This window comes from Cryptomeria japonica, chromosome 4 (genome assembly GCF_030272615.1).
Source record: "Cryptomeria japonica chromosome 4, Sugi_1.0, whole genome shotgun sequence".
Taxonomy (NCBI): Eukaryota; Viridiplantae; Streptophyta; class Pinopsida; order Cupressales; family Cupressaceae; genus Cryptomeria; species Cryptomeria japonica.
In genome coordinates this window covers 303,879,056-304,023,234 of record NC_081408.1, presented here as the reverse complement: position 1 = coordinate 304,023,234, position 144,179 = coordinate 303,879,056, and positions in this window count along the sequence as shown.

Sequence of the window (144,179 nt, the reverse complement as noted above, 5' to 3'; positions counted from 1 at the left end):
TTCTGGAGCGCTTGCACCCGTTTGCCAGCCTCGTCATCGCTGCTGCTTTCCTGTGAAGAGTCATCATCCTCGGATGAGGATTTATTACTTTTCTTCTTCTTTGATGTTTTGTGTTCACTCTCCAGGTCCATCGCCCTATTATAAGCGTCGTCATATGACGTCGGGGGTACAATTTTCATCTTCCTCCGTAGGGAGGATTTCAACCCTTCAACGAACCATCGTTTCTTCATTCCATCTGCGGGTTGGCTTTCCATTTTACCCAAGAGTTCTTTCAGCCTCTGACTGTATGCCCGTACTGTCTCCCTGGTACCTTGTTTGGTACTATATATCTCCATTACAATTTCATTGTCATCACGGAGAAACCGAAACTCCCTCGTGAATTCCTTCTGTAGATTGGCCCACGTGGCCACTTTTTGCTTGTCCACATCGGAGTACAAATCTATGGCAACTCCTCGTAATGTGGCTGGGAACTGCTGTACCCAGTCATCCTGGTCTGTTACTCTATTGGTGGACCAAATGGTTTCACATGTACGAAAGTGCCGTAAGGGGTCTTCCTTGCCCTCCCCTATGAACTTTGGCAATTTTTGTTTACTCGCCATCCCACTGCTGGGTCTTGCTCCTCTAATTCCTTGTGTTCTTGTACCTGGCGATCCTTCACCTCCTGCAACTGAACCTCCACTTGTGGGTCCTCCGAAAAAATTTGCTGACACCGAACCAAACAAATTGCCTCCCGTATGGTACCCTTGTGCTCCCTCGGCACCTTCGGTCGTACCGTCGCCTTCCAGTGTCTCCCTCCGGTTGTCCTCTGAAATGGACAAATTCTTTAGCAAGTCTCTGGTAGCATCGATCAGGTTTAGACTTCGCCTTGTTTGTTCCACCAACTCTTCGCGGTTGCTTACCGTACGGTGGTATTCTGGCAAACTGTAGAGTTCTCCTTCAGCACCCTCCGTGACTCCTTCTGGTAGCCCTACAACAGTGTAGACAATGTAGTTCTCTCCATCTTTCTCTGCCTCCGCAACCTCTGTGACACCTCCTAGGTTCCCTTCGGCCAACCCCTCAGTCGGTCGTCCCTCGGCAAGCTGCCTTAGCCTACACCTTTGTTCTATCTGTTGTCTGAGATTCAATGCGATTTGTGCCACTTCCCATTTGTCACCCTGTATCTTTTTATTTTTGTCCTTATTTAGTCTATTGGGCATAAGTCACTTCCATACACAGCAAACATACGCCATGTACACAAAAAAACTTTTATTATTTTTATTTTTATTTTGCCTTTCGGCCACAATTTATATCAGCAATGTGTCGGGATTATTACAAGGTTCAATTTCCTCCTAGCCTGGCGCCATCTCGTTCTATTTTCTGTCGGTTGTTCTCTTCATAGCGTTGCATGATTTTTTGTCGTCGCTCTTCCTGGGCAATCTCCTCCAGGCGGGCTTGTTGTGCCAGTGATGCCTGTGCAAGCAACCGGGGGAGGTGGTTCATCAACCGGTTTACTACCGGGCTAACCTCCAGCGCTGTCCACATGGCCCTTGGTGGGATTTCTGCCTCCGCCGCCTCTCGTCAAACGTATGTCTGAATGGTTACCTAGAGCAAAATAAAAAATTCTCGCGTTGCAGTGTCTTCTCCTGTGTACAGTTCTGTCCGCGCGTCGTCGGCCTCTGGGTTTACCTCACCAACGGGTAGGCCCATTGTGTCTGTGCGCCATCCGTGTCTTCCCTTCCTGAGTTCGTCTAGGCAACGGCGCCAAATGTTTGCCCTCTTGGGTAAACAGTTAAATGCAGAAAGTAAATGCACAGAACATAATGGAAATATATTAAATAACCAGCCTTTGTATTAATTCTATAGTCCATGTACAATAAGTGCTTATAACATTACATTTGACATGACTAACATGATTCTCCTTCGAAGAAAAGGTACACAATATATAATACCCGAAGGGGTGCGACACAACCGTCGTGACTCCAACTACCTACCCGTCAACTAACTAACTGACCATCGTAACTCATTATTACCGACGACAACATAAACATAATATAACAACATAACATAATGATTATTCCCGGCAACATCATTAATCAGTGAAATAAATTATTTAATAGGTTTATAGATAGTGTAAATGAAAGATGAGATTTTCATTACTCAATCCAAGTATATAAAGGAAATCTTGAAGAAATTTGGAATGGAGGCTTCTAAACCTGTAAGTACTCCTATGACAACCAATTGTAAACTATCTAAGAATGATGAATCTACATATGTTGATGAGACACTTTACCGATCTATGATTGGAAAGTTACAATATGTAGTTCACAGCAAGCCTGATATAGCACATGCAGTAGGTATAGTTGCAATATTTTCTATAGATCCCAAAGAAACCCATATGACAACAATCAAGAGAATTTTCAGATACCTGAGAGGCACTAAAGATTATGGTTTAGTATATAAAAAGAGGAATGATTTTGATTTAAAAGTCTATACTGATGCTGATTGGGTAGGAAACATTGATGATAGAAAAAGCACAAGTGGTGGAGCTTTCTTCTTAGGTGAAAGACTAGTAAGTTGGCTTAGCAGGAAACAAGGATGCATTTTACAGCCAATAACTAAAGCTGAATATGTCGCTGCAGCATTGAATTGCACCAATATAGCATGGATCAAACAACTATTGGAAGGTATGAATGAGAAAGTTACCAAGCCAGTAACTATATTCTGTGATAATACTAGTGCTATTAATATTTCAAAGAATTCGGTAATGCACTCTAAGACAAAGCATATATCTATAAAGTATCATTATCTCAGAGAAGAAGTTCAAGAAAACAAAATGGTGTTGGAATATATTAGTTCAAAGGAACAAATAGCAGACATCTTCACAAAGCCACTGCCTGTTAGGCCCAATATGGAAAGCTAATGTACTAAGAGGGGACGGGTGAATCAGTACTCCAAAACTTTTCTTCAACAATAAATTTACTGTTATGCATAAACTGAATAGTGCAGTAACATAATATAAAGCTAAAACAAATAGATAACAATCATACATGATTCACTCCATAACACATATATTTTGGTTATGCAGAAACTCTTGGTTAGAGAGAAAAACTATGGTGGGGATGGCACCCACAACTTCACTACTACAATAATAAAGGGTGCTCAGTTAGAGCTACATGTTTAGCTATTTTTGATAGCTTACCATGTTAGGAGTAATAAGATCTATTAGATCTACCTTGCTAAAGGATTTTACAACACTTAAACTAAATGCTGCACCTGGTTAGAGGCTTTACAGTTTATAGACTTGATTAGAGTCTTTTACCTTGTTAAAGGTTTCTCTTACAACTTCAAAATATTACAATAAAATCATTACAAATATCTGCAACTTTACATCTGGAATGTTATAGCAGATTCAATGTGCTTAGAATATAATTACCTTGCTTACAGCATACCTCGGTAACCCATATAGTAACTCAGTAAACCCTTCTATTTACTCTATTCTTAAACTATTCTCTGAAATCCTTCTCGGTGACCTCTGTGTCTTATAATAGTCTTCTTACACTCGTGCACACACTTGGTTAATTCTTAACTCATGCTGTATAAATAGATCTCTTATGTCGGTGATCCATTCATTGCTTCGATCTTACAAATATTATTTATCAAATGAATAACCATGCAAGATATTTCATTGGTTAGATGACCTCAAAATCATATACAATCTTTAAGTGCAATTTCTAATGTGATAACGGTTAGATGTTCCTTGATCTTGTAACACATTTTCATATGTATGTCCAGGTTCAATGAATCTGGTAAGACGTTTAACTCGATGTATATCAACTCGGTGTGTCATCTTTGCTACTCGGTAGACATGGAATGATACTTGGTAGATAGCTTGGTGTAAACTATGCTCTGAGACTACATTCTTCTATAACCGACTAGACTGTGCATATCGACTGAATATTTTGGTAGTAGTAATCGACTAGAGTATATAGTATAACTTTGACATGAAACTAATGGCAACTTGATAAGTAGTAACAATCTCCCCTTTTGACATTAGTTGAGATGTTTGACAAAAAAAAAACTACTTTCAAAGTTATAACTCAAAAATCTATATACTTACAAAATTTGACTGTACAGATAGTACGTGCAATAGTCAATAATATGATATATCTAGATATACTCCCCTTATCGATATACTGTACAAAACTCTGATTTTGCATGCTCACTGATTAATGTTCTGTGTACTGCTCTTGAACTTTGCTTACTGTCTTGTTCACTGCTCGGTTCACTGCTCTTGGATACTCTGCTTGCTTTGCTTGATATACTCCCCTTGTATACTACACTCCTTTTGTTTGATACTTTGAATACTATATCACTCCCCCAATACTGCATTACTCCCCCTTTTTGACAAACATCAAAACTTAATTACCATTTGGGGGTGATAATTGATCAAAAAGGGATTTGTACTTGGTCTAGGCTTCGGTGAGAGTGATAGAGAGTGCATTCTTTACATTGTCCATTAAGGAATTATGTGCTTGAATATCAACCAATAATGATATTAAGCCATCTAGAGTGCTCCCCTCTTGTGTAGTAGATAAGGAGGTGGCTCGGTTGATCTGTTCTTGGATGGATGAAAGATGAGGAAGGAATAATGTCTGTAGTGTCATTATATCCTTCCCGATCTTGTGTTCTTCATTTCTTAAGTCCAATTGTTGAGCCATGAGCTGTAGTAGCTTGGTATAAAAATTTTGAACTGAATTTGGCTTTGTGGTCAACTTATTTGAGAGATTGGTGATCTTTTTCTCAATTTCCTCTATTTTATTTTTAATGTCTTTAATGAATAAAGAAAATGTGCAGAGTTTCTGAAATAAATAAAGAATGTGCTTGAGTTGAGGAGTCAACTTAGCAATAAATTTGACAAGCTTAACTTTGCCAATAGCTATAGCTTTCTGTACCTCTTCTATCATTTTTGTAGTGAGCTCTTTGTCTTTTAGTTTTCTCAAATACTCTGATGCATCTACTCCAGATGTCTCTATTTTTGTTAGGAGTTCATCCAGTTGAATGTGGATGGCTGAATCAGTGGATACTATAGCTTCAGGTAGCATATCTATTAAGAGTGCTTTCCCCTTTTGAAGTACTTTATTTTCTTTTCAATCACCATTTGTTTCTCTTGCTTGGCCTTTGCTTTGCATAGTTCACCAAAATCAATGAGTGCTTGCCCCTTTAATTTTGATATATCAACATTGGGCAACACTATAGGTTTTGACAAATCAACTTTAAAACTATGCTTTTTCATCTTCTTTTCTTTACCTTTCACCGATAGAACTAAGACAATGGCTTGTGAGGCTTGATAACCCTCGGTAGGTTGCTCAGTAGAGGCAATATTTTGATCAGTTTCTTTAGCCTCTGTAGTGTCCTTCGGTGTCTCGGTACTCAGTGTCTCAGTTGCAACATTCTCAGTGCTATAAGGTGCTTGAGATATTTGTTCTTCAATAGTACCTTCTCCTGTTGTAGATTTGAGACCTTTGGTGCCTTGATCCATGTCATGAGAGGTTTTGGTTGAGACAGGTTGCTTGACCAATGGATAAGGCTAAACTTGTTCCAGGACTAATTCACTAGATACAAGTTTTGCATATGCATTGCCTTCTATCATTTCTTGTTTCGGTGCCTTTATATCCATCACATCTTCATCTATTTGTATGGTGTCAATAGGGTCTTGCTTGGTAACATTAGGATCTTGCTCGGTGACATCAATAATTTCAACTGTAGCTTGCTCACCGGCATCCTTGATTTTAAACATTTCCTGCCACTTTGCTTTTTTCTCATTTTCAACTTCAATGTACAACCCATTCATCAGTTTTAAGGCTCTCTGTTCGACAAGAAACTTTGAGTTGTAGGTTGTCAGATGTTCTTTAATTTTAGCTACTGACATGTCAGGAAATAGGTGAACCAGACTTCTCTCTCTGATCTTTTTCTCCGAGTCCATTGCATACTTCCACATATTATCAATATGCAAGTAAAGTTCATTTGGAAGTGACTTTGCTAGTTCCAATGGAGCTAACCAGAATTTTAGAAGTGTGCAGATGACAGCTTCTTGAATTTGTCTCTTCTCATAATTATTTCTGGTTTCATACTTTACATATCTTAAGGAACCAAATCCTCCATATTCTTTCAGATTAGCACATAAGTTTTCAACACTATGTACATTTACCTTCTTGCTTTTGACAATCTGAAATTTGCTTGCATCCTCTGATTTGGTATCACTAGACTCTTTTGCCAAAATGAGTCTCCAAGTAGATTTCTTTTAGGTCTTTGTTACCTTGGGAGCAGTAACACTTTTTGTTTTCTTACTTAGTGAGGCTGCAGATGCTCTTGTGTTAGGTCTCTTTGGAGGTGGAGTCTATGAGGCCTTTGATGTGCCTTGTTTCTTTCTCTTCAATACTTTACCCTTAGGCAATTCAGTGCTTAGTGTTATTGCTACCTCTTGGGCTTTAGATTCCTCTTCGATAATGGCAATGGTGCCTTTAATAGGTGTAGAGGAAGAGTCTTCTCCAAATTTCTCTAACAATGCCTTTATCATTTTTGTTGCCTTTCTTGTAGGTTTGGGTACTACAATGCTCATCTTTACCTTTTCCTTTACTTCCTCATAGGTTCCATACCTTAGCTCAGTAGCATGCCTTGGTAATGTGAGAAATGCATCAATTTTCTGTTGTGTGATGTCAAAATCAATCTCGCATCCCATAGGTGACAAAGATTGAGTTCTCAGTTCCACAACATTCACATAACAGTAATCAGTGTGAACTTCAAAACATATATCATTTTTGTATTTCTCTACTAGTTGGGGTGAAATCCGATATCTGTTATGCATTTTCTCTTGAAATTTGCTAAAGTAGTCATCCATAATATCATTGAAATTATCACCTAACTTCTTGATGAAGTCATTTATCTGATGGGTGATTGGTCGGTGTAGTTCCCAAACAAGTTTACCGACTGATAGAAAGAATTTTTCAAAATAGAAATACATGCATACAAGTAATGATCCAAACTTTCGTGTATTAGCCGAGTTGTTTTTCTTCGGCTTCCTAATGCTGTTCAAATTTTTGAACAGGTTCTTTAGCAACACCTCACATAGATCAATTTTCATTCTCTTTTTCACAATTTTGTATGCCAAGTCTACTGCTACACAGGGTACACTGTTTTCCCTTGCTGATTGGAAGAATCAGTAACCCATTATTCGTATGGAAAATTTTAGTTCTTCATCGGTGACATTATTTAGTTTCAATCCTCTACAATCTGATTCCACTCCAGTCAAACTAATCAATTCCTTCTGTGATATCATCTTTTGAGCTTGGGCATGATCATAAATGGGGTAACCGGTAATCAGATGAATGATCTCCTTGGTAATCTTAAATGGTTGTTCTTCCAGCCACATGAAATCATCGTGAACTCTACTTAGAACAAACTTAACCCACTGTGGTTTGAACACACAGGGATAGGTTAGGGCTTCAATTAATCGCTTAATCTTGATGTGTTCATACTTGCTATTCAATTTACCATCTGTGCACAGTTCATCATAGGTGTCTTTAATTTCAACATGACCGAGTTCTTCAACACGACATTTGGTGAAGAATCTCACATCTTAGACTAACAACACTCTATCCGGGATGATTGAAAAGGTGGTTTTGTCATCCGGTTCAGATGTAACTTTGGGATTCAAAGAGTATTTTAGTGAGGGCTTCTCTACATTCTTGACAACAATGGGATCTTGGATCTTAGGTGCCATTGTAGATTTCAGATAAAAGCTAACAAGGAATCCTTAGGGTTCTAGGAGTTTCAAACGATAGACATTTTATACTTAGCAGATAATGGCAACTAGATAAGATCGATAAAGCAACTTAACAATTCGTTGAGATTGATGTAAATATCTTGAATTTGCTTTGTAGGAGGTTTTGATCACCTTGGATTCGCTTTGCTCTGCACTCTCAAAAACTTGTTAAGTCAAAATGGCCACAAAAATGCTTTTAAGTACACATTATACCTTATCAAGCTCCGTGCGGGTTAGGTCAAAAACATTAAATGTTCTCGATTCACTTTAACTTTCTTTCCTTTTTTCGCTTTAACCAAGTAACCAAACTTCCTTCATTCACCGACTAGACAGGTTTCCTTTATTCACCGACTTGATAGTTTTCCTATATAGTGCTTTAAAGGACTTTGATAGAATTTCAAACTTTACTATTACATCTTAATTATGCAGATTTTGAATTAAATACATCATAAAATAGGAATTGTTAAGATTTAGCCTTGAGATAATGCAGTCCCTTCATACCTTTACCGATTAATTTGAAATAGGTGCACCTAACTCGGTAGGTAAAGTGCTTCCTTCATTTGACACAATTTCCTTCTTTCTTGAAATCATCTTAATTTTTCTTTTATTTCTTCAGTGTCTTTTCTAGGTTGATCTCTGCAATCTCCAGCTAAATGTCCAACTTTGTGATAATGAAAACATGCCATACCAGGATTTCTCCATGATCTTCGGTTGTTCATACCAAACCTTATAAAGTAGTTGGCACTTATATGTCCATATCTTCCACAACATTCACACAATATCCTTGTACTTTAATCCCATGGTACTGCAAAGTATTGTTGGTAAGGATTTGTGTGAGTTTGGTAACCTCTAGCATTTGCTCGGTGTGCATACCACATATAGTTCTTTTGCTTAAACCAATACTTCTTAGTACTATGTCCATATCTATTGCAGTTTTTACAAAACCCTTTGAATTTTGCCTTCTGATAATTGTTAACAGACTTTGTCCTACATTGATTAGATGCGTGACCATATTTATTGCAATTGTAACAATAACCATTGGACTTAGTGACATTCGGTTGCTTACCTTTTCTAATTTGGCAGATGTTGGTAGTGTGACCTTCATTTCCACAGTAGTTGCAAATAGGCTTCTTTCTTTTGATGTTATTCTTGTTTCCATCTTGCTTTGATGATTCTCTTCTCTTGGTAGTATGAATTCCCTTCTCGATAGAGTCTTTTCCTTTGTAACTGAGTCCTGCATCTTTGTTGGGTCTTCTTGTATTCAGTTTCTCATCCAACATCTTTGATGCTTCATAACTCTTCTTTAGTGTTTCTTTGGATTTCTTCTTTGATTCAAGTTCATCAGTCAACCTTGATAATTCAAGTTTCAATGCTTGATTCTCATCATTTTTCAGAATTGCTTCATGATGTGCATAACCTAGTTGATCTGATAGATTTTGTTGAATTCCAATCAACCTTGTGATTTCATCGTTCTTATCAGATACTAAGACTTCAAGTTGTTGTTTCTCTCTTTCTAGATCTCTTACTTTATCCTCTATTGTCCTCAATGCATCAATATTTTCAGTCATCTGTGTGCTGAAATGTTCATGTTCTCTTTTCATTGCTTTCAGTTGATCAGCTAGTGCTTTGTTCTTTTCTTTCAATACTCCAATCATTTCTTCAATTTCTTCAGATATACTATTCTCAGATGATGTCTCAATTTGCTCCACTAACTCTTGAGAGTCCTACAAATCATCAGATAATCTTCTTCTCACTTTCAGAGATTTTTGCATTTGCCTTTGCATGTCTGCAATCACTTGATTAGCATGATCCAATTCTTCTTGTAGATACACAGTCCTCCTAAATTGTTTATAGCCTTCCATTCATAAGATCTTTCTCTTTAGGCAGTTAAACCCTTTTCCAAGATTGATGCTCTGATACCAATTGTTAGGCCCAATATGGAAAGCTAATGTACTAAGAGGGGAGGGGTGAATCAGTACTCCAAAACTTTTCTTCAACAATAAATTTACTGTTATGCATAAACCGAATAGTGCAGTAACATAATATAAAGCTAAAACAAATAGATAACAATCATACATGATTCACTCCATAACACATATATTTTGGTTATGCATAAACTCTTGGTTAGAGAGAAAAACTGCGGTGGGGATGGCACCCACAACTTCACTACTGCAATAATAAAGGGTGCTCGGTTAGAGCTACATGTTTAGCTATTTCTGATAGCTTACCTTGTTAGGAGTAATAAGATCTTTTAGATCTACCTTGCTAAAGGATTTTACAACACTTAAACTAAATGTTGCACCTGGTTAGAGGCTTTACAATTTATAGACTTGATTAGAGTCTTTTACCCTATTAAAGGTTTCTCTTACAACTTCAAAATATTACAATAAAATCATTAGAAATATCTACAACTTTACATTTGGAATGTTATAGCAGATTCTATGTGCTCATAATATAATTACCTTGCTTACAGCATACCTCAGTAACCCATATAGTAACTCGATAAACCATTCTGATTACTTTGTTCTTAAACTGTTCTTTGAAATCCTTCTCAATGACCTCTGTGTCTCTATAACAGTCTCCTTACACTCGTGCACACACCTGGTTAATTCTCAACTCATGCTGTATAAATAGATCTCTTATGTCAGTGATCCATTCATTGCTTTGATCTTACAAATATGATTTATCAAATGAATAACAATGCAAGATATTTCATTGGTTAGATGACCTCAAAATCATACACAATCTTTAAGTGCAATTTCCAATGTGATAACGGTTAGATGTTCCTTGATCTTGTAACATGTTTTCATATGTATGTCCAGGTTCAATGAATCTGGTAAGATGTTTAACTCGGTGTATATCAACTCAGTGTGTCATCTTTGCTGCTCGGTAGACATGGAATGATACTCGGTAGATAGCTCGGTGTAAACTACGCTCTAAGACTACTTTCTTCTGTAACCGACTAGACTGTGCATAGTGACTGAATATTTTGGTAGTAGTAACCGACTAGATTATATAGTATAACTTTGACATGAAACTAATGGCAACTTGATAAGTAGTAACAATCTCCCCTTTTGACATTAGTTGAGCTGTTTCACAAAAAAAAAACTACTTTCAAAGTTATAACTCAAAAATCTATATACTTGCAAAATTTGACTATACTGACAGTACGTGCAATAATCAATAATATAATATATCTAGATATACTCCCCTTATCGATATACTATACAAAACTTTGATTTTGTATGCTCAGTGATTAATGTTCCGCGTGCTGCTCTTGATCTTTGCTTACTTTCATGTTCACTGCTCTTGGATACTCTGCTTGCTCTGCTCAGTATACTCCCCCTGTATACTATACTCCTTTTATTTGATACTTTGAATACTATATCACTCCCCCGATACTGTATTAGTCCCCCCTTTTGACAAACATCAAAACTTAATTACCATTCAGGGGTGGTAATTGATCAAAAATGGATTTTTACTTGGTTCGGGCTTCGGTGAGAGCGATAGAGAGTGCATTCTTTACACTATCCATTAAAGAATTATGTGCTTGAATATCAGCCAATAATGATATTAAGCCATCTAGAGTGCTTTCCTCTTGTGTAGTAGATAAGGAGGTGGCTCGGTTGATCTGTTCTTGGATGGATGAAAGATGAGGAAGGAATAATGTCTGTAGTGTCATTATATCCATCTTGATCTTGTGTTCTTCATTTCTTAAGTCCAATTGTTGAGCCATGAGCTGTTGTAGCTTGGTATAAAAATTTTGAACTGAATTTGGCTCTGTGGTCAATTTATTTGAGAGATTGGTGATCTCTTTCTCAATTTCCTCTATTTTATTTTAATGTCATTAATGAATAAAGAAAATGTGTAGAGTTTTTGAAATAAATAAAGAATGTGCTTGAGTTGAGGAGTCAACTCAGCAATAAATTTGACAAGTTTAACTTTGCCAATAGCTATAGCTTTCTATACCTCTTCTATCATTTTTGTAGTGAGCTCTTTGTCTTTTAGTTTTCTCAAATACTCTGATGCATCTACTCCAGATGTCTCTATTTTTGTTAGGAGTTCATCCAGTTAAATGTGGATGGCTGCATCAGTGGATACTGTAGCTTTAGGTAGCATATCTATTAAGAGTGCTTTCACCTTCTGAAGTACTTTATTTTTCTTTTGAATCGCCATTTGCTTCTCTTGTTTGGCCTTTGCTTTGCATAGTTCACCGAAATCAATGAGTGCTTGCCCCTTTAATTTTGATATATCAACATTGGGAAACACTATTGGTTTTGACAAATCAACTTTAAAACTATGCTTTTTCATCTTCTTTTCTTTACCTTTCACCGATGGAACTAAGACAATGGCTTATGAGTCTTGATGACCCTCGGTAGGTTGCTCGGTAGAGGCAACATTTTGATTAGTTTCTTTAGCGTCTATAGTGTCCTTCGGTGTCTCGGTACTTGGTGTCTCAGTTGCAACATTCTCAGTGCTAGAAGGTGCTTGAGATATCTGTTCTTCAATAGTACCTTCTCCTGTTTTAGACTTGAGACCTTCAGCGCCTTGATCCATGTCATGAGAGGTTTTGGTTGAGACAGGTTCCTTGACCAGTGGATAAGGCTGAACTTGTTCCAGGACTGATTCACTAGATACAAGTTTTGCATATGCATTGCCTTCTATCATTTCTTGTTTCGGTGCCTTTATATCCATCACATCTTCATCTATTTGTATGGTGTCAATAGGGTCTTGCTTGGTAACATCAGGATCTTGCTCGGTGACATCAATAATTTCAACTGTAGCTTGCTCACCGGCATCCTTGATTTTAAACATTTCCTGCCACTTTGCTTTTTTCTCATTTTCAACTTCAATGTACAACCCATTCATCAGTTTTAAGGCTCTCTGTTTGACAAGAAACTTTGAGTTGTAGGTTGTCAGATGTTCTTTAATTTTAGCTACTGACATGTCAGGAAATAGATGAACCAGACTTCTCTCTCTAATCTGTTTCTCCGAGTCCATTGCATACTTCCACCTATTATCAATATGCAAGTAAAGTTCATTTGGAAGTGAATTTGCTATTTCCAATGGAGCTAATTGGAATTTTAGAAGTGTGTAGATGACAACTTCTTCAATTTTTCTCTTCTCATCATTATTTTTGGTTTCATACTTTACATATCTGAATCAACTAAATCCTCCATATTCTTTCAGATTAGCACAGAAGTTTTCAACACTATGTACATTTACCTTCTTGCTTTTGGCAATCTAAAATTTGCTTGCATCCTCTGATTCGGTATCACTAGACTCTTTTGCCAAAATGAGTCTCCAAGTAGATTTCTTTTAGGTCTTTGTTACCTTGGGAGCAATAAGACTTTTGTTTTTCTGACTCGGTGAGGCTGCAGATGCTCTTGTGTTAGGTCTCTTTGGAGGTGGAGTCTATGAGGCCTTTGATGTGCCTTGTTTCTTTCTCTTCAATACTTTACCCTTAGGCAATTCAGTGCTTAGTGTTATTGCTGCCTCTTGGGCTTCAGATTCCTCTTTGGTAATGGTAATGGTGCCTTTAATAGGTGTAGAGGAAGAGTCTTCTCCAAATTTCTCTGACAATGCCTTTGTCATTTTTGTTGCCTTTCTTGTAGGTTTGGGTGCTACACTGCTCATCTTTACCTTTTCCTTTACTTCCTCATAGGTTCCATACCTTAGCTTAGTAGCATGCCTCGGTAATGTTAGAAATGCATCAATTTGCTGTTGTGTGATGTCAAAATCATTCTCGTATCCCATAGGTAACAAAGATTAAGTTCTCGGTTCCACAACATTCACATAACAGTAATCAGTGTCAACTTCAAAACATATATCATTTTTGTATTTCTCGACTAGTTGGGTTGGAATCCGGTATCTGTTATGCATTTTCTCTTGAAATTTGCTAAAGTAGTCATCCATAATATCATTGAAATTATCACCTAACTTCTTGATGAAGTCATTTATCTGATGGGTGATTGGTCAGTGTAGTTCCCAAACAACTTTACCGACTGATGGAAAGAATGTTTCAAAATAGAAAAACATGCATACTAGTAATGATCCAAACTTTAGTGTATTAGCCGAGTTGTTTTTCTTCGGCTTCCTGATGCTGTTTAGATTCTCAAACAGGTTCTTTAGCAACACCTGACATAGATCAATTTTCGTTCTCTTTTTCACAATTTTGTATGCCAAGTCTACTGCTACACAGGGTACACTGTTTTCCCTTGCTGATTGGAAGAAACAGTAACCCATTACTCGTATGGAAAATTTTAGTTCTTCATTGGTGACATTATTCAGTTTCAATCCTCTACAATCTGATTCCACTCCGGTCAAACTAATCAATTCCTTCTGTGATATCATCTTTTGAGCTCGGGCATGATCATAAATGGGGTAACCGGTAATTAGATAAATGATCTCCTTGGTAATCTTAAATGGTTGTTCTTCTAGCCACATGAAATCATCATGAACTCTACTCATAAAAAACTTAACCCACTGGGGTTTGAACACACAGGGATAGGTTAGGGCTTCAGTTAATCCCTTGATCTTGATGTGTTCATACTTGCTATTCAATTTACCATCTGTGCACAGTTCATCATAGGTATCTTTAATTTCAACATGACCGAGTTCTTCAACACGACATTTGGTGAAGAATCTCACATCTTAGACTAACAACACTCTATCTGGGATGAGTGAAAAGGCGGTTTTGTCATCTGGTTCAGATGCAACTTTTGGAGTCAAAGAGTATTTTAGTGAGGGCTTCTCTACATTCTTGACAGCAATGGGATCTTGGATCTTAGGTGCCATTGTAGATTTCAGATAAAAGCTAACAAAGAATCCTTAGGGTTTTAGGATTTTCAAATGACAGATGCTTTATACTTAGCAAATAATGGCAACTAGATAAGATCAATAAACTAGCTTAACAATGTGTTGAGATTGGTGTAAATACGTTGAATATGCTTTGTAGGAGGTTTTGATCGCCTTGGATTCGCTTTGCTCTGCTCTCTTGAAAACTTGGTAAGTGAAAATGGATGCGAAAATACTTTTAAGTACACATTATACCTTATCAGGCTCCATGCGGGTTAGGTCAAAAACATTAAATGCTCTCAATTCACTTTAACTTTCTTTCCTTTTTCCACTTTAACCGAGCAACCAAACTTCCTTCATTCACCGTCTTGACAGTTTTCCTGTATAGTGCTTTAAAGGACTTTGATATAATTTCAAACTTTACTATTACATCTTAATTATGCAGATTTTGAATTAAATACATAATAAAATAGGAACTGTTAAGATTTAACCTTGAGATAATGTAGTCCCTTCATACCTTTACCGATTAATTTGGAATAGGTGCACCTAACTCGGTAGGTAAGGTGCTTACTTTATTTGACACAATTTCCTTCTTTTTCAAAATCATCTTTAATTTGTCTTTTATTTCTTCAGTGTCTTTTCTAGGTTGATGTCTACAATCTCCAGCTAAATGTCCAACTTTGTGACAATGAAAACATGCCATACCAGGATTTCTCGGTGATCTTCGGTTGTTCAATCCAAACCTTATAAAGCAGTTGGCACATATATGTCCATATCTTCCACAACATTCACACCATATCCTTGTACTGTAATCCCATGGTATTGCAGAGTATTGTCGGTAAGGATTTGTGTGAGTTTGGCAACCTCTAGCATTTGCACGTTGTGCATAGCACATATAGTTCTTTTTCTTAAACCAATACTTCTCGGTACTATGTCCATATCTATTGTAGTTTTTACAAAACCCTTTGAATTTTGCCTTTTGATAATTGTTAATAGACTTTGTCCTACATTGATTAGATCCGTGACCATATTTATTGCAATTGTAACAATAACCATTGGACTTAGTGACTTTTGGTTGCTTACCTTTTTCTGATTTGGCACATGTTGGCAGTGTGACCTTGAGTCCTGCATCCTTGTTGGGTCTTCTTGTATTCAGTTGCTCATCCAACATCTTTGATGCTTCATAACTCTTCTTTAGTGTTTCTTTGGATTTCTTCTCTGATTCAAGTTCATCGGTCAACCTTGATAATTCAAGTTTCAATGCTTGATTCTCATCATTTTTCAGAATTGCTTCATGATGTGCATAACCTAGTTGATCTTATAGATTTTGTTGAATTCTAGTCAACCTTGTGATTTCATCATTCTTATTAGATACTAAGACTTCAAGTTGTTGTTTCTCTCTTTCTAGATCTCTTACTTTATCCTTGGTTGTCCTCAATGCATCAATATTTTCAGTCATCTATGTGCTGAAATGTTCATGTTCTCTTTTCATTGCTTTCAGTTGATCAGCCAGTCCTTTGTCCTTTTCTTTCAATACTCCAATCATTTCTTCAGTTTCTTCAGATATACTATTCTTAGATGATGTCTCAATTTGTTCCACTAACTCTTAAGAGTCCTGCAAATCATCAGATAATCTTCTTCTCACTTTCAGAGATTTTTGCATTTGCCTTTGCATGTCTGCAATCACTTGATTAGCATGATCCAGTTCTTCTTGCAGATACACAATCCTCCTAAATTGTTTATAGCCTTCCATTCATAAGATCTTTCTCTTTAGGCAGTTAAACCCTTTTCCAAGATTGACGCTCTGATACCAATTGTTAGGCCCAATATGGAAAGCTAATGTACTAAGAGGGGAGGGGTGAATCAGTACTCCAAAACTTTTCTTCAACAATAAATTTACTGTTATGCATAAACCGAATAGTGCAATAACATAATATAAAGCTAAAACAAATAGATAAAAATCATACATGATTCACTCCATAACACATATATTCTGGTTACGTAGAAACTCTTGGTTAGAGAGAAAAACTGTTGTGGGGATGACACCCACAACTTCACTACTGCAATAGTAAAGGGTGCTTAGTTAGAACTACATGTTTAGCTATTTCTGATAGCTTACCCTGTTAGGAGTAATAAGATCTGTTAGATCTACCTTGCTAATGGATTTTACAACACTTAACTAAATGTTGCACCTGGTTAGAGGCTTTACAATTTATAGACTTGATTAGAGTCTTTTACCCTGTTAAAGGTTTCTCTTACAACTTCAAAATATTACAATAAAATCATTACAAATATCTACAACTTTACATCTGGAATGTTATAGCAGATTCTATGTGCCCAGAATACAATTACCTTGCTTACAACATACCTTGGTAACCCATATAGTAACTTGATAAACCCTTCTATTTACTCTATTCTTAAACTGTTCTCTGAAATCCTTCTCGGTGACCTCTATGTCTCTGTAACAGTCTCCTTACACTCATGCACATACTTGGTTAATTCTTAACTCATGCTATATAAATAGATCTCTTATGTTGGTGATCCATTCATTGCTTCGATCTTACAAATATAATTTATCAAATGAATAACCATGCAAGATATTTCATTGGTTAGATGACCTCAAAATCATACACAATCTTTAAGTGCAATTTCCAATGTGATAACGGTTAGATGTTCCTCAATCTTGTAACATGTTTTCATATGTATGTCCAGGTTCAGTGAATCTAGTAACACATTTAACTTGGTGTATATCAACTCAGTGTGTCATCTTTGCTGCTTGGTAGACATGGAATGATACTCGGTAGGCAACTTGATGTAAACTATGCTCTGAGACTACTTTCTTCTATAGTCGACTGAATATTTCAGTAGTAGTAACTGACCAGAGTATATAGTATAACTTTGACATGAAACTAATGGTAACTTGATAAGTAGTAACACTACCTAGGGACACTTTTGAGTATCTTAGAAGCAAGTTAGGGGTCCTAGCCCTATCTTCTACTCACTGACTGTGTTCGGTGAGAGCATCAATTCTATGACTCTACATAATACTATTTATGAGTTGATGCTGATTTATACACTTTAGGAGGTCGCCTAAAGTTGTACAGGAAGTAGTGATTGAAGACAAGAAGCTCTGACCTAGACTGAGGTGATACATTTGTATATGTTTTAATTGCAAGGAAATTACTTCACAGGGGAAGGAATCATGAATTAGTTTTACTTTTTGGCATTGTTGTCAAAGGGGGAGAAGACTAATAGGAGAAGATAGGAGAAGACTAATGACTGGGAGAGAGAATTTCAGGAGAAATCAAGGATAACAACATACAGTTTTACAACAATTTGAATCCGAATCAATTGAAATGAATTAAAGTTGGTATTGCCATCAATGCCAAAGGGGGAGATTGTTGGAATTTCAATAAGTTTGTTGGTATAAGGATATTGAGAAGGTTGTTGCAGATTATTGATATAACTAATAAAGGATATTTATTGTCTTAATAATATTATTTTGTCATTGATGTCAAGATATTGATTTTCTGATTTAGTATGATGTTGCCATATCTTAAGAAGTATGTTTTGATGAGTATAAAGATGTCGGTAAGTGATACAGAATGAATGTGAAAATGAAGGGGAATAATAAGTTATTCAAATGGGAAACTATTACTGAGTTAGACAGTGATGAGATTTTGTTTTGATCGTTTTGATATCCTATATATGTGTATTCAAAGACTGATCAAGAAGGAGAAAAGATTTCATGCAATAAAATGAATATATGTTTAATACTTTTCTAAGTTACTGAGCAAGGAGCTAGTCAGTAAACACTAAGGTTATCGATATTGGTTAAAGAAGGTAGAATGTCTACCGAGTGAAGTTCAGTATTAACCGAGTATCAACCAAGCAGTAACAAAATGCTTTGGATGAATAAAAGCATTATTAAATGAAGGATGCCAATGAGCTGGAGATGTATAGATGATTGGTATGACATGCAAGAAGTTTGTTGAGGATCTACGACAATGAAAATACAAGAATTAGATCTATAGCACAGATTGAACGGTCATAACCTAGCACAAGTACCAAGGAAGGAATACAAGTTTCAAGGTGAGGTAAAACATTTTTTTAGATCAAAAGATTCAATGAACCTAGTCAAGTATGATGATCTGATGGCTAAGATTGATCATGGGAAATGTGATCAAGGAGATTAAGCGGTTAGGAATTGTTGATGAACAATGAAGGTTGGCAAATAGAAGAAAAGTGATGTTGCTATAGTGATCACTGAGCACAAAATATTGAAGATCTGATTGATGAACAAATTGAGAAGCCCAGCAAGGAGAAAGATAAGTCATATGAAAAGATTATCTTGAGTATATTGAGCACATAGAATCTATTTTAGCATTTCAGATGTGAAGTTGCAGATATATTCTATTGCTGTTATTTATTCTGTAAGTGACAGGAAATCTCTTAACCGAGTGGACCTAACAGTCTTATTTGTAAATCCTCTAGCAAGGTAACATTCTAAATGAGTGTTTGAAATCCTTTGACAAGTTCGCTTCTAACAAAGTGAAAGATTCTAACAGATCTGAGGGAAATCCCTTAACCGGGTTACATCTAGCAATGTGTTTACGTAATTTGTAATAGGATTGGCTTTTAACCAAGCATACTCTAGGAGGGTATATTTCTTAGTGGGTTCGAAATCCCATAGTGGTTTTTCCCTATTTGGGTTTCCACATTAAATTTGGTCTCAAATGTGTTGTGATGTTTTAATTTTGTCAATTTATGAGTTTGAATGATTTACAATCTAGGTTGCATATTTAAGTAAAGGCTACCAAGGTTGAATCTGATGAATGTATTGAATAGTGAGTTTATATGATTCACCCCCCATCTCATCTTACTAACAGAGTGACTAATTATTGCACTAAGTCATCAAATGTCCTGATCTTGTTGGGCAAGCATGAAAACCATTGCATAGATGAGCCTCCTAAACTTTGGGGGAAGAGGTGCATTAAGGAAGTTTAGCCATATGGAACCTCTAAGAAACTAGAGTATAATTCTTACACATGGTCCCTTGGATCTCCCTTTCCTTTGTATTTGTCAAATTTTGGAGTCTCAAAATTGCATGGGAAAGGGACCGTGACCATGTTCCTATCAAATGGATATGGACATATATCTTCAAGAGAATATCTCTTTTATGCCTTCCTTGAATTTATTGGTGGGCTAGGTCTTGTACTTGTTGTCTCAACATATCCATTTTTGTGGGAGGAGGTAGGATGTTCCCTTGTTGATAGTTGTCATCATAATTGTGGGTATTTCTCGCTCTCCTGCCATCTTGATTTCTTTCTTTTTGATGAATGTGTTGGGCTTGTTCTAGTGTTTCCCCAAGTTGTGATATTTAAAAGTCTAGAGGGAGTATTTCTCCCTCTTGAGAAAGTCATAGGAAATGGGTGTCAGAGCTCCGTTTAAGAATCTAATCAAAGAGTTTGTTGAACCTAGGATTACTAGTTGCCTCCTCTATTTCTACTTGTGTAGGAGTTTGTGAATCTTCTTCTCGTGCAAAGGGGTTGATATTTTCTTCCTCTTCCCATATTTGATTTTTTAGGTGTCTCTGACTTTGAGACCTAATCCTAACCATGTTTGAGTTTTTTATTTGAGATTAGTGAAAAGTGGGTGGTTGATCCCTTTTTAGAGTTCCATGATTTGATGATGGTGAAAATGAGTTTGAATTTTTTTATGGATGAGTGATCTCTTTTACTAAGGGTTTGATGTTAACAAAGTCCTCTTTAAAAATTACTTGGTTGGTTTTCAAAAATTGTGAGATGAGGGCAAGGTTTGTGTTTATAAATCACAAGCTACCTAACCATGAAAAGATGCACTCAAGAGCTAGTTTTAACCTATTTATGATCCCTATTAATGTCCCTTAGGATGATTGATCCTAGATGTAGACACATAATGAGAGAATATTTGTTGTTTGTGATTAAAAATATCTAAAATAACTATGGACAAAACCTCTCTATTTTTTAGATTTGAATGAAATTTTGGTGTTTGGGAATGAGTGTAAAATTGATTTGGAATGATTTTTGAGAAAATGATAAGGTGGAATGTATAAGATGTGTTTTGATTGAATAATGAAGAAGATGAAATGTAAAAGATGCTTTTGTAGAATGATGATGAAGAAGAGGAAATGTGAAACCTTGGAATTTCTTCTAAGTGATTGTGAGTTGTAGAATGTAAGATAGTGGATGATATTTTGAAAGAAGATGAGTTGATGAAATACTATCCTAGATGGAAGATAACTCAATAGGTGATTTCTTGTTTAGGTAGATATGACGATGATATTTTACCACTTTTATTGAGAGATTGGGACAAGGAAGATCTTTGTTGAAAGTCACGTGTATTTAAAGATTCCTCATCAAACTCATGCCCATGACCATGTAGATATTTGTGAAAATAGTGAAGGAATGTTCAATGTTTGAACAAGAGTTTGTGGTTTATGTAGAGAAATTTTCTCTTCTTTAAGATCTCTTTTTGGCTCGGTTTCTTCTTCTCAAGATGACGATATATGGATTTCTTGATATGCTTGATGATATGATGCATTTGTAAGTCTTGTGGTGATTTGTTTTTTTATACTATTGGTGTATTTTTGTTGGGGTGTAACTTTGTTTCAAATGTTTGATCCCTTTGACAAGAAGACACGTCAAGCACACAAGCACATATACACTTCTTTTCTTCAATCTTTGATTTGACTTTGATGAAATGTGTATGTTTAGGATTTTTTCAAATCCTCTTTTGTTTTTCACAAGTTTTTGAACAATTGAAATACAAATAAGTTAGACTCTCCTAAGGTCAAAAAGATCATTCCTAAGATTGTAGCCCACATCATGATACTCCTTCATCTCAAACAACCCTGTCACACCTGAGGGTGAGCCTATTTTTTTTCCTTTTGCCAGAAGTTGAACTAAAGAGAATTGCTCCTCAATTGGATCATTTTCTTGGGAGATGTATGGTGAGTGTCTTGCCAGTGCATTCTTCCCCACCCTTGCACTATGATATTATCAAAGTTTGGATAACTAACTCTATTTGGCTTCTACTCTTAAATCTTTTTAGTCGAGCTTTTGTTTGGTCTTAAATGATAAACTCCCTTAGGAGGATTCCCATGTTGAAATTTGATCAGATTGTATAAGTAGGTAGTTTTAAATTTTATTTAAACTTGATTTCAGTTTGATATCAATTAAACTATGTAAGGTACAAATCCAATTAGCAAAATGTCTGTTGAATTCATTGTGTGTGAAGATCAAAAATTTATGTGTGTATTTATCATAATTTAGATGAGATCCAATCTATCACAATATATATGATATACAAGGTTTATATGTATAGTCACGATCTCTAATGATAATAGATTGTTGTATAATATCGACCTCCTTTAGGTTGATGGTAATTATGAATTGCAGTGTTCACGTATTGTTGTATATAATTCAATGTATGTATATTATCAATATGTTAATATTGATTTCCCATGAATTGCTTGCTTATTATATCATTCACCTTATTGCCATTCAAAAGAAATGTATCATATTAATATATGATACCTTAAAGATAACTTAATAATTTGTGACTCTATATGAAGAGTCATGATGGCAATTGGATGCAAAACCAATTCATAATTGTAATCGTGTTTACATTCAACCAATTCAATTAGGACCGGTTATGCATAATAAAATTAACCAATACATAACAAGTCCGATATGATAAATCGATTACAAGTCAATGCAATAATAAATATGATTAAACTGATCATAGTCAACCCTCAATTATATAATGTAAGTAGATAATCGGATATATGTGACTATAGTAAATATGACATGGCAAACGGTAATCATAATTGATTTGAAGTTAAAATACAAATCATGTTTAACCGAACAAGTAAATTGAATAACCAAATGTCTAGGGCCGATAGGACAATTAGACATTTGGATAGCTAGGTTGGTCAGGGGAGTCCTACCATAGCTATAATATCTTCAACATCCCAACCTTTAGAACAAAGGCTTTTTATATCTCAAGGATATTGGGGGAAGGCTAATCAATGAGAAAAACCATTGGATGTGATTTTCATCACAATCCACATTTGATTATAGTGGGTTGGAATACTTAGCGTTAGTAGTTCCCCACTTAGGTTACTCCCCTCTCAACGACCTGCTAAAGGATTTATCCTAATTTGTAAAAATTGAAAGGGAGTTTGGCATTTTGATCACCCAATCAAGGGGAGAGAATAAGCCTATCACTTTACAAGCATGGTAGACAATTGTTCAATTAATCCTTTGTTGCAAAATGCGAGTTCATTTTAAAACCAGATTGCAAAATGTGAGTTTGTAGTTGTCAATCATGCATGAGGATTCTTTTTATGCCAACACCATAAAATGAGTTGTTCTTTTTACCATTTGTAAGAAAGGATAAAATCGATAACATCATTTTCTTGAAATGAAAAGTGTTGTGTTATTTTCACCACTTGCAAGATAAAAATGTGAGTTCAATCCCAAAATGACAAGTTGATTGTTCTTTTTAAACCAAGATCGCAAAACAATTGTTCATTTTAAACCAAATTGTTGCGCCAAATAAGACAATGTGAATGTTCACTTTTAATCGATATCGCAAAATGTATGTTCATTTTAAGCCAAGATTGTAGCAAAATGACAATGTGATTGTTCATTTTAACCAAGATAGAAAATTATGATTATTCGTTTTAGACCATTTGTTGCTCAAAATTTAAAAAAATAAAAAATTGCCTATCCTAGGATTGGTCAATTTTGCACCATTAAAACGAGTTAAAAATAAACAAGATTGCAAATTTGAAAGTCTTCCAAAACTTGCAAGTGATGTGTTAGAATGATGCTCCTTGATGTCTTGCAAGCACAAGAAATGGATTTAGAGGGTATACATGAAAGAGCGAATTTAAAAATAACAATGCCCAATTCTTTTGCATAAATCAACCTTTGGTCATTTATAAAAATCCAACTTTATAGATCAAAATTTATCAATAAAATTTTAAAATTTATAAAATAAAATTTTATAAATCAAAATTTATTAATAAAAATTTAAAATATAAAATATCAAGTTTTATAAATAAAAATTTATTAATAAAATTTTAAAGTATAAGATATCAAATTTTATAAATTAAAATTTATTAATGAACTTTTAAAATATAAAATTATATTTTATAAATTAAAATTTATTAATGAAAATTTAAAACTAAAATTAAAAAAAAATTGGGGGCCCCGCGATACTATGCACAGCCATGTGTTGTGCTCACAGTCCATGGACTATGTTAAGAACAACCATGGGTTGTGAACACAGTCTGTGGACTGTGTTAAGAACAACCACTGTGTATACACAGTTGCTATATATTACATAGTTAGTTGTGTATGCACAGTTTGCCAAAAAAAATAATATTTATTTTATTTTGAACCAGCAAAAAAAAAAAAACTGCAATATACACTATATAAGTTCTACAAATATAATGAGAGTAAAAACAAGGCTATTCATAAAATTCAACCTCCAAGATCTCCTTAAAGAAGATTTTTAACCTACAAGCACAAGACTCCCAAAACTCAAAAACACACATGCTTAGTAGTATCAGATTCACGTCAAGTTCACCAAAATGATGCACATGAAAGGGGACATTTAAGCCAAAAAGAAACCTCAAATGTTAATATGTTAGTCTTCAACCAAAAACCAAAACAAATGACTAAAATTTGTCCACACTACATATCAAATAAGAATAAAGCATATAATATAAATAAATAACTAGCCAAATAAGAGAGAAAAGACTCCCTAAGAAGCTCCCATTGTTCACTTGATGTGTCTCCCTTGTTCTTCTCCTCTCCAAGATCCCAATGTGTGAGTGTAGGTCTCCATTTAGCATGAAGCCATGGATGCCGAATGCAGTATTGAAATGGTTGAAAATGATGAACTCCTATTGCTATGCTAATGCAAAAGATTAATGTTGCTATGAGAAAGCTTGAGTTTTAATGCCTATGTAGGTATAATAACAATGCTAAAATGCTTCCTTCTTTTATTGAGGATGCGAGTTCTATTTATAGGAAAAATAGTTGAATGAATTGTCAAGATTGATCTGGCTTCTAGAGGGCTAGGATTGCATGATCCTCAATCCATGTGATAGTTTTCAAACCAATCTCATGTTGACAAGTGTCAATATGAGAGGGCTTGAGAGGAGAGGGCTTGAGAGGAGGGGGGAGAAGCATTTAATTCTTGAGAAGACATGAGGGTTATCATGGATGGTTGTGGTTATGGGAGAAATCTTTTATCCAATGGTAATGTTATTTTCCAATGGGTAAACTTTGACCAAAGGGATAAAACCCATGTGGGTTAACTTGTTGAAGAAGGGAAGCCATTAAGACTTTGTAAGAGTCTTAAATGGTTAATTTGGGGCTAGGATTGTGCAAGTGATTAGAAGGGGAATTAGGCTAATTTAGAAGGGGTTAGAAGAATCTAGAAGAAGGTTAGTGAGTGTTGGTTAACACATTTTCCTTTTCTTTGAATTTTATATGCTTTTAAAATAATGACTCGTTCATACCCTTCATGAAAAAGAAAATAAACCAACAGTTGGATGAACCGAGTTAAGGTTTACCCTCTACATAAGATTGTAGCTCCTCGTATGATGTTCAATAAATTTTTATGCAGATTACTAAAAAATAAACACACTTTTCACCAGAAAGTGAGAAAGCCTTTCACATTCATTTGTCAATACAAAAGAACGCTACAAGATATTTATTAATAAGTGTAAAGCTCACAGACTTTACTCCTGCACATATCCATTCAATATAAAACTTATTCCACCCACAATACTCAAAGTAGTGTAAATGTTGATCGATTCTCACTCATACCTCACAAGACAAGGGGGATCAGAGCCATTTAAACAATAATGAAGCACCTTTTAAACAAAAGAAAATCAATGAATTCATAGACTAAGAAATAATTGGTAATGAAATAACATATTCCACACATAATTATACATCCCAATAGAGATTGCTAATCTTTCAAACACACATATTTGAAGATCACATCAAAATATCATTTCATTAAAGTACCAGAAATATCTACACTGAAAAATCCAGAGAAAACTAAGTTTGTTCCTTCAATCAAAAAATTTTGGACCTTTAAAAAAACTTTTAGAACCATATAAATAGCCACTAGGCAATGATAGTTTGTTACAAATAAAACCAAAGTCAAATGATTAACTCTATCCCATAGTTAAAGAAGTTTAGTTTCTTAAAACTAAAAAAACAATAACTAAACTAGAAAAGCGGCATAAGTTGCAAGCAACAGAGGCACGATCAGACTCCTGTAGATGACGTGGATTCAACCTGTTTGTCTTGTGATGTGGGAGTGCTTCAAATGTTCCACCATTCTAGGAGAGCTGAAGAGAAGCTCAAAATGAGTTGGTAATGTGGGAGGCCTATATGTAGGATTAGATGCTTCCATACCTCTTTCTTTTTGCTTACCTGTAGGACCTTACCCTTATGCATTTCCAGATGATCGAAGCAGGCAACCAACATAAATTCAATTCTTGCAACCTTTGAGAAATCTTCAATTGTCAAGGACTTTGCTTCCTGAATTTTTTGTACTCGATCTTTGAAAACTTGGATCATGTCTAATGAATCCTCAAGTGTTTTCTTATCCTCTTTTAGAAGCTGAAGATCTGTGCACTTCATGTCTTTTTGCATAGTGTTAGTCAATTCTTTCAATTCTTTTAGAAGCTTGAGGAATTCCTCGTGTCCTTGCTGAATGATTGAGTTTCTCCACTCATTATTCTCTTTGCAAACAAAGAGTACATTATCATCAAGGTCGTGCACTAGTATTTCAGTGAGGAAGTTCATCACTCCATATCTTTGAGTATCTCTCATCTACCTCAGCATAGCCAGCCATTTACTTTTCTCTTTCTCCCAAGAAACTATTTCTGTTTCGAACTCTTTCCCCATAGACTCTGCGTTCTTGAACACTTTGACCAAACCGGAAATATAACTAGTTCCCTATTGTGCGATCAATTCAAGCCATTCACAAAATACATCTGCAATCATCTGACTCCTTTGAAACTGATCAAGTAACTCCTGGTTCATGGGTGATTTTGGGTTAAATGACAGAGAAACTTGGGAAAGTGGTTGAGGATTTGGATTCAGGATAACATTGATATATTGAGCCATTTGCATTATAATCTGCTTCATCTCATCTTTGTCTTTTTCATCCTTCCAAGTCCTAGTGAGGATCCTTTTGGTTGAAGTCTCCAAATGTTTTGCATCAGAATCCTGGGAAGTTTCCCCTAGATCAATCTTTTTAATGATGAAATTTTTCTCAATGATATTCTTGACCTCCTTATCTGTTGGGGGTCTAGCCGCTTCTACAAACCAGTGTCCTGTTTGCTTATCCACATTGATCATGGTTTCTATTTTAAGTCTTTTAGACTTTGAAGTTATTCCTAGACACTTGTTGACCATATCTTCCATTGGGATTGAAATATGAATTACATTCCTCTTCTTAGCAAGTGAAGCACTCACCCACTTAGGATCGGTGGATGTTCCCCTTGGCAATGGTGATAACAACCATAGTATTCACAGAATCCTCAGGTTGTTGAATTTCCTTTCCTTTATCTGTAGCATCTGTGATGGGTTGATCCTGCATCTAAGTATCCATTACTTCTTGTATTTCTTCCTCAAGATCCAAGTCTACTACCAATGAACTTGCAAGGGTTTTATGATAGCTTTTTCTACTAAGTGATCTGGTAATACAGGTAGAGGTGGAACCCAAAGAAGACTCTCCTAAATTTGCAATCTTGGCCTTCTTTGTCCTCTATTTTTCATCACCTACAATATCAACAGTAATGTTAGAAGAAGGAAGATATGTTTGGGAAGTCACACGAGTTCAACCAACTCTCTTATCTTTAGGTGTAGGTATAGGCCTTTGTCTAAAATGACAATCTTTCAACCATTTTTCTATTCTTTTTATCACATTAAAAGTTTTGGCCTGAATGCTATCATCCCCTTTCCTATTCAATCAATTTTTTGGATAGGTTGTCCCCGTATCCTTTCATCAAACTTGGGATCAACTACTTCCTCATCTCCATCTTATTGCATCCCAGAAACATTCATGGATAAGCCCATTGTTACAATTTGTTGAACTGTGAACCTTGACCACAACCTTCTTCTAACTTCAAACTCATCAACACAGTTCTCCCAATAATCCTCCAACTGAGGTTCATGTTGAAAACCACTATCAACATCTAAATTCTCCATAAAAAATCCCTAACTGTCAAATTTGTATTTGGCAACATACAACTACAATTTGAACTTCTTGAGTTCCAGTTCAAGGTTGAATGCGTCTGAAATAGATGCACACCTATAGTGTCCAAGTTCTACAAAAAATACCACCCTGGACTTCCATCCACTCTTCTTGTCAATTTATGCTAGCTGACGATAAACTTTGATTAAAACATAACTATCCAAAACAAACCTGGGTAACCTGAAAGGTTCACCCTAAAAACTGCCAACTCTGATATAAGTGAACTGAGAGAATTGGATGAAGTAACTACCATAAATGTCGATAAATTCCATGGCCTCCATTATCAACCTCTTATTTGTGTTTCCTTGTAATTCATAAACCAATCTCCCTGCAAAAATGTCATTCCATCTCATAAAATTCTCTGCATATCTTTGTTCCTGTAGGTGAGGGTAATATTCATATACCCTTATTCCATCAGTCCAGGGTTCATGATATAGGCCATTCTAATGCCAGGTACAAGCAAGCATATAAAAAAAATATGAAGACATAAAGAAATCACTCATTCCTGCAAACCTGTTCAGACTCTCATGCAATCTTTCTACAATTATCTACCCCCAATCCAGGTAGGTGCTTCCATTCAGCATGACTTGGATGTATAAGTACATCTAGCCTTCCCAATAGAAGGCATGAGCATTTCCTTTTAACCTATTCAACAGAATGACAATGTCTCACACCTCTGTTATGAAGTGTTCTCTAGTAAGTGACCTTGGTAACCTGGACCCCCCCTTTTGAATCTTCAACAACCAATTCCTACCAATCACACTTTTATAAGTACTTTTCTTCTCAGAAAAGAAGGAGTACAAAGTGACAATAGTCCAGTCATCAAATGGCTCCTTATGAGGTATGCCCATAGCTTCCATTATGGTCTCCCTGTCTATTTTTAATAGCACTTCACCATAATGTTCCTGATACACCTATGCTCTGCATCATACCTATTCATACATTCCAATACTAACTCCGGGCATGGTGCAGCAATGGGAAATGTGGCAGACTCAATCAAACCACTCTTCACTATTCTCTCCATCATTGAATTCTGAATTGGGTTTTTGGTTCTCTCAAGAGAATCAGAGAGATCCGTCGGGGCTAATGAAGTATCTCCCATCTCTGGGAGTGAACTAACTAGGCAAGAGGTGCGGCCTAATTTTTGTAGAGTAGGCCTCATAATGGACCCTCTCATTTTAATCAAACAATCACAAGACTATAATGAATTTTTATACACAACAAAGGGGAACGAACAACGGCTAGATTTCAAAATAAGTAAATACAACAAAAGAGAGAATGACTAAAACTAACCCGATCTCAACAACAAATTCTTGAAAAACTTCTGCGTGTAGATACACTACCTCCATTTTTCCTTGGTTGCATTGCTACTGAAATTTTTTTAGAAATAATTGCTAGTTTTTGCAACAAAGATAGACAAAATCACACTCAAGACTTAGCCGATTGTACTAATTAAGTAAGTTCATGTGAGCTATCACCTAATTTGACGTATAGCCGACATGCATTTAATTTTGGATCACTCCATCAAATGACTCATAGATTATCATGATTGCTTGTCATAATTTTAGAAACTAACATTTTGAATTCCCCAGAATATTCTCTTTTCCCGCCGCCACATTCACTTTATGATGCTTGTATCAATTCTACATAGAACTTCGATATTTAAGAATTCAAACTTTGAACCAAGAACCAAGAACCAAGAACCAAGAGGTTCAAAGGTTCAAGTTCAATATTGAGAAATAACACAAAGCAACACAAAACACCGACTACGCAACAAAACTAATAATAGTTAACGAGCAAAGATAGAACTGACACATGACCAACTTTGAACCTTGAACCTTGAACTTTTAAAGGTTCAATGACTCGAGTTCAAAGAGAGGAAATATATGACCGAAAGAGAAAATAAACACCGAAGGTGACCTTCGAGTTTGAAATGTTTAATGAAAGTAGGGAGGGCTAACAATGAGCAAGTGGGCTTGGCAAGTGGAAGGATAAATAGGCTTTTAATTAAATGATTTATTTAATTAAAATAGTGGGGCAACTTGCATTTGTAGGAGAATGCAAGTGGATGGGGATTTTAAATAAATATTTATTTATTTAAAATAGGGATTTGATTGGGGGTGTTTAAATAAATGTTTAATTTATTTAAATGAGGGGAAAGGGGGAATTAAATAAAATGTATTAATTTATTTAATGTTTGGACTATAGTTAGTAATAAAATAAATTTATTAAATTTATTAAATTAGCTTAGAAGAATAGGTTGAAATGAATGAATTAAATTATTATTTAATTAATAGAAGAATATTAGTGTATTAAACAAATATTAAATATTGATTTAATTTAGTGGACAGATTTATGTGTCTACAATCAATATAGTCAAAATGTACCATATAGATATCAAATAGAAGTTGTGAATACAACGGTCTACATCCTTAATAGAATTTTATGTAAATCCTTGTAAAATATCACTCTTAAGGAAGTATAGTTAGATAATAAAAACATTGTAGGTGATTTTTAAGTTTTTGGTTGTATTTCTTTTGTAAGTGATTATACATATAACAAGTAGTGAATTTAAAATAATGACTACTCTTGTTTATGAAACAAGTTTTTATTTTCAAATGAAACAAGAACCACTAAAAATATCTAATTTGAATGAAGGAACAATTGGAGAAGAGAGTGGTATTCCATTTGCATAAGACAATCAAGAGGGCCAACAAAAAATTTGATGAAAGGTTGATCAACATGTTCAAGGAAACATCTTGTGCAATCTAGTGAGTAGGTATTTTTTTCTCTAACACCATTTCCTAGATATTTGATCCTAGAACATTTATAGAGGTTAAAAGAAAATTTGAATGAGAAACAACCATGAAGATGTCAATATAATGCCTTAGATAAAAATAATAAGATTTGGATGTTGTCAACATTACCCCTAGAAAAGAAATCCATTGGTTGGAAATAATTTATAAAGTAAAATATAAATTAGATGGTTCCTGAGAAAAGTATATAGCTTGTATTGTTGCTAAAAGATATAAAGAGGAAGGAGTAGGCTTATGAAACTATAAAAATGGTAACTTTTCAGTTGGCTATTTTTATTTCTACTCAAACTGGATGGAAAGTATATTAGATGGATTCCAAAAGGTCATTCTTGAATGGAGAATCAAAAGAAAACATCTACATGACTTGTCATAGAGGTTCTAGGTTCTAGTCTCTATGGGAATATATTTAGTTTTTAGTTTGATAAAGTCCTTTATTGATTTAAGTAGGCTCCCCAAGCTAGTTATTTTTAAATTGATCAACATTCTAGAGATTCTTTTTTTAGAAAAAGTTATTTTAAACCCTCTCTCTATATCAAAATTAATAGCAGTGACTTAGTGATCCGAATAAATTTCTATATTGATAATCTTTGCATCACTCGAAGTAGTGTTATTTTAATAGGTGAAACATGATATATATTCTAATTTGGAAACTACAGATATAGGTTTTCTTAATATTATTTATGTGTAAAATTTTGACAAATTGATCATAATATATTTGTATTGAAAACTATGGCGAATCTCTTTTAACAAAATTTTAAATAATTGAAATATAATCCTACATCCATAACTACATAATTTGGGATCAAACTCTCAACCAACATCATTTCATTATTGGTCAATGAAACAATGTATCGACAATTGGTTTATATTTTGATTTACCTCACAACTACTAGACCAAATATGTGTTTTATAGTACTTGTCTCTCTCATTTCTTGTCAAAATATTAAGAGGAACGGTGGAAAGATACAAATTGAGTCTTTCAATATGTTAAAGATTGACTTTGACATTCTATTTCAAAAATTTGATGACTTCATGCTAAAAAATATATGGTTCTCATTGAATTGGTTCAATTGATATAAGACAACCTACAATATGTTATATTTTCATTCTTGGGATACGATTCATTTCTTGGCAAAGAAAGATACAAAAAAGTTGCATTGTTTGAATTGCTAAAATATAATATAATGCAATAATCAAAATGGGTTATTCAAGGCATTGTGGTTAAGAAGACTATGGGTTGATATTAAATTGAATCAAATTGCAATGACCTTAACTTTTTGATTACCAAAGTGTTCGAGCAAGATGGGGAGAAGCCCAATCTATCATGCTAAGAACAAACATATTGAAGTTTGTCATCATTACAACTAGTATTTGATTATAGGCATTGACCTTTTGCTTGAAAAAAACAAAAAAAACAAAAAAACAAACTAGCATTTGATTGATAAGAAAGACACATGTATTATTATTGTCCTACAAAGGACCAAATTATTAACATAACTGCTAAACCACTTGGTAAGGATAATTGTGTCAAGCTTAGAGATAAACTTGGAATTGAATATAGTTTAGTCATCAAGGGGGTATTACATTAATGTATATTAATTAAGATCTAGTTAGCATATTAATAAAATCATTAGGGAATTAGTTTTATATTTCTTAGTATTTGTGCTATCATTAGCATATTATTATTAAAAATATTTACATAGGTTCTAGTTGTTGGGAATTTTTTTCCTAAGAAAGGACAGGTTGTTTCATTCTTCTAATGTGATCTATCATGAGGATAGATTGTTAATTATGAAAATTGATGTTTCGTATAAAAATTATTAGAATTTCTTATAATTTTAAATTTTAGTGAAAAGTATGATAATATTTAGTTGAAATTGGTTGGGCTATGTGAATATAATACAACTAAGCATATTTTGACCTTGTTTCCTAGAAATTAAGGTGATGATCATTGGAGCAAAACTCCCAAGCCAGGATTGAAAATGCAAGCACTTCCATAGGAAGAGAGATAAGATAGAATCACCAATATATGATGTTTTGATGAGATGATAAACTATGTACAATATCCTTCCTTATATAGAAAAGAGGGAGAAAAAATGGAGAGTACAGAAAAGAACATGTGTCCCAATCAAATGAGAGAGTAGGTAGGGTAGGTAAAAGCCAACTACCCAACAATTCAGCTATGAAATGCAATACACTTAGGAAATAATAAATGACAACTAATATCTACCTAAGTGGAACATGAGCAATAGTAAGTAAATAAATAAAATTTACTCCAAAAATGATAACGTTCAATATATGCATTGTCTACTTCTTTGCATCCTCTTCATCTTACATTTGTTCTAATTCATTATGAAACTTTGTTATGCTATTGATTGAACAATAATTTGAGTTTCAAGCACAACTTTAGATCCTATTGCAACATGGTTCCCATATGGATGCAATACGATAGCCTTAATGACACATCAGGGCTATTTGTACATGAAAAATAATTATCACTCTATATGTTTTAATCAGATTTAAAATACATTAAATTCACTTAACAACTAAAAAATCATTGTAACTAAATATGAAAAAGATTTCCAAAATAGAAGAAAAGATTAAAAAGACTAATAAAGAAACATGCATCAAGTAGGGATGTTGAAAAATACTTGTAGTCTAGAAATGAAAGAAAAATAAAACTATTTTTCTACAAATGTCAAAATGAGACTTACCTAAGCCTAAAATGTAGGAGAATCTAGGCTCATGAGAAATCATGTATCAAGCAAAAATATTTCAATATTTATTTTCAAATTTTATTTAGTTGGTTTTTTGTAGTTTCTTGAGGAGAATTTTCAAATTCAAAATGGTCAAGTTAATGATATCACCTTATAGAAGGGCTTAATGCATATTTGTAGTTTCAGTTTGGTGAAGAATAGATAAAACTTGACTGTTATGAGAATGTGGGTTTTTATTTTATAGTTAAAAAAAATTATGTAGAACTTGATATCTTTATAATTGATTCCAATTTATTTCCTCAAAACCAATTTTGATTCAATTTTTAATATTTAGCTACTTCGTGGGAAGTTCAAGTCTAATTGGATTTTGAGAAAGATCAAGTGAATTGTTTGCTCTTTAGTTTTGATAACCAGTTTGAACAATTTTTTGTTGGCATTTTTTATGTTTATGTTGTGATTGTCATTGATGGACACACACTTGCTTTGAGATCACTTTTTGTATGTATGAGTTATGCTCAACCGGTATTGTGTTATAGTCTTTAGGCTATCAGTGTTTTGCAGAAAGTGCTTAGATCTCAAGCGGTATGGAGACCTCAAGTAGTTCGAGGATCTCAAGTGGAGCAAAGAAACTTAAGCCGTGGTTATCATTTTTCCAGTCTTCATTTTTGACAATCGATAATCGATAAAGTTGTATGAACCGATATTACTCTATGATGAGTTACCAACTGGTAATCGATAAAGTTGTATGAATTGGTAATACTCCGTGATGAGTTACCAACCAATATTTTTGTGATGAGTTACCATCCATCGACACTTTAACAATGATTTTGTGTCGTGTTACCAAATGTCTCTAGATGCAATGAACCTAGGACCTTGCAATGTAATTGAACCGACATGAAATGAGATTCCTTTTTTAGGACATCATGTGTAGGGTTTTATTATTAGATGTTGGATAGTTGTTAGGGTTTGTGGTGGTTGATGAGTTTTTGTATGTGTGATCTTAGAAGGGAAGATCAAGTTTGTGTGCTATAACAGAGTGTGGATTTACTAAAGACTGAAGTAATGCTGGAATGCATTAACAATGAGCAATCAAGGATCTAACCAAGCATATTGTGCTAACTTTTAGATCATTCACTTGTTGATTACTTACATCTTCGACAAGTCTAAAACCCTTAACCAGGTAGGCTTGGCAAAGCCTTTGTAAAATCCTCTAATAAGGTGGTTCACAACTATGGATCTAAAATCCTCTTACAAGGTAGTCTTTAATCAGACTTATCTCCTAACAGAGATTGAGATTCCTAACAGGATCTGTTTTGGTGAAGAACATTGTATGACCTTAACTGGCCTGGTTACTATTCTGCATATAGTTACTTGTGAGTTTCATCTCAGCATGGTTTTTCCCATTTGGGTTTCCACATCAAAATCTCATGTTATGGTGATTGTGCTTCTGTGGGTGAATGCCTTATTTGCTATTTGGTTTGCATTTGTGTTAACTAGTTTGTTAGTCAAATTGTTTCATCGGTTTACTACTAAATTGTTAAAGTGTTTAAGTTCAGTATTTTCTGGTATACTAATTCACCCCCCCTCTTAGTATTCATCAATTGGTATCGGAGCCAACCTTTCTATAAGTTTAACCACTTAGAAAGAGATATGGGGGAATACACTATGAGGGAACTTACTCATCGGCTCACTCAGACTGAGAAAGCCTATGATGAACTCATGGTCAAATATAAGACCTCTTTGGCAAAAAGGAGAGAGCATGCTGAGAAACTAATGGAGCTAACTGAAAATAGTTCCTTTGATGAAGCAGACATGGTTGCCCTAGTTGAATAAGTTTAAAAACTAAATAAGTCTAATGCCTACCTAAGAAGGGAATTGGAAGGACTAACTATCAGGATGTGTCAAGAGCTTGAGAAGCGGAGGAAAGTTGAAGATCTGGTAAAAGACAAAGATCATGAGATCTCTAAGCTAAAGCAAGAAATCAGTGCCCTTACTGCTCATCTCCAAGAAAGAAAAGTGGAAAAAGAAGAAATGCAAGGTAAAATAAACTTGGCTATTTCTGAGAATGCAACCTTAAAGGAGTCCAATGTTGCTATTACCAAAGAACTCACTGAGTCAAAGGAAATACTTGCCAAATTCAATAAGAGCACTGTTAAGTTAGAACAAAAGCTTGAATCAGCAAAATCGGTAAAGAATACCACTGGACTTGGTTTCTCTAAGTATGAAGAAGGTGAGACCTCTAGAGAAAAAGATGCAACATCAAAGATACAATCGACATCAAAGGAAAAAGGTAAGAAAAATTTCAAACCTCTTTGCTTTAATTGTCTCAAGGAAGGACACACTGCCAATGTATGTAGAAGCAAGGCTTACAATAATTTTCCTTACTTTTTAAACAATAAGCCTAGATACAATAGATTCAATGGAAATTGTTATGCATGCAACAAGTTTGGGCATAGAGAATTTGAATGCAAGACTGTCATGCACAAAACCGGTAGGTATCCTCAAAGGAGTCAAGGAGTTTTTCCTGAACCCTCTGGGAACCGGAATCCTAACTGGTTTAATACCTACAATCATCAGTTAGGAAGTGGTGGCTATCAAGCAACAACTGGAAGGAGAGCAACCTGTTTGATTAGTCATGGTAGTGGTCACACTGTTGCAACATACAGAAGGAAGAATGGAAACATGAATAATGGACCGTGGAGAGAACCTAGAATGGTTTGCTATCATTGCAACAAACCGGGTCATATAGAAAAATTTTGTATGATGAGAAAGAATATATCAGATGATATACCAGTCACTCCAAAAGGAAAGTTTGATGTTGAAACTGTTCAAGTGGATATGAAGAAAACTTGGAAGAAGAAGCTAGAAGAAGTGTCTCAAGAAGAACCGGTTTCTGCACCTAGTGTGGAAGTCATTGAACCGAAAAACTAAGCAATAGAAAAGCTTAGCAGGAACAATTGGTGAAATATTTCGAACCCCTGATCTACACCAGTAAAAGACCTTAACTAGTATGTGATACCTATCAATTGGTAGAAGATCGAAAATGGTAAAAGGCAAATTAGGGTTTACGCCCTAACAGTGGAGCATTTATTATGGTAGGTGAAGAATTCACTTAAAAGGGATTTTCAAGTCATTTTTACTTATCAGTTTTCAAGCAAAGAAGTCATCAAGTATAGAGCGACAAAAGGCGATTTGTCTTGCAATTTAGAGAGATTTCAAAACCGTGAAGAAGAATATGAAGATATCATCAATCAGTCAAGTATAGAACTCAAAGCGGTAATCCAGCAATTGAAGTAGTGAGTAATGAAGTGGAATCTGCAAGCCCTAAATCTTGACTTTCAAAGGTATTTCTCAAGTTTCTCTGTTTATCATGGCTTCAACATCGCATTCTAGTTCTAGTGCACCCGTTGATTCAGTTGATTTCATACAACGGAAGGCAAAATATAATGCACTATCCCAAATTTCCACTGGTGTTATAGTAGTGGAAGGTATTTTAGATTACATTGATTGTAAAATTAAAGACCTAGGATCTCTAGTGATCCATTCTCAGTTGAGTTTGTTCTGCGGGAAGGACAAGAAGATCAAACTGGAATTTAACATATTGGAAAAGAAGAATCTTCACAATGCGGTCTATTTCCTTGAAGAATTCATTGATGATCACATCTGCATCATTCTAAGAAGAGTGCACAGTGACAAAATGTATTTAGAAGGGATGCATGACATCACCCTGGAAGTGATTCATGCCATCACCGGTTTTTGTAACATTGGGGAAGTGTCAACCCTAAGGAAGATCAGGAAGACTGAAATGACCAGGCTCACCGATTCTATGAGTGACCAACGGGGAATGACCATCAATACCATTAAGGATGATCTGGTGAAGTATGCTTGTATGGTGATAGGTTACCGAACATTCTATGCTAGCAGGATCAACTCTGTCTCTACTGCAATGGTAAATGCTGGGTACAGAATGATTATGGAAGATGCCTCATTTGATTTATGCACTTGTATGCAAAGGCAACTCTTGGTGAACCTAAAGTCAATAAAATAGGACAATGCCTTGAGATTCAAATTCGGACAACTATTGGTCAGATTGTTCTTCTACTTTCAAGGCTACTTTCCAGGAGTGGGTGATATTCAGTGGTCTACTGACCAAATGGTTACAAATAAAATTAGGGAAAGTCTACAAGCAGTTGGAACCAGTTACCTTGAAGTCCTAAACAAATACTTTGATGAGTTCAGATGCAAAATGAGCCAAAGGGTGAGAATATCTAGCGATATTGTCAAGAAATAGGAAGAGGACATCTACTTTATCAGCAAAGTAGATGAGTGCATAATGGAGGTTGTTGAGCCCAGAAAGGAAGAAGTGGAGCCTATGGGTTATGAGGTAATGTACAACATGCTAGATGGGTATGCTTCGAACCTACTTGCCTCACCGCTTGATCCCAAGAAGAAGAGAACCAACACCTATCTGGAAAGGGTTACACCATTTGATGATCCCTCAGTGAAGAAAGGGAAGGTAGTGCCATCCGTATTGGCACCAGTTACTTCAGTGAGCCCTAAAGTGACCAAGCGGTCACCAACAAAGAAGAAACTGGAAGTTGCACTTGACAAAGTCTTTGAGAGAAAGCGAAAGACAAAAGGCAACACACCGGACTCTAAAGATACTGTATCTGAAGAACCACCTAAGAAGACTAGCCAAACGAGGAAGAAGTCACAAGCAACTGGCAGTGAACCAGCATCATCAACACTGGTAAATATTGATATCTCCTCTTACAAACCTTTGACACATTGTCAAAGAACCATTAAGAATATAAAGAGGAAAGTGCTGAGTGACTTAGTAGATTATTTTGATGATTTTAATGATAGTGAGAAAGAGGAAGTAGAACAAGGAATTATTAAATATTTATGTATTAATGACCGATCGCCATCAAAAATCAAATTTGTGACACTGGATTCTTTATATAATTCTTTAGACAACAAATGGCGCGTTGCCATAGAAAAGGAATAGGAAATAAGAGAGGAAATATTTGTTCAATATTTTCCTGATGTGTCCAATTTTGAACTCTATGAAGTTATGGAAAAATAGAAAGGCCTCTTCTTCATGAGAAGAAGGAGACTCCTATTGTTAGAAGCAAAAGCTGCTAAAGTGGTAACTCATACCCACACTCATGCCAAATCAGCTTTGAGACTACACCAAGTGTTAGAAGCTAACATGAAGGCTGAACAAGAACCAGAAATTGCTAAACTGGATGAGGTATTTAATAGTGAGGGAGAACAGGTCACTGAGAAAATGGACCCCATTTATGTTGATGCCCTGAACGGTGAAGATGTTACCCCTGATACACCATCAGAAATGATAGAATGAGAGAAATAGGAAGATGAGAAGAAGAGAAAGGAGGAAGACGAGAAAATAGGAAGAAGATGAAAAGAAGCAAAAGGAGGAAGAGAAGAGAAAATAGGAAGAAGATGAAAAGAAGCAAAAGGAAGAGGATAAGAAGAAAAAGGAAGAGGAGAAGAGGAAGGAAGAAGAGAAGAAATAGGAAGCAGAAAAGAAGAAGGAAGAAGAGAAAAGAAAGAAAGAGGTTGAAGAGCAGAAGAAGGTAGAGCAAGCCAAGGAAAAGGAGGAAGCGGCAAAGAGTGTTCATGTAGAGACTCCAAAGGCAACTAGTGATAAAGCCAAACTACCTGACATCACTAGTCCCATGGACCTCTAGTCTGCAAATGAAATGGAGCTACTGCAAAGCATCAAGTTTGCTCAAGAGCGATTGGAAGCACTAAGGAGGAAAAAGGAGGAAGATGTGATTCAAACTGCAGTGGAAACACTCACCAGTTTGATTCCCGGTACCAATCTCCCAAGTATTGATTCCTCTCTAGCTCAATTGAAGCTCTTATGCATAGTTCTAGAAGATGTTGCCAAAGCCAATGCCAAAAAGAAGCATCAAAAGGCTTTGGACACTGCCTTGGTGAAAAAGTTAAATGAGCTCTAGTCCGATCTGCAGAAGGAACATAAGGATATTAAAGATGTTCTGGATGAGGGGAATCTACTACTCAACAAGATATGTCAACCCCATCTATTCTATGATGATGTGCTTACTCAGAAAGGCAAACTGCAAACTGATTTGCATAAATTCATCAGCACCTTCAAGACGCCATATGACTCCTTCATCGCTTATGGGAAAACCGTTCACCGGTTTCAACTTCAGGCTGCAAGAATTGATTTGGAGATCAGCACCTAGACCAAGAATTTGTAGGAACTACAACTAGTTATACTACCCAGACTGCAAATACTTCAGAAATGCTATCTCAATCTGGATGCCTTAACGGTTACTCAAGAGATGAGTACCTTGGATGCCATGGAGGAACAAGTATCCCATATGCAAATGAAGAGTGAGGTTTCTACCTCATTGCTTGAGTCATGGTCTCTATCCATGAAGTCATTTATGCAAGATTTTAAATTAGTTTTTGAAAAGTTTCACTCTTTATTGTCATAAACACTTATTATTTTAATGCTAATGGAAACAGGGGTTATTCAGCTATACTTTGTCATTGTTGTAACAGGGGGAGTAGTATTTTGTATTCTAAAATTTTGATGCATGCTTTCATGTTTATCTCTGTAAGGGAGTAGTATACAATCTTTTTTCAACAAAAGGGATAGTGTATATGCTTAGGGGGAGTAATTTTGATTATGGCATATTTTTGTTGTAAAACACTTAGATGTCAAAATTTTCCTAAGTGTTGCCATCAATGCCAAAGGGGGAGATTGTTGGCATTTTTTATGTTTATGTTGTGATTGTCATTGATGGAAACACACTTGCTTTGAGATCACTTTTTGTATGTATGAGTTATGCTCAACCAGTATTTGTTCCAAACCGCTATTGTGTTATAGTCTTTAGGCTATCAGTGTTTTGCAGAAAGTGTTTACTGATCTCAAGCAGTATGGAGACCTCAAGCGGTTCGAGGATCTCAAGCGGAGTGAAGAAACTTAGCGGCAGTTATCATTTTCCCAGTCTTCATTTTTGACAACCGATAATCAGTAAATTTGTATGAACCGGTATTACTCTATGATGAGTTACCAACCGGTAATCGGTAAAGTTGTATGAACCGGTAATACTCTTTGATGAGTTACCAACCGGTATTTTTGTGATGCGTTACCATCCACCGACACTTAGACAGTGATTTTGTGTCATGTTACCAAATGTGTCTAGATGCAATGAACCTAGGAACTTGCAATGTAATTGGACCGACATGAAATCAGATTCCTTTTTTAGGACATCATGTCTAGGGTTTTATTATTAGATGTTGGATAGCTGTCAGGGTTTGTGGTTGTTGATAATTTTTTGCATGTGCGATCTTAGAAGGGAAGATCAAGTCTGTGTGCTATAACAGAGTGTGGATTTACTGAAGACTGAAGTAATGCTAGAATGCATTAACAATGAGCTATCAAGGATCTAACCAAGCATACTATGCTAACTTTTAGATCATTCACTTGTTGATTACTTACATCTTCGACAAGTCTGAAACCTTTAACCAGGTAGGCTTGGCAAAGCCTTTGTAAAATCCTCTAACAAGGTGGTTCACAACTGTGGATATGAAATCCTCTTACAAGGTAGTCTTTAATCGGACTTATCTCCTAACAAAGATTGAGATTCGTAACAGGATTTGTTCTGGTGAAGAACATTGTATGACCTTAACCGGTCTGACCTTAACCGGTCTGGTTACTATTCTGCAGATAGTTACTTGTGAGTTTCATCTCACCATGGTTTTTCCCATTTAGGTTTCCATGTCAAAATCTCTTATGTTATGGTGATTGTGCTTCTGTGGGTGAATGTTTTATTTTCTATTTGGTTTGCATTTGTGTTAACTAGTTTGTTAGTCAAACTGTTTCACCAGTTTACTACTAAATTGTTAAAGTGTTTAAGTTCAGTATTTTCTGGTATACTAATTCACCCCCCCTCTTAGTATTCATCATTTTTATGGTGATTTTGTTAGATCCAATGATAGTCCCAAAGACACTGAGAGGGGGGGGGGGGGTGAATTAGTGTCTAACCGGTTAGAAGAATATTTAAACTTATTGATAACTTTGCAACCTAAAATAGTGTACCGGTAAATAAGAATTAGTGCATTAAACACAAATAACCAAGACAACATAGAAACACACCATAACAAAATATATTTAACGAGGAAATCTGGTGTGGGAAAAAACTCAGTGGGATTTGTGACCCACAATATTTACTCACTGGCCAATGAATAAATACTACTTACAATAAGGGGTCTGCACATGCAGGGATGCCAACAACCTAGAGCTCACTGCTCAATGAAGAGTCACACTGACTACAAAATGGATAATTAAATTCAATACAATGTACTACTCAAAAAAACATCTCTAATGCCAAGTTCAATGGCAGCTTAAGCTCAGATAGATACCTTAACCAAAAACCTTCGTTGTCACTAAACAATTATTTTCTACCATACATATTGTTGGCATATGCACACTCCAATGAGACATTGTAGGTGATTGAAGGTTTTGTCATTGATGGCAACCTTACAATCCTATAGCACCGACAAGGCATTACACTGGCAAGATAGTTCACTGACATCAATAGATCACACTCTACACTAGCACTCAGACCACTGGCACCAACACAGAGAAAGGAATCATACTGGCACAGAGGCTGACAGGATTTTTGATATATTATATTTTGTTTATTATTGTAAAAACTTTGTAAGCTGACTTGGCAAGTTGTAAAATGACTCTTATATATAAGAGAGATCATTGTAGACATTTTGTAAGAGAAAAAGAAGAAGAAATTAGGCAGACCTATTATGCGAAATATAGGTTAAAGGTTTTATGTAAAGAACAGAGTAGAAACCGGTACTGGATCTGGCATTATAGATGCTATTGTAAACCAGTACAAGATATTGGATTTGTATAATCCACATTGTTAGTCAGTGAGACTTCCCATTTTGTGTTTAAGCAGTGAGCTCTAGGCAGTTAGCCTTCCTGCATGTGCAGGCCCCTCTTGTAAGTAATATTCTCTTATTGGCCAATAAGTGAATATTGTGGGTCACAAATCCCACCGAGGTTTTTCCCACACTAGGTTTCCTCATTAAATCCTTGTGTCATGGTATTCTTTTCATGTGGATGCTTTTAATTCTATTTATTGCATTATTTCTTGCATATCGGTATATTGTTATAATATGTTCTACATGTTTTAAGTTAAGAAATTCAATCCACCGGTTAGATACTGATTCACCCCCCCCTCTCAGTATCTGTGGGAATCCTAACACATATCATATGTCTTTTTCATCTCACACCACTCTTGCATATCAAAATGACCTATAAGATCTCATACATATATTAGACTTTTACATTATACCATGTCAGCTTACAAAAGATAATTATATTACAATAAACAAAAGTTCATCTCATGTCAGCTAGAGTGTCAATATGCTTTGTTGTATATGTAATCTAAATCCTGATGTAAGTGTCTACCAGTGTTGGTGCCTACCGGTGTATGAAGTTTGTGATGTTGGGCATGTAGAAACCTATTGTTGGTTGGTTGCCAGTTGGTTATCAGTTGGTTGCCATCAATGACAACATCAACTATTCTCATAAGAGTTTAGAATGCCAATAATCTCCCCCTTTGGCATTGATGGCAACACTCATGAGAAAAATCAAAATTGTTCTCTCAAAACTGAAATAAAAAAGATGTGCTCCCCCTGAGCAAGTGATCTCCTCTATACATGCATTTTTCTCTCCACTACTCCCCCTTTGACATCAATGAAAAAGGATGTCATAAATAATCAAGAGTACAAAAATGCTACCTCAAAGTCTGTAACCGGTTGGTTACTATCTGAAAGATGTCCACCAAAACTAGATTCAAACTCTGTATAAACTTCTTGTTGTCAGTTAGATTTGCCTCAGTCTGTTGGATCATACGGGTGAGATAGTGTATTTGCTGCTATGATGATCATTCTCCTTGAACTATTTCCTTAGATAATTCAACTCTCTGAGTAATCAGATTATCCAACCTTGGACCAAGTTTACTTGTGCTTTCCTAGGCATTGGACGTTATTGTTGCCTTTTCTTTCTCAAGCTTTTCCATCTTCTCCTCAAAAACTATCATTTCTTGCTCAAAAACTGATATAAGTCCAGATGAACCTATTATATTATCTGCAATGTCATCAATTTCTTTTTGTGTCTTTTTAATATTTTCTTCAATGTCCTTTGTCAAACAGTGAGGTTTACATGCTTCTGTATATAACTCCTTATACTCCAAAATTGTAGAATTGAGTATCGGTAAAAGTGTGTCCAAGTGATTGATACATTTGTTTAAGATGTTCTCAAAGAATGTATTTTTCTCTTTCTCAAATCTCTCCTTAATGGTATCCTCATTCACCTTATCTATTTAACATGATGCAAGAAAATGATGACATCAATATGATGGAAGAATGATGTCAATATGAGGTGAAGGTCACTTGGTAAATTATAACATTAGTATAACATAAACAAATGATAACATTAGTGTTGTATGATATGTAGATAAATCTAACTAAACCAAATGTGTGAAACAATTGAATCTTTTGTTTAATAAGAAAAGGAACTTCCATAAAAAAAAACAATGATGATGTAATGATGATGGCAAAAAGGTATAGAATGCAAAGTTTTTCAAGTGAACTAGACTTATGAACAATTCATAATAATTTTGTTCATATTAGTGACAAGATTCTGCAAAAAGGACTTATTTAATTAGTTGATAGGATTTATGTGGGAGACTTTTAAGTCAAAAATTGTCAGATTCTCGAAAAATTGTGAGCCTTCTATTGACAAAAAATTAAACCTGCAATCACACAAAAATGACTAACTTTATGTTTTTTGTGCATCTTTTTGTAATTTATAATGTATCTCATTTTAGAGAATTTATATTTCATAGATTATCTTTAAATTTTTTTAATATCAATTTAGGAATTTATGATTATATTGAATATTATAACTGATTTTGTCTTTTTAGCATATTTTGAAGATTACCTTGAATATTTTTTAATATCAATTTGGTATTTTAAGATTTTTTGTTTTAAATGTAAATCTTGAATATTATATTTCTAAGATTAAAATTTATTTATTTGTAAAATATTTTGAAGATTATCATAAATGTTTTTTAATATCCATTTAAAAATTAAAAATTTATGTTTTGTGTGTAACTTTTTGATAATGCGTCTCATTTTAGAGAAATCAATTATACTAATTTATATTATTTAAGCATAAGATATTAATAGTTTTTCTTATTAAAATTGAGTTGTATATTTTGAATTCTTCCATTTCATCTATTCCTACAAATTGTTCTTGATTTGAGGGAGATTAAGCTCATGAATGTCTACATTACACTTGTATCCCACTTTTTTTAGTATAAATTTTCTTCATTGTTTGCATTTAAAATGTTGGATCTCATTATGGAAATAGCTCTGCCTTTCAATCCTATTATATTGTTAGTTAAGAGTTTTATAATGTTGTGAGGGTGTTGTGATTCATATGCTTGTTGAAAATGCATGATTTAAAACTTTATTCGAAAGGGAAAACATATTTCTATTTGTGATATTGGTATTAAATGTTTCAATTATAGAAATGTACTATTGAATACAACTAGACATTTGATTTACCTTGATAATACATTGATCAAATTCCATATGTTCTTATTCTGGAAATAAATTTTACTTTAAGTTCTCTATATTCAAGAAACTTTGTTTTATTCCTATGCTAAAAAACTTCTTCTATGTGTATAACATTTGCATCATTTCTTTCTTTGTAACATCTTTGTTTTATTATTTATCTAGTCTTTGTTTTGTTTCTTGTAGCTTCAAATATAATCAGTTTTGTGCCCTTCTTTCTACATCCCTATCATATTATTGTTATATTTTCTACATCCATATAATATTATTGTTGCATTTTTATTTTTATTTAACTTTTCACATTATTACATATTTCTTAAAATTTAAGTCAAAATATTTTAATTAATTTTACTTTATAATTTCATTCATTCTTATCTTTTGGTTTTATTTTTTAAATAAAGTTTTTTAACCATTGATATATTATGATTTAATAATTAAAGATTTTTTTAAAACCTTTAAAGTTTTTTTTTTTTTTAAATTTTTAAATCTTTAAAAACTTTTATTTAAACTTTTTAAAAGTTAGATTTTTTCTACATTTTAATTTAAGTAGCAAATTTTGGAAGAGGTTTCGTTTATAACTTTTTCATTAAATCTTAGTTTTTCTGCTTTATTGAGTCATAAGTTTTTTTATATAAAACTTTAAATTTAGCTTGTCAATCCCCCATGTGTTTTCTTTCCTTCCCTTCTAATTTACTTAAATTCTTTTTTAGTTAAAAGTTTTTTTTTTAAGCTTTGTTTAACATTTTTAATATTAAATTTCCACTTTAAACTTTTTAAATATTAATTGAGTTAAGTTTGTTTTAAGAAATTAAAATATTTTTTTATGAAAGTTTTTTAAAACAAATATGATTTAAATTTTTAATATTATTTTTGTTATTAAGTGTAAAAGGAAATATCATTACAAAGCATCTATAGTCATTGTATCATGTTATGGTCATTTAAGGGGCCAACACAAAAATATGAAAGGAGAGTTCAATCGACTATACAAAATTATATTACATACTATTTGACATTTTTAAATACAAAAAGTGCGAAGCCTATTGCATACTTCTTCACATAAAGTTCATGGGTCCACCCAGGTTGTCCACCCTAGGGGAACTTCCATCCAAATAGCAGTCTTATTGTTCTGCACAGGTCCAGTTGTTGCAAGCTAGCTCAGATAGTCCCTTGTGTCTTCCTCCCTTCACTAATCTTGTGCATAAACACGACCAAGGCATTCACAAAAGGGGTCCTCTCCATATTGAATATGCTCCATGTGTATCCATGGGAAATATCGGATGTGAAGACCCTTGTTGTCCCATCCTCAATGAATCTTTCAAACTTCTTCTTCATCATTCTCATAACTATAGGGACCTGCACATTGACATGGTAAAAAATGAGTCTCCTCAGAGACTCAAAAAGTGTCCTAGCCTTACCTTGATATTTATCATCATTCTTAAGTTTCCAAGTATACCATAGAATCTCATAGGATAGCAAAAACCAAAATAAATTACAATCCTTCTTTAACCCATTAATATATCCAGTAACAACATCTAGAAGATTAATACTATCCATGAAACAAATTCCAAATAAAAACTAGTTTTCTTTTGCAATAATGAAGTCAAAGAATATATGATTATTAGTTTTAGCCACCCTACATATATTGCAAATATCCATCTCATTAAGATTATTACTAAAAGAAAGCCTATTTGAAACAAAAAGCCATTTAAAGCATTTCAATTTAGAAGCAATATCATTGTTGCATAACCTACAAAAAATCTTCCCCCAATCATTATTAGAAAGGCCATTATGAAAAATAGAATTAACATGGGTAATAATATCATTAGTGTAGCAAATAACATTATAAACCATCTTAGCTTTGGTCTTCATTAGAGGGGTGTCTTCCATCCAGGTGTAGGAAAGAAACCTGTTAGTGTCCTCCATGCATGGCTTGGGGAATTGAAGAGATGCATGGGATTCCTTAGAATAGGATAAGTTCTCGAATTAGAAGCAAGAATCTAAAAATTCTAAGATAAATCAGTCCATGAAATTAATTGATTATTAACAATAATATCTTTAAAGAAACATATGCCTTTACAAGCCCAATTTTTCATAGAGCACCCTTGAATAAGAGAAAGAGGTATACCTTTGTGAAATAAATTCCACCAAATAGACCTCTCCCCACACACAATACCATTAATATTGTTGATCCCACTATTAGAGATCCAACATGTAACAATGAGCTCATAGACTTTCCAAATTACTTTAAACACATTAGAGCTAGCTATAAAAATAGGGAAACTTCTCACAATAAGGTCATTAAAGGGGAGTGGTTTCCAAGCCTTGGCTTGCTTTGGGACTTCAAATTTGATACTATTTCTGACAAGAACCTTCCACGGCTCATCTCCCTCCAGGTAGTAGAAAATCCATTTAGCAGCTAGAGCAATTCCTTGGAGCTCAAGATCCTTCAATCCTAGTCCTCCTATCTTCTTATCTATGCAACACCAACTCCACTTAATAGAATGCTTCTTCTTCTTCCCCTTCCCATCCAACCACAAAAAAAATCCTAATGACTTTTTGAATCTCAATAATTTGATAGTTATTGAACATCCAAACAAAGACATAGTAAAGGTTGTAGGATGATGGAATCTTCTGAGAAACCTAAACCCAACCAGTCAATGATAGGTATTGCTTATCCCATTTCCTAATCTTGGCCTCCAAATTTCCCCTAATCTAGAGCCACTTCTCTTTCAGAAAATGACAAACAACGAAGGGGATTCCCAAGTAGTAGACTTGCTTGGGGGGCCCTCCCCATCGGTAATCAAATTTACTCAACTGACTTGGAGGGTAATCCAACCAAACCAATAGAATAGATTTAACATAAGAGATCTTTGCACTAGAGGCCTTATAGGATAATTTGAGCTTAAAGATAATAGACTCCATATTCCCCTCCCTTAATTCAAGAAATAAGGTCATATCATCAACAAATTGTAAATTAATTATATCCTCTCTATTAGGGAGAGTAATACCCTTGATTCTTGAGGAGAGAGAAGAAATCCTCAATATATAGAAATTGTTTTAGATGCAATAACAAATAGAGAAGGTGCTAGAGGGTAGCCCTTCCTTATATACCTTTCCAAACTAAAATCTTGAGTTCAATATATATTGACCTCCACTTGCATTGAGGCATCATTATGTAAAACTTTGACAACCTAACAAAATTGCTTAGGAAACCTGAAAGCTTCAAGCATCATAATAAGAAAGCCCCATTCCACATGATCATATGATTTCTCAAAGTTAAGAAGAAACATGTCCACCAACTAATTTATAGATTTTGCCCAACTCATGGCTTGCCATCTACTAGTGAGGTTCTCCAATATGTATTTGCCTTTAATAAAGCCAGCCTGAGTGGAATTAATAATGTTAGGTAGATTTTCCACAAGTTTGAGGGTCATAATCTTGGTAATAATATTTTAGGAGACATTTAATAGAGTAATTTCTCTCCAATTCATAATCAAGGATTTATCCCCTTCTTTGGGGAGAAGTTTAATCACCCCTCTTAATCTCAGGGCCAAGGGAGACTCTAGTAACTGCTTCCTCATACACTTGAAATAGATCACTACTAATCCAGTGCTTATTGGCTTTGTAAAATTCTATAGCTAGACCATCAAAGCTTGGGGCCTTGTCATTATTCAAGGTGCTTATCGCCTGAATCATGAGATGCTCTTCAAACCAATCTTTTACTTTATTGAGATAGGTAAACTCAAATTCCCCCTCTGAAAACTGTATATGAAAATTTCCTTTCATACAACTTAAACAAGAACAACCAAATACTTTTTTGAAGAAAGTACATGGTTTTTAAAATACAAAATTTCATTTCCACATATATTTTATTCAGAATTAATCTTTTACAAACATTCCTGACTAAACTATAAGAATTTGACCTATCTTCTGAAGAAAAAAGCTTCTAATAATATAGCATATAGGTATATTTAATGTCATCCCTATCAACAAGGTCCTTACCATCGTCACACACTCTATCAATATTTTTATTATATTCCTTTTGCTTCAATATGTTAAAGGAAAATTTGAAGCCTTTATCCCCTAGCTGCAACCAATTAATCCTAGACCCGACCTTGGCTCTCTGAGCCTTGTTCTGTTGAATCCTTCTTAACATATCCCTAGTGTGAACTTTAGATAATGAGAAACTTAGGTTGTAAGGGCTCTTTTGTGTTTGGGCTTCCAACTCTTGCAAGTTATCAACTATTTCTCTTTCAAGCCTCCTATTATCCTTTGATTTCTTCTCCCCTACTATCTTAAGAAACACCTTCCAACTATCAACATATTGATTCCATTTATCAATGACACAATTAGTATGAGAGTTCCATTTATTGAACTTCCTAATCATATATATAGAGGTTACCACATCATTATCCTCAATCAACTTAGTGTTTAACATAAATTTATCCTCATTAATAGATTTATTCCTAGCACTATTTCTTAGGTTTATATGAGTAACCACTAGGTGATGGTATGAAAGTGTAAAAGGACACATTTTGACTGAAATTCCCATATCATCAAGCAAGAAGGAAAAACATCATTTTCAGCATAGAAACTATCAAGCCTACAATATATCCTATTTGAGCCTTGATGGAAATTACACCATGTGAACCATATTCCCTTATAATAATTGTTAAAGCCATCTAGGGGGTCAAAAAGTCTCAACTTGCTTTTCATTCTTTCCTAGTGTAATTCCTCCCCACCCTTTGAATCCATCCTGATGCCTCTAATCTTATCTCCAAAGTGTTCTACCATATTGAAGTCTCCTCCAAGAATCCTGATGTAGAGGGTTCAAGAGTGACAAAAATAAACTCACAACAATCACCAAAAGGGCTCACAAAACCCCAAAGGGAGATCTTTCTCCCAACTCACCTATCCACTCACCACCTTCCTATTCATTGACAATTTTTGGCTCAAACTTAGTTACTAACTCAAATTGGCTATTACCCTAGGGGAAGCTTCCTAAATGGGTTATGGAATAATAATAACACCCTTCAAACATTAGCATGGACCCTTTGACTCTGTCCATTAGTAGCTCCTTCATAACCATAGCATTTTCATAGTAGGTTTCCATTTTGAGTTTCAAGAACATAACTTTCTTCACAGTGAGTATGGCCACAAAATAAAAGAATATTTAGACACCCATTAAGGGGTTACATAAAATATATAAAAAATATCTTTAGTTTATTTCAAACCATATGAACTAAATAAGGACTGTCACTATTTTTAGGGGCTTAATTACCCCTATTTTCCAAAGTAACCCTTCTAAATTTGCACTCAACTTTCAAGATAACGCTTCTAGAAGTTGGCATTAAACTTGAAACCAAAATTTAAATGGTTTTTGGGTACCCAAAGTTTCCAATCTAACATAGGCTCATTAATTTGCAGTCCATCGTCCAAAACTAGGCCTATCACATAGGGGATGTCAAGCCTAAATCCTCAAATTGCTCCCACCAACCATGATATCCTTGCCCGCAAATAAAAAAATCTTAAAGTGGAAATATAACCCCAACATTCCAACTATTTGAGTATCTAGCCATTGTGGAATGTGGAAGAAATTCATTTTTTTGTGTACAAACCCTTGGTAGTAAGGGTTTATAGACCATTTCTACAAAAACACTTGTATCTCCCTCGATATAGGATGTAAATGGACCAAATCACCACAAAATGAAACTAGAATCTCTCTACTTTCCACCCATGTGAGTCTTCAACCTAGAAAGCTGTAATGCCCCGTCAGGAACCCTAAAGGAAAACATCATAATCGATGCAACTAAGGGTGAAATAATTTTTTTTAAAAAAATTAAGTGCATGAATTTAAACCCTAACACACCTAATAACATAGCGGAAGTCTAACACCTGAAATTCCTAAGGGTTACCAACGAATATTACTTCGTAAATTAAATATTTAAGATAAAATTTCCCACAATGAAAGAATCTAAAATACTTTAAGAAATCATATATTATATACAAAAGAATTAAGTAATTGAAATAGCATACATTACAATATTTCTTTGCTTCCAATTTTTGAAAATACATGTTTTCAAAAAGAAATTACATCATGAGCTAAAATGTTACAAAATGAAAGTTACATAAAGTTTCTTTTCAAAACCTCTAGTTTTCAACTGAATAAAGGATATGAACAAGAGTTGGTACATGATTCACAATCCAAGAACATCAGCGAAGTCCTTCCTTGCCTGAAGATACGTACTAGAACATCCGATGGGAAGTGACACTACCACCCGACCATGTGATTCCGAAAGGGAACCACCCCACCGTGCTAGAGATAGTAGATAACCCTCAAGCAAGGAAAATGAAACAAGAACGAAAGGACTACAAGACTCCACTTAAAATCATGTGACCTAACTCACAAAACACTAGTGACTCTAAGGAGAAAGTGTCATCGCATGTCTTACGGTGGATACCATGGTACAGCCTCCATAGATCCCGGCCCCCATCCTGGGTTATCCTGGTAACCTCTCCTGAACCTCCGATTCCAACTAAGACTCATGCGGACCTTACCAATCCTCTCATGAAGACAAGGTGGTAAGTTTGCCATTCCAGGCCTTCTCGCTACATTATGAGTCCTGTACTAGCACTCACCTATGTGTGAGGCACATTGTTTTATTTAACTTTTATTCTACCCTTCCCTAGTCATTTATTAGATTTTCACTTTCTTAACCAACTTCCAACGGGTTATCCTGTCACCACTTTGGGCATGACCCCCACTCGAAAGACACTCTCTCTCTTAGGACACTATGGGTTAGTTCTATCTATAGAACTCTATGGCGACACAGACAACCATTCCCAATCTTGACCTACCTAGAATGAAAGATACATAATTACTAACTGTAAAGCGGAAAATCGCGATCGAACCCTAGTTGCTCTCCCCTCTTCCAACTCCGAGGAGAGAGAAGGGAGGTTCGCTAGGATTCGATGGTTTTTCACTTAGGGGAGAGACTTTACATTCAAAAGAGGGGTTGAAACTCATAAGATCCAATCCCACGCAATGCAAGATTGGATGCTAAATGAATTTCAAGGATTAGGAAAGCAAGGCTACCCTCTTTTGTAAAGAATGTTGTTAAGGAAATTAAGCTAAGCATGCATAGAAAGTCATAAAGATTCGCTTATAAACTAAGTTCGGGTTATAGGATGAAGCTGCGGACCTGGAATTAGTAGTAAAATGTCGATACGGTGCTGTCCTGCAAATTTGAGCAAAAGTTGTCGGGACGATGGTGCCCGGCGCCACGGTCCTCCGAAAAATCCGCGAAATGAAGGGGGATCTGTTCGTCTCTACACAAGGATTCTAGATCTTCAATTTCAGCCGTGTACCTGCAACCTACACACAGAAAAGCGAAGACGATTGGGGGGTTAGGGATTAGGGGTTTGCCTTTAGGTCAAACCCCGGTTTTGGAATTAACCAAGAAATGAGCAAGAGCTGTAAATGTAAATGACTGTAAAACAAGTACTAATACCTTGTTCTAAGGATGTTTGTATCCTTATGTGCGAAGGTTTAGATGTTGTATGTTGTATGTGGTATGTAGCATGTAATATGTGATCTCCTCTTCAATGGTTGAATCCTTGACTTGAATGCAACACTTAGCCTTGAATGGAGACTTAGAAGGAATGCTTGAATGCTTGAATGCTTGAATGCTTGAGTATAGTTTCCACGCCTTTTCCATCATATCGAATGAAAGAGGAAAATGTCATTTATATACTTGTCATTTAGGGCTGATAGACTGATTTTCCCGACCTTAGGCCGACCAGGGAAAGTTAATTTCCAAATTGCAAACAAAAAGACCCGAGACCCCTTAGGAGACCGGGCCCAAAATAGGACCCAGGGACCAGGGCGCTGGGTGCCCTGGTCCTGAGGGACCAGGGCGCTGGGCGCTCTGGTCCCACCTCCCGGGACATCAGGGTGCAAGGAGGTTCAGGCCAGGGTGCTTGAAAAATGCAGTTTTTAGTGTCGTGAGCAAGTTTCAGGGTCTCCATTCAGGTTGCATGTTGCGTCGCCATCGTGAAGACCGAAATGCAGTCGAAATTGCAAGTGTCGCAATTTTAGGACGCTACACTAACCTAAGGTTGACCATTATGAACAATTCACAGTGGCTCATTTCCTTAAGGTTATACATCTAAATAACTGGCCAAGACACAACACACAAGACATACTGATAACATGACTTAATGTACTTAGTTGCGACCACCATATAAAACAAGGTTTAATCTTTTGTACCAACACCTATCACAAAATTTACTTGCAATACAAATATACGTTGTCAAGGCACGAAGAACAATATGGTCGGTATAACACAGAATTTTACACTTATTGACAAGTTTAAGAGTTCAATTACTCTTTTTATCTACTATAGGTACGCCACCTTGATAATTTCCATTTATACAATAGATGAAGATTAAAATAAATATATTTATTTCATCAAGGAAGTCTTACAATAAGACATAATACATTTCTTCCATATAATAACAAGTGTGAAATTTGAACTTAAACACTATTCCACTTCTATAGTCATAACGTAATCATAACTTCTATTATATGATTTTATTTAACAATCCCTAACGATAAATAAAACATAACCATAACTATTTCATAAGCAAGACAATAGCATGACATATAACAGAGATTGTAAATATTAAGGATCGTAAACTAAGAAATTCCTGACCTATTTGAAGTGTTGATCAATATGCAAGACCTTAACGCCCTCTCGCCGATAAATGTGCCTTGCTTGCAATCCTTTTCACCAATACTTTCCAACTCTATCAAAGAAATAGACAAACAACTCTCTTGATACTATCAAACACTATCCTTTCTAAACAACTCTCTTGATACTATAAAAACACTATCCTCTCTAACTCTATTCTTCTTTCTACAATCCAACATCCTTCCTTGGATGCCACAAAAATAACTTCTCCAATCCTTCGTTGCATCTCACCTCTCCTTCTCTTCCAACTCAATGGTCTATATATATAAGGTTGTCATCTACCCTCTTTCCTACTTTCAGGCTACCTCTACTAGAGGTGGATTGACTCTAAGTGACACCACTCAAGATCTAATTGCATCATAATAGTCCTAATCGTATATGAACACCTATGTGTTCACCATGTAGAGTTATGCATTAAGCATTTCATGACACCACACCGCTTAAGTGGTTAATTCCATATTAATAATTTATCCATGAGGCTTTTAACTCCAAGACTAAGTCGACTTTACTAAAAATAACTTCCTAAAAATGAGAAAATTAAATAACTATCTAATACACATTGATAATGGTGGATATGGATGGGTTTGCATGGGTTGGTAAACCACATTATTCTCCAAGTTACTCCCTACATTACCTCTTAACCCTTCATTAATTCCTTCCATGACATACCTGAATGGATATGGTTGCATATAAATTGGTGTCACTTTCTACTTAGGCGGTGAGTGAATCAACGTGGAGAAGTGGTAGATTATCGCTCTAAACAGTGAGAGGTGTCTTTACCTGCTAACTGCAATGATAAATGAAGGAAACATCACATTGCTCGCTGGCTACAGTGTTAGAGGGAGTATGTGGTATAAGAAGGAGGAGGGTAGTCGGTGGAGTCTACTACGCCTACCTTAATTCAAACAACTTACCTTTAAACTTGCCCACTACTGTATTGGATCTGCTACATGGTGATTGGGACAACATTAACCATGAAAGTTCCAGCTTGCAACGTGGAGTATGTTTCATAAAAAGGGAGGAGGGGTGTCGTTGTCCGCTGCACATGGAGAAGCCTTTATTAAAAATGAGAGGAGATGTGTATAATGAAAGGGAGGAGGGTAGTCGGTGGTAATACCGACCCCTCCCTATATTAAGGGGGGTGGTCGATATTACTATCGACCACCACAATTATTAGTTTACTTAAACTTAAAACCCGCCATTACCTTTTTTAAAATTTGTTTTATTTTAATTTCATTATTATATTTTTAATAATTAATTAATGACTTTAATTAATATAAATATTTAAATATTAATCCTTCTTAGCAAATTATATTTGTAAATGTATATTTTGGTTTCCAATATTTATAATGAGTGGCTTTTGATATATATATATTCAAACAATTGAACTATATATATTACACGTTTGAAAAGTTTATTAAATATGATATATTTATAATTCTAATTATATACATGCATATACAAAAACACAATAACCCGATGGGTGATATCAATTATTGATAATACGATCACCTTATCTTAACTCCAATAACTACTTATAAGTGACTATTGCCTTCTGAGTATATTATGTTCTTACATATATTCAAACGATCGAATTGCAACTATCGAGCTAACAAGTTGATAAAATTCATATCAACTCATACCAAGATATTAACTCGTCCTTTATAAACAATATTAAGTCACTAGATCACTTGATTCTTTTTCCTCCAATTACCAAAACTACTCTTTACTCTTATGGATGTAATAAATGTAACATTTACCAATGACATACAAAAATTGGGAAAACTGGACACGTAAACTGAGCAAGCATCATGCGACTTTTATAAAGATCAAACAATAAAATATGAAGACCAAACCAATTGACAGAATGACTAACTGAAGGCACTCACCCAAGTGTAACTGACTAAAAATAGGGTCAACTACTATCTCCTTCACTTCCATTGGAAAATATAAGGCACACTCAGACCTGTGTAGCCAAGTGGAGACGTTACCTCGTACCTACCCGGTACTTGTACCTGCAACATCCTGCATCACCAACCACACATGCATATATACATATATAGAAATTTCAACATACACACTGATGAAGGAGATTCGCGATGTTCCCTGTCTCACCAAGATGAGTGAAGGAAAATCATCCCCATGCATCCCATACACTCGTAGATACACAACACACAGTGCATAAATGAAATAAAGCATCAGTACATAGCAATGAACCATATAATGCCATAAAATGTAAGTACATAAATACTGCAAATAAATCATATGTCTCATAATCAGATAAAACATGGAACAATGTTATATAATTCTAAATAACCAATGATAATGTATCCACTGAGAATAATAAGAACAAAATATCAGTTCAAATGAGTAAGGGTACTACAAAAGCACTGTACAAATGAGTACAAATTGTTGCTACACGAAGGAACAAGAAAATTGAAGGAAAATCGAATTGTTTGTATTGAATCACTTCAAAAAAAATTATCTACCCCTTGCCTCGACCCAAAGGGAGGAATTTAAACATGTCTAAGTAAGTTACCAGTGCTTCCCAACTAATTTTCAAAGTGGATGACCGTTGGGTTTCCTTTTAAAATTTTTGCAACATTAACGTGCAAAGTTGCAATGCAACTTTTGCAAGATTTTTACAAATTTTGTTATACTTGGTCAAATGACCCCAAATAACATCAAATCATCCTAGATTCTCCTAAATAGTCCCAAATAATCCCTTTTTACATCATTAGTCTATTGGTATTTTGGTATGGTTTTGTCATTGATGTCAACACCTACTAAAACACTAGCGCTTTGGAGATCCAACAACATTCATCGGCAATCAAGTAACTATTGCACAGTTATTGGTATATGGTTCACCGGTAGGATATAATGATCACCAACACTTGAAATGATATGGAAGACACTTGGTAATATCAAAGACATCATGTGGACATCTTATCTTAATGAATTAATCATTGGTATATTCATATTTGCATATTTGCTTTTACCGGCAAATAGGTCAAGGGTTACCTAGGGTTACACTGACAGGTTTATCTTTTCCAGAGCAGCATGGCATGCTATGGAAATGATTAATTATTGTTGTAAATGCATTAAGCCGACATGTTCAATCAGTTATTGCATCGGATATTATATTATTTGTAAAATTATTTTATTGTAATATCTTGTAGAGTCAACCTACTAAAATTGGTCTTAGGTTATGGTATAAAGGTAAGATCATATTTGTAAGATCAAGTGTGGAATGCGAAAAAGAATTGTGTGAAGGTATATGCAAGATTAAGCAGTGCAATAGATGAAGACATCATTTGAAGGTGAAGCTAGGTTTTTGTGAAATCATATCAGCATTATACCAGTACTGAATCTAGCATATGAAGATGCTATTTTGTGCAGTAAATTCTTATTGGATTTAACCATCCAACTGTAGTCAGTGTGACTCCCTTTTGTGATTGAGCAGTGAGCTCTAGGTTGTTGGCCTTTCTGCATGTGTAGACCCTATTTATGTACACTTACTATCTACAGTAGTATCATCTGATTGTGGGTAAGGTTTCCCACCATGGTTTTTCCCCTTACAGGGTTTCCACGTACAAATACTGGTGTCATGTGTTGTGAATGACTTTGTGTTTATGTTTCATGCATTAATCTTTACCGGTATAGCAATTAACTGTTAAAACTGTCTACCGACATACTTAACTGGTTTACCAGTATTAAGCATTAAGTTGGTTAAGTTGTTTTTGGTTTGAATTTATTTGACAACTGATTCACCCTCCCTCTCAGTTGTCTCAAGGACCTAACAATTGGTATCAGAGCCTAGTCCTCTTTTACAAAAGTTTAACAACTTGAGGAGATCCAATGTCTATTAATTATTTCAGGAAGGATAGTCCTAAACTTGATGGAACCAACTATGGTATATGGAAGATCAGAATGGAGACACATTTAAATTGCAATGGTAAAGACATCTGGGAAGTTACAAAGAAAGGTTACACTGCTACTGTACCTAGTCAGCCCAGTCCAACTACCTTGGCTAAAGATGAGGAAAATGATTGCAAAGCAAGAGAAGCACTTTTGAGTGCATTATCAGATCAACAAATCATGGGATTATTAGATAGGTCTACTGCTAAAGCTATTTGGAATCATTTGGAAACACTGAATGAAGGATATTCCATAGTTAAAATTGCAAAACTTGAAAGCTTTCGGGTTAGGTATGAACATCTAAAAATGGAAGAACATGAAAGGATTTCTGCTTTTATGGAAAGAGTAAATGAAATTGTTTTGGGTATTAAATGTTGTGGATGAACCTTAAGTGAGGATGAAATTGTTTCAAAAGTTTTAAGAGGATTACCACCAACATATAAAATGAAGGTTACTACTATAAATGAGTTGAGAACAATGCCTAATACATCAGTAACTAGGGATACATTGATTGGGAAACTTTCAACTTTTGAAATTGAAGAATTTGGTCTTGTTGCTACTATTAAGACAGATTTAGCCCTTAAAGCATCAACATCATCTGCTCCATCATTTCACAAATCTGATTGGAAAGCCTTTTATGCAAGAGAACTTGAAGAAAGCAGGAAAGAAAATGAAGAACTTGAAGGACTTGAAGCACTATTTGCAAGGAAAATGCCTAAAGGTCCAATAGGAAGTAAATTTGAAGGTAAAGCACCCTTTAAATGTTTTAACTGCAATAAGATTGGTCATATGGCTTTGAGATGCCCTGATAGACATGCTAGACTAAGAGAAGAAGCTAGAAGACATACAAGCCTAATCTTGAATATCAGAGATATAGATTTAAGAAGAAAAAAGACAAATCTTGTTACATTGTTGATGAAGGTGTGACTGATGATTTTGATGAGGATCCAACAGACAATGGATGGGTTTTATTGCTATAACAGAAGATCAACCGACACCTACTTCTCAACTGGTAGAACAAGCCCTAGTAGCTAAAGTTGAAATAAAGGATGAATGGATCATTGACACAGGATGCTCACATCATATGACAGGAGATAAAGGTAAGTTCTTGAACTTTCAAGAATACAATGGAGGTTTAGTAAGATTTGGAGATGACAAAGCCTGTTCAATCAAAGGTAAGGGTACAATATCTCTTGATGGTAAGCATAACACTGACAATGTTTACTATGTTGAAGGATTAAAGTATAATCTTTTAAGTGTTGGTCAATTAGTTGAGAAAGGATTTCAGTTACAATTTAAAAATGGAAAATGCAAAATCATGAATAGAACTGGTTTGGAAATTGTGACTGGTAATTAGACTAGAGGTAATATCTTTCATTTGAATAACAGTGAAAAGACATGCTTGATTGCACATATAGATGAAAGTTGGTTATGGCATAAGAGACTCTGTCATGTAAACTTTGATTGTATGGTAAAGATCAGTACTACTAAGGCAATTAGATATCTACCTAAATTTGTCAAACCTCAGAATACAATATGTAAGGAATGTCAATTTGGAAAACAAGTTAGAGCTAGTTTCAAATGTATTCCAGAAAAATCCAATAATGATCTTGAATTGATTCACACTGATTTATGTGGTCCAGCTAGAACTAAAAGCTTATAAGGTGATATATATTTCATGCTAATCATTGATGACTATTCTAGAGTGTGTTGGGTTACTTTTCTCAAAGAAAAATCAGAAGCACTTGGAAAGTTCAAACTATTCAATGCAATGGTTGAAAATGAAACTGGTAAGAAAATCAAATGCTTAAGATCAGATCAAGGAGGAGAATTCACATCTAAGGACTTTAATACATTCTATGAAGTGAATGGAATCAGAAGACAACTATTAGCACCTCAGACACTACAACAGAATGGAGTTGTTGAAAGGAAAAACAAAACTATCTTGGATGTAGCAAGAAGTATGTTATCAGAAGCAAATTTACCACGTGTATTGGAGAGAAGCAGTTAGCACATTGGTCTATACATTCAACAAAGTTCACATAAAAAATGAAACTGGTAAGACCCCTCATGAACTATGGTTTGGTAATACTCCTACACTTAAATATTTCATAATTTTTGGAAGTAAATGTTATATTAGAAGAGATGAGTATATTGGCAAATTTGATCGTAGAAGTGATGAAGGAATATTTCTTGGTTACTCATCTAAGAGCAAGGCATATAGATGTTTTTGTTGGTATTTTGGTATGGTTTTGTCATTGATGTCAACACCTACTAAAAACAAGCACTTTGGAGATCCAGCAACATTCACTGACAAGCAAGTAACTATTACATAGTTACTGGTATATGGTTCACCGGTAGGATATAATGTTCACCAGTACCTGGAATGATATGGAAGACACTTGATAATGTTGAAGACATTGTGTGGACACTTTGTTTTGAATAATTGATCATTGGTATATTAATATTTGCATATTTACTTTTACCGGCAAATAGGTCCAGGGTTATCTAGGGTTACACCGGTAGGTTTATCTTTACCAGATCAACATGGCACGATATGGAGATGATTTATTATTGATGAAAATGCATTAAGCTGACATATTTAATCAGTTATTGCATCAGATATTATATTGTATGTTAAATTTTTTTATTGTAATATCTTGTAGAGCCGACCTACTAAATTTGGTCTTAGGGTATGGTATAAATTTAAGATCTTATTTGTAAGATCAAGTGTGGAATGCGAAAAAGAATTGAGTGAAGGTATATGGAAGATTAAGTAGAGGTATACATGAAGACATCATTTGAAGGTGAAGCTAGGTTTTTGTATAAGCATATCAGCATTACACCAGTACTGAATCCAGCATATGAAGATGCTATTTTGTGTAGTACATTCTTATTGGATTTAACCATCCAACTGTAATCAGTGTGACTCCCATTTTGTGATTGAGTAGTGAGCTCTAGGCTGTTGGCCTTTCTACATGTGCAGACCCCATTTATGTACACTTACTATCTACAATAGTATCATCTAATTGTGGGTAAGGTTTCCCACTGTGGTTTTTCCCCTTACAGGGTTTCCACATACAAATATTGGTGTTATGTGTTGTGGATGACTTTATTTTTATGTTTCATGCATTAATCCTTATCAATATAATAATTTACTCTTAACACTGTCTACCGACATACTTAACTGGTTTACCGGTATTAAGTATCAAGTTGGTTAATTAGTTTTTGGTTTGAATCTATTTGACAACTGATTCACCCCCCCCTCTTAGTTGTCTCCGGGACGTAACAATTGGTATCAGAACTTAGTCCTCTTTTGCAGAAGTTTAACAACTTGAGGAGATCCAATATCTACAAATTATTTCAGGAAGGACAGTCCTAAACTTGATGGAACCAACTATGGGATATGGAAGATCAGGATGGAGACACATCTAAATTGCATCGGTAAAGACATCTAGGAAGTTACAAAGAATGGTTATACTACTGTTGTAGCTGGTCATACTGCTCCAACTACCTTAGCTAAAGATGAAGAGAATGATTGCAAAGCAAGAGAAGCACTTTTGAGTGCATTATCCGATCAACAAATCATGGGATTATCAGATAGGTCTACTGCTGAAGCTATTTGGGATCATTTGGAAACAGTAAATGAAGGAGATTCCACATTTAAGATTGCAAAACTTGAAATCTTTTGAGTCAAGTATGAACATCTGAAAATGGAAGAAGATGAAAGGATTTTTGCTTTTATGGAAAGAGTAAATGAAATTGTTTTGGGTATTAAATGTTGTGGAGGAACTTTGAGTGAGGATGAAATTGTTTCAAAAATCTTAAGAGGATTTCCACTGGCATATAAAATGAAGGTTACTACTATAAATGAGTTGAGAACAATGCCTAATACATCAGTAACTAGGGATACATTGATTGGAAAACTTTCAGCCTTTGAAATTGAAGAATTTGGTCCTGTTGCTACTATAAAAACTAATTTGGCCTTTAAAGCATCAACATCATCTACTCCATCATTTTACAAATCAGACTAGAAAGCCTTTAATGCAAGAGAACTTGAAGAAACTAGGAAGGAGAATGAAGAACTTGAAGAACTTGAGGCACTATTTGCAAGGAAAATGTCTAAAGGTCCAGTTGGAAGTAAGTATGAAGGTAAAGCACCCTTTAAATGTTTTAACTGCAATAAGAATGGTCAGATGGCTTCAAGATGCCCTGATAGACATGCTAGACTAAGAGAAGAAGCAAGAAGACCATACAAGCCTAATCCTGAATATTAGAGATACAGATTTAAGAAGAAAAAAGACAAATCTTGTTACATTGCTGATGAAGGTGTGACTGATGATTTTGATGAGGATCCAGCAGACAATGGATAGGTTTTTGTTGCTATAATAGAGGATCAACCGACACCTACTACTCAACCGGTAGAACAAGCCCTAGCAGCTAAAGTTGAAGCAAAGGATGAACGAATCATTGACTCAGAATGCTCACATCATATGATAGGAGACAAAGTTAAATTCTCAAACTTTCAAGAATACAATGGAGGTTTAGTAAGATTTGGAGATGACAAAGCCCATTCAATCAAAGGTAAGGGTACAATATCTCTTGATGGTAAGCATAACATTGACAATGTCTGCTATGTTGAAGGTTTAAAGCATAATCTTTTAAGTGTTGGTCAATTAGTTGAGAAGGGATTTCAGTTATGATTTAAAAATGGAAAATGCAAAATCATGAATAGAACTGGTTTGGAAATTGCAACCGGTAATCAGACTAGAGGTAATATCTTTCATTTGAATAACAGTGAAAAGGCATGCTTAATTGCACATATAGATGAAAGTTAGTTATGGCATAACACACTATGTCATGTAAACTTTGATTGCATGGAAAAAATTAGTACTTCTAAGGCAGTAAGAGATCTACCTAAAATTGTGAAACCTCAGAATACAATTTGTAAGGAATGTCAATTTGGAAAACAAGTTAGAGCTAGTTTCAAAAGTATTCCTTAAAAATCCAATAATGCTCTTGATTTAATTCACATTGATTTATGTGGTCCAACTAGAACAAAAAGCTTACAAGGTGATAGATATTTCATGCTAATTATTGATGGTTATTCTAGAATGTGTTAGGTTACTTTTCTCAGAGAGAAATCAGAAGCACTTGGAAAGTTCAAACTATTCAATGCAATGGTTGAAAATGAAATCGGTAAGAAAATCAAATGTTTAAGATCAGATCAAGGAGTAGAATTCACATCTAAGGACTTTAATACATTTTGTGAAGTGAATGGAATCAGAAGATAGTTATCAGCACCTCGGACAACACAACAAAATGGAGTTGTTGAAAGGAAAAATAGAACTATCTTGGATGCAGCTAGAAGTATGTTATCAGAAGCAAATCTACCACATGTATATTGGAGAGAGGCAGTTAGCACTGCTATCTATACATTCAACAAAGTTCACATCAAAGGTGAAACTAGTAAGACCCCTCATGAACTATGGTCTGGTAATACTCCTACTCTTAAGCATTTCAGAATTTTTGGAAGTAAATGTTATATTAGAAGAGATGAGTTTATTGGCAAATTTGATCCTAGAACTGATGAAGGAATATTTCTTGGTTATTCATCTAAGAGCAAGGCATATAGATGTTTTAATAAGAGATTGCAGAAAATTGTTGAGAGTACAAATGTAAAGATTGATGAACAATTCAGAGGAACTTCAAGGTATATAGACTCTGAACTAGCAACAGAAATTGTGACAAATGAACCTACACTAAATCCACCGGTACAGAATGAAGATCTAGTTACCCTGGTATCATCAAAGGATTCCATAGTAATTGAAGAACAACAACAAACTAAGACACCCCGGTATGTAAGATAGAATCATTCTGAAGATCAGATAATTGGAAACAAATTTAAAGGAGTTATGACAAGAGGAAGATTGGAAAATGAAGATGTATGTCTTATTTCTCAAATTGAACCATCATCTATCAATGAGGCATGTGAAGATAAATTTTGGATTAAAGCTATGGAAGAAGAATTAGGACAAATTGAGAAAAATAATACTTGGACATTAGTTCCCCAACCTAAAGATAAAAATGTTATTGGAACCAAATGGGTATTCAGAAACAAACTTAATGAAGATGGTAAGGTTGTCAGAAATAAAGCAAGACTAGTGTGTAAGGGATATTCTCAGAAAGAAGGAGTTGATTACAATGAAACCTTTGCACCGATAGCCAAAATTGAGGTAGTCAGATTATTCTTGGCTTTTACAGCTCACAAGGACTACAAAGTTTATCAAATGGATATTAAATGTGCATTTTTGAACGGAGATCTTGAAGAAGTATATATTGAACAACTTGATGGATTTTCCTTGATAGATGACAATGATATGGTTTGCAGGTTAAGAAAAGCTCTGTATGGATTAAAACAAGCCCCAAGAGCTTGGTATGCAAGGTTGGATAAGTATCTTTTAAAGATTGGTTTTACTAAAGGAAATGCAGATAGCAATTTATATTACAAAATAACTAATGATGACATCTTGATTATTGAAGTATTTGTTGATGATATAATCTTTGGAGGAGAAGATGGATTATGTAAGGAATTTTCTATTAAAATGCAACAAGAATTTGAAATGTCTATGATTGGAGAAATAAAATTCTTTTTAGGATTGCAGATTTCACAGACTGATAAAGGTATATTTTTGAGTCAATCTAATTACTTGAAAGAATTACTAAAGAAATTTGGGATGGAGAAGTCTAAACCAGTAAGCACACCTATGACTACAAATGACAAATTATCTCAAAGGGATGAATCTACACCTATTAATCCAACTAGATACAAATCTATGATAGGAGGTTTACTGTATTTGACACAAACTAGACCTGATATTATGAATGCAGTATGTATTGTTTCTAGATTTCAAAGTAATCCTAGAGAAAATCATGAATCAGCAGTAAAAAGGATTTTTTGGTACTTACAAGGCACAACAAATCTTGGATTATGGTATCCTAGAGATGAAAACTTTGATCTATGTGCATGCACAAATGCAAATTGGGCAGGAGATGTGGATGATAGAAAATGCACCACTGGAGGAGCATTCTTTCTTGGAAAAAGATTAGTCTCTTGGTTGAGTAAGAAACAGAGTTGTACATCTTTATCAACAGCAGAATCAGAATATGTTGCAGCAGCAACTAACTGTACACAGGTACTATGGCTTAAACAAATGTTGAAAGACATAAAGGTAAAATGTAAAGAGCCCATTACTATATATTATGATAACACTGCAACAATTGATATATCTAAGAATCTGGTATTACATTCTAAAAGAAAACATGTTTCTATCAAACTTAATTTTCTAGGGGAAAAAGTTGAAGAAAAGGAGATAAAATTGGTTTATGTGAATACTAAAGAACAACTTGCAGATATTTTCACAAAACCTTTGCCTAAGGAGACCTTTCAATATCTCAGAGATCAGCTTGGAGTTATACCACCACTAGTAGAAACTTAGACAGTTGATGATTGTCATCAACCGACATAATTAAAAGACAAATATTTTACTCCGGTCTTTGATGAGGAAGCTACTTCTCAGGGGGAGTAGTGGGTATTTTGTATAAACTTGATTTTTTGTAAATTTGGCATTTGATGTCTAAGGGGGAGAGATATCTATGGAAAAACACATTATCTTTTCGAGGAGAGATTTGTATTGAAAATAAATCTTCGGATAAACACATGTTGCTCCCAAGGGGAGAAATTGTTGTCTAAGGCAGATTGTTGGTTTTTGGTATTTGGCATTTCTGTTTTTGCACTTTGATGGTTTTTCCATCTTGTGTTGCCATCAATACCAAAGGGGGAGATTGTTGGTATTTTGGTATGGTTTTGTCATTGATGTCAACACCTACTGAAAACAAGCACATTGGAGATCCAGCAACATTCACCAGCAAGCAAGTAACTATTGCACAGTTACTGGTATATGGTTCACCGACAGGATATAATGTTCACCGGTACCTGGAATGATATGGAAGACACTTGATAATGTCAAAGACATTGTGTGGACACTTTGTTTTGAAGAATTGATCATTGGTATATTCATATTTGCATATTTACTTTTACCAGCAAATAGGTCCAGGGTTATCTAGGGTTACACCGGCAGGTTTATCTTTTCCAAATCAGTATGGCATGATATGGAGATGATTTATTATTGATGAAAATGAATTAAGCCGACATATTTAATTGGTTATTGCATCAGATATTATATTGTATGTAAAATGTTTTTATTGTAATATCTTGTAGAGCCGACCTACTAAAATTGGTCTTAGGGCATGGTATAAATGTAAGATCTTATTTGTAATATCAAGTGTGGAATGTGAAAAAGAATTGAGTGAAGGTATATGTGAGATTAAGCAGAGGTATACATGAAGACATCATTTGAAGGTGAAGCTAGGTTTTTGTATAAGCATATCAGCATTACACCGGTACTAAATCCAGCATATGAAGATGTTATTTTGTGAAGTACATTCTTATTGGATTTAACCATCCAACTGTAGTTAGTGTGACTCCCATTTTGTGATTGAGCAGTGAGCTCTAGGCTATTGGCCTTTCTGCATGTGTAGACACCATTTATGTACACTTACTATCTGCAGTAGTATCATCTAATTGTGGGTAAGGTTTCCCACCATGGTTTTTCCCCTTACAGGGTTTCCACATACAAATATTGGTGTTATGTGTTGTGGATGACTTTATGTTTATGTTTGATGCATTAATCCTTACCAGTATAATAATTTACTCTTAACACTGTCTATCGGCATATTTAACTGGTTTATCGGTATTAAGTATCAAGTTGGTTAATTAGTTTTTGGTTTGAATCTATTTGACAACTGATTCACCCCCCCCTCTCAGTTGTCTTTGTGACCTAATAGTTTTAACAAGAGATTGCAGAAAATTGTTGAGAGTACAAATGTAAAAATTGATGAACAATTCAGAGGAACTTCAAGGTATATAGACTCTGAACCGGCAACAAAAATTGTGATAAATGAACCTACACCAAATTCACTGGTATAGAATGAAGATCCATTTACCCCGGTACCATCTGAGGATTCCACAATAATTGAAGGACAACAACAAACAAAGACACCCCTGTATGTAAGATTGAATCATTCCGAAGATCAGATAATTGGAAATAAATTTAGAGTTATGACAAGAGGAAGATTGGCAAATGAAGAGGTATGTCTTATTTCTCAAATTGAACCATCATTTGTTAATGAGGCATGTGAAGATAAATTTTGTATTAAAGCTATGGAAGAAGAATTAGAACAAATTGAGAAAAATAACACTTGGACATTAGTTCCCCAGCCTAAAGATAAAAATGTAATTGGAACCAAATGGGTATTCAGAAACAAACTTAATGAAGATGGTAAGGTTGTCAAAAATAAAGCAAGACTAGTGTGTAAGGGATATTCTTAGAAAGGAGTTGATTACAATGAAACCTTTGCACTGGTAGCTAAAAGATTATTCTTGGCTTTTGCAGCACACAAGAACTACAAATTTTATCAAATGGATATTAAATATGCATTTTTGAATGGAGATCTTGAAGAGGAAGTATACATTGAACAACCTGATAGATTTTCTTTGACAGATGACAATGATATGGTTTGCAGGTTAAGGAAAGCTCTGTATGGATTAAAACAAGCTCCAAGAGCTTGATATGGAAGATTAGATAAGTATCTTTTAAAGATTGGTTTTACTAAAGGAAATGCAGACAACAATTTATATTACAAATAACTAATGATGACATCTTGATTATAGAAGTATTTGTTGATGATATAATCTTTGGAGGAGAAGATGGTTTATGTAAGGAATTTTCTACTAAAATGTAGCAAGAATTTGAAATGTCTATGATTGGAGAAATAAAATTCTTTTTAGGATTACAGATTTCACAAATTGATAAAGGTATATTCTTGAGTCAATCCAAATACTTGAAAGAGTTACTAAAGAAATTTGGGATGGAGAACTCTAAACCGGTAAGCACACCTATGACTACAAATGACAAATTATCTCAAAGGGATGAATCTACACCTATTAATCCAACTAGATACAAATCTATGATAGGAGGTTTACTGTATTTGACACAAACCATACCTGATATTATGAATGCAGTATGTATTGTTTCTAGATTTCAAAGTAATCCTAGAGAAAATCATGAATCAACAGTAAAAAGGATTTTTCAGTACTTACAAGGAACTATAAATCTTGGATTATGGTATCCTAGAGATGAAAACTTTGAATTATGTGCATACATAGATGCAAATTGGGTAGGAGATGTGGATGATAGAAAAATCACCATCGACGGAGCATTCTTTCTTGGAAATAGACTAGTTTCTTAGTTGAGTAAGAAACAGAGTTGTACATCTTTATCAATAGCAGAATCAAAATATGTTGCAGCAACAACTAACTGTACACAGGTACTATGGCTTAAGCAAATGTTGAAAGACATAAAGGTAAAATGCAAGGAACCTATTGCCATATATTGTGTTAATACTACAATAATTGATATATCTAAGAATCCATTACTACATTCTAAAACAAAACATGTTTCTATCAAACTAAATTTTCTAAGGGAAAAAGTTGAAGAAAAGGAGATAAAACTGGTTTATGTGAATACTAAAGAACAACTTGTAGATATCTTTACAAAACCTTTGCCTAAGGAGACTTTTGAATATCTCAGAGATCAACTTGGAGTCATACCACCACCAGTAGATACTTAGACAGTTGATGATTGTCATCAGCCGACAGAATTAAAAGACAAATATTTTACTCCGGTCTTTGATGAGGAAGCTACTTCTCAAGGGGAGTAGTTGGTATATTAAATTGATTGGTATTTTGTGTATGAACTTGGTTTTATTATAACTTTAGAATTTGATGTCAAAGGGGGAGAGATATATATGAAAAACACATTATCTTTTGGAGAGATTGGTATGGAAACTTTGGAAACACATGTTTCTCCCAGGGGGAGAGATTGTTGTTTGGGAAAGACTATTGCTCTATGTATTTTGGTTGTGATCCTTTTGGAGATTGTTGGTTTTTGGCATTCTTGTTTTGGCACTTTGATGGTTTTTCCATCTTGTGTTTCCATCAATGCCAAAGGGGGAGATTGTTGGTATTTTGGTATGGTTTTGTCATTGATGTCAACACCTACTAAAACATTAGCACTTTGGAGATCTAGCAGCATTTGGCGGCAAGCAAGTAACTGTAGCACAGTTACTAGTATATGGTTCACCGGTAGGATATAATGATCACCAACACTTGAAATGATATGGAAGACACTTGGTAATATTGAAGACATCATGTGGACATCTTATCTTAATGAATTAATCATTGGTATATTCATATTTGCATATTTGTTTTTACCAGCAAATAGGTCTAGGGTTACCTAGGGTTACACCGACAACTTTATCTTTTCTAGATCAGCATGGCACGCTATGGAAATGATTAACTATTGTTGTAAATGCATTAAACTGACATGTTCAATTAGTATATGTGAGATTAAGAAGTTCAATACATGAAGACATCATTTGAAGGTTAAGCTAGGTTTTCTTGAAAGCATATCAGCATTACACCGGTACTGAATCCAGCATATGAAGATGCTATTTTGTGCAATACATTCTTATTGGATTTAACCATCCAACTATAGTCAATGTGACTCCCTTTTGTGATTGAGTAGTGAGATTTAGGCTGTTGGCCTTTCCACATGTGCAGACCCCATTTATGTACACTTACTATCTGTAGTAGTATCATCTGATTGTGGGTAAGGTTTCCCACCGTGGTTTTTCCCCTTACAGGGTTTCCATGTACAAATATTGGTGTCATGTGTTGTGAATGACTTTGTGTTTATGTTTCATGCATTAATCTTTATTGGTATAGCAATTAACTGTTAAAACTATCTATGGACATACTTAACTGGTTTACCAGTATTAAGCATTAAGTTGGTTAAGTTGTTTTTGGTTTGAATTTATTTGACAACTGATTCACCCCCCCTCTCAGTTGTCTTCAGGACCTAACATAGTCACCCTAGGTGACACCTTGACCACATTAAGCAACAATATGACAACATTTTCTCAAATAGAGCCAATGACCAATACATCTCACCCATTGGGTTCCAAACTTATTACAAATGGTCCATAGGACCTTATTGACTCAAAAAATGACAAAAAACATGAAAATTACATCAGCAATCCTCGTCGAGGCATAATCTCATTAGGTGCTCCTACACCATACACCCAGACTTGAAAAAAATTCTAAGTCTCTTGGAAACTTGAATGCAACTTGTCCACCTCTGACCTTCTTTGGTGTCACCGTTGCTTGAATAGTTGCACACAAACACTTACCAATTATACTATGAATTTTATCCTTCATCAGGTTTGCTTCATGGTTGTATTTGTCCTCTAGCTCTTTCCAAACACTCTTGGCTCCTTATCCCAAATAGAGCCAATGACCAATACAAATCACCCATTGGGTTCCAAACTTATTACAAATGGTCCATAGGACCTTATTAACTCAAAACATGATTAAAAAAAACATGAAAATTACATCAACAAGCCTCATGGAGGCATAATCCCATTAGCTTCTCCTACACCATACACCCAAACTTGAAAAATTTTCTAAGTCTCTTGGAAAATTGAGTGCAACTTGTCCACCTCTAACCTTCTTTGGTGTCACCCTTGCTTGAATACTTGCACACAAACACTTACCAATGATACCGTGAATTTTATCCTTTATCAAATTTGCTTCATGCTTGTAGTTGTCCTTTGGCTCTTTCCAAACACTCTTGGCTCCTTGTCCACTCACTTGCCCCTCATGTTTCATGTTCTTTGGCATTAGAACCCCTATCCCATCATGCTTATCAGGTCTAAATTTTTTTGTGATTGTAGAACATAACTTCCTATAAACTCCTTTTGCAACTACAGGACAAATCACAGTCCCAACTAGGATTGTGTCATCCTTTTGTTAGGAATTGCATGTATAAAATATTAATTATATGCCCCTTGACCCCACCTTGGGGGCACTGCCCCCAAATCATCGTCAAAAAATATGGGGGACGTTGGTGTAAATAATTATTCATCTTGGATATTATTACACCTTACTTAAGTTTACTAAGCAAATGCATTTCGTAGTAGTTTGGGTATGAGACACTTGGGTGTTTGTGCCACATTGGGATTATGTGTGTAGGATAATTTCCACCTTTTATGGTGTTGATCTTGTTGTTACACTCCACATTCAGTGGGTGATCCACCTTATGTGGAATATTATATTGTTTCTCCTACCTACCCTCACCTATTTCCTACCTACCCTTGTTTCTTATTGAGCCACATGTCATGTCTATGTGCTCACATATCCATATAGCCTTGCCTATATAAGCAAGCTCATATTCATTGTATGTAATTGAATGATTGATGATCCAATTGATCAATATTTTCATCTTAATAGAGTACAGTTTATTCCTATCATCTATTTTGTCTCCCTTATTTGTGCTTTCCATTGCCTGTTGATCTTGGCAAAATCTCATATGGTATCAGAGCCATTACAGTGTCATTGGTTTGCCAATTGAGAGAAATTTAGGGTTTGCATTTTGGAGCTTTCTAGTGCAGGTTATTATTGGAGCTTGTTAGGTCAAAATTAGGTCACCATTGGATTGAGGAGGTTCAAGAAAGTCATTTTTGCATTTTTTTTCATCCAAATCGGACTTCGGAGGCCAAATCTAGAAGCATTTGAAGTTTGAAGCTGTGATGGAAATTTTCTAGAAATTATAATTTTGTAGACAATTTTCAAATAGCGATATCTCACTCATCCGGACTCATTTTTTCGAGCAATATTTTTTGTTTTGGGGTAGATTTCATGATCTGTATAGTGTTGTAGGATTTTTCTGATTTTTGAATACAAGGTTTTCGGAAATCATGAAATCCGATTTTTACAACTTTGGAGGCTTCATTTGGGCTCATATGGACTCCTTTTCTGGTGCCGTTTTTTTTGAAAGTGCATTTTTTTTCATCTACTTTCATAATCTACTATTTGCTTGCAATAATTTTAAGTAGAAATTGTACTTTCAGTATTTGGCCATTTTTGGCATATTTGTTACTTGCATTTTGCTTGGATCTCAGTTTAGATCACTAGAAGTATTTATTGAAGTCTCTTATATCTCATTTTGAGAAATTGTAAATTGAAATCAAAATTCCACTTTTCCTTGTTTTGCAAGTGGCTCATTGTATACGCACTAAGTTTAAAGTGCCAAATCACCATTTTGGGGGGTTTCTTGATTAAGTATTTTGGGGGGGTTTCTTGTGTGATTGTGCCTCTCTCTATCTTGTATTTTTTCATTTTGGTACTATGGGTTCTCCTAAATTTCCACTTTTAACTCCTCATAATTATGCATCATGGAAGATTAAGGCATGGAGTAAACTAATGGAAAAATGACTCATTCATTATGTAAATGAAACTATAACAACACCACCTAATCCTAAGGCTGATCCTAATGCTCAACTTGAATGACTTACTAAGAATGCTATGGCATTTGGAACTCTTAGAAAGTACTCATTTTTCACATTGATAAGTGTACAATAATTAAAGAGGCTTGGGATATTTTTTCAGAAATTACATGGCCAAGTTGATGACATTAAGAGCTACAAGCTTGATAGTGAACTCACAACTTTGGATCCCAAGTATTTTGATACAATCCAAGATTATGTCACAAAATCAACTGAGCTAAGAGCAAAGCTAAAGGATTGTGGAATTGTCAAAAAGGATGCTCAATTGGTTTACAACTTGTTGGACAAGCTTCCTTTAGAGTATGCAGCCTTTGTATCTAGCTTTCACACCAATAGGTTAGCTCAAGGTTCCTCATACACTTCTCCCTCATTTGATTCATTCATAGAGATGTTGATACTTGAGCAATATAAGTTGACCACGATGGGGATTCTCAAATATTCAAAGTCACAAGCTTTGGTGGCTAACAAAGGGAATCAAAGTAATCAAGGAAAAGGCAAGAATAAAAAACAAACTAAGTCAAAACCACAACAAGATGGAGCACAATCTTCCTCTCCAATATAAGGTGATTCACCATTCTCACCTAAGAGGAAATCATATAAGGACAATCTTTTTTGTGGATATTGCAAGAAGTCAAGACATGATGAACATCATTGTTATAAGAAGGATATTGATGAGTTGAAGAATCTTCTTGTGAATAATAGAATCAACCTACCTTCTAGAATTTCTACTTCAGCTTCCAAAGAAAATTATAAAGGAAAGGAACACTCTTTTGGGATAGATAAAGGAAAGGGAGAAGCTCTTTGTGCTACTACAAGTCATTATTCAGGGAGATGGCTTCTAGATCCAGGGCCTTCTCATCATATGACATCTTCTTAGTTTATGTTTTCTACATTTGAGCCTTGCCACATGGTACAAATTTTGATGGGAAATCATACATACATTGATGTGATTGGGAATGGATCTATTGCCATTGGGGATAACTCCTTAAATGATGTGTTGTGTGTACCCCACCTCACAAATAATCTTCTTTCCATCTATCAAATCACACATGGGGCAACTAGGAAAACTGTGGAGTTCACACCTGATTTGGTTATCATTAGATACTTTCAGATTGGAGCTATCATTGCGATTGGGGTGGTTGATCATTCATCTCGGTTGTACTCTTTTTCAGATTTTGGTCCTATTGATGAGGTTGATTCTTCCTATGTTGATGATTCAGATTTTGAGGAGAACTTTGGGCATTTGAACTTGGGGATTCTCACATGTGACCCCATTCTTGAGCCTTCCATTTCATCTCCTCCTATTGATATCACATCACCTATTGCACCTGATGATGTAGCTAGTGTGATAGTTTTTCCTTCTTATGATTCAGTGCAGCATGATATTTCATGTCTTCCAGCTTTAGTTGATTGGGATGCCTACTTGATAGACATTGCATGTTTGTTTGTGGAGTCCTACATTACAGATTTGGGAGACACCATTGATGACATTAATCTTCTCTTTGATGAAGATGATCCTTCTTTGATTGTTGTGAGGGATCACTCTAACCCTCTTGTGCATTCTCTACATGATCAATCTTTAGAGGTTGAAATGATTGTGGATACTTTTATACAACACTTAGAGGAGGTCTCTTTATCTTTTGAGGAGACATATGAGTCTTTAGACATTGTTCTACATTCATTTCCACTAGATCTCAAAGTGCCTTTTTCATCAGTGTGGTGCAGTTTACCACCTTTGGAGGGGGTAACTTTCAGCATCGACATGGGGACACTTGAGTAGTTTTCAGAGATTCCTTTCATCATGAGTATTTTTTCTTTATCTTCCTTTCATGGTTGGGGAGATTTTTTAGATCCACCTTTGGTTTTGTTTCTTAATAAGGGGAGGAATGTGGTTCAACGTTCATGGAGCAGTTTCTCCATTCATCTTCAAGCTTATATCATTGGTGCAAATTCCACATTGGGGGGGGCTTCCTAGTCTCTCTTCTTATTCTTCTTCTCTCATATGGGGGGGCTTTTTCCTCACATGGGGTTTTTTCCTTCACATACTTCTATGAGAGTTCTTTGTATCTAGTTTTCATCTCTCTTTTGGGGGAGGGTTTTTTCCCATTGGTTTTTGTCTCTTTCCCCTCTTTGTGAGAGATTTCATTGCATTGGTTTGCATGCATTTGTATTTGTACATGGGTACCTAACATGGCCTTGTAGTCGGGACCCATCTTGCATTGCTTATTTGCATTGTAGACTTTAGTGCATTCCCCTAAGTTGCACTTAAGGGGGGGTGTTTGTGTAAATAATTATTCATCTTGGATATTATTACACCTTACTTAAGTTTACTTAGGAAATGCATTTCATAGTACTTTGGGTATGAGACACTTGGGTGTTTGTGTCACATTGGGATACTTTGTGTAGGATAATTTCCACCTTTTATGGTGTTGATCTTGTTGTTACACTCCACATTCAGTGGGTGATCCACCTCATGTGGAATATTATATTGTTTCTCTTACCTACCCACACCTATTTCCTACCTACCCTTGTTTCTTATTGAGCCACATGTCATGTTTGTGTGCTCACATATCCATATAGCCTTGCCTATATAAGCAAGCTCATATTCATTGTATGTAATTGAACGATTGATGATCCAGTTAATCAGTATTTTCATCTTGATAGAATATAGTTTATTCCTATTATCTATTTTGTCTCTCTTATTTGTGCTTTCCATTGCCTCTTGATCTTGGCAAAATCTCATAGGGGGAAACCATGTCGATAGAAGTAGGGAGAATTTAACCTCCAAATCTGATTAGGATCCATATAACAACAATCTCCCACTTGGAGACTAATGGGACTCCATAACATATCATCTCCTGCTTGGACACTAATCATAACATCGCTGACCCTGTAGCTTCCACTAAAGAGAAACACCTTAGACTCTACTATTTTTCTTTATTGTTTTCATTCTTGAAGACCAAGCGAAGCTGAAGAGTATCTCAACTTCTTCCTTGTCACTACCTTTGTAAACATATCCCCTAGATTTTCATCTGTATGTATCTTTTCTAGCTATAATTGTCCATCATCCAACACTGACTAAATTAAGTGATACCTCAACTATATGTGTTTTGTCTTTGAATGCAAGGTATAATTGTTTGCAAGATGGATGGCACTCTAGCTATCTGTAAACAAATAATACCAATATTTGTACATGGAAAACCTGGTAAAGGGAAAAACCATGATGGGAAGCCTACCCAAAGTCAGAGGATAGTTCTGTTGTAAGTATGTGATTATAATAAGAGGGGTTTGCACATGCAAGAAGGCACACTGCCTAGAGTGTACAACTCATCACAAAGGAGCCTCACTGACTACAAAATAAATCTAGACTACAATCTGGAAATAAGAATGAACTACAAGAATAACATCTCCTATGCCTGAGTACAATTCCAGTTAAGCTCGATAACAAAGGTCTAAAACCTCTTACACAAACCCAATTCCATCACCTATGATCAACCAAAACCTCTGCATATGATTACAACTTTATTCGCACACAGATAATCTCATAACCCATGCCATATTATCTACAAAGAGATCTTACATCATATATATACCAACCCGGGACCTAAACAATTAGGTCGGCAACCTAAAAGATAATACAATAATTTCATAACGTGAACCCACAAACCAATGATAAACCAAGTTGGCCTAAGACCGAAATAACATAAACCAATCAATAAATCCAACTGGTAACACATTGGGAGCATCCACCTACATGTTACATAAACCGATCCATAACCTAGCATAATAACATCAGACCTAAAATAAGTCACCATTAGCCAAATGAAACACCATTGTTCAATTGGAACATGAACATGATAACCATTAGCATCCCGATAACCTTCTAGAAGCCGCACCAACACCACTTATTAGAATCAACTAAATGAGATATGCATTAGGAACACATGAATAACTAATCCAAACCATAACCAACAACTAGAATATACTGGAGATAAATCTCCAGATCAACATCAAAGTCCAACCACTGTACTGGAATCTAATAGACAACCAAGAAGCTAGTGTTGACATCAATGATAAACATCAATGTATCACATAATCAATTCCTCCATAATGCCAACAATCTCCCCCTTTGGCAATGATGGCAACACTAGATGTGAAAAACATCCAAGTGCCAAGAAATGCCAAACAAGTCTCCCCCAACAGAAGACAACCAACAATCTCCTCAAAATGATATAACAATGAAGTATTGAACTAATAGAACAAACTTCCCTTGTGAATGATATCTTTGTTAAGCTCTATTTTCCCCCTTTGATTGATATTTCTGATTTTCTATTTTTCACATGAATATCTCTCCCCCTTTGACATCAATGCTAAAAATCTAACATAAAGATCAAATAAAAAGCAAAGAACATCTGAACCACACAACTGACTACTCCTCCTGAGTAGTAGCATCAACACATCAATCCAAAATGAATAATTCTGAAAAAATGCATGTCGGACTAATGCCAGTCAACATCACTCAAGTCTCTACCAAAGGGGCTGAGACCCCCAATCTATCTCTAAAATACTCAAATGATTCCTTGGGAAAAGGTTTAGTGAAGATATCTACAATCTTCTCTTTAGTGTTCACATAAACCAATTTGACTTCATTTTCTTCCACCTTCTCCTTCAGAAAATTATACTTGATTGATATGTGCTTTGTCTTAGAATGAAACCAGATTCTTTGATATGTCAATAGTAGCAAATAACTCTACCAGTTCATTATAATCTACCCTTATATCCTTCAACATTTTCTTCATCCATAGAACTTGTGTACAGTTAGTAGCAACAACAACATACTCAGCTTCAATAGTATATAAAGAAGTACATGAATGTTTCTTGCTGATCCATGAAACAAGTTTCTTCCCAAGAAAGAAAGCTCCACCAGATGTGCTTTTTCGGTCATCAATATTTCCAGCCCAATTTGCATCTATATATGCATATAGTGTAAAGTCATCATCTTTAGGATACCATAAACCATACTCAGTTATTCCTTGCAAATATCTAAAAATCCTTTTCACCGCACTCTCATAATTCTCTCTAGGATCACTCTGATATCTTGATACAATACAAATGGCATTCATTATATCTGGTCTAGTTTGAGTCAAATATTAAAAACCTCCAATCATAGATTTATACCTTGTAGGATTTACCGGAGCTGATATATCTTTCTTTATTAATTTCTCACTTGTAACCATAGGTGTACCAATCGATTTAGAATTTTCCATACCAAACTTCTTCAACAACTCTCAAGCATACTTAGTTTGGGAGATGAAAATACCTTTATCAGTCTGACTAGTCTGCAAACCTAAGAAAAATATCATCTCTCTAATCATAGACATTTCAAATTCATTCTTCATATTATCAAAAAATTCCACACATAACTTATCCTCACCTCCAAAAATGATATCATCAACAAAGACTTCAACAATCAATATGTCACCCTTAGTAATCTTATCATCATCAATTCCTTCCTTCTGAGAATATCCTTTGCAAACCAATCTAGCCTTGTTCCTCACAGCTTGTCCATCTTCATTCAATTTATTCCTAAAAAGCCATTCAATTCCAATAACATCCTTATTTTTAGGCTGGGGAACTAAAGTCCATGTGTTATTCTTTTCTATCTGATCTAATTCCTCTTCCATAGCTTTCATCCAACATTCATCCTTACATGCTTCAATAATTGATGTCAGTTCAACTTGAGAAATTAAACATACCTCTTCAGCTGTCAACCTTCTTGTCATTACTCCTTTGCTCTTGTCTCCAATGATTTGATCTTTGGAATGATTCAACCTTACATACCTGGGAGTCTTCTAACTTTCTATTTCTTTGCTCTGATATTCAGTTATCGTTGATTTTTTTTATTTTGTTGGGGTAATTGGTTCAATATTATGTTTTGGTACAGGTGCTACCATTTCAGTTATGATCATTTCCACTTTTGGTTCTCTCTCATAAGTTCTTATTTGACCTCTCTACTGCTCATCCACATTGACATTGGCACTCTCCATAATTTTTTGCAATCTTTTAATATAACATCTATATGATTTTCTTTCATTAGAATAACCAATAAATATCCCTTCATCACATCTAGGATCAATCTTTCCAATGGAATCATCTCTTTTGATATAGCATTTACTACCAAATATTCTGAAGTACTTAGCTATAGGTGTATGACCAAACCATAACTCATAAGGTGTCTTATCGATGTCTTCTTTGATATGAACTCTGTTGAATGTGTATACCACTATTCTCATAGCTACTCTCCAATAGATATGAGGCAAATTAACTTCCATCATCATAGTTCTAGTTGCATCCAAGATAGTTTTGTTCTTCCTTTCCACAACACCATTATGTTGAGGTGTTTGGGGTGCAGAGAACTATCTCCTTATACCATGCTTCTCATAATAACTGTTAAATTTACCAGATGTGAATTCACCACCCTGATCTGACCTTAAGCACTTAATCTTCAACCTTGTCTCTTTCTCAACTTTAGCTTTAAAGATCTTAAACTTTTCAAAGGCTTCAAATTTCTCCCTTAGAAAAGTAAACCACATCATTCTAGAGTAATCATCAATGATTAGCATGAAATATCTATCACCTTGGAAACTTCTTATTCTAGCAAGGCCACACAAATTAGTATGAATAAGATCAAGAATATCATTAGATTTTTCTTGTATACTCTTAAAAGATGTTTTGACTTTCTTACCCATTTGACATTCCTTACATACTAGATTATAAGGCTTCACAATCTTAGGTATATCTCTAACTCCCTTTGTTGAACTGACCTTTACAATGCAATCAAAATTCATATGACACAACCTCTTATGCCATAGACAACTCTCATCAATTTGTGCAATCAAACATGTCTTCTCACCGGAGTCGAAATGAAATATGTTACCTTTAGTCTGAGTGCCGGTTCCAATCTCCAATCTAGATTTGTTAATGATTTTGCATTTTCCATCCTTTTATTGTAATTGAAATCCCTTATCCACCAACTATCCCACACTCAAAAGGTTATGCATTAAACCTTTAATACTAAACATTGATTGATATTCTTACCACCCAATGATATAGTTCCTCTTCCTTTGATCATGCATTCTTTGTTATCTCCAAATCTAACCAGACCACCATCCAATTCTTGCAAAGATAAAAACTTCCTTTTGTCTCCAGTCATATGATGTGAACATCCATTATGTATCACCAATTCATCCTTGTCTTCAAATTTAGCAGCAAGGGCCTTCTTCTCATTTTGAATGATAGGTTCCAAAGCATCTTCCTTGATAGCTAAAAATACCCATTCCTTTCCTTTGCTAGATCCACTAGCATAATCTTTTATCGGTTCATCATCATAATCATCAATAACACCTTCCTCATCCGCATAGTAACATGATTTATCTTTGTTTCTCCTATATTTATGCTTATTCTGATATTCATGGTTAGTCCTAAAAGATGATCTATCTTTCTCCTCAAATCTTGAATTCCTCTCAGGACACCCAGATGTAAAATGACCTATCTTATTACATGCAAAACATATAAAAGGTGATTTTCCTTCATAGTTACTTCTTGTCTGACCTTTAGGTACTCTTCTAGCAAATAGGGCTTCAAATTTCTCAAACTCTTTATCTTCTCTGTTCATATCCTCCAGTTCCTTCAGATATAGTAATTTCCAATCATTCTTTATGGTTGATGATGTAGATGCATGAAAAACAGATTCAGTCTTTGTAGCTCCAGGAGGACCAATTTCTTCAAGCTTAAAAGAAGATAACTTTCAAACCAAATTATCCCTATTAACAGAAGTGTTAGACATTGTTCTCAACTCATTAATTGTAGTATCCTTCATCTTGTAAGCTGGTGGTAAAGCTCTCAATACTATAGAAACAATCTCATATTCACTCAGAAATCCACCACAACATTGAATTCCCATGACAATTTCATTGACCCTTTCCATAAAGGCAATAATTATTTCATCTTCCTCCATTTTCAGGTTCTCATATCTCACTCGGTAACCATCAAGTTTAGCTATTTTAACAGTAGGATCACCTTCATTTAGGGTCTCCAACTTACCCCATATAGATTTTACATATGATTTGTCTGCTAATCCCATAACTTGTTGATCAGAAAGGGTGCTCAAAAAGGATTCTCTAGCTCTACAATCATTTTCAATGTTCTTATCCAATTATGTTGGAGGAGGATTGCAAGATGTCAAATAATAAGGAGTATAGCCTTTCTTAGTGATCTCCCAAATATCCTTGTTAAGACATCTCAGATGAGTTTCCATCTGAAGCTTCCATACCCTATAATTTGTTCCTTCAAGCCTAGGGATATCCTTTTGATAAGAAATAGAATTTAAATGATTACTCACCATAGGATCTTCCTCAAGCGGTTAAGCTTCTGCTAAGAGGACCAAGCTCTGATACCAAGTGTTAGGATAACCGGTGGACAACTGATGAGGGAGGTGAATCAATTATCAATAGATTATAAAACTTTAAGCACACAAAAACTTTTACCGGAATGTATAAACCAAATACCGAAATAGTAGATATAACAATTAAGCATGAACATAAACCATAAACCTGATGACAAGCATCCACAACACATAACACCAAGATTTGTACATGGAAAACCCAATAAAGGGAAAACCCACGGTGGGAAGCCTACCCACAATCAAATGATACTTTTGTAGTATGTGATTACAATAAGAGGGGCTTGCACATGCAGGAAGGCACACTGCCTAGAGCGCACATCTAATCACAAAGGAGCCTCACTGACTACAAAATAAATCTAGACTACAATCCTAAAATAAGAATGAACTGCAAGAATAGTATCTCCTATGCCTGAGTACAGTTTCGATTAAGCTCAATACCAAAGGTCTAAAATCTCTTACACAAACCCAATTTGATCACCTATGATTGACCAAAACCTCTGCATATGATTACAACTTTATTCGCACATAGATAATCCCATAACCCATGCCATATTATCTACAAAGAGATCTTATATCATATTTATACCAACTTAGGACCTAAACAATTAGGTCGTCCACCTAAAAGATAATACAATAAATCCATAACATGAACCCGCAAACCAATGATAAACTAAGTCGGTTTGAGACCGAAATAACATAAAATAATCAATAAATCCAACAAGTAATGCATCGGAAGCATCCACCAACATGTTACATAAACCAGTCTATAACCTAGAAGAATAACACTAGACCTAAAATAAGTCGCCATTAGCCAAATAAAACACCACCGATCAACTGGAACATGAACATGATAACTATTAGCATCCTGATAATGTTCTAGAAGCCACACCAACACCACTTATCAGATTCATCAAAAGATCTTCAATAAAGCTTTGTTGGTAAAACCCTTACTGGTAACCAAAAGGCTTACTAGAACAAATGATAGCATCCAAATCATCAAATCCTGAACCAACTGAATGAGATACACATTAGGAACACATGAATAACCAATCCAAACCATAACCAAAAACTGGAATATACTGGACACAAATCTCTAGATCAACATCAAAGTCCAACCACTCTACCAGAACCCAATAAACAACCAAGAAGCTATTGTTGACATCAATTACAAACATCAATGCAACACATAATCAATTACTCCATAATGCCAACACTTGATATTTTTGTTGAATTTCATAAGTTTGTTGAAAGGCAGTTTGGATTTAAGTTTAAAATTCTTAGACCTAGTAATGGTAAGTAACATGTGAATAATGCATTTTCTAGTTATTTAAAAACTTTTGGTATTAAACATGAGCTTACTATTCCCTATACACCTCAACAAAATGGTGTAGTAGAAAGGAAATATAGTACCATTGTTGAAATGGCTAGATGTTTGTTCCATGCTAAAAATATGCATTATAAATTTTGGGTTGAAGCTATGCTTGTGTACTTATCTCAATAATAGGACTACTACCAAGCTTTAAAGGATATAACTCTGGAAGAGGCTTCGTCTAGTAGAAAGCCCAATCTTAAGCATTTAAGGATTGTTCATTCAATTTCTTGTGTTCATAAGCCTAAACAAAAAAGACAAAAATTGGAATCTAAATATTCTCCTTATATTTTGTTGGCTATGATGAGCATTCTAAAGCATATAGAGTTTATAATCCTATTTGTAACAAAGTTAAAGTTTCTAGAGATGTATGCATTGTTGAAAATGATATTCATGGCTGCTCTAATGTGAATGATAATAAATTTTCTCCAAGTAAAGTAGTGGTTGTGGAGGACAATCCTCCTTCTCTAACCCCTCCTAATGCATCTCTTACTCAAATTGATAGTGATAGTGAGGATGATCATGATAATTCTACTTCTAATGATTCTTCTTCTAGTGGTGATTCTATTAATTCTAAAAGAAAGCCTATATGGTTTAAGACATTGCTTCAAGAAAGTGATGGTTATTTAGCTAGAATGGATAGACTTAAGGCTAGGAAAGCCAATTATTGCAATTATAATTTGATGTTTTCTATTATGAATGCAAATGATCCTAAATCCTTTGATAAATCTAAAAATCAACCTCATTGAGAAAATTCTATGCAAGAGGAATATGATACTTTGATTGCTAGTCAAACTTGGGATTTAATTCCTGTACCTCAAGGTAAAAATCTTGTTTCTTGTAAATGGTTATATAAAACTAGGTTCAATGGTAATGATGAAGTTAGTAAGTTTAAAGCTAGATTGTTTGCTAGAGTTTTTTCTCAAATAGAAACCTTTGCTCATGTTTCTAAAATGCCTACTATTAAACTTGTTCTTGCTTTAGCTTCTCATATGCATTGGCCTATTCATCAAAAGGATATTAAAATTGCTATTATAAATGGTGATTTGTATGAAGAAATTTATATGTCTCAACATCCTAGTTTTGTTTAGCAAGACAATGAACATTTAATTTATAGTTAAATAAATCTATTTATGGATTAAAACAACCTCTTAGAGAGAAGTATTCCAAAATCAATTCTTTCTTTCTTTCTCAATTTTTTATTAGAAGCAAAAATTATCCTAACTTATATATTAAGCATAGTGTTGATGATATTGTGACTATTATTTTTTATGTACATAATTTAATTCTAACCTTAAGTTCTAATAATTTGATTTCTAAACTTAAGTCTCAACTTAATCAAAAATTTGAAATAACTGATTTAGGACTCTTACATTAGTTTTTGGGTTTGCAAATTTGGCAAACAACTAAAGGTGTCTTTCTATCTCAAAGGAAATATACTTAAGATTTTTTAGATAAATTTAAAATGAATGACGCTAATCCTATTTCTACTCCTTGTGAATTAGGCACTAAACTTGTGATTGATATGCAAACTCATTTTGTTGATGCTACTTTATATAGACAACTAGTTGGATTCAATTATTTAACTCTTACTTGGCCCTATAGGTGTTTCCAACTGATGTCTCCAAATATTCTCTATGAGAAGCCAACCTCAATGTTAAAGGGTTTGGATCAATGATGAATTGATAGGATAATAACTAGGGATAAGGAGCAAGTTATATCCCCTACACTATAGGCTCTGTTAGACCTAGGTGGGTATCCCTTTTAATGGTACTTTTATACTCCTAAGTCTCTTCTTCTAGTATTGTATCAGATATTCTCTCAATACATTAATTAAATTAGATAAATGCTTTAATTTACTAGATAGGGCTTCTATCACTGACTTATGTACTCCTTGTGAATTAGGCACTAAACTTATGATTGATACGCAAACTCATTTTTTTATGCTACTTTATATAGACAACTAGTTGGAATTAAAAATTATTTAACTCTTACTTGGCTCTATTGGTGTTTCCAACTGATGTCTTCAAATATCCTCTATGATAACCCAACCTCAATGTTAAAGGGTTTGGATTAGTGGCAAATTGACATGATAATAACTAGGGATAAGGAGCTAGTTATATCCCCTACACTATAGGCTCGGTCAGACCTAGGTGGGTATCCCTTTTAATGACACTTTTATGCTACTAAGTCTCTTCTTTTAGTATTGTATCAGATATTCTCTCAATACATTAAGTAAATCAAAGAAATACTTTACTTTATTGGATAGGGCTTCCATCACTTATGTACTCCGAGTCACTGTGAGAGTCAATTTATCTTACTACTAAAAACTTAAACTCAAAATAAAAATTGAATGCAAATAATGATATATTTTACTTTAATTAAAGTTCCAAGGTTATCAATACATAACATATAACCAATGCCCATCCATTAGGTTGGATGATCCATTATTACAATACAAAATATGTGTGTACTAAAACATGTTTTGCCCTATATAACTAACACCTAGTATTAGTCATAGCATAAAATGAATTATCCAGTTGCAGTCTAACCAAGTATGATCTCTACAAAATCTTTGTGAATGAATAAAGAAATTTAATCTCCTACTTTAGATGAAGCTCAAATTAATACACAATCGACAACACAATGCTGAGGTAAAATAAAAAACCCTTGATTTATTGATAGAACAAGATTTTGGAGCACAAATTATGAGAACATATTGAAAAATATTAAATTTAGTTCCAAGTTGTTTTTGTCACTGCAAAGTACTTCACATATCCATTACAAAAGGATTACAAATAGGACATGAAACTAGAAAATAGTATTGTATTGCAGAACATATGGACTTTCTATATGCCAATTTACTCCTAGTGAAAAATATTTTACAAGGCTTAAATAATACTTCGAATCTGAACCTAGAGAGTTGACACAAGGCCTTGAATATCCTTTTATAGAAAATTAAGGATGCAACAAGCTTTGAGCCTTTCACAATCTCAAAAAGTAGTAGGTGACCGCTTGACAGAATAAGACAAACAACTTTTTTGGATATTCTGATAGGGGCATACATTCTCCTTCTCTTCTCCACGGGTGGTAAATGTTATAGATGATCTAGATTTCTTCTTTTCTTCACACAAGCTCTCTTATCAAGATGGAGGATCAGATAACCTTGCAAAACTATTGAATGCACATGGACAGAGAGCAACTTACCATATCTTTACTAAATATATACATTAAATAGAGAAGATATAAGTGAAAATTATTTGAAAATGTCATAAACAAGAAACCTAATCAAAACTAGTATCCCTTTACCTCTATTTATGCCAAGAAAATAAGAAAGGCAAAAAATTTAAAAAGGCAAGAAACAATAGCTAACTACTAAATTCAAAGGTTCAAAATTATAGAAACAAACAGAGAAGAATTAGACATCTCCCAATCCATTTTGTTTGTGTTGTTGAAGTCTCCCAATATGTTGTTGGTAATCTTCATTATCTATTGAAGTCCTAGCTACCTAAATTTTGGTCATTCCACTCTCAAACTTTGATTTTATGCATCAAAGTAGGTTCCTAACTTCTTCAATATATGTGCATCATCAGCAAAAAAATCAATCAAAATGGGATCCAAGGTAGTCTTGATCTCTTCCTTCCAATCTAATTTCAATCTTAAAATCCTTCTCCCTTCAAGATCCTCCTATCCTTTTCAAATAGGACAACCATATGAGAAGTGACAAGACAATGGAATCCTGATAATTTTGACTTGATCCTTTGAGTATACATCCTATGAGTGATGAATTTTTTTTTCATCATAGCCTCATGTAGATGGGGAGGGAGAGGTCTAACTAGAGAAATCTCTACACCGTGATTATCTTGCTCAAATTAGATAGAGAGCAAGAAATAAACCTCTGCCATCTTAAGTGCTCTTGGAAAAACCCTAAGAGCTCCTTGTGTTCATCCCATGTTGTATTGACATATCAAGAATTCATCAAAATTAGATTCTAACAAGACCTCTATTATCTCTACAACTGCCTTCTTCTCCATTCTTGAAGCATCCAATCTCAATCAGTCAATTTCATTATTCATGCTTTAGATGTCCAATCTAGCCTAAGCTAGATCTCTTGTTAATCCCATACCTTCTGTTAAGGTTTCAAGCAGATCCGAAGCAAATATGAACTAACAATTATATGCAGATTTAAATACAAAATATAAAGAAATAAAACAGGACACGAATAACACAGAGATTTAATGTGGTTCACCCAGAATGGATTACGTCCACCATACACAGTCATCCAATCTTTCTTATTATCCAGCAAAAATAGTACATCAACCTTTTAATGCCTCAAGCATCCCAACCACTTATAACATGTGTTTTTAGGGAAACAAACAAAGTCAGCCTTTTTAGGGTTTTATTACAATGTCGGTTTTCATCAATGAAAAACAACAGAAAAAAATATCTCGGGGGCTGCCGCCCTCGAACCCCTACACAGCTCCGGACCTCGACGAGGATACGTGCTGAGTGTACAGTACTTTGCGGATCAATCACCACATTTCAACAATCTCCCACTTGGAGACTGATCAGGCTCCACACCAAACAATCTCCCACTTGGAGACTGATACTACACGACACCACTATACATGCAACATCCGCTGGATAAAACACTAGGACTCGACTGGTATAAATTCCACAATTATCAATCAAGAAGACCAACAGAAGCTAATGAAGAAATCAGCTTCTCTTGTGGAATTGCCTTCATGAACATATCAGCAGGATTCTCACTTGTGTGAATCTTCTCAAGCCGTAACTGACCCTTTTCCAAAATAGTCCGGATGAAGTGGTACCTGAACTGAATGTGCTTTGTCCTTGAATGAAAAGCAAAGTTCTTCGCAAGATGAATGGCACTCTGGCTATCAGTATACAATGGAAAATCCTCCTGTGTCTGACCCAATTCCTCCAGAAAACATTGTAACCAAATCATCTCCTTGCTGGCTTCTGTAGCAGCAACATACTTAGCTTCAGTGGTTGAAAGTGCAACAACCTTTTGCAGCCTAGAAATCCAACTGACTGCAGTTCCCCCTATAGTAAAAACATACCCTATAGTACTCCTCCATGAATCAATATCACATTCCAGATCAGAGTCAACAAATCCACTCAAAGCAGCATTAGATCCTTTGAAACATAATGACTTCATAGTGGTTCCTTTCAAATACCAAAGGATCCATTTCATAGCATTCCAATGTTCCATACCTAGATTACTTATAAACCTGCTCACAACTCCCACTGCATGTGCAATATCTAGCCTTGTGCATATCATTGCATACATCAGACTACCAATAGCTGATGAATATGGGATGTTAGACATTTTATTAACCTCTTCCTGTGCCTTTGGGAACATCTCCTTAGTCAATTTGAAATGACTAGCCAAAGGTGTACTAACTGCTTTTGCATCCTGCATGTTAAATCTTTTCAACACCTTCTTTATATACTCACTTTGGGACAAATTCAAGGTTCTATTTTTCCTGTCCCATGTAATCCTCATACCAAGAATTTTCTTAGCTGCACCCAAATCCTTCATAGCAAATGACCTGGCTAATTTTTGTTTAAGATCATTTATATGTTGCATGTTAGACCTAGCAACAAGCATGTCATCAACATAAAGCAACAGGATAATATAACTGCCATTATCCAATCTCTTAAAATATACATGTAGACATCCAAAAATGGTCAATGCTTATGGAGTCATACTTTAACATTTGCGCATTGCCTTATTTTAGGGTTCTTGCATTGCATTAACATTTCTTCTATGTTGTGCACTTGGTCTTTATCATTTGCGAGCATCAAGTCCTTCTTCTGCATTCCTCATTTTTATCACTTTCGAATTAGGTCTTGTCGATAGCAATCTTCAGTCATGATTTTGGTCGATCATATCATGTCACATCATGGTGCGTGCTCATTTATCATCATTTTGGACATCATCAGTCCTAATAGATGATAGAATTAAGGTTTTGTCCTCTTGTCAATCTTTCAATCATCTTTAGCTTGTTAGTAATCATTTGTGATTATCAACTTGTCAATCTCATCATTTTGCAATTGATTCGTCATCGATCCTTGTCCTTGTCAATCTTGTCATTTTGCGATCAATTCATCATCAATCCTTGTCCTTTTCAATCATGTCAATTTGGATCGATTAGTCATTTTTCCTCGTCAATTGGCGCCTATCAATTTGATCTCCTTGTCAATCTTGGTTAATTTGTCATTGATTTTTGTCAACCAATCTCAATCATTTATCAACATTGGTCCTTTGTCAATCAGAGTCATGATCAAACATACATTAATTTCTTGTTGTCTTGACCTAATTCCCTATCCTCTTATTTCTAGGGTTTTATGATTTGTTCATTTAATCCTTTTCTTCTTCTTTGTGGGTTAAATAAATCTATTTATTTAGTCCTAGGTCTCTTTCATGAATTAATTAATGGATGAAAACCTATTAATTAATTCACCTAATTTCTATTACATCTTTTTCCTCAATTTTCTAATTTGCTAATTTCTCCTAATTACTAATTTCTATTTCTCCTATTTTCTTTAATTTTTCTAATATTTCCCCGAATTTCATTCCCTCATTTTCTCCTATGTTTATGCTTCCATTTGTTGCAATCATGGAGGCCATTTTCTCTCTTCCCTTTTGTCATGGGAATGGCATTTCAATCTTGTCATAATTTGTCATACACCTTGCATAGAAATTGTCATACATTTGTCATAATTTTGCCATTCTTGATTTGAATTTCCTTTCAAATCTCTTCATGCTAATCTTGTCCTCTCTCCAATTTGTCTATAAATTGGATGATTTTCTTCGATGAAAGGAGAATCAATCACATTTTTGAGTAACCTTATACTGCGAATTTCATCTCTCAACAACTTGCTTTCCACTTACATTTTGTACTTGTAGGTGAGATCCACATAAAATTTGAAGGTGAAAGAAGAACAATGGAGCCACATGAAGGAGATATCTATGTCGAGTTGTTTCGATTTCATTTGATTTGAATATCTTTTCTTTATGTCTTCATTGATTGGATTGGGATTGCTTTCATAGCAGCTTTAGGTTTTGTGGTTGTCCTAATTGCTATTTTTTTGATTATTTTCAATTTCCTGATCTACATTTTTGGTGAACCTGACGTGAACTAACCCCTTAACCATGTTTTGAGTGCTTTTGAGCTGTTTGCAGGTGAAAAACTCAAGAAACAGGGCAACTCGAAGCTCTCTGGACACTTCTGCACCTATGTTGAAGTTTTCTACGCTTGTGTTGGCATTTTCTGTGCCTGTGTTTGAGTTTTCTATGCCTGTGTTGAAGTTTTATGCACCTGTGTTGAGGCATTTTGCGCCTGTGCAAAGCCAGAAAGAGAGGTGAAATCAATTGTTTTTATTTGCAAATTTGTTTGTTTTCATTCCGTTTCTTGCATTTTGGTTTTTCTTTGGTACTAATTCTTTGTGCAGCATCTTGGTGTTACGTGTGACGAAGACTAAAAATGCAACTACTAACGAATCTTATGCAGGATGCGGTCAAAGACTCTCATTAAAACATATTGCTTGTGATTTTTAAAGTAGTTGCACATTTCATTTCTTTAAGGTTAATGAACACCATGCATGCTTTGTCTGTTTTTAATTTGATTGCATGTTTTAACCCTTAGAACTGGGCCTGCCTCCTGATTGGCCTAGCACTTCGCATAGGCATTGGTGAGAGGGAATGACCCAAAGTGGTGACGGGCTAAAGCTAAGCTCTTCCGAACCACTCTAAATAACTGTGGATGCAACGAAAGTTGTAGACAACGGGTGCTAGAATGGTATTGTGATGATTTATTCATCGGATCAATACCCACCCGAATGGATGCCCTTAGTAGAATCTCTTGTTTTTAGATGCCAAAATCCTTCTATCTGTTGGCTCAGGCATTGTGATACGTGCATGCCAAAGACACCTCTCATGTACTCCTCAGTTAGAGATAGCAAGTTCTTGGGAAGTGATGCGCGTTGAACTCAAAGCTTGGTATGCCCGAGAAGTGAGTGCACTGCAAGGGGGAGCCAGTGCTACCAAGCATCTAGCTATCCGGCTGAGTGTTGTATTTTATGGTTAGAGGATTCAACATATATTGCCCTTGCCAGCCATAGGATTTGTTGTGAATGTTCTTGATTGTCTTGAGTCAAAGTCAAACAAACATTTTGTCTTTCATGATTGTCAAAGGTTAAATCAAAACAAACTTTCAAAAGTGCTCATAATCAACTTGGGTTTTCAAAATCAACAACCTTCAATTCAAAACAAAATCCAAACAAAACCCAAATTTGTCCAAGTATTCATCCAACATTTGAACATGGCTTGTCAAGACATTGAATATCTTTGTTTCAAAATTCATGTCACTTTAGGCTAGGTTTTGCATAGTCCAACTTAGGTCCTAGGACATATTGTCATCTCCCTTCATTTTAGTCCTTTTCATTGAAAGCATCCTCATTTTACACTTAGGTTCAAAATAATTTCCCTAAGTTTGCATTTCATTGTCATATCCAAGCTAGATTTTCATTTAGATGACATTTGTGCATTATCCTTGTCATGCTAAAATTAGGTCTTGCCTAGGTTGTATTTTGCATATTCCAAGTCATTGGTCTTCGCATATCCTTATCATTGTATTGTCATCTTGTCTTGGCTTCATCTTGTCATATCATATCCTTAGATCATTTTCATGTCATATCCTAAGTCATTTTCATAATCATTGCCTTCTTGCATTTAGTCTCAAAAATTTGGTTTGTCAAACTTAAAAAATCAAAACTTTGGATGATACCCTAAGTTGTTGTTATGGAATCTTGACCTTGTCTAAAATTTGTCCTTTCATTAATATCATTTTTGTCAAACCTAGCTTAGTATCCAAGCATATAGGTGAGACATTGTCAATTTGTCCTATTGTCATTTGGTCCTTTGTCCTTTAAGGTCTTGGCTTCATTTCAAATTCCCAAGGTTGAGTCTTTAGGTTTGCATTCCAAAAAGTTTGTCCAAACCTCGAAAAACAACAAAAAAAATAGGTTGCATTACCATTGCTTAAGATTGCATATCATTTCCAAAAATTCTTGAAATAATAACAAAAAAATAGGTTGCATTTAGTTGCATAACATTATCAAACCATAGAAACTCAAAGGTCCAAAGCAAGGTCACATTTTCATTGCATTTAGTTGCATCTAGTTGTCATTCCAAAAATTCAAAAAAAGTCCAAAAACATTTAGTTGCATTGTCATTCTTTTAGGTTGCATTTGTTAATCCCATTAGTTGCATTGCATAGTGACATGTTTGTTGAAATGAGATGTCAACCTTCTTACGAAGCCATGTCATCACAATTGAGAAATCAATCATGTCAATCCAATCTCTACATGTCTCATAACTTGGATCAAACCTATCATGATGATTTAAATGTCCAAATACAAAAACTAGAGGAGAAACTAGCTCAAGAAAAGGAGATATTGGAATGAAAAGTGAAAAATGGTGAGAAGATTAGATCCCAAATGTCCAAAACATTTAAAAAATTTCAAGGTCCAAACCCTAACTTTGAGCCAATTGATGTAAGATCTCTTATTGAACAATCAAACATAACAACTCTCCTCTCACAAATAGAGATGATGAAACAATTTCAAGAAAAGAGACAACAGCATTATGTGCCTCCACAACAAGAACAAGAAGGTGTTTACTATCAATCACATTTTCAACCATCACAACCAATTGTTCAACAGTTCCAACATTTCCAACAGACACAACCAATGGTCCAGCATATACAACCAACACAACCAATGGTCCAACATATACAACCAATGGTCCAATTTCAACAATATGTCCAACCAACTATACAATGTCAACAAATGGTGGAATATCAATGTCAACAACTACAACCAAACATTCAAAAACAAAGGTTGCAACACACACCAACCCAAGTTTCAAACATGTCAGAACAATTGAACCAAGTCCAATATCAAAACATGACATCAAACCAAGACCAAATTCTTGCCAAGAAAGTTAAAAATATAAATCCAATCATGTCAAAACCTCGCAAGGATTCAAATGCGTCTCCAAAGAAAGGTGGCCTTATTAGACAAATATTAAAGAGAGTCCTAAGTGATTTTCCTGAGGATGATCAAAATCATACACCAGTGTCTAGCAATGGCTCATCCATCCATCAAGAATTTGACCCTCAATTTGCCTCCACTTCCCCTCCCATTCCATCATATTTTGAAGTTTCACAAGAGCAATTTACACCATCGCCTCCAAATGATGTATCAAATAATGCATCCTCCCAAGGATTGTTTGCCACAGAAATATATGATAATCAATTCATTTATACAAATCCCTTGTACTATTTGGAAATGCAAGATTTAATGCCATCAAATGCTTCTCTTTTAGAGATTCCCATTCAAATTCCATCCCCTTCGTGCCAAAGCATTAATCCCTTGCCAAAATCCCCCATGCATATCCAAAGTCCAACCCCATGTGAAGAGGATAATTTAGAGCATGAAGAAACACGTCTTGAAATAGATGAATATAAAGATCTTGAAACCTTATCATCCCATCCAATTGTTGACCAAGATCCCGTTTCCCCAAACACTCGCAATGATTCACTTATTCCTATCAATTCTATCCAAGAACACAATGTCCTTTCAAATCCCATTGACATTCCACTTCCTAAGAAAGATCAAGATATCCCTTCCATCATTTCTGATGATCCCATTAAAAGTCAAGAGCAAAGCACCTTTAAAGAGGATTCCAATGATCTTCCTCCTTCTTAAGATCAAATTATTCCTTTAAATCCTCCACAAGATCCTTTTGTTCCTCCATCTCCTTGTCTTAATGCTCCATATACACCCCAAGATCTCATTTCTTTTGATGATCCCATTATTTCTCCCATTCCATCTCTTGAAGACCCTGTCATTGAACCATGTCCACTACACAATCCTAGTCCCCCTCATGATCCTAATCCCCCTCATGATTCTAACATGTCAGTGCAAGATGTTCATAAACCCTTGACATGCATAATGGGTTCTTCCACTTTGGTGCAATCCGATCCACTTCAAGATTTAATTATTTCTCTCATATCATATCCACCTCATAATGGACTCATGTCTTCTTCCCAAAGAAAAGAGTATCCTACAAGTCAAGATATTCATAAAGGCAAAGGAGTAGATCTCTATAAGCAAGAATCCCTTCATGTTAAAGAAAATATTAAGGGTCATGGCCTCAGTAAAATTCCTTAAGATGTGGGTACCCCTACTAAATCCAACATCCCTTCAAAATCCAAACATATCCCTTCCCCTTTATTCCTTCCATCCATCTTAGGTCCTTATATCCCTTCATCCTCTATGCAAGGTCAGCAAATGCACACATCATTGAGTAAATTTCATCAATCCAAAATAACTCTATTTCATTCATATCCATCCATGCATTCCTTTCCCCCTCCAAGCAATTTGGATGCCAAGTATAAAAGTCATAAGTCTAGAAATCCACATGTATTCAAGGATCAACACGTCCAATATAATCAACATGTCAAAACAAAGAAAAATTTGATCTATAAAGCAAAGGAAAAATCCAAAAGGTCACAAAGGCCCATTGCTCAAAAACAAAAGTTAAAATCTATATGGGTTCCTAAATCCCTTCTATTGGCAATGCACTCCAAGGAACCACAAAAGCATGAAAAATCAAAAACCATGTGGATCCCTAAGAGGCTCTTTGAAGCACAAAATCCTAAAGAAACATCCAAATTGGCATCCAAAGTTGCTATTCCTCCATCCACCCCTCTCAAATTTTTTCCTCCATCACCTTCTTCATCCATTTTGGGCCCTTATGTCCCAAAATCCCAAGCTATTCCTCCATCTAAATCTCACAATCTGAGATCCATTTTTCCTCCATCAATCCACCACCCGTCAAGGTGTGTTCCAATGTTGATCTTGCCTTCATTTCCATCTAGTGAAGCCCAATTCTTCCAATACCCTATCCATTATCCAATGCATATTTTCCATCCTTTGATCCCTTTGATCCCATCCTTTGCATAAATCCTTGCCTTAATTTCATCTTTTTTTCCATGTCCTTATCCTACCAACATCTTTGAGCATACTTTTAAAGGTCATGGTCCATTTTTTTCAAGGCTACTATCCAAAAAAAAAGACGCTTGAGTCCTTCTTCCATCCCCTATTATGTGTCCATCTTCTATTGAAAAAGTCAAAATACAAAAAAAAGTGAGAAAAAAAAAAAGAAAAAAAAAAGTAAAGCACAAATAATTCATCCACTAGTGAAAACCTGGCAAATAGGTGCCTTGGACAAGTATCGTGATGAAAACCTAGCAAATAGGCATCATGCGTAATCTATGAACTTCTTGCATACTGTACTTGGGGACAAGTTTTATCCTATCATATCCTTTTGTCCTTCATTGTTCCATTATCCTATCGAACCCCTATCATTACCCTCCATTATCCTATTCTCCCTCCTATCCATTTCCTCTTTCCACCTTTGATCTTGACAAGGCTGAGGATCATCATGAGCATCATACATCTTGTTTGCAACTTTTAGTCTATCATAGCTTTTGGTATTTATCCATTTGATTATTACAACCTTTCATCCATATTCCCTGTCTTATTGCAATTTTTTGCCACTATCCCTTAGCCAATCCTGACCTTCAGTCTATGTCCCTTATCCATTCTTGGTCTTGCTTATCCTATCCATATCTTATCACTATCCATACACTCTTTTTCATTCCTTTATCTTGATCTCACATAAGGACACAAAATTTAAACATGGATTCAAAAACCTCTTGACATGTCCCTCATGCCATGTTCCTGCTTTACATTGTCATATCTAGTCTCTTGTCCCATCATGCAATAGCCCTTGAAAATTGCATTCGTATTGTCTCCATGATAAAAGGCCTTTGTCTTCCCTCTATCCACCAACATTTGAGAAAGCCTATTAGTTCACCTGTCATATTCCTTGCCTTGCTAGACACTGGGGACAAAATCAGAAAAATCATATAATGTCGTGAAAAAATCCCTAAAAATCATATAATGTCCTGAAAAAATCCCTAAAAAGTCAAATAAAGTCCTAAAAAACAAACAAAAAAATTGTAAAAAACTCGAAATTCCTACAAAGTGAAAAACATCAAAATCCAAAAACAATTTCTTTGGCATTTTGCATTTTGTCAATAAATGGTCCCCTTTGTTCATAGATAGATTGCTGAGCATACATCCAATGACAATCAATCAAACATTGTGCTTTAATGAAATCACGCATTAACTGATGAACTGTTTGACCAAGCAAGCATTCAACCTGATTAGAGTTGTCACATTAATCCAAATAGCATCAACGTTACCATTGGTCCTTGTCAACATTATCATGGGTCTTATACAGGGTGTGGTATTCTCGAAACTAGACTGTGTCCTATCTTTGATGGGGTACTGCATTCCTTGAAACCAGACAGCATGATCATTCTTGTTTTCCACTTTTGACAATGATGATAAGACTGTTTGATTGACTTGGTTGAATTTTTGTTTCTTATCTTTTTACTGATTTATCTTTGGCTTCGATCATGTTCCTATGTTGCTCGATGATGTCACTAAGTGATTTAGAGTGACCGGGATGGTTCATGGTCCCTTTCCTTTTATTTTTTTTAATTGTGTTTGCTATTTGTGGAATGTTTGTCACAAACTGGGGCAACTATATCATTGGGTGTTTGTGATAAGTACATTCGCTTTGTGAACCCCACACAAACCTCGACCCTTGATGTATGTACCCTAGGATGCTTAACTCATTCCTTATGTGTGATGTGTTTGTCTTTTGCAAAAGGGGTTGCGTTCCAGCTCTGGTCTTCAATGCCATGATGCTCTGCATCCGCTTTGCTACAATAAATAAAGGTTCTCACCTACTTATGTGCATTTGTGAAAGCAAGTTTTCCTTCATCTCTAATTGTCCTCTATCTAATTTCTTCTTACTAACATTTCTTCCATCAGTCTTGGCAGTCCATTCAGTCTAGTTCTCTGATCTCTAAAAAATAAAAAATAAAAATAAGCTGCATCCTACATTCATTGGTTAGTACATTTGCATTATATCAAGCCCATACAAAGAATTTTATCCATTTCATCTTATAAATGCATCAAAAACATAAACAATATTCATACATGTTACAAAGATAGTACATAGATGGTGCATAGGACATCCATACATGGAAAGTAAACATAAGCCATAACACATTTCATCCCATCATATAGCTACATATCATATCATATATCAAAAAACAAAAACAAAAAAACAAAAACAAAGAGAAAAATATCGGAGTACAAAATTGGGCTATCTATCCTACGTATGGCCCGCAGGCTGGGTACATAATATCAAACTATATATGTCTTCATCATAAGAAGCATGTGCCTCTATCACTGGGTGCTCCCTCTGTCCTCCTCATCCCTGCCATGTCTCGAGGATGAAGCCCCTCCTGTCCCTGGTCCTGGCTGTGGTGGTCTCATAGGTCCACTCACCCCCATGCTGCTCACTGACCTTCGAAAGTGTGGCTTGCTCTCTATCCTTGATCATGATTGATATGACGCTGCTCTCTGCTCTGGTGGAACTACACTCTCATATATAATCCTCAAATGGCATATCTCATCGCCTGCCTCTAATAACATATGTGCCATCTCACATTCACTAGCATCCCTAATCAACCCAACATACTCAGTCACTCTCTGCTCTGCTTGCTGTGCCTGGGCTATCACTGTATCTCAAGCCACTGTTAGCCTGGTTATCTCTACTTTGAATGTATCACTCTTAGTTGACCATTGATCCTACTCTGTCCTCAAGATAGCATTCTGTCTCTCCAATGTAGAAATGTAATCATGTTGACTCGCTATGGTGGCCCTACATATATGCATCTCCTTTATGATAGCTGTCTCCTACCCTATGGGTATATCCTACAATGACTCATGATCTGCTAGATCTGGCTCATCTCTGTACGTGCACCTAGGACTCTCCTCTCCCTCATCGTCCTCCTCAGCCTCCTCATCCCCCTCATCCTCGTCCCCCTCATCCCATCCCCCTCATCCTCGTCCCCCTCGTCCCATCCCCCTCATCCCATCCCCCTCATCCTCATCATCTCCCTCCTCATCATCTTCCTCCTCCTCATCTCCCTCCTCCTCTCCCTCATCATCATCCTCCTCCTCTCTAGCAAGTGGGAAGTCCTCCTGTCTCCTAGGTACCGGAATATCAAGATCCATCAATGGCACTGGCCGCTATCGTGCAAACCATGGCTCATACCCATCTATCATCCTGGCATCTACAACATCTAATCTCCAATCCTACTGTCTCTGTTGTAGCTGTATGAAGTCAGCATATGCTATGTGTGGCTGAATCATCCTCCCCCACTGACTCATCTCTCTTTGGGATCGGGCAAAGTGTGTAGTCCCTATCAGTACATCCTACCTCTCTCCAAACTATTGTCTGACTCTCTCTAGCAGATACATCTTAAACACTCTCTAGAATTCACTGGTCTCCCAATCAGGTATCTCTCCTATCTGTAATATGGTAGCTCATCGCCATCATCTGACCATCCAGGGCAATCATGATATGGCCTCCATGTGAAATCTCTCAACCTTTCTAGCTCATGTCACCAATACAATATGTATCTGAATGGACCCTGTCTCAGCACTCCCCCATAGTAGTACACATATGGTCGATGTGGTACTACCTATCTCTCTACAATTGGCCGACATATGGCTATGTGCTCAAATGCCCATACTTGTAAAAATGTGACCCCATAGCTCAAAGTCTGTACCCTCTGATATGCTATCTGATGCAACTAAAAATATAGCATGGCAAGCACACATGGTCCCCATGCGTATATAGTCCCCTCTTTCACCATCCACTCTAGCACTCTTCCCCATCCAATAGGGAATCCATGTCCTCATTTGTCACTTTCTAATAGGCATGCCATAACCACTGCTATCACCACATATCACTGATCATACTCTGCTACCATGGTCTCCCAGCGGATCTCCCTCTCTATGATATCAAGGTCATCTACGTCGCACTTGAATAATCTACACAAAGAGTCTCTCCCTATCACTGGTTCGTACACCACCATCTCCCCATGAATCAAAATGTGGAGGATATGCCACACATCCTCTAGTGTCACAGTCGCCTCTCCAGTTGGAAGATGGAAAGAGGAAGTCTCTGAATGCCATCGCTCAGCCAATGCGGTGAGAAGTCCTATGTTTTCCCTAATCTTGGGCATGTATGTAATGTAGTATAATCCAAGTCCTGCTAATGTGTCTTTGTCAGTACTCCTAAATCTGTATCACAACATGAAGCAGTTGGGTTTGTTCTCCTGCATAATCAATGGATACTATCGACTCTACATCACAATTGGGGCACAATTTGTTAGTTTTATAGTTTTCTCCTAAGGCCTACATTTCCTAGTTTCATGCACCAATTAGGGTTTTCTTATCTATTTTTGGCCTATCCTACCCTTATCCCTCTTTTCAAGATCATCTGCGCACTGCTTTTGGTCAAACTAGAGTCATAAGTGCACAATTATGCTTGTGCACACTGTCTTGCACTTGTGCAGTATCAAGCTGTGCCTGTGTACCTTACACAGGCATAGAACATCTCTACATAGGTGTAGATTGCACCCACACAGGTGCAGATCTGTATTTTTCCCTCCCCTACGGGCCCCACAATGTCCCGCAATCAAGAAAAATTCATGAAATTGAACATATGGGTTTTTGAGCTACATACCACTGCTCCCATGTCATCCAGTCATTTGTACGTGCATACACGTTCCCCAAGGTGATCTGTCATTGGAATGTTCACCATCTCTCTACAAGGGTCCTTTTTCCCGCGCAACAACTCCTCCACTTTGGCCAGTGCAAATGAACTCTTTTCCTTCTCCTTGTCTCCTTTATAGATCTTTGTTAGTACCTAGATGGACGTGCATGCTCTCCATCTTATGATGGTCGCAGTCTTTTGCACCTTCCACTGCTTGTCCTTTGTGCATCTGACCTTCGATTTTTGATCTATTCGAACCTATCATCTTCTGTCATTCTTGTCGATCACTTGGCCTCTTTTCTAGATTTTTCCGGCCAATTCCTCTAGGGGGCATTCATATGTTATTGTTATTGTCTGGGGCATTTTCATTATTGTTCTTTGAAACAACGCTTAGAATTGCATTGTCTCAAAGAGGGGCAAAATGTAGACATCTAAAAATGGTCAATGCTTGTGGAGTCATACTTTAACATTTGTGCATTGCCTTATTTTAGGGTTCTTGCATTGCATTAACATTTCTTCTATGTTGCGCACTTGGTCTTTATCATTTGCAAGCATTGATTCCTTCTTCTGCATTCCTCATTTTTATCACTTTCAAATTAGATCTTGTCGATAGCAATCTTCAGTCATGATTTTGGTCGATCTTATCCTGTCGCATCATGGTGCGTGCTCATTTATCATCATTTTGGACATCATCAATCCTAATCGATGAGAGAATTAGGGTTTTGTCCTCTTGTCAATCTTCAAATCATATTTAGCTTGTTAGTAATCATTTGCGATTATCAACTTGTCAATCTCATCATTTTGTGATCGATTCATCATCGATCCTTGTCCTTGTCAATCTTGTCATTTTGTGATCGATTCGTCATCGATCCTTGTCCTTTTCAATCATGTCAATTTGGATCAATTAGTCATTGTTCCTCATCAATTGGCACCTATCAATTTGATCTCCTTGTCAATCTTGGTTAATTTTTCATTGATTTTTGTCAACCAATCTCAATCATTTATCAACATTGGTCCTTTGTCAATCAAAGTCATGATCGAACCTACATTAATTTCTTGTTGTCTTGACCTAATTCCCTATCCTCTTATTTCTAGGGTTTTATGATTCATTCATTTAATCCTTTTCTTCTTCTTTGTGGGTTAAATAAATCTATTTATTTAGTCCTAGGTCTCTTTCATGAATTAATTAATGGATGAAAACCTATTAATTAATTCACCTAATTTCTATTTTGTCTTTTTCCTGAATTTTCTAATTTGCTAATTTCTCCTAATTACTAATTTCTATTTCTCCTATTTTCTTTAATTTTTCTAATATTTCCCCTAATTTCATTCCCTTATTTTCTCCTATGTTTATGCTTCCATTTGTTGCAATCATGGAGGCCATTTTCTCTCTTCCCTTTTGTCATGGGAATGACATTTCAATCTTGTCATAATTTGTCGTACACCTTGCATAGAAATTATCATACATTTGTCATAATTTTTCCATTCTTGATTTGAATTTCCTTTCAAATCTCTTCATGCTAATCTTGTCCTCTCTCCAATTTTTCTATAAATTGGATGATTTTCTTCAATGAAAGGAGAATCAATCACATTTTCGAGTAACCTTATACTGCGAATTTCATCTTTCAACAACTTGCTTTCCACTTGCATTTTGTACTTGTAGGTGAGATCCACATCAAATTTGAAGGTGAAAGAAGAACAATGGAGCCACATGAAGGAGATATCTGTGTTAGTTTGTTTCAATTTCATTTGATTTGAATATCTTGTCTTTATGTCTTCATTGATTGGATTGGGATTGCTTTCATAGCAGCTTTAGGTTTTGTGGTTGTCCTAATCCAAGCTTTAGGAATGTTTTAAATGTTTTGGACTGGGTTGGTTTGGACCTTGAAATTTTTTAAATGTTTTGGACATTTGGGATCTAATCTTCTCACTATTTTTCACCTTTTGTTCAATGATCTTTGTTTCTCGAGCTAGTTTCTCCTATAGTTTTTGTATTTGGAGACTTATTTCATCATAAAAAGTTTGACCAATATTGCCTTGTTGTTGGGTTGGATATAGTTGTGAAAGAGTTTGTTCCTCATGTAATGTTTGAGTTTGAATTTCATGTTGCAGGTTTAGCTGATTCCAGTCAAAAGGTGCATTTTCCCTAGGTGTTGGTGGAACACTCCCATATCCCAGTTTCATGGGCACAAACACTGGCTCATATAATGGAGGTGGTCCAAGTTGAACCATTCCATATTGTGGTAATGATGTGTTTGACGAACCTTCAATTTTTTATGTTTGACTAGGTTGAAACTATGAGTTTGATATGTTGTCAATGGGTTGATATGCTGGTTCGCCCATCTTCTTAGATTTTGACCTTGTTTCAACAGGCATGTCACTATGCAAATGCAATATTTTTTGGATTTTTTTGATTTTAAAAGGATGATGTATGATATGCAACTAAATGCAACCTAAATAGATGAAAATACAATCTATGGCAAGAATGCAACCTATGTTTTTGTTGTTTTTCAAGATTTTGACAAACTTTTTGGAATGCAAACCTAAAGACTCATCGTTGGGAAGTTGAAATGAAGCCAAGACCTTAAAGGACAAAGGATCAAATGACAATAGGACAAATTGACAATGTCTCACCTATATGCTTGGATACTAAGCTAGGTTTGACAAAAATGATATTAATGAAAGGACAAATTTTAGACAAGGTCAAGACTCCCTAACAACAACTTAGGGTATCATCCAAAGTTTTGATTTTTTAAGTTTGACAAACCAAATTTTTGAGACTAAATGCAAGAAGGCAATGATTATGACAATGACTTAGGATATGACATGAAAATGATCTAAGGATATGATATGACAAGATGAAGCCAAGACAAGATTACAATACAATGATAAGGATATGCAAAGACTAATGACTTGGAATATGCAAAATGCAGCCTAGGCAAGACCTAATTTTAGCATGACAAGGATAATGCACGAATGTCACCTAAATGGAAATCTAGCTTGGATATAACAATGAAATTCAAACTTAGGGAAATGATTTTGAACCTAAGTGCAAAATGAGGACGCTTGCAATGAAAAGGACTAAAATGAAGGGAGATGACAATATGCCCTAGGACCTAAGTTGGACTATGCAAAACCTAGCCTAAAGTGACATGAATTTTGAAACAAAGATATTCAATGTTTTGACAAGCCATGTTCAAATGTTGGATGAGTACTTGGATAAATTTGGACTTTTGTTTGGATTTTGTTTTTGAATTGAAGGTTGTTGATTTTGAAAACCCAAGTTGATTATGAGCACTTTTGAAAGTTTGTTTTTTTATTTAACTTTTGACAATCACGGAAGTCAAAATGTTTGTTTGAATTTGACTCAAGACAATCAAGCACATTCACAACAAATCCTATGGCTATCAAGGGCAATATCTGTTGAATCCTCTAACCATAAAATACAACACTTAGCTAGATAGCTAGATGTTTGGTAGCACTTGCTCCCCCTTACAATGCACTCACTTCTCGGGCATACCAAGCTTCAAGTTCAAGGGGCATCACTTCCCAAGAACTTGCTATCTCTAACTAAGGACTACATGAGAGGTGTCTTTGGCATGCGTGTATCACAATGCTTGAGCCAGCAGATAGAAGGATTTTGGCATCTAAAAATAAGAGATTCTAGTAAGGGCATCCGTTCGGGTGGGTATTGATCCAGTGAATAAATCATTGCAATACCATTCCAGCACCCATTGTCTACAACTTTTGTTTCATCCATAGTTATTTAGAGTGTTTCAAAAGAGCTTGGCTTTAGCCTATCACCACTTTGGGTCGTTCTCTCTCACCAATGCCTGTGTGAAGTGCTAGGCAAATCGGGAGGCAGGCCCAGTTCTAAGGGTTAAAACATGCAATTTGATTAAAAATAGACAAGGCATGCATGATGTTCATTAACCTTTAATAAATGAAATGTGCAACTACTTTAAAAATCACAAGCAAGATGTTTTAATGAGAGTCTTTGACTGCGTCCTGCATAAGATTCGTTAGTAGTTGCATTTTTAGTCTTCGTCACACGTAACGCCAAGATGCTGCACAGAGAATTAGTACCAAAGAAAAAATAGAATGAAAACAAACAAATTTGCAAGTAAAAACAACTGATTTCACCTCTGTTTCTGGCCTTGCACAGGTGCATAACCAATCAACATAGGCGTAGAAAACTCAAACACAAGCTCAAAAAACTCAAACACAGGCGCAAAAGTGTCCAGAGAGCTCCGAGTCACCTTTCTTCTTGAGTTTTTCACCTGCAAACAACTCAAAAGCATTCAAAACATGGTTAAGGGGTTAGTTCACATTGGGTTCACCAAAAATGTAGATCAGGAAATTGAAAATCATCAAAACAATAGCAATTAGGACAATCGCAAAACCTAAAGCTGCTATGAAAGCAATCCCAATCCAATCACTGAAGACATAAAGACAAGATATTCAAATCAAATGAAATCAAAACAAACTGATGCAAATATCTCCTTCATGTGGCTCCATTGTTCTTCTTTCACCTTCAAATTTGATGTGGATCTCACCTACAAGTGCAAAATGCAAGTGGAAAGCGAGTTGTTGAGAGATGAAATTTGCAGCATAAGGTTACTTGAAAATGTGATTGATTCCCTTTTCATTGAAGAAAATCATCCAATTTATAGACAAATTGGAGAGAGGACAAGATTAGCATGAAGAGATTTGAAAGGAAATTCAAATCAAGAATGGCAAAATTATGACAAATGTATGACAATTTCTATGCAAGGTGTATGACAAATTATGACAAATTATGACAATATTGAAATGCCATTCCCATGACAAAAGGGAAGAGAGAAAATAGCCTCCATGATTGCAACAAATGGAAGCATAAACCTAGGAGAAAATTAGGGAATTAAATAAGGGGAAATATTAGAAAAATTAAAGAAAATAGGAGAAATAGAAATTAGGTGAATTAATTAATAGGTTTTCATCCATTAATTAATTCATGAAAGAGACCTAGGACTAAATAAATAGATTTATTTAACCCACAAAGAAGAAGAAAAGGATTAAATCAACAAATCATAAAACCCTAGAAATAAGAGGACAAGGAATTAGGTCAAGACAAAAAGAAATTAATGTAGGTTCGATCATGATTCTGATTGACAAAGGACCAATGTTGATAAATGATTGAGATTGGTTGACAAAAATCAATGACAAATTGACCAAGATTGAGAAGGAGATCAAATTGATAGGTGCCAATTGATGAGGAACAATGACTAATCAATCCAAATTGACATGATTGAAAAGGACAAGGATTGATGATGAATTGATCGCAAAATGACAAAATTGACAAGGACAAGGATCGATGACGAATCGATCACAAAATGATGAGATTGACAAGGACAAGGATCGATGACAAATCGATCGCAAAATGATGAGATTGACAAGTTGATAATCGTAAATGATTAATAACAAACTAAAGATGATTGAAAGATTGACAAGAGAACAAAACCCTAATTCTATCATCGATTAGGATTGACAATGTCCAAAATGATGATAAATGAGCACACACCATGATGCGACAAGATAAGATTGACCAAAACCATGACTGAAGATTGCTATCGACAAGACCTAATTCGAAAGTGATAAAAATGAGGAATGCAAAAGAAGGACTCAATGCTCACAAATGATAAAGACCAAGTCCGCAACATAGAAGAAATGTTAATGCAATGCAAGAACCCTAAAATAAGGTAATGCGCAAATGTTAAAGTATGACTCCATGAGCGTTGACCATTTTTAGATGTCTACATTTTGCCCCTCTTTGAGACAATGCGATTCTAAGTGTTGTTTCAAAGAACAATAATGAAAATGCCCTAGACAATAACAATAACATATGCATGCCCCCTCGAGGAATTGGCCAGAAAAATCTAGAAAAGAGGCCAAGTGATTGATAAGAATGATAGTAGATGATAGGTTCGAACGGATAAAAAATCGAAGGTCGGATGTGTTGGTTAATGGATTGGATTTCTCAAAATTTACAAATAAATACTCATGTTGCCCAAATAGAAAACCAATGATAACCAACAATTGGGTAAATAATTATTGTTTTTACCCTCTGCATTAAGGTATAGCTCCCTATATGATATTCAATGAATTTTGAATATATATATATTTTTTTAATGTGATTTACTTTTAACCTAAAAGTGAACAAAAGGCTTCAACATCCACTAGTCAACACAATATGAATGCTTAATGATGGATAATGAAAATCATAATAAGACTTTAATCTCAAATGGAAATTAACTCTCTAGATGATAAAAGAATATTTGAACTCTGGTTGACACTCACTCATGTCTCACAGGACAAGGGGAATCAGAAAATTCAAAAGCTTACAGCTAGTTTCATTTACCAAATTGATTCGCAGACTTCAAATGAAAAATCAGAGAAAAGGAACTGATACACGAACACATAATCATTCCAACAGAAATTTTACGCATTCAAAACACACAGGTTTCTCAAGTTGTATCATATATTTCATTCCACTCAAAGATGGACATTCCACTGAAATTACAAGTGGGACTAGTCTGGTCCTTCAAAGTTTACACCAAAAATTCTATATTGCACAAAAACATCCTTACAAATATATATAGCTACCAGGCTTAATTGTCTTTTTTAAAACAAAATGCAAATATGAAATTCAAGAGACAACCATCTATAACTGAAATTAACTAAATGGCTACAAGCCATAAATAGAGCCATAACTAAAAAAATAGAAAACGACCTAAATTGTCTCTAAAGTGTGCATGGTGCCACATATATTTTGCCACTCCATATGAGCTACGGAGAAGTTATGAACTACTTGGTAATGTGGGAGCCCAATGTGTGGGATGCGTTGCTTCCAAACTTCTTTATCCATACCCACTTGAGTGACTTTAGTTTTATGCACTTCTAAGTGATCCGAACAGACAACCAACATGGATTCAATACGAGCTACTCTGGTGAAGTCATCGCGGGTGAAAAATTTTGATTCTTTACTAGAATTTATTTTCCCTTTGAAATTATGCATCATATCTACTACCTATTCAATGGTTTGTCTGTCATCCTTCAGAAGTTGTACATCGATGCACTTCAAGTTTTTCTGCATCACGACAATGAGTTCTTTCAATTCTTTTAGCAACTTAATGGACTCTTCATGACCTTGTTTTATGATTGAATTTCTCCATTCAATGTTTTCCTTGGCCACATGCAGTACCTTATCATCCAAATCATTTACTACCTTTTCTGTAAGGAAGTTCATGACACCATACTTCTGTACATCTCTCATTTGAACTAGTACTGTAGCCCATTTTTTCCTTTCCTTTTCCCATGCCGACACTTCTGTTTCCAGCTCTTGAGTTATAGTCACAACATCCTCGTACACCTTTACCAGATTAGCAATATAATCTGTTCCTTGCTGAATTATGAACTCAAGCCACTCTTCAAAGGTTTCTGGCAGCACATGATTTCTTTGAACCTTATCCAACAAATTCTGGTTCATGGAAGATTTAGGATCAAAATTCTTGGGAACCTATGATAGGGGCTATGGGCTAGGATGATGAATGGCATTAATATACTCTGCCATCTACTTCATGGTCTATTTCAACTACCGTTTGTCTTTCTCATCCTTCCATGTTCTGGATAACATTCATTTAGCAGAGGACTCTAGGTGTTTTGCATCAGCAGCCCTTGAAGCAGTTCCTAAATTAAGCTTTTCAACTACAAAATCTTGCTTCATTGCATTTTCTGGATCTTTGTTTGAAATAGGCCTAGCCACTTCAGCTACCCAGTGCCCTGTATTCTCATCCACCTCCAGCATAGCTTCTTCTTTTAGCCTTTTAGACTTAGGTGTTTTTTCGAGGCATTTGCTCATCATATCTTCCATGGGTACACTGATAGGGACTACGTTGTGTTTCTTACTTATTGATGCTCCCAACCACCTTGAAACATTTGAGGATATCTTTGCTGGCAGCATTTGATATTCAGATGAATCCATGGTAGCCAAAGTAGTTACTTGATTGGTGCTTTCCCTGGGCTGCTCCTTTTCTTTACCTGCATCTTGAGCTGCAGGAATGTCTGTTTCTGGTTCACCCATAATCACTTGCACCTCCTCAGTATCAAGAACTATGATGGTTTCTTTTCCTGTGATGTCTACACGTTTCCTTTTACTTCTGGAATAGGTGAATCTAACCGTTGAGGGGCCAAATAGTGGTTCTTTAAGTCTTCTAGTTTGAACCTTTTCACTTTGAGTAACCAGTGACACCTGCAATATCAACAACAATGTTAGAGGAAGAAACTGGTACAACAGCATGAGATTGGTCAACTGATTTCTCGACTGAGCCGGCAGTAAATTTTATTCTAGGCCTTTGATCTCTTAACCATTTCTCCATTCTCCTTATTACATTAAAGGTTCTTGATTGAATATTTTCTTCTTCTTTCCTATCCCAATCAATTTTAGGAATAGGTTGCACATGAACTCTTTTATCGAACTCTGGGTCCAATACATCTTCATCTTCCGCTTCTTGTATTCCTGCAATGTTCATGGGCAATTTCAAAGTAATGATTTGTTGTAAAGTGAACCTCGACCATAATCTTCTCCGAACTTAAAATTCATCATAGCAATCCTCCCAATAGTCTTCTAATTGGGGTATATGTGAAAATTTCACATCAACATTCAAGTGCTTCATTGCATATTCTTTGCTGTCGAACCCCTGCCGAGCAACATATGGCAGCAAATTCATCTTTTTGAGTTCCAATTCTAAGTTCAATGCATCAAAAATAGTTTGGCAACTATAATGTCTGAGTTCAACTGGGAAAATTGCTTTAGATTCACTTTTCATCCCAAATCTCTTATCCACATGAGCTAGCTATCTACTAACTTCTAAAAGTACATAACTGTCTAGAGCATATCTGGGTAATCTGAAAGGTTCATCTTCAAAGCCTCCAATTCTAATATAAGTAAATCTAGGAAATTGAATAAAACAACTCCCATATGTGGTGACCAACTTGAATGCCTCAGGTGACATCCTATTATTCAAATTTCCTTGTAGCTCAAAAGTTAATCTTCCCGCAAAGACATCATTCCATCTCAAGAAATTTTCGATGTATCTCTATATTTGCAAATGTGGATAGCACTTGTAGACCTTCATTCCATCAACCCAAGGTTCTTGGTGTAATCCCGGCCATTCTTTGATATAGGCTAAAATATAGAACAAGTATGAAGTCATGTGAAAATTAGTTGTTCCAACAAAATTACTCAACCCTTCATGCAATCTATCAACAATTAGTTGTGCCCAGTCTAGGTATTTTTCACTAGCTAATAATACCTGAATGTAAAAATACATCCAGTCCTCCCAATAGAAGGCATGTGAATTCCCCTTAAGCCTGTTCAAAAGGATCACGATATCCCTAACTTCGGTGATGAAATGCTCTCTTGTTAAGGGTTTGGGCAACCTAGAACCTCCCTTTTGTATTTTAAGGAGCTATTTCCTAGCTATGATGCTCTGATAAACACTTCTCTTCTCAGAGAAAAATGCATATGAGGTTCCTATGGACCAATCTTCATACGGCTCTTTGTGAGGAATTCCAATTGCAGCCATTACAATTTCTCTATCAATCCGCACTAGCATGTCTCCATTATTGGCTCTAATACACCTATTACCAGCATCATATCAGTTCATGCATGCATATACTAATTCTAGGCAAGGAGCAACAATTGGGAATGCAGCGGCCTCAACAAGACCACTATTAACTATCTTTTCCATCATGAAATTAGCTGTCGGGTTCTTGGCCCTCTCTAGAAAGTTATCTAACTCATCTTGAAGGAAGGTTGTATCATCTAGCTCTGGAAGGGTACTAACCAAGCATGATGTTCGACCCAATTTGGGCAGAGTCAATCTCATTTTTCTTTAAATTGCATCAATCAGACAACATTCAACTCCGAAGCAAAGAATTACACTTTCCAATTTTCAGAACTAAAATAGAGCAGGGGAAAATGAGCAATTGAACTCACCTGTCTTCAACATCAAACTGTGCAACCCTCGGAAGAACTGAGCTAAATTACCTTATGCGTCTCCACTCTTCACCAATGGTAACAATAATTACCTTACCTGAGACACCCCATATTTAAAGACGGAAAAGACTGAAATGAACCAACACACACTTCGGCCCAACTTATTCATCTATGTGAAACCACTTGTGATTTGATATAATTTTGACATGCTTATTAATTAGAAATCAACTCCACATAGTTGACATGCCTTCTCATGATTGTTTCCATAATTACAATTTGAAAACACAAAAACCAAGGAAAATTCTATTTTGATTGCGCCGCCTTTTCTTCCAAGACACCATCGGGCTTAGTTGGAAACACCATTTTGAACCTTGAACTCATTTTAAAAGAAGTTCATTGGTTCAAAGTTCAATGACAACAAGTCACATTTGCGAACAAGTAGAAAGAGACAAATTGAACGTTTAATAACATGAGAATGAATCATGAACCTTGAACCATTTCAAAACAAAAGTTCAATGGTTCAAGTTCAAAGCGACCACAAGACTAGTACTAAAAAGACAGCTGCAAAACACAAGACAAAAGACCATTTGAACCTTGAACCTTGAACTGAAAAGTTTCAAAGTTCAAGTTAAATGACTATGTTAATGACAACTTAGAACTTTATGGAACACATTTCTCTTGAACTTGAATTGTGAACTTTATAAAAGGTTCGACACATGATTACGAAACTCGTTTAATGAAGACTTAAGTCCTAGAAAATAATTACCGTTTTTTTTGATAGGTTATAAACAAAAAATAAAAAGGGGGCAACAATTGGCTCTGACTGGGGAACAAGACTGTGAAGGACTAGGAAGGAACTTAGGATCTCTGGTTTTGCACTAAAACATGGACGAGGATACAAAATAGGAATGGCTTGACACAACAAAACCGACACAACAAAACTGAGCTATGTACAGAAAATGCGAGGAACATTCACTTACAATTTGTAGAGCTTGAGATCCTATCCATTGTAAGATAGGGGAAGAATAGTACCATCCATATACACGAGCCTGAAAGAATTCAATCCCTTCACCTCATGAATTAGAAATGGACCTTTCCACAAGGACTCAAATTTTCCATGTGCTCCTCTTGGCTCCCTTCTTTTATCCTAGAGTAGAACTTGATCTCCCTGCATAAATTTCCTCGACCTAGCTTTACGGTCAAAAATCTATTTAACCCACTACTGATGTTCTATAATGTGGTCAACCAACTTTTCCCTTTCCTCTTCTATTCTAGCCAGCTGCATAATCTTCCTTTCCAGTGCATTTCAAAAATGTGAATCTTCAATAACTGTCTGTAACTTGGAAGCTGCCAATTCAAGAGGAAGTGAGAGCTGAGCCCCAACACCATACACTAGTTCAAAATGTGACATACCAATTGCTCATTTTGGTGATGTCCTGTTTGCCCACAGGGCCTCATATAACTTCTTATGCCAATCCTTAGCATTTTCATTGACCAATTTCTTCATGATGTTTATCAGATTTTTGTTATTGGATTCTGCCTGATCATTACCTTGTGGATAATAGTCAGAGGAATACGCCAAGGAAATACCATGATCATAACAAAACATGGATATTTCTATAGAAGAAAAACTTGCAGCATTGTCAGTCACTATCTTCAATGGTACTCCAAAATGAACCAGAATATTTTCCTTTAAGAACTCACATATTACTTCTGAGGTTGTTCTCCTAATAGACACTGCTTCTACCCACTTAGTAAAGTAATCTATAGCCATGAGAATATGTGTATGTCCAGCACTGGAAGAAGGTGTCGGTAGACAAATGAAATCTAGTCCCCATTGCTTAAAAAGTTCTTCCACAACTATTGGCTTGAGAGGTAAAGTAGCTAGTTGTGGTTTCCCTGTAAAGAATTTGCATTTATCACACTTTGCAACCCAAACATAAGCATCTTTAAACATACCGGGCCAATAATAGAAATTTCTTAATATTTTGTATGCGGTGACTGTAGAGGAGAAATGACCTCCACAAGCATCATCATGAAATGGCCTTAGCAAGGACTCACGCTGTGCTTTATCCACACACCTTAGGAAGGTTCCATCCAGACCTTTCTTATATAATATGTCACCAAAAATAACATATTTAGCCGCTTTTAATTTCAAGTTTCTCTTTTCTCTAGGGGACAAATGTGTAGGACATTTTCCATATGTCAGGAAAAAGGCTACATCAGTGAACCATTCATCTTGCAGGCTAACAAAAAGAGCTAAAGGCAAACTTTCTTCTACTTCTTTATTTTCTGCCATTAGGTGACACAATCCCTGTCCATGAACTAACTTCGTTGGCCTGATGTCCAAGTCAAATTCTTGAACCTTTGAAACCCAATTTGCTCTATTATTCATTCCCACCTCTTGCTGAGTCAAGATACTTTTAACAACATAATTAGGCACAAAAACAATTGAATGAGAATGCAATATGTAATACCTGAAATGTTTAATAGCTTTTACAACTGTGAAAGCCTACTTCTCATTCAATGAATAGTTTAATTCATGCTTTTTAAGCAAAATGCTCATAAATGCAATAGGAAACTCTTCACCAAGTTCATTCTTTTGTAGGAGAATACCGGACATTGTGTGTTCTGAAGCATTACAGTAAATCATAAATTTTTTCTTAAAGTCAGGATTAATTAATGTTGGAGCATGAGCGATGGCCTTTTTAACTTCTTCAAAAGCTTTCTTTGCATCCTCTTTCCATTTAAAGATCTGTTTCTCACTCATCATTCCTACAATATGCTTAGTGATTTCAGTGAAATCTGGCACAAATCTCCTAAGAAAACTCACCTGACCAAAGAATGATTTGACACCACTCCTGTCTGATGACAAACTTAAGTGTTGAATAGCTTTAACACAATCTGGATCAATCTTGATACCATCTTGTGAAACTATATGTCCTAAAAGCTTTCCTTCAGTAACACAAAAAACTAACTTCTTTGGGTTAAGGGAAATACCATGATCTCGACACCTTTGCAACACAGTTTCTAAATCTTTGAAATGATCTTCCCTTTTCTTGGAGAAAACTGTCAAATCATCTAGATACACAACAATGATTTTACCAATCAGAGGACCAAAAGAAAGGTTCATTGCCCTTTGGAAAGTAACTCTAGCATTTATTAGACCAAAAGGCATGCAGTTATAGGCAAAAGTTCCCCATGGTGTTGTAAAGGCGGTTTTGTGTTGATCTTCTTTTGCCATGCTTATCTGATTATATCCAGAGAAACCATCAAACATTGACATCATTTCAAATCCGGCAATAGTTTGGAGAATGTGATCCATTGTAGGTAAAGGATAATTATCTTTTAAGCTAGCCTGATTCAGATTCCGGAAATCAACACAAATTCTTATCTCTCCGTTTTTCTTGCGAACCAGAACAATGTTAGCCACCTATGTTGAATGATGAATTGGATAGATTATCCTTTCCTAAAGCATTTTATCTATTTCTCTGAAAATTGTATCTGCAACTTTTGGGTTATAATTCCTTAATTTCCGCCTGAAAGGAGTCGCTTCTGGTTTTAGGGGAATATAATGCCGAAATTGACCATCTTTGAAATCTTTCAAATCTTCATAGGACCAGGCAAAAACATCAAGAAACTTTCTCAACAGTTCGATGTACAAATGCCTTTCTTTCGAAGTGCAACATTTACCCAAATTAACCATTTTTGGATTATTTTCCTCACCAATATTAATCTTCTCATATTCACCTGATGTATAAGCATCATGGGAATTAGTTCTTCTTACAGACTTGTCATTGCGGTCGAATAGGCTCTCTAAAGTTACCAATCCTTTTGGAATTCAATTTCCCTTAAGCGAAACTACTCCCTCTCTGAAGCTCCCCTTCTCAACTAGACAAAATTCATTACATTGGTTTTCTGAACTTTCAAAATAAGAAGAAGCAAACATAGCAGCATTTTGTAAGAACTTATCAATATGCTTATCATCTTCAAACACTTGCTAGAAATCTGAGTTATTAGGGATGTTTGGGCGATAAACTACTTCAATTCTGTAAACATCTGTACCAAAATCTGGATGTGGAAGAAGTAACGATGCTGATACCGCTAGGGAATCTGCGCGAGAATTTTGACTTCAAGGAATAGCTTCTATTGAAAATGCATCAAAATACTCAATTTCATCCCAAATTCTATTTCTATAATGCTTGAGCCTCTCATTTTTCATAGAATAATGATTGCGTACCTGATTAACAATCAATTCTACATCACCTTTAGCACACAACAGTTTAATCCCTCTCTTCTTGGCTTGTTCAATTCCTAGCAATAATGCCTCATATTCTACGGTATTATTTGTATTTTTAAACTCCAACTTAAATGAAAAAGGAAAATTCTCACCCTGTGGAGAAACAAGTACCACTCTAGTGCCAGATCCAGTAGATGCACAACTCCCATCAAATTCCATTGTCCACAACCCTGCGGTGTGATCATCCACATCTTCTGACATATTTTTAGTGTCATCAGAGAAAAGCAAATAGTTACCAAATTCACATTCCTAATACAATATTTGTGATTTTGGATCCTCTGAAGGAAACACTGTAAATTTGGATTTTGGTTCTAGTATGAGAGTGATCTTCTATCTTCCTATAGGAATCATTTCCTTAGACCAATCCATTTTAATCTCTCCACCCAAGTCTTTACAAAAAGTTCTACTCAACAACATTCTGTAACTTGCTCGAATATTAGCAACCAATATTATGAGCTTTACTCTTTTATTGGGATGAACTGCTAAAGATACCTGAGCATCTTTGATTTGACCAAGTAAAGGAATTTGTTTAGAATCCATTGAGAAGCATTTGCCAAAGGTTTTAGTAAGTGTGAGACCTAAGGCTTTGGCCACTGTGGAAGGCATTATATTATCTAAAGCTCCTGAATCAATAATATAGTTATTAAGTTTATAACCATTGATAAATAGGGAGACATAGAAAGGCTCAGGTTTCTGATCAAGCACATGTGATGGTCCTATAGATTCATTAACTAGCTCTTTTGATGTAAAAGCATTGGCTTGTTCTATTAACTAGGCTTCAGTATGGAATGGTAAAGACTCAAAGTTTGTTAATACATCTGAGGGCTGCAACTAAAAATTTTCCCACATAGTTAATCAATTTTTCCAGCTCTTTGGGATTCAGCCTGATGTATTCAATAGGAGAGATTGGAATTTTTGACGTTTTACAAAACTCAACAATATCAAAAGGGATATCAGACTCAGGTCGCTTCAATATTTGAACCTCTTGAACCTTTGAACTTACTTCTAAATTTCGGTTCATAGGTTCTGTAGATAGGAATTTGGAAATCATCAAAGCAAATAGGAATTTAAACTAGTTCAATCACAAAACCAGAATGCAATGACAAGAATCCTAAAAACACTCAATAGAGATAATGAAAATAAGACATTCAATTCAAATGCAAACCATCGCAAACGTGAATGTCTCCTCCATGATTCTCCATTGTCCTTCTTTCTCCTTCAAATTGCTTTGTTTTGTGGATCTCACCTTCAAGTGCATAAGCATAATGTGAAAGCAAGATTGACAAGACAGTAGCGCAAGAATACTAGAAGCATGATTGATTCGGGGATCGATTCGAAAAAGTGATTAATTCGATAATGTGATTAGATGGACCCTTTGATTGAAGAAATTAATCCAATTTATAGATAAATTGGAGAAAAGACAAGATTAGCATGAAATTGATATTAAAGGCAATTGATTTCAAAATGGCAAAATTGAGTTGAAGGAAGAAGGTTATGACACCTTCTATGTCATGAATTATGACATATTGCCAATGCAAAGGTTAGAGGACTAAAAGCTTATGACATCTTGCTATGCCAATAGTATGACGCATGAGAAATTCATGCTTCCACCGAAGCACAAAAATAGGGAGAGACTAGAGAGAAATTAATTAGGTGGAAATTGAATCTGACAAATTAGAAAATTAGGTAGAAATTAATGAATTGGTAATTAGGAAATTAGAAATTGATGAATTTAGAAAATTAGGTGAATTAATTAACAATTTTTCATTCATTAATTAATTCACAAGAAGAGGGGGAATTAATTAGCCAATTAAATAAATATTTAATTGTGACAAGAAGACTTAGGATAAATAAATAAATTATTTAACCTAGAGGGAAAATGACAATCAAAATTAAATGAATAAATCATAAAATCCTAGAAGATGAATTAGAAATGCAAGGACGACAATTAGGTCTTGACAAAAGATAATTGATGTCAATTCAATCATGATTTTAATTGGCAGAGGATCAATGCTGATAAATGATTTGATTGATAAATGCGCCAATTGATGAGGAACAATGACTAATTGATCCAAATTGATATGATTGAGAAGGATGATGATCGATGACAAATCAATCACAAAATGACAAGATTGACAAGTTGATAAGGATCGACCAAAATCATGATTGAAAATTGTTATTGACAAGACCTAATTCGAAAGCGAGAAAAATGAGGAATGTAGAAGAAGGACTCGATGCTCACAAATGATAAAGACCAAGTGCGCTACATAGAATAAATGTTAATACGACACAAAATCCCTAAAATAAGGCAATGTGCAAATGTTAAAGTATGACTCCGCAAGCATTGACCATTTTTAGACGTCTACATTTTGCCCCTCTTTGAGACAATGTGATTTTAAGCGTTGTTTCAAAGAATAATAATGAAAATGCCCCAGACACTGACAATGAGAAATGCATGCCCCCTCAAGGAATTGGCCAGAAAAATCCAGAAAAGAGGCCAAGTGATCGATAAGAATGACAGAAGATGATAGGTTCAAACAAATCAAATGGACTACCAAGATTGATGGAAGAAATGTTAGTAAGAAGAAATTAGACAAAGGATAGTTAGAGATGAAGGAAAACTTTCTTTCACAAATGCACATGAGTAGGTGAGAACCTTTATTTATTGTAGCAAAGTGGATGCAAAGCATCATGGCATTGAAGGCCAGAGTTGGAACGCAACCCCTTTTGCAAAAAGACAGACACATCGCACACAAGGAATGAGTGAATCATCCTAGGGTGCATACATCAAGGGTCGAGGTATGTGCGACATTCACAAAGCGAACGTACTTATCACAGACACCCAATGATATAGTTGCCCCAGTTTGTGACAAACATTCCACAAACAACAAACACAACAAAAAAGGAAAGGGATCATGAACCATCCTGGTCACTCTAAATCACTCAGTGACATCATCGAGCAACATAGGAACATGATCAAAGCCAAAGACAAATCAGTAAAAGATAAGATGCACAAATTCAACCAAGTCAAACAAACAGTCTGATTGTCATTGTCAAAAGTGGAAAATAGGAATGATCATGCTGTCTGGTCTTAGGGAATGCGGTACCCCATCTAAGATAAGACACAGTCTGATTTCGAGTATACCACACCCTATATAAGACCCATGATAATAGAGACAAGGAGAAATGATATTGATGTTGATAGATTGACATGACAATTTTGATCAGTTTGAATGTCTGGTTTGATTGAAAAGTTCATCTGTTAATGCGTGATTTCAGTAAAGCACAATGTTTGAAGCGAGTGTCGTTGGAGGTATGCTCAGCGATCCATCTATGCACAAAGGGATCATTTATTGAAAAAATGCAAAATGCTTGTTTTTGGATTTGGAGTTTCTTTAGGAAAATTAGTTGATTTTTTTTTGATTTTTTCAGGATATTATTTGATTTTTAGGGATTTTTTCAGGACATTATATGATTTTTAGAGATTTTTTCAGGACATTATATGATTTTTTTTTTGGATTCTTATGATTTTGCCCCCAGTGTCTAGCAAGGCAAGGAATATGACAGGTGAATAAATAGGCTTGCTGAAATGATGGTGGATAGAGGGAAGACAAAGGCCTTTTATTATGGAGATAATATGGATGCAATTTTCAAGGGCTATTGCATGATGGGACAAGAGACTAGATATGACAATGTAAAGCAGTGACATGGCATGAGGGACATGTCAAGAGGTTTTTGAAACCATGTTTAAATTTTGCGTCCTTATGTCAGATCAAGATCAAGGAGTGAAAAAGAGTGTATGGATAGTGATAAGATATGGATAGGATAAGCAAGACCAAGAATGGATAAGGGACATGGACTGAAGGTCGGGATTAGCTAAGGGATAGTGGCAGAAAGTTGCAATAAGACAGGGAATATGGATGAAAGGTTATAATAAGAAAATGGATAAAGACCAAATGCTATGATGGACTAAAAGCTGCAAACAAGATGCATGATGCTCATGATGATCCTTAGCCTTGTCAAGATTAAAGGTGGAAAGAGGAAATGGACATGAGGGACAATAGGATATGAAGGGTAATGACAGGGGTTCGATAGGATAATGGAACAATGAAGGACAAAAGGATATGATAGGATAAAACCTGTCCCCAAGTATAGTATGCAAGAAGTTCATAGATTACGCATGATGCTTGTTTGCCAGGTTTTCATCATGGTACTTGCCCAAGGCGCCTGTTTGCCAGGTTTTCACCAGTGGACGAATTATTTTTGCTTTACTCTTTTCTTTTTTCTTTTTTTTTCACTTTTTTTTTTTTTTTTTGTATTTTGACTTTTTCAAGAGAAGATGGACACATGATAGGGGATGGAAGAAGGACTCAAGCATCTTTTTTTTTGGATAGTAGCCTTGAAAAAAATGGACCATGACCTTTAAAAGTATGCTCAAAGATGTCGGTAGGATAAGGACATGGTAAAAGAGATGAAACTAAGGCAAGGATTTATGCAAAGGATTGGACCAAAGGGATTGAAGGATGGAGAATATGAATTGGATAATGGATAGGGTATTGGAAGAACTATGCTTGAGTGGATAGAAATGTTGGCAAGATTGACATTGGCACACACCTTGAGGGGTGATGGACTGATGGAGGAAAGATGTATCTCAAATTGTGAGATTTGGATGGAGGAATAGCTTGGGATTTTGGGACATAAGAGCCCAAAATGGATGATGCCAATTTTGATGTTTCTTTAGGCTTTTGTGCTTCAAGGAGCCTCTTAGGGATCCACATGGTTTTTTATTTTTCATTCTTTTGTGGTTTCTTGGAGTGCATTTCTTGCACAAGGGAGTTAGGAACCCATATATATTTTGACTTTGCTTTATTTTGCTCAGTGGGCCTTTGTGGCCTTTTGGATATATTTTTTTCTTTATAGATCATATTGTTCTTTGTCTTGATATGTTGATTATATTGGACATGTTGATCCTTGAATACATGTGGATTTCTAGACTTATGAATTTTATACTTGGCATCCAAATTGCTTGGAGGGGGAAAGGAATGCATGGATGGATATGAATGAAGTGGAGGTCTTTTGGATGGATGAAAGTTACTCAAATATGTGTGCCTTTGCTGAGCTTGCATAGAGGACAAAGGGATATAAGGACCTAAGATGGATGGAAGGTATGATGGGGAAGGTGTATGTTTTGATTTTGATGGAGGGATACCAATGTCTTGAGAGTGAGTTGTGTAGACATGACCCTTAATATCTTCTTTTATATGGAGGGGTTCTTTCGCATGAAGGTCTACTCCTTTGCCTTTATGAATATCTTGACTTGTAGGATACTCTTTTCTTTGGGAAGAAGATGTGAGTCCATTATGAGGTGGATATGATATGAGAGAAATAATGAGATCTTGAAGTGGATCGGATTGCACCAAAGTGGAAGAACCCATTATGCATGTCGAGGGTTCATGAACATCTTGCATTGACACGTTAGAATCATGAGGGGGATTAGGATCATGAGGGGGACTAGGATTGTGTACTGGACATGGTTCAATGACAGGCTCTTCAAGAGATGGAATGGGATCATCAAAAGAAATACGATCTTGGAGTGTATATGGAGCATTAAGACAAGGAGATGGAGGAAAAAAAGGATCTTGTGGAGGATTTAAAGGAATAATTTGATCTTGACAAGGAGGAAGATCATTGGAATCCTCTTTAAAGTTTCTTTGCTCTTGACTTTTAATGGGATCATCGGAAAGGATGGAACGGATATCTTGATCTTTCTTAGGAAGTGAAATGTCAATGGGATTTGAAAGGACATTGTTTTCATGAAATGGAAGGGGATCGTTTGGGATTGGATGGACTGGGATATCTTGATCTTGCTTGGGGAATGGAGTGTCAATAGGACTTTGGATAGGATGGACAAGAATAAGGGAATCATCATGAGTGTCTGGGAACATGGGATCCTCGTCAACAATTGGATGGGATGATAAGGTTTCAAGATCTTGATCTTGATCCATTTTAAGACACATTTCTTCATGCTCTAAATTATCCTCTTGACATGAGGTTGGACTTTGGATATGCATGGGGGATTCTGACAAGGAATCAATGTTTTGGCATGAAGGAAATACACTTTGAACATTTGTGATGGATTCTGGCAAGGAATCAATGCTTGAACATGAGGAAGAGGGACTTTGAATGTGGTCCTCTAAAATAGGTAATGGCAATAAAGTGCATGGTTGCATTGGCTCTTGTATTTCTAAAACATGACAAGGATGTGCATCATGAATTGGATTATGTTGGCAATCAATTATGGATAGCCCTTGGATAATTACATCCTTGGGTGTATTGTTTGATGAGGACAATATAGAAGGTTCTTGTGAAACTTCTAAAGGTGTAGGGATAGATGCCATTGGAGAGTCAATTTGTTTGTGGGGGGATGAGGCATTACTAGACATAATTGTATTATCTTGGTCTTCTTCAAAGAACTCACTTGGTAGGTTCCTTAAGAGCCTTGCAATAAAGCCACCTTTCTTTCAAGGTTTTGACATAGTTATATCTGGAATTTGAACTTGTTTGGAAAGAATTTGGTCCTGATCCGATGTCATGTTTTGATATTGGACTTGGTTCAATTGTTCTGACATGTTTGAAACTTGGGTTGGTGTGTGCTGCAACCTTTGTTTTTGAATGTTTGGTTGTGGTTGTTGACATTGATATTCCACCATTGGTTGAACCATTTGTGGACATTGTATAGTTGGTTGGACATATCGTTAAAATTGGACCATTGGTTGTATTGGTTGAACCATTGGTTGTATTGGTTGAAAATCTGATTGATAGTAAACACCTTCTTGTTCTTGTTGTGGAGGCACATAATGTTGAAATTGATATTGTCTCTTTTCTTGAAATTGTTTCATCATCTCTATTTGGGAGAGGAGAGCTAGTATGTCTGATCATTCAAGAAGAGATCTTACATCAATTGGCTCAATCTTTGGATTTTGACCTGGAAATTTTTGAAACATTTTGGACATTTGTGATCTATTCTTCTCAATGTTTTTCACTCTTTGTTCCAAAATCTCATTTTCTTGAGCTAGTTTCTCCTCTAGTTTTTGTATTTGGACATTTACATCATCATGATAAGTTTGATCCAAATTTTGAGACATGTAGAGACTGGATTGACATGATTGATTGCTCAATTGTGATGACATGGCTTTGTAAGAAGGTTGAGACCTCATTTCAACAAACATGTCACTATGAAATGCAACTAATGGGATTGACAAATGCAACCTAAAAGGATGACAATGCAACTTAATGTAAATTGTTGTTTTTCAAGATTTTGACAAACTCATGAATGCAATTCTAAAAATGAGACCCTTAGGAAATTGAAATGATGTCTAGACCTCAAAGGACAAAAGGACCAAGTGATAATAGGACAAATTGACAATGTCTCACCTATATGCTTGGATACTAAGCTAGGTTTGACCAAATGACATTGATGACAAAAAGACAAAAGTTTGATAAGGTCAAGACTTCCTAACAATAACTTAGGGTTTCTCAAAGATTTGCATTACTCAAGTATGACAAAACCTAGTTTTGACACTATATGCAAAGGGACAATGTAAATGACCCTAATATGATATGATAATGACCTAAGCTTGATGAAGAGACCTAGGGTATGCAAATGTGACCTAATGTTATGAGGACAAGGATGCAAATGCAAATGTATGACAATATCAACCTAAGACAAAACCTAAGGTTGAATTATGAAATGGTATTACTCTAATGCAAGAAGACACATGCAAATGGATGACCCTCATTGATATGCAAAGGAGTATGACCTAGGTGAAACTTAACTTTGGTAGTTAACAATGGATTTGAAAAATGTAAACCTAGGATGAACTTAAATCTAAGTGACATGAATGTTGAGACAAGATTTTTGAAAAATGTTTGACAACCATGTTTGAAGGTGTTTTTGAACTTTGTTGGATGAAATACTCTTGTGTTTAACCTTGTTTTGAATCAATTTGTCTTGTTTTTGAAATGAAACACAACTCAACTTTTGACAAGCAAAGAAGACGAGATATTTTAACTTAGACTCAAGACAATCATGCTCATTCACACATTTCTTATGGTAGGTAAGGATAGTAGGTACTTGAGAGGTAGACTCATTATGAGATTCAAGGAGAATACATAGATGCTTGACCCCACAGGCTCCCCTCCATGGCACTCACTTCTCAGGGCAGCCAAGCATCAGTCCCCATGGAAATCTCCCCATGGTGAACTTAGTATCTCTTCCGAGTATCCAAACTTGTCCTTCTCAAGCAACTAGAAGGATTTTGGCCTCTAAATACAAGGTGTTTAATAAGGATTTCTATTAAGCATTACTCCTTGGTGTCATGCAAGCGTGATTGAGACATAAGTCCACCAAGATACCAAACAAATGTTGTCTCACAAGCATGATTTAGACCATGAGGCCCTACTTAGATGTTGATATGAGAAAGAGTCCAAGGGTCATCACTTCCCAAGTAACTACAATTCCCACGTAACCCTTCCTTCAAAGCTTTCACCCATCAGGTATTTATTTATAGTGAGTTAGAATGCCAAGGTACTTTGGCTGTGCTCACTTTGGGTCATTCCCTTCTCACGATTGTCACTTGCTTGCAAAAGAAAGCAAATGGTTGGGAAGGCAGGCCCTCTAAAGGTAACAAACAATCCAAGACATGAGAATGGTATCAAAGATCTGGATTTCTGATCACCCTAAGAAGGATGAGAGCATACTCTCCTACTCCAATGTCAAACTTGACAATCAAAACAAACACATGTTCATTCCATCCTACTTAACAATCATACTAGGTGCCTAATTATGAATCACAAACACAAAGTTTGGTTGGAATACAAGGCAACCTGCAAAATCACTAAGTTAGAAGTTTGATTTGTTTGGTCTTTGACTAGTGAACCTGCATAAGATTTGTTAGTAGTTTCATTTTTGTCTTCACCATGCGTAACACCAAGGTGCTGCACAGAGGATCAGTACCAAAGAAAAACCAAAATGCAGAAACAGAATGCAAAACAAAGTAATTTACAAGTAAAAACACTAATTTTTACCTCTGTTTCTGGCCTTACATAGGCACAGAATGTCTTGACACAGGCACAGAATGCATTGACATAGGCATAGAATGCACTGACATAGGCACAAATCCCTTTGACATAGGCGTAGAAGTCCTTGACACAGGCACAGATTCCTCCTACACAGGCACATAAGTGCCCAGAAAGCCCTGAGTTGCCCTATTTCTTGGGTTTTCACCTGCAAATCAGCTCAAAAGGCACTCAAAACATAGTTAAGGGGTTAATTTCATGTCGGGTTCACCAAGAAATGTAGATAGGAATTTGGAAATCATCAAAGCAAATAGGAATTTAAACTAGTTCAATCACAAAACTAGAATGCAATGACAAGAATCCTAAAAACACTCAATAGAGATACTGAAAATAAGACATTCAATTCAAATGCAAACCATTGCAAACATGAATGTCTCCTCCATGATTCTCCATTTTCCTTCTTTCTCCTTCAAATTGCTTTGTTTTGTGGATCTCACCTTCAAGTGCATAAGCATAATGTGAAAGCAAGATTGACAAGACAGTAGCGCAAGAATACTAGAAGCGTGATTGATTCAGGGATCGATTCGAAAAAGTGATTAATTCGATAATGTGATTAGATGGACCCTATGATTGAAGAAATTCATCCAATTTATAGATAAATTGGAGAAAAGACAAGATTAGCATGAATTGATATTAAAGGCAATTGATTTCAAAATGGCAAAATTGAGTTGAAGGAAGAAGGTTATGACACCTTCTATGTCATGAATTATGACATATTGCCAATGCAAAGGTTAGAGGACTAAAATCTTATGACATCTTACTATGCCAATAGTATGACGCATGAGAAATTCATGCTTCCACTGAAGCACAAAAATAGGGAGAGACTAGAGAGAAATTAATTAGGTGGAAATTGAATTTGACAAATTAGAAAATTAGGTGGAAATTAGGAAATTAGAAATTGATGAATTGAGAAAATTAGGTGAATTAATTAACAATTTTTCATTAATTAATTAATTCATAAGAAGAGGGGGAATTAATTAGCCAATTAAATAAATATTTAATTGTGACAAGAAGACTTAGGATAAATAAATAAATTATTTAACCTAGAGGGAAAATGACAATCAAGATTAAGTGAATAAATCATAAAATCCTAGAAGATGAATTAGAAATGCAAGGATGACAATTAGGTCTTGACAAAAGATAATTGATGTCGATTCAATCATGATTTTAATTGGCAGATGATCAATGCTGATAAATGATTTGATTGATAAATGCGCCAATTGACGAGGAACAATGACTAATTGATCCAAATTGATATGATTGAGAAGGATGATGATCGATGACAAATCGATCACAAAATGACAAGATTGACAAGTTGATAAGGATCGACCAAAATCATGACTGAAAATTGTTATGGACAAGACCTAATTTGAAAGTGAGAAAAATGAGGAATGCAGAAGAAGGACTCGATGCTCGCAAATGATAAAGACCAAGTGCGCTACATAGAAGAAATGTTAATACGATGCAAAAACCCTAAAATCAGGCAATGCACAAATGTTAAAGTATGACTCTGCAAGCGTTGACCATTTTTAGATGTCTACATTTTGCCCCTCTTTTAGACAATGCGATTTTAAGTGTTGTTTCAAAGAGCAATAATGAAAATGCCCCAAACACTGACAATGACACATGCGAATGCAGAAGAAGGACTCAATGCTTGCAAACGATAAAGACCAAGTGCGCTACATAAAAGAAATGTTAATATGACGCAAAAACCCTAAAATAAGGCAATGCGCAAATGTTAAAGTATGACTCTGCAAGCGTTGACCATTTTTAGATGTCGATAGGTTCCTTACCCTTAGTTGAATTTTCATAGGATGATGGAGTGCCTATTTTTTTAAGTTGATGCTAGTTTCTAGTGAAAACGGCACAAGAGGGATCTTCAAGGGTTACCAATATATCTCCTCCTCTATCTATTTCAGATTCATATTCAAGGAAGTGTATTCCAGAGTCGCTAGGTTGTCCATGAGTTTCCTCTATTGAGTCAAGTTCATTTAGAACTTATCCTATGCTAAGAATCTATGCATGTCTCACCATTTCTGGACAAGAGTTACCATCGTGGTCATCTATTAAATGAAAGATGCACATATTTCTCCTAGGAGGGGGTGCTTCAATGGCTAGTCTTTGCTGAGTTGGGGGCAATTTTAAAGCTTTATTTCCTACTCTGGCAGGCTGATTATTAGGCCATCTTGGAATGTCTTGATAAGGTTGAGGATATGATGTGTTAGCCTTAGGGAGTTGTCTCTTGAGGGTGATCACATCGTTAACCAACCTTTGGATTATGAGATCAGAGGGAGTTGTGGAAGTTGATGGCTATGAGTTAGCAGCTTGAACTTTTCTTCTCCATTTGCCTGCATTGATCAAATCATCTTCTAATTCTACTGCAGTGGTTTTGGTAGTGGATAAGTCTTGGACCCTTTGTCTACAAATAAAGAAACTTATTTCTGCAGGCATTGCATTAATGAAGAAACATTTCAAATTGTCATCAAAAGGTCTTTGATTAACCGGAATCTTATGAACAATCTTGTCAAACCTTGCCACAAAGTCTCTCATGGAGTCAGGTATTTCCTTTTTCAGTTGAGCTAATTGGGCTAAAAGAGAATGGTCATTTTCTGGCACTTTAAACCTATCCTCAAACCTAGTTTTCAAATCCTGCCAGTTTGTTATTACACCATTCGGCAAATGGTAAAACCAGTCGGCTACTATTCCAGTCAGTGTTTGAATAAACAACCTTATTGCTACATCTTCATGTTGAACTGCCAACATGCCACATGCAACATTAAAAGCATTAAAATGTTCATCAACTGTAAATTTTCCATCACCATTAAACTTAGGTAAATGTTCTCTAGAACCTTTAGGTAAGGGATTCATATTTGCTCCAAGGGCAAGTGGTCCTACTGCTGGACCCCAGGGATTATTTGCAGCCATAGGAAGGATAATATTCAAAGGGGTGGGATTAATCATAGTGGGAAAGACAACACCATGTAAGGTCAAGGAATGACAAATAGAAGATTGGGAAGGGACAAAAGGAGATCTTGGGGGCCTACTTCTTGCCCTTCTTTGAGGTGTAAAGGAAGGGAAGGAATTTAGGTTTTGTAATTCTTCAAAACTTGAATCAACTAATCCTTCTCGCCTTTGGAATCTAGTATATCTTCTGGTCTCCAGTGTGCTCACACCCTACAGTCTTCAAAATAAACTATGAACCAATTGAAAGAAACTTATGGCTATAAAAATAATCTTATTATTCAACTCCCCAGCAGAGTCACAAAAAAATTGTTGGTTAACGGATTGGATTTCTCAAAATTTACAAATAAATACTCCTATTGCCCAAATAGAAAACCAATGATAACCAGCAATTGGGTAAATAATTATTGTTTTTACCCTCTGCATTAAGTTATAGCTCCCTATATGATATTCAATGAATTTTGAATAATTTTTTTTTTTTTATGTGATTTACTTTTAACCTGAAAGTGAACAAAAGGCTTCAACATCCACTAGTCAACACAATATGAATGCTTAATGATGGATAATGAAATTCATAATAAGACTTTAATCTCAAATGGAAATTAACTCTCTGGATGATAAAAGAATATTTGAACTCTGATTGACACTCACTCATGTCTCATAGGACAAGGGGAATCAGAAAATTCAAAAGCTTACAGCTAGTTTCATTTACCAAATTGATTCACAGACTTCAAATGAAAAATTAGAGAAAAGAAACTGATACACGAACACATAATCATTCCAAAAGAAATTTTATGCATTCAAAACACAAAAGTTTCTCAAGTTGTATCATATATTTCATTCCACTCAAAGATGGATATTCCACTGAAATTACAAGTGAGATTAGTCTGGTCCTCCAAAGTTTACACCAAAAATTCTATATCACGCAAAAACATCCTTACAAATATATATAGCCATCAGGCTTAATTGTCTTTTTTTAAACAAAATGCAAATATGAAATTCAAGAGACAACCGTCTATAACTGAAATTAACTAAACGGCTACAAGCCGTAAATAGAGCCATAACTAAAAAAATAGAAAACAACCTAAATTGTCTCTGAAGTGTGCATGGTGCCACGTATATTTCACCACTCCATATGAGCAGTGGAGAAGTTATGAACTACTTGGTAATGTGGGAGCCCAATGTGCAGGATGCCTTGCTTCCAAACTTCTTTATCCATACCCACTTGCATGACTTTAGTTTTATGCACTTCTAAGTGATCCGAAAAGACAACCAACATGGATTCAATGCGAGCTACTGTGGTGAAGTCATCTCGAGTGAAAGATTTTGATTCTTTAACAGAATTTATTTTCCCTTTGAAATTCTACACCATATCTACTACCTATTCAATGGTCTGTCCATCATCCTTCAGAATTTGTACATTGATGCACTTCAAGTCTTTCTGCATCACGACAATGAGTTCTTTCAATTCTTTTAGCAACTTAATGGACTCTTCATGACCTTGTTTTATGATTGAATTTCTCCATTCAATGTTTTCCTTGGGCACATGCAGTACCTTGTCATCCAAATCATTTACTACCTTTTCTGTAAAGAAGTTCATGACACCATACTTCTGTACATCTCTCATTTGAACCAATACTGCAGCCCATTTTTTCCTTTCCATTTCCCACGCCGACACTTCTATTTCCAGCTCTTGAGTTACAGTCACAGCATCCTCGTACACCTTTACCAAATTAGCAATATACTCTGTTCCTTGCTGAATTATGAACTCAAGCCACTATTCAAAGTTTTCTGCCAGCACATGATTTCTCTGAACCTTATCCACCAAATTCTGGTTCATGGGAGATTTAGGATCAAAATTCTTGGGAACCTGTGATAGGGGTTGTGGGCTAGGATGATGAATGGAATTAATATACTCTGCCATCTGCTTCACGGTCTGTTTCAACTCCCGTTTGTCTTTCTCATCCTTCCATGTTCTGGATAACATTCATTTAGCAGAGGACTCTAGGTGTTTTGCATCAACAACCCTTGAAGCAGTTCCTAAATCAAGCTTTTCAACAACAAAATCTTGCTCCGTTGCATTTTCTAGATCTTTGTCTGAAATAGGCCTAGCCACTTCAGCTACCTAGTGCCCTGTATTCTCATCCACCTCCAGCATAGCTTCTACTTTTAACTTTTTAGACTTAGGTGTTTTTCCGAGGCATTTGCTCACCATATCTTCCATGGGTACACTGATAGGGACTACGTTGCATTTCTTACTTATTGATGCTCCCAACCACCTTGAAATGTTTGAGGATATCTTTGCTAGCAACATTTGATATTCAGATGAATCCATGGTAGCCAAAGTAGTTACTTGATTGGGGCTTTCCTCGGGCTGCTCCTTTTCTTTACCTACTTCTTGAGCTGCAAGAATGTTTGTTTCTGGTTCACCCATAATCACTTGCACCTCCTCAGTATCAAGAACTGTGATGGTTTCTTTTCCTGTGATGTCTACACCTTTCCTTTTACTTCTGAAATGGGTGAATCAAATCATTGAGGGGCCAAATAGTGGTTCTTTAAGTCTTCTAGTTTGAACCTTTTCACTTTGAGTACCAGTGACACCTGCAATATCAACAACAATGTTAGAGGAAGAAATTGGTACAGCAGCATGAGATTGCTCAACTGATTTCTCAATTGAGCTGACAGTAAATTTTATTCTAGGCCTATGATCTCCTAACCATTTCTCCATTCTCCTTATTACATTAAAGGTTCTTGACTGAATATTTTCTTCTTCTTTCCTATCCCAATCAATTTCAGGAATAGGTTGCACATGAACTCTTTTATTGAACTCCAGGTCCAATACATCTTCATCTTCTGCTTCTTGTATTCCTGCAATGTTCATGGGAAATTTCAAAGTAATGATTTGTTGTAAAGTGAACCTCGACCATAATCTTCTGTGAACTTTAAATTCATCACAACAATCCTCCTAATAGTCTTCTAATTTGGGTATATGTGAAAACTTCACATCAACATTCAGGTGCTTCACTGCATATTCTTTGCTGTCGAACCTCTACCGAGCAACATATGGTGGTAAATTCATCTTTTTGAGTTCCAATTCTAAGTTCAATGCATCAGAAATAGTTTGGCAACTATAATGTCCGAGTTCAACTGGGAAAATTGCTTCAGATTCACTTTTCATCCCAAATCTCTTATCCACATGAGCTAGTTGTCTGCTAACTTCTAAAAGTACATAACTATCGAGAGCATATCTGGGTAATCTGAAAGGTTCATCTTCAAAGCCTCCAATTCTGATATAAGTAAATCTAGGAAATTGAATAAAACAACTCCCATATGTGGTGACCAACTTTAATGCCTTAGGTGACATCCTATTATTCAAATTTCCTTGTAGCTCAAAAGTTAATCTTCCCGCAAAGACATCATTCCATCTCATGAAATTTTCTTTGTATCTCTATATTTGCAAATGTGGATAGCACTCGTAGCCTTCATTCCTTCAACCCAAGGTTCTTGGTGTAATCCTAAACCATTCTTTGATACAGGCTAAAATATAGAACAAGTATGAAGTCATGTGAAAATTAGCTGTTCCAACAAAATTACTCAACCCTTCATGCAATCTCTCAGCAATTACTTGTGCCCAGTCTAGGTATTTTTCACTAGCTAATAATACCTGAATGTAAAAATACATCCAGTCCTCCCAATAGAAGGCATGTGAATTCCCCTTAAGCCTGTTCAAAAGGATCACGATATCCCTAACTTCGGTGATGAAATGCTCTCTTGTTAAGGGTTTGGGCAACCTAGAACCTCCCTTTTGTATTTTAAGGAGCCAGTTCCTAGCTATGATGCTCTGATAAACACTTCTCTTCTCAGAGAAAAATGCATATGAGGTCCCTATGGACCAATCTTCGTACGGCTCTTTGTGAGGAATTCCAATTGCAGCCATTACAATTTCTCTATCAATCCGCACTAGCATGTCTCCATTATTGGCTCTAATACACCTATTACTAGCATCATATCGGTTCATGCATGCATATACTAATTTTGGGAAAGGAGCAGCAATTGGGAATGCAGTGGCCTCAACAAGACCACTATTAACTATCTTTTCCATCATGGAATTAGTTGTTGAGTTCTTGGCCCTCTCTAGAAAGTTATCTAACTCATCCTGAATGAAGGTTGTATCATGTAGCTCTGGAAGGGTACTAACCAAGCATGATGTTCGACCCAATTTGGGTAGAGTCTATCTCATTTTGCTTTAACTTGCGTCAATCAGACAACATTCAACTTCGAAGCAAAGAATTACACTTTCCAATTTTCAGAACTAAAGCAGAGCAGGGGAAAATAAGCAATTGAACTCACCTGTCTTCAACATCAAACTGTGCAACCCTCAGAAGAACTGAGCTAAATTACCTTCTGCATCTCGACTCTTTTCCAATGGCAACAATAATTACCTTACCTGAGACACCCCATATTTAAAGACGGAAAAGACTGAAATGAACCAACACACGCTTCGGCCCAACTTATTCATCCGTGTGAAACCACTTGTGATTTGATATAATTCTGACATGCTTATTAATTCGAAATCAACTCCACATAGTTGACATGCCTTCTCATGATTGTTTCCATAATTATAATTTGAAAACACGAAAATGAAGGAAAATTCTATTTTGATTGCACCGCCTTTTCTTCCAAGTCTCCATCGGGCTGAGTTGGAAACACCGCTTTGAACCTTGAACTCATTTTAAAAGAAGTTCATTGGTTCAAAGTTCAATGACAACAAGTCACATTTGTGAACAAGCAAAAAGAGACAAAAGGAATGTTTAATAACACGAGAATGAACCATGAACCTTGAACAATTTCAAAACAAAAGTTCAATGGTTCAAGTTCAAAGCAACCACAAGACTAGTACTAAAAAGACAGCCGCAAAACACAAGACAAAAGACCGTTTGAACCTTGAACCTTGAACCGAAAAGGTTCAAAGTTCAAGTTCAATGACTATGTTAATGACAACTTAGAACTTTATGGAACGTATTTCTCTTGAACTTGAATTGTGAACTTTATAAAAGATTCGACACAAGAGTACGAAACTCGTTTAATGAAGACTTAAGTCCTAGAAAATAATTACCCTTTTTTTTGATAGGTTATAAACGAAAAATAAAAAGGGGGCAATAAGATGCACAAAGGACAAGCAGTGGAAGGTGCAAAAGACCATGACCATCATAAGATGGAGAGAATGCATGTCCATCTAGGTACTGACAAAGATCTATATAGGAGACAAGGAGAAGGAAAAGAGTTCATTTGCATTGGCCAAAGTGGAGTTGTTGCTCAGGAAAAAGGACCCTTGCAGAGAGATGGTGAACATTCCAATGGCAGATCACCTTGGGGAGCATGTACGCACCTATAGACGATCGGACAACATGGGAGTAGTGGTATGTAGCTCAAAAACCCATATGTTCAATTTCATGAATTTTTCTTGATTGCCAGACATTGCGGGGCCCATAGGGGAGGGAAAAATGCAGATCTGCGCCTATGTGGGTGCATTTTGCGCCTATGTAGAGATGTTCTACCCTGTGTAAGGTACACAGGCACAACTTGATTTTGCATAAGCACAATTATGCACTTATGACTCTAGTTTGACCAAAAGCAGCACGCAGATGAACCTAAAAAGAGGTATAAGGGTAGGATAGGCCAAAAATAGATAAGAAAACCCTGATTGGTGCATAAAATAAGGAAATGTAGCCCTTAGGAGAAAACCCTAAAACTGACAAATTGTACCCCAATTGTGATGTAGAGTCGACAGTATCCATTGATCATGCGGGAGAACAAACTCGACTACTTCATGTTGTGATACAGACTCAGGAGTACTGACAAAGACACATTAGCAGGACTTGGATTATACTACATTACATACATGCCCGAGATTAGGGCAAACACAGGACTTCTCACTGCATTGGCCAAGCGATGGCATTTAGAGACTTCCTCTTTCCATCTTCCGATTGGAGAGGTGACTGTGACACTAGAGGACGTGTAGCGTATCCTTCATATTCTGATTAATGGGGAGATGGTGGTGTATGACCCAGCGATAGGGAGAGACTCTTTGTGCAGATTATTCGAGTGTGACGCAGATGATCTTGATATCATAGAGAGGGAGATCCATTGGGAGACCATGGTAGCAGAGTATGATCAGTGATATGTGGTGATAGCAGTGGTTATGGCATGCCTATTAGTAGGTGACAGATGAGGACATGGATTCCCTATTGGATGGGGAAGAGTGCTAGAGCGGATGGAAACAGAGGGGACTGTATATGCATGGGGACCATGTGTGCTTGCCATGCTATATTTTTAGTTGCATCAGATAGCATATCATAGGGTACAGACTTTGAGCTGTGGGGTCAAACTTTTACAAGTATGGGCATTTGAGCACATAGCCATATGTCAGCTGATTGTAGACAGATAGGTAGTACCACATCGACCATATGTGTACTATTATGGGGGAGCACTGAGATAGGGTCCATTCAGATACATATTATATTGGTGACATGAGATAGATAGGTTGAGAGATTTCACATGGAGGCCATATCATGATTGCCCTAGATGGTTAGATGATGGTGATGAGCTACCCTATTGCAAATAGGAGAGATACCTGATTGGGTGACCATTGAATCACCAGAGAGTGATTGAGATGTATCTGCCAGAGAGAGTCAGAAAATAGTTTGGAGAGAGGTAGGATGTACCGATAGGGACTGCACACTTTGCCTGATCCCACAAAGAGACAAGTCAGTGGGGGAGGATGATTCAGCCACACATAGCATATGCCAACTTCATACAGCTATAGCGGAGACAGTGGGATTGGAGATCAGATGTTGTAGATGCCGGGATGACAAAGGGGTATGAGTGATGGTTTGCATGACAGTGGCCAGTGCCATTGATGGAACTTGATATTCTAGTACCTAGGAGACAAGAGGACATCCCACTCACTAGAGAGGAGGAGGATGATGATGAGGGAGAGGAGGAGGGAGATGATGAGGAGGAAGATGATGAGGAGGGAGATGATGAGGACAAGGGGGACGAGGATGAGGGGGATGAGGAGGCTGAGGAGGATGATGAGGGAGAGGAGAGTCCTAGGTGCACACAGAGAGATGAGCCAGATCTAGCAGATCATGAGTCATTGCAGGATATACCCATAGGGCAGGAGATAGCTAGCATAGAGGAGATGCATATATGTAAGGTCGCCATAGCGACTCAGCATGATTACATTGCTACATTTGAGAGATAGAATGCTATCTTAAGGACAGAGCAGGATCAGTGGTCAACTGAGAGGGATACGTTCAGAGCAGAGATAACTAGGCTGATAGTGGCTCAAGATACAGTGATAGCCCAAGCACAGTAGGTAGAGCAGAGAGTGACTGAGTATGTTGGGTCGATTAGTGCATGTGAGATGGCATAGATGTTATTAGAGGCACGAGATGAGATGCACCATTTGAGGACTCTATATGAGAGTGTAGTTCCACCAGAGCAGAGAGCAGTGTCATATCAGTCACGATCAGGGATAGAGAGCAGGCCACACTCTCGAAGGTCATTGAGTAGAATGGGGGTGAGTGGACCTATGAGACCACCACAGCCAGGACCAGGGACAGGAGGGGATTCATCTTGAGACATGGTAAGGGTGAGGAGGATAGAGGGAGCATGCAGTGACAGAGGCATGTGCTCCTTATGATAGAGACATATATAGTTTGACATTATGTACTCAGCCTATGGGCCATACGTAGGACAGACAATCCAATTTTGTACTCCGATATTTTTCTCTTTATTTTTATTTTTTTATTTTTTTATTTTTTTATATATGATATGATATGTAGCTATATGATGGGATGCAATGTGTTATGGCTTATGTTTACTTTCCATGTATGGATGTCTTATGCACCGTCTATGTACTATCTTTGTAACATGTATGAATGTTGTTTATGTTTTTGATGCATTTATAAGATGAAATGGATAAAATGCTTTGTATGGGCTTGATATAATGCAAATGTACTAACCAATGAATGCAGGATGCAACTTATTTTTATTTTTTATTTTTTAGAGATCAGAGAACTAGACTAAACGGACTGCCAAGACTGACGGAAGAAATGTTAGTAAGAAGAAATTAGACAAAGGACAGTTAGAGATGAAGGAAAACTTGCTTTCACAAATGCACATAAGTAGGTGAGAACCTTTATTTATTGTAGCAAAGCGGATGCAGAGCATCATGGCATTGAAGGTCAGAGCTGGAACACAACCCCTTTTGCAAAAGATAGACACATCGCACACAAGGAATGAGTGAAGCATCCTAGGGTGCAAACATCAAGGGTCGAGGTCTATGCGGCATTCACAAAGGGAATGTACTTATCATAGACATCCAATGATATAGTTGCCCCAGTTTGTGACAAATATTCCACAAATAGCAAACACAACAGAAAAAGAAAAGGGACCATGAACCATCCCGGTCACTCTAAGTCACTTAGTGACATCATCGAGCAACATAGGAACATGATCGAAGCCAAAGATAAATCAGTAAAAAGATAAGACGCACAAATTCAACCAAGTCAAACAAACAGTCTGATCGTCACTATCAAAAGTGGAAAGCAAGAATGATCATGTTGTTTGGTTTCAGGGAATGTGGTACCCCATCGAAAACAGGACACAGTCTGGTTTCGAGTATACCACATCCTATATAAGACCCATGATAATGTTGACAAGGACCAATGGTAATGTTGATGCTATTTTGATTGATTTGACAACTGTGATCAGGTTGAATGCTTGCTTGGTCAAACAGTTCATCTGTTAATGCGTGATTTCATTAAAGCACAATGTCTGATTGATTGTCGTTGGATGTATGCTCAACGATCTGTCTATGCACAAAGGGGACCATTTATTGACAAAATTTAAAATGCCAAAGAAATTGTTTTTGGATTTTGATGTTTTTCACTTTGTAGGAATTTCGAGTTTTTTTACAATTTTTTTGTTCGTTTTTAAGGACTTTATTTGACTTTTTAGGGATTTTTTCGGGACATTATATGATTTTTATGATTTTGCCCCCAGTGTCTAGCAAGGCAAGGAATATGACAGGTGAATAAATAGGCTTTCTGAAATGTTGGTGGATAGTGGGAAGACAAAGGCCTTTTATCATGGAGACAATACGGATGCAATTTTCAAGGGCTATTGCATGATGGGACAAGAGACTGGATATGACAATGTAAAGCAGGAACATGGCATGAGGGACATGTCAAGAGGTTTTTGAATCCATGTTTAAATTTTGTGTCCTTATGTTAGATCAAAATCAAGGAATAAAAAAGAGTGTATGGATAGTGATAAGATATGGATAGGATAAGCAAGACCAAGAATGGATAAGGGACATGGACTGAAGGTTGGGATTGGCTAAGGGATAGTGGTAGAAAGTTGCAATAAGACAAGGAATATGGATGAAAGGTTGTAATAATCAAATGGATAAATACCAAAATCTATGATAGACTAAAAGCTACAAACAAGATGCATGATGCTCATGATGATCCTCAGCCTTGTCAAGATCAAAGGTGGAAAGAGGAAATGGACGGGAGGGACAAAAGGATAATGGAGGAGTATGACATGGTATGATAGGATAATGAAGGGCAATAGGATATGAAGGATAAAACCTATCCCCAAGTATGGTATGCAAGAAGTTCATAGATTACGCATGATGCCTGTTTGCCAAGTTTTCATCATAGTACTTGCCCAAGGTGCTTGTTTGTCAAGTTTTCACCAGTGGACGAATTATTTGTGCTTTACTTTTTTTTCCTTTTTCTTTTTTCTCATTTTTTTTTTTTTTGGATTTTGACATTTTAGTCAAAAATGGACATATGATAGGGGATGGAAGAAGGACTCAAAACATCTTTTTGTTTGGATAGTAGCCTTGAAAAAAAATGGACCATGAACTTTAAAAGTATGCTCAAAGACATTGGTAGGATAAGGACATGGAAAAAGAGATGAAATTAAGGCAAGGATTTAAGCAAAGGATGGGATCAAAGGGATCGAAGGATGGAAAATATGCATTGGATAATGGATAGGGTATTGGAAGAATTGGGCTTCACTGGATGGAAATGAAGGCAAGATCAACATTGGAACACACCTTGACGGGTGGTGGATTGATGGAGGAAAAATGGATCTCAGATTGTGAGATTTGGATGGAGGAATAGCTTGGGATTTTGGGACATAAGGGCCCAAAATGGATGAAGAAGGTGATGGAGGAATAGCAATTTTGGATGCCAAGTTGGATGTTTCTTTAGGCTTTTGTGCTTCAAGGAGCCGCGTAGGGATCCACATGGTTTGTGATTTTTCATGCTTTTGTGGTTCCTTGGAGTGTATTGCCAACACAAGGGATTTAGGAACCCATATAGATTTTAACTTTTGTTTTTGAGAAATGGGCCTTTGTGACCTTTTGGATTTTTCCTTTTCTTTATAGATCAAATTTTTCTTTGTTTTGACATGTTGATTATATTGGACATGTTGATCCTTGAATACATGTGGATTTCTAGACTTATGACTTTTATACTTGGCATCCAAATTGCTTGGAGGGGGAAAGGAATGCATGGATGGATAGGAATGAAGTGGAGGTCTTTTGTATGGATGAAAGTTACTCAAATATGTGTTCCTTTGTTGACCTTTCATACAAGACGTAGGGATATTATAAGGACCTAAGATGGATGGAAGGGATAAAGGGGAAGGGATTAAGACACATTATCCTCTTGACATGGGGTTGGACTTTGGATATGCATGGGGGATTCTAGCAAGGGATCAATGTTTTGGCATGAAGGAAATGCAATTTGAACATTTGTGATGGATTCTGGCAAGGAATCAATGCTTGAACATGAGGAAGAGGGACTTCGAATTGGGTCCTCTAAAATAGGTAATGGCAATAAAGTGCATGGTGGCATTGGGTCTTGTATTTCTGAAACATGACAAGGATGTGCATCATGAATTGGATTATGTTGGCAATCAATTATGGATAGACCTTGGATAATTTCATCCTTGGGTGTATTGTTTGATGAGGACAATATGGAAGGTTCTTGTGAAAGATCTAAAGGTCTAGGGATAGATGCCACTAAAGAGTTAATTTGTTTATGGGGGGATGAGGCATTGCTAGACATAAGTGTATTATCTTGATCATCCTCAGGAAAATCACTTAGGACTCTCTTTAAGATTTTTCTAATAAGGCCACCTTTCTTTGGAGATGCATTTGAATTCTTGTGAGGTTTTGACATGATTGGATTTATATTTTTAACTTTCTTGGCAAGAATTTGGTCTTGGTTTGATGTCATGTTTTGATATTGGACTTGGTTCAATTATTCTGACATGTTTGAAACTTGGGTTGATCTACAATACACAATGATCAGAATGACATCTATGATAACCGTGTTCGACCATGAAACTATCAAATTTTAAATACCATTGTTGGGGTGCTTGCTTTAGGCCATACAAACTTTTCTTCAACCTGCACACCAATTTCTCCTTACCTTTGACCTCATATCCCTGTGGTTGCAACATGTAAATTTCCTCCTCCAAATCTCCATGGAGAAAAGCTGTTTTGACATCTAATTGTTCAAGATGTAAATCATCTACAGCCACAAGACTAAGTACAGTTCTAATTGAAGTCATTTTTACAACTGGAGAAAATATTTCATCATAATCTATACCCTTTTTTTGTGCAAAACCTTTTACCACAAGTCTGGCCTTATATCTTTTCTGACCTCCTTCCTCCTCCTTTAGCCTATAAACCCATTTGTTAGGCAAAGCTCTTTTTTCTGCAGGTAAAGGGACTAAGTCCCAAGTCTTATTTTTCATCAAGGAGTCCATCTCCTCTTTCATGCCTAGCTCCCACTGTTGTTTGGCATCTACTTGCATTACTTCTTAATATTCTTTTGGTTCACTAGAATCCATTAATAAAATAGAATACAAAGAAGGAGAAAATATTTCAGGGGGTCTACTTGTCCTCATATAAAGTCTAACACTTGCAAGATTTTGTGGGACAATCTGTTGTTGCTAAGCATCAGGTACCTATGGCATTTCATTTTCAAGAATCTCATCCAACACCACATATTCTTGTTTGTCCTATTCATGCTTCTTTTCCTGCATCTGTTCTTTATACATAACCTTCTCATTGAATATAACATCTCTACTTCTAATTATTTTCTTATTTTCAAAATCTCATAATCGATAGCCATATTCATCTATCCCATATCCAATGAAGGTACATTTCTGAGATTCAGCATCAAGCTTGGTTATGTTTTCTTTATCAACATGGACAACAGCTTCGCAACCAAAAGTTTTTAGAAAATAATAATTTACCTTTTTACCAGTCCATGCCTCCTCTAGAATACCACCATCCAAAGGGGTTGAAGGTCCTCTATTTATCAAATAGATAATAGTTTGTACAGCATCTGCCCAAAAATGTAAGGGCGATCCAGCATGCAATCTCATGCTCCTCGCGCGTTCCATGATAGTCCTATTCATTCTTTCTGACACACCATTTTCCTATGGAGTTCTTGGAACTGTCTTCTACTTTTGAATCCCATTTAAGGAGCAGTAATCTTCAAATTATTTGTTGCAATACTCACCTCCATTATCCAATCTAAGACACTTCAACTTTTTTTCTATCTCATTCTCAACCAAAGCTTTCCATTTCTTAAAAGTTTCAAAAATATTTGATTTTTGTTTTAGGAAATATACCCATGTTTTTCTGGTTGAGTTGTCAATAAAAATAACATAATAACAAGAGCCATCAAGAGATGATACCTGAGCTAGTCCCCATACATCTGAATGCACAAGCTCTAACTTCTCACTCTTCTTCTCTTTCCCAACCTTGAGAAATCTGACTCTTTTCTGTTTACCATAAACACGGTTTTCACAAAACTCTAAATCAATATTCTTTAGTCCTGGCAATAGATTTTTGGAGTGAAGGATTTTCATCCCTTTCTCACTCATGTGCCCAAGCCTATGGTGCCACATTATCGAATATGTTCTTGCAACATCTATTGTTGTTGTCCTTGTAGTAACTTTATCTGTAGCAGCTAGGGTAGAGTAAGTGTTACATGTACATAGATATAATGTGCCTACCTTCACACCTTTAGCTATTACTAATGATCCTTTAGTGACCTTCCACATACTATCTAATAAGGCAACTATGCAACCTTCACTACCTAGTTGCCCTGCAGAAATTAAATTTCTTCTTAAATTAGGAACATGTCTTACCTCCTGCAGAAACTAGTCATTTCCATTCTGCAACTTGATCTTTATCTTTCCTTTTCCAACAATTTGATAGGGATCATCATCACCCAGATATACCCGTCCAAAATCACCTTGAACATAATCTAGAAAATATTTTCTATGGGGTGTATCATGAAATGAAGCCCCAGAATCTATTACCCAGGAATCATTAACATTATCCAAACATAAGATTAAAGCATCTTGTAAAGTATTACTTGCAATATTAGCTTCCTTATTGTCATTTTCATTTTTGTCTGCTTCTTTGTTTTTCTGAGACCAACATTCTTTCTTTAGATGACCAGGCTTTTCACAGTACCAGTAATCTTTCTTTCCTCTAGATTGAGAGCATCCTTTCTTTGACTTCCCTCATGACTTCTCATTCCCAGGGCCTTTTCCTCTTTCCTTTGATCTTCCTCTATTCTCCACATTCAAAACACTACCCGATGATGTTGGAGTCTCACCTGTGCTTTTCCTTTGCATTTCCTTGCTTAGGATAACACCAACAATATCATCAAATACCAAAGTATTTTTACCAGAGACAGAGTTACTTACAGCCATAACCAAGCTATTCCAACTTTCTGGCAAAGAACATAAAATCAAGAGAGCCCTAACCTCTTTTGCAAAGGTAATTTTTACCGAAGGCAGTTGATTGGTAATTCTATTAAATTAATTTAAGTGCTCTACTACAAATCCTCCCTCACTCATTTGCAAAATAAACAAACGCTTCATAAGAAATACCTTATTCAAAGCCGAGGGTTCCTCATACAACTTTGCCAATGTCGCCATCAAATCTATAGTTGTTTTTGCTTCTGTTATATTGAATGTTACAGATGGTGCAAGGCACAATCGAATGGATCCTAGTTCTTTTCTATCTAAAATGTCCCACTCTTCATCTGACATTGTGGTTACTTTCTTTGCCTTTCCTTCTAATGGCTGCCACAAATCCTTTTGATACAGGTAATCCTCCATCTGCATTTTCCATAACTGATGATTCTAGCCATTAAACTTTTCGACCTTGAATTTAGAATCCTCCATTGCTCCCACTCTAATCTAAAAGTCCTGCCAATTTATAGAAAACCTCGCTCTGATACGAATTGTTAGGGTTTCAAGTAGATCCGAAGCAAATATGAACTAACAATTATATAAATATTTAAATACAAAAGATAAAGAAATAAAATAGGACATGAATAACATAGAGATTTAATGTGGTTCACCCAGAATGGGTTACGTCCACCATACATAGTCGTCCAATCTTTCTTATTATCTAGCAAAAATAGTACATCAACCTTTTAATGCCTCTAGCATCCCAGCCGCTTATAACATGTGTTTTTAGGGTAACAAACAAAGTCAGCCTTTTTAGGGTTTTATTACAATGTTGGTTTTCATCAACAAAAGATGGCAAAAAAAATTTCTTGGGGGCTCCCGCCCCCAAACCCCTGCTTAGGGCCCGACCTGGCCCTAGACCCCAGTGAGGATACGTGCTGAGTGTATAGTACTTTGCTAATCAGTCGCCACATTTCAACACCCTCCTCAAAAGGATAAAGTAAAGCAGGGGACTTTTATGTTTGTCCTAGATACAACTGGTCATCAAGCTTCTTCACCCTCTCCCTTAGGATGTGAAGTTCCTCATCTATTTTTAGTGCCACCTTGTGGGCAAAATTTTCCATATTCAATGTTATATCTATGGTCTCTATGGTAGAAGTGTCTATCACTCTCTTGACAATCAGACTTCCAAAACGTCTATCCATATCTTGATTTAGTATTGGTATTTGTGTAACTGGATGCAAGCACCAAATAACTAGTTGATCTAGGTGATCATCAAAAATAGTGTCAAAAAGAAACTTATTCCTCTATTCAAGATCCATAGTTTCTAGATCAATATCATGTCTTCCCCTTAGGGCATCAAATGCAATAGCAGAGGAGATATCCCATCCTTTAAGAAGAAGCACACCACTTTTATTCACCACCTACCTCATTTTAGAGTTCATGATAGCTAACTATTCCTTTGCACTTCTCAGAATTTCATCCTTTTCTCTAAGTCTTTTTTCTTCCCCTAAATAGTCAAGTTGAATGCCTTTCCTTCATTACATTTCATCCACCATATTCTTTAACATAAATTGTTGAAACTCCCTTTTCTGAATGAAATCATCATCACTCATAAATTCATCATAGGCATTAAACATTATGTCATCAATGAGGTCTCATCCTAACTTAAATGAATGAAGGGCCCATTCTTGAGAGGGGTCCTCTATCCTCACAACAAGTCTGGTGTTAAATTTGTTTGGGGGAATAGGCTCCTCAAATTAAAATTCAAAATATCCATAGGAATATAAAGGAATGTCTCTACCAAGAGACAAAGTATGTAGAGGAGTTACAACTCTGGCACTTTATGGAATTTGATGGGGTCGTCCACTTGAGGAAGAGGACATGCAACCATAGGCTTGTTCATGGTAGCCTCAACAAGTAACTTAGATGGTGGAAGGGGATCTTGAGATGGTGGTTGTGATGTCTCAGCAATGGGAAGAATGGATGATGACTCATCAAAATGAGGTTGAGGAGATAGTGGAGGGGAAGCAGGGCCAATTGGAGAACCAATAAACGAAGGAGAATTAGGTTCCTCCTCTCTAGCTTGTTGAACTTACGGCTCATCCTTGCGTCTAGTATCAATATCTCCCCCCATGCAGGGGAATATGAGCTATCAACTCTTCTTTTCTTATTCTCCTTATACTATATTTTGTACCATCTCTCTTTTATCTTCAAAACTTCATTGTAATTAGTAAAATTTGTAGACACCTAAAATTAACATTTGATTAATTTAAGCCTATCAACATAATTAATTAACTTAATTGTGTTATCCTTATTCCTCTCAGAATCAATTAAATCTAATTTCATTAATCCTGTCACTATAGTCCAATAATTAATTTATCAAATAAACTAATTTCTCCCATTCTTCTAAAGTCCTCAATAATTATTTCCTCTAAAACCCACTCAGTTAATTAATTCTAATTAATTGACCTAGTCATGTGATTCCTACAAATCACTTTTCCTGATCCCACTCAACCTAATTAATCCTCCTTGAATCTCTCATAATCATGATTATCATTATTCTCCAATTTTTAATTCCCACTCATGTCACATAAAACTTTGAATCTCTCAAAGAAATTCAGATTTCTTTGAATCCCTCAATGCATCCTTATTTTGGAATTTTTTAATTCCTCAAGTTTGAAATTCAAATTTCTCCCCCTTTTTCCAAAGGAATTTTATATTCCTGTTTATTTTCTCAAGGTACCCTTGATCCATGCCTTCTATCCAAAATAAATCTCAACCCTTCATAATCAAATCAATCTTGGCCCTCCATTGGCCTTCTCCAATCTATAAATTGGAGCCAATTATCCTCACAAAAGGACCCACTTCTCATGCATCCTCATGCTGCTCTATTCTCCTCTCATCCTCTTCTAATCCTTACTCAAATCTAATAATCCATGAATCCATGAATCCACTTACCTTGTTGAGCACAAGGAGAGAAATCTACATTCACTCATCTCTCTACAACTCTCCATTTGTCAAACTTTGGAGCTAGAAAAGTTAGTGGTGGCAAGGAGGACAAGGAAGAGCTACTTGTAATGGGAGCTTCATGAGTATACTTATGTTTTATTTTGTTTTCATGATGTTCTTGTTCAAATCTTTCTTGATATCTCATTTAAATGGTTTTTGTGTTTATTGAATACTAATCAGGCACTAACCATCTTATTGTGAGACATTTTGGCACGCCCGGTGGGACCCACGTCCTTGAATTTAACCTCTTTTTGCAAGTTTTTGTGAATTTCTTTTGCAAGTTCACATATCAGCGCGACCATTCTGGATCAACGTGATCGCCTCGGGTTTGGCGCAACCGCAGGAAAAATTTCAAAAAAATTGGGTGCCACTGTGTTTCAGTGCGACCGCCTCGGCTTCAATGCGTCTGCCTAGAAAATTCTTCTATCTCCTCCTCATTCTTCCTCTTCTTCATTCTTCTCTCTTATAACTTCTGTTTCTGCTTCAGCGCGACCACTCTGCGATTAGCGCGAGCGTTTCTGTAAAAATTTGAATTTGAAATTTTTAGGTGCTAACTTTAGTTGTATCAACGCGAGCGCTCGCGTATCAGTGCGAGCGCCTACTAATCAGGGCAACTGCATTTTTTATGTTTTTGTTATTTGTCTGTTTAAATTTTAAATAATTTGTCTGTTTAGTGCAACCGCTCACGAATTAGGGCAACTGTCTGCAAATCAACGCGATCATAAAATTTATTTTGTTTTTTAGTCATATCTTCTTTATCTTAATTTTGTTTTCCTCCAAACTCCACTAGATCCCCCACAATTTCATTTTGCACATTTCCTTCCTTGGGGACCTTATCCCAAATTCCACTTTTTGAAGCCCAAAATCCCACATTCCTCCATTTTTAGGGTTTTCCATAACTCCTCCCACTTTTATCCAATCACCTCCAAATTTTCCCATATTGTCCCTCTTGGACAAATTTTTTCCATTCCTTCACCTCTCCTCCAAAATCCTCATTTTATGCTTGCCTATCCCTTAGAAAGTGGCAAAAGCCTAGTCAAACCCCATTTACCCATCAAAGTTTCCTCCAAATCCACATTTGTCATTAGTAGAAAAGTTTTTATTCATGTTTTTCTACTCATTCCTAAAAAATAAAAAATAAAATATTTTTGTCATTTTGTTGTCTTTTGCAGGACGCTTGTTGAAGACTTCATTTTCAAACTACTAATCAAGTTGTTTTGCAGGTTGCCTAAGAAATCCAACCAAAATATTGTGTTTTTCTTAAACCATTTATTCTAGGCACCTAGATCTTAATTAGGGGTAAAAGAACTATTGCTTTTTGTGTTTGAGAAAAGTGTAGAGGTAGGAGAGTATGCTCTTGTCTGCATAGACAATTAGAAATCCCGACCCTCGAACCTTTTCTTGTTTGTTGCATGCTTACCCTTAGCGAGCCTGCCCCCCCAACTTTCTCTTTGACAAGGTAAGAGGAGAACGATCCAAGTGAGTACACTCGGACCTAGGGTTCCCAACTCACTATAATAAATAGGCCATTGACAATGAAAGGGTCAATGGTTGGGGCTATATGAGAGTTCACTCTCACATTGGGTGCTTAGTAGGATCCTAGAGATCTTAATCATGCTTGTGTGACTACTAAGTTCTTGGTGCTTTGTTGGGCTATAGGCCTCAATTGCGCTTGCGCAACTTTGAAGGGTAGCTCCTAACGGGAAGCCTTACTAAAGACCTTATTCATAGTGGCCAAAAACCTTTTAGTCATTGGTGCAGGAGGTCGGACCTCTGAAGCTACGCATATTTTTACGGCCCTTAGTAGAGACACAAAGTTCGCCATGAGGAGTTTTTATGGGAATTGATGCTTGGCTGTCCTGAGAAGTGAATGTCGTGGAGGGGAGCCAGTGGGGTCAAGCATCTAAGTGTCCACTCTAGGAAAGCATAGTTGGGAAACCAATTGG